The 138,970-nt window shown below is 47.3% G+C and overlaps 2 protein-coding genes across 2 annotated transcripts; one reads left to right on the forward strand and one right to left on the reverse strand.

Moving 5' to 3' along the window:
* The first annotated feature begins 18,167 nt into the window (after window positions 1–18,167).
* Window positions 18,168–20,810, forward strand: LOC149428769 (uncharacterized). The gene has a single exon (XM_089667012.1). It carries the CDS (start codon window positions 18,178–18,180, stop codon window positions 19,744–19,746), a length of 1,569 nt encoding a protein of 522 aa, XP_089523138.1. The 5' UTR covers window positions 18,168–18,177; the 3' UTR covers window positions 19,747–20,810.
* A 28,912-nt stretch (window positions 20,811–49,722) lies between these two features.
* LOC149428770 (uncharacterized) lies at window positions 49,723–120,674 on the reverse strand. Its single transcript, XM_089667018.1, has 4 exons — window positions 120,666–120,674; window positions 117,831–117,972; window positions 108,626–110,202; window positions 49,723–51,344 (listed from the first exon to the last, which is right to left on the reverse strand). Exons 1-4 carry the CDS (start codon window positions 120,672–120,674, stop codon window positions 50,139–50,141), a joined length of 2,934 nt encoding a protein of 977 aa, XP_089523144.1. The 3' UTR covers window positions 49,723–50,138.
* Between the last annotated feature and the right edge of the window lie 18,296 nt (window positions 120,675–138,970).

Below are 138,970 nucleotides of genomic sequence, written 5' to 3' on the forward strand. Positions count from 1 at the left end.
TGATTGGCCAAGGGCTCATGTGCAGCCCACATCCATATTTCAATAAATTGAGTACCCTGAGATATGGATGGGGTGATTTGTACGGAGCCGATTCCATGTGACTGGTGAATCGTGGACTTTCTCTGACTTGCTCCAGTCGCAGGATAAATCTTGGTAAAAGTTTTATTTCTGTTTTTATTCCCTTTTATTTTACTGTGAATAGCCAATTGTGTGTCTTTTTGTATTTTCTGCAACTTTTTTTTCTTTGTACATATTTAATACACTGCCCACTTTTGGGATATTAAATCATAAAATGAATAAGTGACTTCTGTGTACTAAGCTCGGGCTCATATCTCCGGAGAGATTGTTGTATTGTAGAGTCTATGTGCTCGGTCTAAGTTCATTGCCAATCTGTATGCAATTGTACTGCGTGTTGGCAGATTGCCTACAGATTGTAACATAGATCTGCCAGACGGAGATCTGTGTGTGTGTGGTGGCCCAGTAGACCAGTCTGTGGACAAACTGTTAGGTGGTGGCAAGCTACCGTGTGTTGTGTGTCTGATGTGGGGGTCTGTGGACAGTGGAAGAGTGATTAACACCGGGGTTCTAGCTTGTAGGATAGCTGGAGGAATCCTAGAAGGGTGTGCCAATTGCTAGACTGCTCAATCCTTAGCGTGCACCAGATTGTATATAAGATTCATATCTGCCTGTGTGTGGTCAGCCAGCTGGAGTGGAGTCTCCCTCTAGTGGTGGCCAGAGGTAGTGCGGGCTGTGAAAGGGTATCCTGGCCAGTCTTATATGCTCAAAGTCCCCCTCATTCCCTCTTTACCCCAAGTCACGGGCGGACCACGCTTTGGTTAGCTAGTCATCATGGGCATGCATTTTATCCGTGACACAGTGTATAATCCATGATGTGGGACTTCTCTTGTCCTCATTACATTGGAGGACAGAAATTCTTCCACTGTGACGTTTATTCCCGAGCTCTCCCAGAATCCCTCAGCTTGGAATAATGGTCCCTGTGTCTGCAGAAACGTAGAGAATACTTCCATATACCGCGTCTCTTCATCTTGTTCATCCTTCTCGTTGGCAGAACAATGACATCTCAGCTAGACTAGAGGATGTGGGGACCACCACAGGATTATTTGGTGTTTGTAATCACCTCCCCCCTTGTTCCTGCACTGAGGGGTCCCGGCTTCCATTCCTTCTCTATACACAGAACTAAATACTTCAGTTGGGGAGAAGTTTGTCTCTTGCGGGACTTGAGACCTGAAAATGACCCTTGTCTATTATTTTATATAATAACTCCCATGGTTCAACCCGGGGAAACGATGAGAATATGATCTTCCTCATAGAAATTCTAACAAAAGCAACATTTTCCATTTTAAGTCAAAATTCATTTTAAATGGTTTCCCATTCACACAGAAGGAATGTACATGCTTTGTCACTGAGCGCTCTGCTAGACAAATGTTTTTATGAATAGACCCCTAAATGTCAGGAGATATAATATATTCTATTCTATTGTATTATGTTATGTTATGTTAAATTATATAAAGACGGGAAGTATGGAGCAGATAAATGAACAGACCTCCTAGTAATGTCATTACCAGGCTGCAGCTAGGGGGAGCTCTAATGTTTGAAGTGTTCCCACAGGAGAGTGATTCCTTCTAGCTCACATATACTTTTTGTATGTCTAGTAAAATTGGACTTTTGAGGTAGAAGATTATACATTGTAGCGCCCTCCTAGTTCAGCCAGGGGGATCTACACCCTAATGGTTGGTCAGAAGCTGCTTAGCAGCTCAGGTGTGATAGCCAGAGGGGTCACAATGTGGTCAGGGGGGCTGAGATGAATATATAGGTAGTGCAGCGCTAGACAATAATATCACATGGACAAATATAATGGAATAATACAAATAAACTGATGTGAGCACATATAGAAACTCTTACAAGGATGTGATAGAAACACATAAGTGTATAGAAGTAAATAGAACCCCAATATTCCAGATGGCCTATAAAGTGCAATAGTCCTTGTGTCCCTCAATACATGCTACATGGGGGCATAAACCCCTTCATAGTGTGTGGCATGCACAACACAATAATAAAGTGTCCTTAATGGAAACAATTCATTCATGATAATAATTATGATCTTCATGCCGGTGTGCAACCAATCAGTGACAATCCTCAGTGGCTGGGGTGCCCCCTCACCTTCCTGCCCCGGCCCCACAGGGCCAATGAGCCTTGCAGTATTGCTGTTCCACAGGAAAGCTTCCTTGTTTGTAGTAATGTTGGGACTCTCTCCTGTACCGGGGTCTCCCCTGAACTCTCCTGCTTCTCAGGGCCAATGACCTTCCAAACTCGTCCCCAATAAAGTAAGAAAATCCGATATAGTGTGAAACCTTTTATTGTTAAAATATAAAGACGGATCTACTCACATATGTAGATGTTTTCACAGCATTAGTTCCACTACAGCATGGGTGTACTGCATGTGTGGATATATCCGGGTGCACCAAGATGGCGTCGACGCTGGATATGACGTCATTGCTCGAGCTCCTCCTACTGGCGTATCGCTGACTGATAGATGTCCTCTGTCATCTCACACAGACCTGTCAGAGCAGCACTCATGCTTTCCATAGCTAATTCTGGCATCTCCAGCTGTTCTCTAATAGCTCTGGTCTCAGTATTTAGCAACCCCGTGTCCTTAGAGTTCCTCTCCAGTATATCATCAATAATGTTTGTGTCATTATTTATCATGAGTGTTATTCCCCATCCCGTGTAGGTAGGGAACCATGACCACACCTTATTCCCCATCCCGTGTAGGTAGGGAACCATGACCACACCTTATTCCCCATCCCGTGTAGGTAGGGAACCATGACCACACCTTATTCCCCATCCCGTGTAGGTAGGGAACCATGACCACACCTTATCCCCCATCCCGTGTAGGTAGGGAACCATGACCACACCTTATCACCCATCCCGTGTAGGTAGGGAACCATGACCACACCTTATCACCCATCCCGTGTAGGTAGGGAACCATGACCACACCTTATCACCCATCCCGTGTAGGTAGGGAACCATGACCACACCTTATCACCCATCCCGTGTAGGTAGGGAACCATGACCACACCTTATCACCCATCCCGTGTAGGTAGGGAACCATGACCACACCTTATTCCCCATCCTGTGTAGGTAGGGAACCATGACCACACCTTATCACCCATCCCGTGTAGGTAGGGAACCATGACCACACCTTATTCCCCATCCCGTGTAGTTAGGGAACCATGACCACACCTTATCACCCATCCAGTGCAGGTAGGGAACCATGACCACACCTTATTCCCCATCCCGTGTAGGTAGGGAACCATGACCACACCTTATTCCCCATCCCGTGTAGGTAGGGAACCATGACCACACCTTATCACCCATCCCGTGTAGGTAGGGAACCATGACCACACCTTATTCCCCATCCCATGTAGGTAGGGAACCATGACCACACCTTATCACCCATCCCGTGTAGGTAGGGAACCATGACCACACCTTATCACCCAGCCAGTGCCATTAGTACAGTGTCAGTATATAGAATGTATCACTGATCTCTGTATTCCTGCCACTAGTGACATCACATAGTGTCAGGGTCAGTAAGCCCCTCCCAGCCAGGGTCAGCTGGCGTTAGATTGGCCGCACACTGTGGCACTCACGCTATAGGTCGCTGATCACCGCCATTACTAGTATAGTGTTTGTACGGATCAATATATTGATCATGAACAGAACTATACTAGTGCCGGCTTTGTATAGTGTCCCCAATACTCAGTGTTAGCCGGATCGGCCCGGTCACTGCCAGCACTAGTGTTCAGCCCCTCCACTGTTCTTCACAGAAGATTTGTACCAATTGTGGGCCAAGGCAATTTATACACCACAATACATGGCGACACCCAAATTCAGCTCTTGTCACACAATTCACATGGAACTCTATCACCGTTTATGAAATTAAAACTTATTGGGGCTGAACCCTCAACATGGACATTACAGAAAAAAATGAATTGCAGTCATATTGGTCCGCAGACCCGATTCATCGTATGTCCGTGTTCTCTGCTGGTACATATATGTCCAACATGGACCAGCAATGTACTGGAACGTCGCTGGACTTGGAGTGGTTATACCGGGAGGATGCTTGCAGCTACAGGCACCATTCTAGTGCTGGTTTATTAGCTGGTGGGCGGCTTTCATGTAAAAGTAATCCTAGTGGCCAATTAGCTGCAGAATTGTTTTTACAAACAGCGAGATGGGACATCATTTTACATGATTTCCTATAGCAGCAAATCTGATGAGATGAATGAAGTGGGTGTAAAGTGGAAGCAGTGGATGTGCAGGGAGCAGCATCTTGAGCACAAAGCACTTTATGTTGTGGATGGATTTGCACACGGTTCAGTTTCCTTCATTTATTGATAAACCCCATAAGACCAATGAAGTGGGTGTAAAGTGGAAGCAGTGGATGTGCAGAGAATAGGATTTGGAGCCCCGAGCTCTTTATCTCTGAATGTCTCCACATATTTGTAGTGTATTTGTGATGATTTCTGTGCACACACAATAGGACAGCGCTGTGACACATAATGCTCTTCTAGATGACAGGGAATCCTTCCCTTTGTTACAGCAGCAGTCCGCTAGAAGGTTTTTGTAGGTTTGGAGTTGTTACACATAGCGCGGGTTTTATCCATTTATAGTGATGACATCATTGCCCAAATCTGGGGGTCACCAGCCATTTCCACCCTTTACTCCCAGCTGGGGGGCTTTGTATCCATATACCAGATGTTCTACAGGACTAAATCTGCCATCAATGTTACTGCAAAATCAAAGGGGCCAAAACCCCTCCCCCGAGCAGTCATATATTTCTGTCCCCCTTGGTGGGAGTGGAGGTGACCCCTCTATAAGGATCTACAGTCCATACCAGGGGTGGGCAAACTTTTTGACTTGAGGGCCGCAATGGGTTCATATATTGGACCCGGGGGCCGGACCAAGAGTAGATGAATGATGTGTATGTGTCATCCATAGTAAGTATAGTAATATTCCCCCATAGTAAGCATAGTAATTCATCCCCCATAGTAATTCATCCCCCCTATAGTAATTCATCCCCCATATATTAATTCATCCCCCCTATAGTAATTCATCCCCCATAGTAATTAATCCCCCATATAGTAATTCATCCCCCATATAGTAATTCATCCCCCATAGTAATTCATCCCCCATATAGTAATTCATCCCCCATAGTAATTCATCCCCCATATAGTAATTCGTCCCCCATATAGTAATTCGTCCCCCATAGTAATTCATCCCCCCTATAGTAATTCATCCCCCATAGTAATTCATCCCCCATATAGTAATTCATCCCCCATAGTAATTCATCCCCCACATAGTAATTCATCCCCCACATAGTAATTCATCCCCCATATTAATTCATCCCCATATTAATTCATCCCCCATATAGTAATTCATCCCCCATATAGTAATTCATTCCCCATATAGTAAGTCCCCCATATAGTAATTCATTCCCCATATAGTAAGTCCTCCATATAGTAATTCATTCCCCATATAGTAAGTCCCCCATATAGTAATTCATCCCCCATATAGTAAGTCCCCCATATAGTAATTCATCCCCCATATAGTAAGTCCCCCCCCTGTGTCAATTCACTTACCTTTGGTCCGCGCGTTCCTCTCGTATTCCCGCGCCGTTCTGGTCTTCAGGGAGGACTGTGAGAGGAGTTCGTCACGCTGCCCCGCCTACATCCTGGCTGCCCCGCCTACATCCTGACAGCTGCAGAGTCCTGACGTCCGAGAGGAGGGAGGGGGGCGGCCATCCGAGAGGGGGGGCGGCCATCCGAGAGGAGAGGAGGGGAGAGGAGGAGAGGAGGGAGGGGAGAGGAGGAGAGGAGGGAGGGGAGCGGGCGCCCGGCACACAGGAGAGCCGCATCTAAATTTGTAAAGAGCCGCGGCTTGCCGACCACTGGCCTTGCGGGAGCCTAGCTCCGCGGGCCGGATTAAAAGGTCCGCCGGGCCGTATACGGCCCGCGGGCCGTAGTTTGCCCATTGCTGGTCCATACACACCCAGCACAAGGCCGGGGTCACACTACCAGACGCTTCTCGGGGCTGCAGTTCCTCTGAGCTCCACAAGGTGGGGATCTCACTTCTACCCAGACAGGAAGTCTCTATGGAATACAGGAAGTAATGTCAGTTACAGACAGGAAGTGATGTCAGGTACAGACAGGAAGTGATGTCAAGTACACTAAGGATGTTCTGGGTGAGAGGTGAGTTAGGAGGAAGCAGAGAGTCAACATTCCTGGATCTGGCAGCAGAGGAGGTAATACGTAGATGAACCCCTTCAGGGGGAGGAGTTGATGATAATATATTTGCCCCCAAAGCTGGCCTACATGGTTCAGTTTTATCGTTCAGCCAGCGGGATGACCATAAAACCTGAAGTGATTCCCCCATCCACACATTGGAGGTGGATGGGGGAATCCTCCCCGCTGCACTCTTGTATTCTGACAATGGAGGGACTCCTCCGCTCTCAGAATACACAGATCAGCACTGAAGCTATTGGCTGCAGCCGCTGGGGGAGTGGCTTTTATCCGGCAGTGGCCACACATGGATGGAAATGTGAGCGATCCCTGCTGAACCAGCTGAATTTCCATGGATCTATGGTCACCTTCAGTGACTTCCTCCCCTCCCCCTCATCTCCTTCATGATGGAAGTCATGCTGAGATCATCTCCCATTGGCTGAGCAATATTCTCATTTGTCTCTCAGCTCCTTCTTGCTATTCCTCGTCCTGCCTGTTGTTTCCTTGGATTGATTTTCTGTGTAGTGACCCCGGCTTGGTCTCTTGGATGCGCTCGTCTGTTGCTTGCCCTGACCTTTCTCCTCATTCCTGGATCTCCTCCTCATCTCTCCTCCATATCCTCTTACACAGCTTTTCTCCACACCTGCAGTGACCCTGGGGGGAGGAAACTTGGCACCAGCACGCCGCCAAATCCATCCCCACCATTAGGGGCTCTGGAGACAATTGTCTGCTATTTACACTCCGTTCCTCCGCACGTCACCTGATCACATGACAGCTTACTTCCACAGATTCCGGACAGATTTCTGGATGGTAAAGGTCAAAGTTCACTCTTCAGTTTAGGAGAGGCAGGACGCACATGTTGGTCATGCGTTGTATGTAATGACATCAGAATGCTGCAACAAGCCTATACCCTGCGTAGTGTGGGGGTCCTGTGGGGGGAAATTATACCTCAGCCTGAAGTGGGGCTTTAATAAAATGGAGACCTGAATGGAGAGGTGAGGAGGATTCTGGGAATATCATTTGATGTGACTATTTGTGTTCAGATGTAGAGTTTTCCTCCTGTGAAGTCTGGAGATCATATGACATCACATTGCCTCCACCTCCCTCCCTGATAGAAGAGAGAAAGAAGAAGAAGATTCTAGAAGTCACCAGAGAGATCACTGAGCTGCTGACAGGAGAGGTGAGCGGTGCCGGGAATTCTGGGACATTCTCCAGTAACAGACAAGGGATGTGTCTGGATGGTGACTGTATCATTGTGTGTGTCAGGTTCCTATAAGGTGTCAGGGTGTCACTGTCTATTTCTCCATGGAGGAGTGGGAGTATTTAGAAGGACACAAGGATCTCTACAAGGACGTCATGATGGACAATCAGCCGCCCCTCACATCACCGGGTAAGAGGAGACTTTATTGTAAAGGAGAGAGCAGTACGGAGGATCCACCTAGATCCCCCATCATCTGATAAACACATAGAAACAATGGATTCAGTCAGTGTGTGTGTTTCCTACAGATGGATCCAGTCATGGGAACCCACCAGAGAGATGTCCCCGTCCTCTGTATTCCCGGGATTCCACACAGGAAGGTCACACCATCCCTCACCATCATCAGGTAGATGAGTGACAATTATTGGTAGTTGTGATTTATACACAGCATGTTTGTTACAATGAATGTTTTATTATATCTTTCAGAGTGGAAACCTCGATGATTATATTATTGTTGTTAAAGAAGAGTATAAAGAGGAGGATGAGGAGTATGGAGTGATGGAGGAGTTTTCAGAAGGACACAAGGATATGATGGAGCCACCTAATACCAGGAACCCACCAGAGAGATGTCCCCGTCCTCTGTATTCCCGGGATTCCACACAGGAAGATCACACCATCCCTCACTATTACAAGGTTGGTGGGATGGAGCATCCAGAGCATGGACTTGTGGAGACAATGTGTGGATTTTGTATGTGATTTCACAATAATGAAACTCATATTTTACAGATGACATCTTCTGTCATTCTCTTGGTTTAGAGTGAAGATCTGATGTATATAAAAGTTGAGGTGAAAGCAGAAGAAGAAGAGGCGTATGTGAGGGATGATCAGCAGTCTATGGAGGAGGATGGAATAACGGGGACATTTATAGAGGAGGACACTCCTACAGAGATCAGCACAGGTGGGTCATGAACACTAAATCCATTCCTCCACCCATACTGCTCACTGATTGGTCCAGAGTAGGGCGGGGACTGGGTGATATCAGCCTGTAATCCCCTGGTCACTTTCCTGAGCTGTGTTCCCCGTCCTGTATTCCTGGATTTCTCTCGGATAATCTTCCTTCTCTGTGCTGCAGACACAATTTATGTATCTAGACTGGATTTATGGAGGTTCTGGGGTTCAGCTGGCAGCAAAATGTTGATTTTCACCATAGACATTGCAAGGATTCATCCTATGTCTGTAGCCTTTAAATGTCTTCGGTAATTTCTAGCCTCTGAGCTCAGGAGGAATAAAGCTCCGGACACCGAAGTGTGCGAGCTGAATCTCTGAAAGTTTAATACGTGCTATCAGGTTTTACAAATTCAGAATTACGAATGATATATTGCACTCTTATCGAGAGAGATAACAACCACAAATGATTGAAGACCACCACATAGGGCAGTTCCATTTCTACAGAATAGAAACTGAATTCATGAAGCAAAGAGTTGTTACAAGTGACATATAAACACGAAACTAACTTGCTCACACATCTACAATGGAGGCATTAAACACAATGGATGTCAGTTTATAAGACATGTTTCCTTACAGTTCCTCCTTTTGTCACGTAGTAACACATCAAATTTCACAGTTGTTGTTTCTAATATGCATCCTGATTGGCAAAAAACTTGTTAAAAATGCACATGCAAAATTTAGCAGCAACATAAAACATAACTATTAGAAAAAACATAATAAAATCAGCATGCCTACTTTCTTAAACCATCCAAAAAAATCTCCAAATCTTCCCAACCCTTTAAAAGGGTTCCAGACATCTTCAGCTATGGATGGAGCTGGGGCTTGTAAAGCATTTACCTGGTCTCTATGATTCTCAATGACTTCATAGTAGTCTGGGATCCCAGCAGACATGTTATGTATCCATGTACAACACTCATAGTCAGTAGTAGACTCACACAGCCCAGTCATCTTCAGCTATGGATGGAGCTGGGGCTTGTAAAGCATTTACCTGGTCTCTGTGATTCTCAATGACTTCATAGTAGTCTGGGATCCCAGCAGACGTGTTATGTATCCATGTACAACACTCATAGTCAGTAGTAGACTCACACAGCCCTGTCAATGCTGCTCCCATTTGTTCTATTCCCATTTCATTCATGAGTACCTGTTTTCTTCATGCCCGTAGTTCAACATTCACAAGACTTACTTCTAGTTGTGTTTCATTTATAATCTGATCCATAATGAGTGAATAATTATTTCACCTTCTCCTCAGTTCTATCCCCCACCCAGTCCATGCAGGAACCATGGCCAGGCTTGGTCTTCTGTTTTATACAAGTCCCTCTCATGCCTACATTTCATAGGATATCAGGGATGACTACTAGCCAGTAAAGCATCACTGTGTGCCCCCCCCATGACATCCATTACTGGTACCAAGGTGGCTAAGTAACACCATCCTTCCTGTCCTTGGGGGGTCCATGGATAACAATAATAACTGGGATAGCACCTGAGGACGGTGACTTTGTACAAGTAAACACTACTAAGAATGGATGGAAAATACATAGAAAACATTCCTAACAATGCATCCCACAGGAAATACTATGGAGTAGGTCGAGTTTTCATTAACCTAGATTTAGTTGGTTACCCTAACCCAAATGTAAGTCAAGTATGGAAAGATCAGTCAGTAGATTTTACCCACAACATACCTGGACCCCTTCAGTAAAATCTACTGATTGATCTTTCCATACTTGACTTACATTTGGGTTAGGGTAACCAACTAAATCTGGGTTAATGAAAACTCGCCCTACTCCATAGTATTTCCTGTGGGATGCATTGTTAGGAATGTTTTCTATGTATTTTCCATCCATTCTTAGTAGTGTTTACTTGTACAAAGTCACCGTCCTCAGGTGCTATCCCAGTGACATTAAGTTTAGACTGACTACAACATTCTTCTCCTTCATTTGATTTGCTGCCTAAATGAAAACACCATTCAGGTTCCATCATAACTCCCAACACTTCAGATTTCAGCCTTGTAGTAACATTTGTGAGGATAATACTCAGATTACCAATAAACATTGACGTCACATTTTTTGGTGCCGCATACAAAGGAATGTTCATAGTTTCGGGGTGGAGTATACTGCAAACCCAACAACTCTGGAATCCCGAGAGCTTGGCATACCTATACTTACATTTCAATAATGACATATTCTCGGTCAATGATCTTTTCTGCTGCTTTTTTATTAGTCCGCTGTCATTTACGGTCTTATTGTTGTGGCCACAGATTGGTGGCCATTCTTCTGGATGATAATAACAGTGACTAGCCCAGTATGCCACTGAAACACTTATCACTAAGAGACAACCAAAAGATAGTTCTTCCAGGCTGTCTCTGGATGAAGCAGCATTCTGGAGATTGAAGAACACTGGTAGGTCTGTCTCCTTTACCTGTTCCATCTGTTGCTCCTGGTTCCTTGGAGGTTCCTTGGAGGTTCCGGGATCCTCTTTACTCTAGAAGCATGTATCCAGACGTTGGAATCAGCAGTCAGAACTGCGGTTCTCATCACATGGTATGGTAGTTTCTTCGTATGGCGGATCTGTGGTCTTGTGTTTGTGAAGATCCTTAACCACTACCCTTCTCCTGGCTTGTACGGGTGGGTTGGATCATCTGTGGGAAGAGGGAATGAGAGAGAGACATCACCATATACATTTGAAACTCTAAAAATTTGAATATCGTGCAAAAGTTCATTTATTTCAGTGCAGCAACTTAAAAGGTGAAACTAATATATGAGATAGACTCATTCCATGCAAAGCAAGATAGTTCAAGCCGTGATTTGTCATCATTGTGATGATTATGGCTTACAGCTCATGAAAACCCCAAATCCACAATCTCAGAAAATGAGAATATTGTGAAAAGGTGGAATATTCTCAGATCAAAGTGTCCCACTCTAATCAGATAATTCAGCCATAACACCTGCAAAGGGTTCCTGAGCCTTTAAATGGTCTCTCAGTCTGGTTTAGTAGGAATCACAATCATGGGAAAGACTGCTGACCTGACACCATCACTGACACCCTCCATAAGGAGGGAAAGCCTCAAAAGGTAATTGCAGAAGAAGTTGGATGTTCCCAAAGTGCTGTATCAAAGCACATTAATAGAAAGTTATGTGGAAGGGAAAAGTGTGGAAGAAAAAGGTGCACAAGCAGCAGGGATGACCGCAGCCTGGAGAGGATTGTCAGGAAAAGGCCATTCAAAAGTGTTGGGGACTTTCACAAGGAGTGGACTGAGGCTGGAGTCAGTGCATCAAGAGCCACCACACAGACAGATCCTGGACATGGGCTTCAAATGTCGTATTCCTCTTGTCAAGCCGCTCCTGAACAACAAACAACGTCAGAAACGTCTTACCTGGGCTAAAGAAAAACAGACCTGGCTGTTGCTCAGTGGTCCAAAGTCCTCTTTTCTGATGAGAACAACATCTCATTTGGAAACCAAGGACCCCGAGTATGGAGGAAGAATGGAGAGGCCCAAGGACCCCGAGTATGGAGGAAGAATGGAGAGGCACAAGGACCCCAAGTATGGAGGAAGAATGGAGAGGCCCAAGAATGGAGAGGCACAAGGACCCCGAGTATGGAGGAAGAATGGAGAGGCCCAAGGACCCCGAGTATGGAGGAAGAATGGAGAGGCCCAAGGACCCCGAGTATGGAGGAAGAATGGAGAGGCCCAAGGACCCCGAGTATGGAGGAAGAATGGAGAGGCCCAAGGACCCCGAGTATGGAGGAAGAATGGAGATGCACAAGGACCCAGAGTATGGAGGAAGAATGGAGAGGCCCAAGGACCCCGAGTATGGAGGAAGAATGGAGAGGCCCAAGGACCCCGAGTATGGAGGAAGAATGGAGAGGCACACACTGAAGTCCAGTGTGAAGTTTCCACAGTCTGTGTTGATTTGGGGAGCCATGTCATCTGCTGGTGTTGGCCCATTGTGCTTCATTAAGTCCAGGGTCACCACAGCCATCTACCAGGAGATTTTGGAGCACTTCATGCTTCCTTCCGCAGGCCAGCTTTATGGGGAGGCGGACTTCATTTTCCAGCAGAACTTGGCACCGCCCACACTGCCAAAAGCACCAAAACCTGGTTCAATGACCGTGGGATTACTGTGCTTGATTGGCCAGCAAACTCGCCTGACCTGAACCCCATAGAGAATCTATGGGACATTGCCAAGAGAAAGATGAGAGACATGAGACCGAACAATGCAGAAGAGCTGAAGGCCGCTATTGAAGCATCCTGGTCTTCCATAACACCTCAGCAGTGCCACAGGCTGATAGCTTCCATGCCACGCCGCATTGAGGCAGAAATTGCTGAAAAAGGGGCCCAAACCAAGTACTGAGTACATATGCAGCTTCTACTTTTCAGAGGTGCAATATTGTTCTATGTACAATCCGTGTTTTATTGATTGCATGAAATATTCTCATTTTCTGAGATTGTGGATTTGGGGTTTTCATGAGCTGTAAGCCATAATCATCACAATGATGACAAATCACGGCTTGAACTATCTTGCTTTGCATGGAATGAGTCTATCTCATATATTAGTTTCACCTTTTAAGTTGCTGCACTGAAATAAATGAATGAATGAATGAATGCACCATATTCTCATTTTTCAAGTTTTACCTGTACACCATTCAGCACCCTAATCAATTCCTGGACATATCTTTCTTTAATTCTAAATCACCTGACATAACTACCAAAGGACCTCTTGTCCAGGGGGTGGGGAATGGCCTGCCCATAAGAATTTCAAAGGGGGAAAGCTTGGTGCCTTTATGTGGTGTCATCCTCATCTCAGCCAGAACAGCTGGCAAGTACGCTTCCCATCACTTCAATGTCCCCCCTGTTGCCTTCCTTAGTTTTTCCTTCAGGGTCCTATTTGCCCGTCCTACCTGACCAGAACTCTGTGTGGTAGAATATATGGAACTTCCAGTCAATGCTCATCAGTTTGGCTACCTGTTGTGTAACCTTTGATGTAAATGCTGGTCCTTTGTCTGAGTCTATACTTACCAGACATCCCCATCGAGGGATGATTTCTTTGTAAAGGATTTTAGTAACGCTCCTTGCATCCTCTTTGTTACAAATGCTTCAGGCCAGCGACTAAAGCGATCCGCTATCACCAGCAGAAACTTGCCTCATCCACTATTAGGCATGTGTGTGAAATCAATTTGAAGTTCCTCAAATAGTCCACTAGGTGGCAATAGCTGATGATGTCTAACCTGATTGGGGTTTCCACCATTGTTTCTGATGCATGTAACACACCGTCCTATTTGTTCTTGTGTCTGCTTAGTAAGATTTGGAGCACAAAATCTTTTCTTTATTTCATCTTTCACTACCTGCCAACCCCGATGTCCTATGCCATGGAACTGCGCCATAATGAGAGGAGCGCTGTGACGTGGGAGTCCTAGGATACCTCCTTTTGACATTAGACAATTACATCTCATGTCAACTCCTTCTGTTGCCAGTATGCTACATCCTCTTCATTTCTGTATATTGCAGCTCCTTGAGAAGAGAATGTTCCGGTAACATAGGTGGATCTAAAATGGCCAATAGACATTTGTGAGTTTACAAGAGGTGTTGCTATAGGCGGCATTTTTAGCAGTGCAATCAGCAAATGCCTTGCCTTTGGCTACAAAATCAGAGGAAGATGTGTGTGCCTGACATCTAATTCCTGCAATGGACCTAGGATTATGAATGGCTTCCAGAAGATTGTTTATTAGGTCCGCATGTGATACTCCTTTTCCATCTGCAGTGGAGAATCCCCTTCTCTGCCATATTTTACCAAAATCATGGACAACTCCAAAAGCATACCTAGAATCTGTGTAAACATTTACATCTTGATTCTCACAAAGTTCACAAGTCCTTGTTAGTGCAATCAATTCTGCAGCTTGGGCTGATTTGTGAGTGAGGGGTAATGCCTCCTGAACAATGTCAGGTAACTGGACCACTGCATACCCTGGTATAAAGGTATCATCAGAAGGTCTGGGACAAGAACCATCTACAAATATGTCCAGAGCTTCCGGAATGGGTGTTGTATGTCTATTCTGGGAGAGGTATCTTCATGTATGACCTGAACACAATCATGTTCCTCGGGTGGGTTGTCAGCTTGGGCTGATTTGTGAGTGAGGGGTAATGCCTCCTGAACAATGTCAGGTAACGGGACCACTGCATACCCTGGTATAAAGGTATCATCAGAAGGTCTGGGACAAGAACCATCTACTAATATGTCCAGAGCTTCCGGAATGGGTGTTGTATGTCTATTCTGGGAGAGGTATCTTCATGTATGACCTGAACACAATCATGTTCATCGGGTGGGTTGTCAGTTTCACCGTTTATCCATAGCAAACAATTTAGCATAGCTAGGGGACCTGAGTTTGAACCTACATATTTCACTTCCAAATTTGTAGTTGATGTCAAAATCACTTGATAACCGCTTGCCCTTTGTGCTGTCATGTGCTGCGTAGTGAGGTTCTTAAGGACATGTAGTACATGATGTGTGGTGTATAGGATGGTTTTATGTCCCAGAGTGTAAGGGATTTCCGGCTAAAAGAATTGCGTTTGGGAATGTGCGAAAGAGAAGATTGCCGCAGCACATGAATCTGCGCATGTGCAGGATCCCGACAAGGCATACAGGCAGGCAGGCACTAGGACCCAGGTGCACCTGTCACCAATGATTGCCATCTGATCTGTCTCTTTCCTCTCTTCCTCGGGTCTTCCATCTGATCTGTCTCCTTCCTCTCTTCCTCGGGACTGCCATCTGATCTGTCTCCTTCCTCGGGACTGCCATCTGATCTGTCTCCTTCCTCGGGACTGCCATCTGATCTGTTTCCTTCCTCTCTTCCTCGGGACTGCCATCTGATCTGTCTCCTTCCTCTCTTCCTCGGGACTGCCATCTGATCTGTCTCCTTCCTCGGGACTGCCATCTGATCTGTCTCCTTCCTCGGGACTGCCATCTGATCTGTTTCCTTCCTCGGGACTGCCATCTGATCTGTTTCCTTCCTCTCTTCCTCGGGACTGCCATCTGATCTGTCTCCTTCCTCTCTTCCTCGGGACTGCCATCTGATCTGTTTCCTTCCTCGGGACTGCCATCTGATCTGTTTCCTTCCTCTCTTCCTCGGGACTGCCATCTGATCTGTCTCCTTCCTCTCTTCCTCGGGACTGCCATCTGATCTGTCTCCTTCCTCGGGACTGCCATCTGATCTGTTTCCTTCCTCGGGACTGCCATCTGATCTGTTTCCTTCCTCTTCCTCAGGACTGCCATCTGATCTGTCTCCTTCCTCTCTTCCTCGGGACTGCCATCTGATCTGTTTCCTTCCTCGGGACTGCCATCTGATCTGTTTCCTTCCTCTCTTCCTCGGGACTGCCATCTGATCTGTCTCCTTCCTCTCTTCCTCGGGACTGCCATCTGATCTGTCTCCTTCTTCGGGACTGCCATCTGATCTGTTTCCTTCCTCGGGACTGCCATCTGATCTGTCTCCTTCCTCTTCCTCAGGACTGTCATCTGATCTGTCTCCTTCCTCTCTTCCTCAGGACTGCCATCTGATCTGTCTCCTTCCTCTTCCTCGGACTGCCATCTGACCATCTGATCTGTCTCCTTCCTCCCTTCCTCGGGACTGCCATCTGATCTGTCTCCTTCCTCTTCCTCGGGACTTCCATCTGATCTGTCTCCTTCCTCTCTTCCTCGGGACCGTCATCTGATCTGTCTTCTTCCTCTCTTCCTCGGGACTGCCATCTGATCTGTCTCCTTCCTCTCTTCCTCGGGACTGCCATCTGATCTGTCTCCTTCCTCTCTTCCTCGGGACCGTCATCTGATCTGTCTCCTTCCTCTCTTCCTCGGGACCGCCATCTGATCTGTCTCCTTCCTCTCTTCCTCGGGACCGCCATCTGATCTGTCTCCTTCCTCTCTTCCTCGGGACCGCCATCTGATCTGTCTCCTTCCTCTCTTCCTGTGGACCGCCAACTGATCTGTCTCCTTCCTCTCTTCCTCGGGACCGCCATCTGATCTGTCTCCTTCCTCTCTGCCTCGGGACTGCCATCTGATCTGTCTCCTTCCTCTCTTCCTCCTACAGCCCCTCCCTCCTCCTCCCATACTGTACTATCCGGACTCTGTATCTCCACTGCTTGTTCTACGGGAGGCTGTAGTGGTCTATCTGTTCTCAAAGATTTGAGGAAATCATCATCCTCTGTCTTTGGTAATGCTGGATATATTTGTGTAGAAGTTGGCGGGGCAGATGCTGGGGGTTAAAGAGTGGAGATTAAAATTCCTTGGCTCCGGAGTGTAACCAGTCATTCTGAGCCAGTGAACACCCGCAGATTTCATGTATTTATAGTCCCAGCTCGGGCAAGTTGAAAGATGTCTTATCTCCTAAACACAGTCCCCTTATCATGTCCATATGAATCTTATCATTAGACCCATCTCTAGGAAAGGGACCACTGCTTTTCATATCCAGGGGCCATTCTGCAATACTGTCTGTGAAAGGAACCACATAGTTATCGTCCCATGGTGATACTCTGATCACATATTCTTTACAGTTAGCCTAGACCATTCCGGATTCTCTTGTCTTTCTTTCTTTTTCTCAGCAATATCACTTAACACTTTACGCGGAGGCCTTGGAATTTTTGGCAGAGATCCCTTACTTTGGATCTTTCCCATACTGGAAGAGGAAACAGCTGTTAGACAAAGCAATAAATGATTACAATATCAGTACTTATTCCCTGAAGCGGAGAGGTTGTCATGTCAGCAAAGCCTTCTCCACAGTTCAGGAGTTTAACACCTAAAAGTATAAATCCTTGTAATAAACCTGTTCTGAAGAAACACAAATACTACATAGCAGTTCCATAACACACAGCAAATAGGCACTTCTACTTCTAAAATGGCAGAAATAGCCGAGGACTCCTGTGAATTCACAATACATCTGCCGAGGCAGTTTTTCCCCAGAGGCTTCCAAAACCTCTGAATTTCCTTTGAGGACCCACCTCAAGGACTCTCCGTGAGATCCAACAATCTCACATGGAAACTTTGGCTGCTGTCCCGGGGTCTTTAAAGGGGATTTGATCCGGCAAAACTAAGACAAAATAGCTCAGCTTACCTGACCAGCCTCGCCTTTAATCCCGACTTCTGACACCAGATTGCAAGGATTCAACCTATGTCTGTAGACCTTTAAATGTCTTCCGTAATTTCTGCCCTCTGAGCTCAGGAGGAATAAAGCTCCGGACACCGAAGTGTGCAAACTAAATCTCAAAATGTGCAAACTAAAAACCAACGAAATATTGTAATGACCAACGAAATATTGTAATGACCAACGATATATTGCACTCTTATCAAGAAATATAACGACCACAAATGACTGAAGACCACCATATAAGTCAGTTCCATCTACAGAATGGAAACTGAATTCATGAAACAAACAGTTGTTACAAGTGACATATAAACACCAAACTAACTTGTTCACACATCTACAATGGAGGCATTAAACACAATGGATGCCAGTTAATAAGACATTTTTCCTTACAGGGGGAATTGTACCGTCCTGACATTTGGGGGTATTTGTACCATCCTGATATTTGGGGGTATTTGTGCCGTCCTGACATTTGGGGGGATTTGAACCAATCAGCTCCTGTCTAGTAATCCTCTTTGTCTTTGTATTTTAGTCCATGGCCAGGAGATGAGCAAAGCCTCCGAGGATTGTCTCACTTTGTCTCCAGACTGGAAAGTAGAAGATGAGGACATCACACAGTATAGTCCAGGAGAAAACCCGGCTCCCTCCAATGTCCATCCGGCACCACCCAGTGTAGATGGACCATCGGATTCCTCGTATCCTGAGGAACCTCAGACTGTGTGGGACCGGGCAGGCCTTCCAACAGGGAAAAAGTTCTCCTGTCTTGAGTGCGGGAAATGTTTCCATCATGAATACCGTCTTAATATGCATATAAGATCTCACACAGGAGAGAAGCCATATTCCTGTCCTGTGTGCGGGAAATGTTTTTCAGTGAAGTCCAGTCTTTACAGACATCAGAGATCTCACATAGGGGAGAAGCCATATTCCTATCCTGAGTGTGGAAAATGTTTTCCAGAAAAGTCCAGTCTGCACAAACATCAGAAATCTCTCAAGGGGGAGAAGCCATTTTGCTGTCCTGAGTGCGGGAAATGTTTTTCAGTTAAGTCCCATCTTTCCAGGCATCAGACATGTCACACAGGGGAGAAGCCGTATTCTTGTCTTGAGTGTGGGAAATGTTTTTCACAAAAGTCCAGTCTGCAGAAACATCAGAGATCTCACACAGGGGAGAAGCCGTATTCTTGTCCTGAGTGTGGGAAATGTTTTTCACAGAAGTCCAGTCTGCACAAACATCAGATGTCTCACACGGGGGAGAAGCCATTTTCCTGTCCTGAGTGTGGGAAATGTTTTTCACTGAAGTCCCATCTTTTGAGGCATCAGACATCTCACATGGGGGAAAAGCCGTATTCTTGTTCTGAGTGCGGGAAAGGTTTTTCATTGAAGTCCTATCTTTACAGACACCAGAAATTTCACACAGGAGAGAAGCCGTATTCCTGTTCTGAGTGCGGGAAATGTTTTTCAGAGAAGTCCAGTCTGCACAAGCATCAGAGATCTCACACGGGGGAAAAACCATATTCTTGTCCTGAGTGCGGGAAATGTTTTTCACAGAAGTCCAGTGTGCACAAACATCAGAGATCTCACACGGGGGAGAAGCCGTATTCTTGTCTTGAGTGTGGGAAATGTTTTTCACAAATGTCTCATCTTCACAAACATCAGAGATCTCACACAGGGGAGAAGCCGTATTCTTGTCCTGAGTGCGGGAAATGTTTTTCAGAGAAGTCAAGTCTTTACAGCCATCAGAGATCTCACATGGGGGAGAAGCCGTATTCCTGTCTTGAGTGCGGGAATTGTTTTTCACAGAAGTCCAGTCTTCACACACATCAGAGACTGCACACGGGGGAGAAGCCGTATTCCTGTCTTGAGTGCGGGAAATGTTTTTCACAGAAGTCCTATCTTTACACACATCAGAGATTGCACACAGGGAAAAAGTCACTTTTCTGTTCTGAGTGCGGGAAATGTTTTGTAAATCAAGCAGATCTTGTCAAGCATCAAAGGTCTCACAAAAGGGAAAAGCTGTATTCCTGTCCTGAGTGTGGGAAATGTTTTTCAGAAAAGTCCAATCTTTATAAACATCAGAGATCTCACACGGGGGAGAAGCCACTTTCCTGTCCTGAGTGAGGGAAATGTTCCTCACTGAAGTCCTGTCTTCCTGTACATCAGAGGTCCCACACAACCCTGGAGGTGTATTAGTGCCTTGAGTGCGGGAAATGTCTTCTAGATGAATGTTGCTGGACATCCCAGCTCTCATGTGGGGAAGAAGCACACCCTGATATACACCTCAGATATACTCCATGGCTGATCTTCATCATGGAAGAAACAATTCATAAGGAGATCAGAGGTCCCCAAAGACATGGATGAAGTGTGGGACCGGGTTGGCCATTGATGGCAGGAGAAAAATAAAAATGGAGTCCTGCCCTGTGATTGGCTGAGTACATTTTGTGGTGGGAGATTTCACAAACACTTGGAGGTCTACGGAGAACAATGTTGAACGGATGTGACCGGCATTCTCCAGCTGGGAGGAGTTTTGGCCGTATTTTATTTCTTATGATCATTGGCTCCATCTAGTGGTCATAATATCATATTGGGCTAGTTTTACTGATGGAGATATTTCAGAAAAATCACCTCATTGTGGCCACTAGATGGAGCCGGCGATCATAGGAAATCACTGTGTTACTTAATATAGGGCCGGATGTTGTCACAGCTGGAGGAATGATTGTCTCATTGGTCCAATGAATGTTCTATAAATAGAGCCCTTGGTTTCCTTCATCAGACATGCCCCATACTAATCGCTGAGGTCACACTCCCGCACTCTGAGGTCACACTCCCGCACCCTGAGGTCACACTCCCGCACCCTGAGGTCACACTCCCGCACTCTGAGATCATACTCGCTCCCGCACCCTGAGGTCACACTCCCGCACCCTGAGGTCATACTCCCACACTCTGAGGTCACACTCCCGCACTCTGAGGTCACACTCCCGCACTCTGAGGTCACACTCCCTCACTCTGAGGTCACACTCCCACACTCTGAGAGAGATAAAACTTTATTTTGGTGGTATTTATTCAATGCTGGAATTTTTATTTTTTGCTATATAAATTAAAATGTCCAAAAATTTTGAAAATAAAATGTTTTTCTTATAAAATTTTGCAAATAAATAATCTTTCTTCATAAATCAGCCAAAATGTATTCAGATATCTTTTTAGTAAAAAAAACAAATTAGTTTATAACCAAAAATTATAATTTTTCAAAAAAATGTTTTACATTTTTATTTTTTTTATATTATTATTTATGTTTTTTTACACCCATAAAGGCTGTAAAAGCAATAATTTCTCCCTCTCTCCAGCTGCATTCCTGCAGCCATTGAGAAATACTGTGAGAGCTGTGATTGGTCACAGCTTGTCACATGGTACAAGTCTGTTGGGAATAGCCCTGTACCATGTGACCTCGGTGATCATTCACAGATTTCACTAGTAGTAAGCAATGATATCAGGAAGTGACATCTTGCTTACTACTGTTCATGTGATCACTTGTCTTCAGTTCACTGGTCTTCCTAGTGAATGGCTGTGCAGGGAGGGGGATGTCAGGACAAGTCTGATGATTGGAGGAGAGCAGACTTAGCTCCCAGCAGTTACAGAACTGACCACGCTGAGCTCTCATGCCTAGTGTGGTCAGTTTTAATAGGAAATCAGAGGGACTGTCAGGATCACCAGGGATCAAATATAAATAGGAGCTAATAGACGTCCCTGACTGTAAGCCCAGCACCCTATGATGATGTGCATCGCACAAAACGCGTCAGATGGGAAATAGTTTCTGGACATCTGACCACCACTGGTGGCCATCCTGAATTCTATATGGTCAGTTTGTATTATTTATTTACTTGTGTTTTCTATACTTTGTAAACAATAAATCAGTTATCTACGGTATCACGCCATGTGGTGTCCCTTATTGGGCTCTCTTCATTGAGAGCCTTCACCCACAGAGCCTGGGACCCCAGACGGTGATACACAGTTAGGTCCTCGGAGTACTCCACTCTAGACGAGACCCGATGGTGTAAGATCCTGACCCTATCCTGGGAGCAGATGACCATTATCACTCCTGATGAGAGTACTCCACTCTAGAGGAGACCCGATGGTGTAAGATCCTGACCCTACCCTGGGAGCAGATGACCATTATCACTCCTGATGAGAGTGCTCCACTCTAGACGAGACCCGATGGTGTAAGATCCTGACCCTATCCTGGGAGCAGATGACCATTATCACTCCTGATGAGAGTGCTCCACTCTAGACGAGACCCGATGGTGTAAGATCCTGACCCTATCCTGGGAGCAGATGACCATTATCACACCTGATGAGAGTACTCCACTCTAGAGGAGACCCGATGGTGTAAGATCCTGACCCTATCCTGGGAGCAGATGACCATTATCACACCTGATGAGAGTACTCCACTCTAGAGGAGACCCGATGGTGTAAGATCCTGACCCTATCCTGGGAGCAGATGACCATTATCACACCTGATGAGAGTACTCCACTCTAGACGAGACCCGATGGTGTAAGATCCTGACCCTATCCTGGGAGCAGATGGCCATTATCACACCTGATGAGAGTACTCCACTCTAGAGGAGACCCGATGGTGTAAGATCCTGACCCTATCCTGGGAGCAGATGACCATTATCACACCTGATGAGAGTACTCCACTCTAGAGGAGACCCGATGGTGTAAGATCCTGACCCTACCCTGGGAGCAGATGACCATTTTTTTTTTGATTGAAAAGATACTTTTATTGCAGAAGCATCAAAAACAACATGATACTTGTAATCGGGGTACATCTCACCCTGTACTGCGACGCAGCGCACCACATTGCAATACAGTTCCAAGCATACGATAAATACATTCAGAAATAAATACATTCGCTCAGCGGTATGATGCCTGACGTGGTGTGCAGAGGATGAATCCCCAGACCAACACGTCATGCATGACGCCGCTTACCCCAAAAACCGTAGCATCCTGATACACATTACTAAGTCATGCAATAAACGAAAAACGAAAGCCGGAGTTTACATTCTACAATAGGCATCGGGTGTGGGGGGGGGGGGGGAAAGAGGGGGGGGAGAACACAGGCCCGAAGCTTTATTGAGAAGACAAAGACACGCAAGGGGGAGTAGGGGGAAGGGGGAAATCTTCAGACGTCCTCTTCCTCCTTAAAGTCCATCAAGGTATAGTCTCTGAGCAGACTGAGGATCAGTCTGCGGCAGTCCTCAATGGACATCCTCTCCCGCTGGTGGATGAGGCGCTTTCTGGCGCACCATAAAGCGTCCTTAAAACAGCACAGCACCCGCCAGGCGCCGTCAATGTCCTCCAGAGAAAAAGTCCCACAGAATAGTCCATTCAACACCCCAAAGTGAGTGATGGCTGTCTGTGGTACAAAGTCCTTGAGTTCAGGTTCCAGGGCCCCCAACAGAGCCTGAGCAAATGAGCACTCCCAGAAAACGTGGTGAGACGTTTCCTCATGGATGATGCAGAAGGGGCAGTGTCTGTATCTGCTCAGGTTCCTGGCATGCATAAATGTCCTGAGAGGCAACCCCCCTTGGATTGCCATCCATGCCAGGTCTTTATGCCTGTTGGTGAGAATGTTGGAAGAAACATTCCTCCAGACCACTTTGCAAGTGTCTGAAGGCAGGCCTGGAACCGACTCCAAAATGTCGCTTGCTCTGATCAGCTTGTAGATGGTCTTTGGTTTCCACAAGTCAGGCTTGACTCCCTGCAGCCCTTGCTCCCTGATGAACTTGAAGGTATCCAAGTAGTACCAAGGAGTGTCCCAGTTGTAGGGGATGGAACTATCCCAAGTGTCCCACCCGAGGGACTTCCAGAGAGGCAACAGGAAGAAGCGAGACATTGCGTTCCCGCCAGAGTCCATAATCCGTCTGGGCAAAGTTCTGCGGATGCAGTTGCAAGCAAAGAACACCCTCAGTTGGGTGGCGATGTCGGGCACGCCCTTACTGCCCTTGAGGGGTTCCTTGAACATGACTGCCCGCTTCACTCTGTCCATCTTGGAGCCCCAGATGAAGTGAAACACCGCCCTGGTGATGGCCTTAAAGGTGTTGACCCGAGGGGGCCAGGCCTGGGCGAGGTACTGCAACACAGGGAGAATCTCGCTGCAGAGTACCAGTGTCTTCCCTTCGATGGTGAGGTCTCTGAGGCTCCAAAGTCCAAATTTCTGTCGCATTTTAGCCAGTCTCTCCTCCCAAGACTTTAGGGCTGCGCCCTCAGCACCAAACCAAACTCCCAGAATTTTCATGAAGTCTGTCTTGATGCCAAAGGGCATGGATGCAGAAGAAGGCAGGAACCACTTTCCGAAGAGCATGACTTCCGACTTCCCGCAGTTGACCTTTGCCCCCGAAGCTTGGCTGAAGTCCTCGCAGGTCTGGACGAGCAGGTCGATGGAGCGCTGGTTGGCACAGAACACCGTCACGTCGTCCATGTAGAGCGAGCACTTCACTTCCCGTCTGTCTGGTCCCGGTGCGGTGATTCCCCCGATCTCTGGATTCCGTCTGATGCATTCGGCGAAGAGCTCTATACAGCAAACAAAAGGCAGAGAGGACAGCCTTGTCTGACCCCGGAGAGGACCGGGAAGGGGTCAGTTTTCCAGCCGTTCACCTGCACGGAACTGCAAATGTCATTATACATGATATCCACATACGAACAAAACATTTCCCCGAGACCAAACCTGCGCAGGGCTCTGCACATAAACCCATGGGAGACACGGTCAAAGGCCTTTTCCTGGTCAAGACTGACCAGGGCCGCGTGCACACGGCGGTCCTTGATGTATTGGACCGTGTCCCGGACAAGCGCTAGGCTGTCCGCAATCCTGCGGCCAGGAATGCCGCAAGTCTAATCCGGGTGGATGATCTGTCCGATGACAGCCTTCAGCCTGTTCGCCATGACTTTGGCGAGGATCTTGTAGTCCACGTTCAGGAGAGAGATGGGACGCCAATTTTTCAAGTCACATCTCTCCCCCTTACGCTTGTACAGGATCGTGATCATCCCCTCCCTCAACGAAGGAGGCATCTTGCCCTCCACCACCATCTCCTCGTACAGCTCGAGCAGGTCCGGGCCCACGAGATCCCACAGCGCTACATAGAGCTCCGCTGGGAGACCGTCGCAGCCCGGGGTCCTGCCTCGCCTAAAGGATTTAGCGGCAGAGTGCAGCTCCTCGAACGTCAAGGGGGCGTTGGTGGCCGACAAACCTGCAGGATCAATAGCATTAGAGATACCTGACAAGAACCTGTCGGCCGCTGCCGTGTCTGTTGCTTTGGGGGAGTAGAGGTCGGAGTAGTAGTCGCTGACCACTTCCATCACGGCCTCCTTCCCCTTCTGGAGTGTTCCAGTCTTGTCACGCAGCTCAGACAGGGGAGTGTGTCCTGAGTGGAGTTTCCTGAAAAAGAAAGAGTTACACTTCTCACCTTTATCTAGATGCTCCACCTTGGCACGGAAGACAATGTGCCTGGATTCTTCCTCAAAGTGCTTTTTCAAGCTCTTCTTGGTGTCCTCCAGGTCTTGCCTCACGTCCCAGCCACAGAGATGAAGGTCCTGCAGGGACTGCAGCTGACGCTGCAATCTCCTGAGTTCCCTCCTCCTGGCACACACTTGCTGGCGTCCCCTGGCCTGAAAGAAGCTGCGCAGCTTGACTTTCACGAACTCCCACCAGTCGCTTACCTTGGGAAAGAAAGACTTCTCCTCCTTCCAGGCACCGTAGGTTTCCCTGAGCTCCTCTAGCAGTTCCTCATCATCCAGCAGGGTGCAATTCAGCTTCCAGGAGCCTGGGCCCGGGGCAAAGCCCTCTCCCAGGTCACCCCGAAACTGAATGGCCCTGTGGTCAGAGAAAAGCAGGGAACCATGGAGAACCCGCGGTGCCTGACTGCCCTGGAGGTGAGCACAAAGTCAATCCTGGAACGCACAGATCCGTCGGGGCGGCTCCATGAGTAGTTCACGGAACCGCGCCCCACGGATCCCACGGCGTCCTGCAGGGAAGCCTCCGCAATCACCTCCCGGAGCAGCTTCGAGGTGGCGTCGAGTTTTGCGTACATGTTGGAGCTGCGCCCGTCCTCCTCTATCGGACAGTTAAAATCACCTCCGATCACTACTGTTCTCGTTGTGACGAGTTGCGTCCGCAGGGTTTGGAAAAGCTCCAGCCGTGCGTTCTTCTCCGGGGAGGCGTACACGTTGATGAGCCTAACGGGCTCCCCCGCCCACGAGCCGTCTATGACCAAAAGGCGGCCACAGACGAGCTCATGGACGGAGTCAACAGTGAAACGTCCTCCCCTGATAAGAACCGCAACCCCTGCGGACTTGCAATCCCCACCCCCAGACCAGTAGGAGGGACCGTGGGTCCACTGGGAGGACAAATGAGAGTACCTCCTCAGAGGGGGAAGGGCGCACTCCTGAAGCATGTAGACATCACTCTGCTGTGTGGAGAGAAAGGTCAGCACAGTCTGCCTCCTAGACACATCCTTGATGCTCCTCACATTAATGGAAAAGATAGAGATCTCAGCCATCATGGGAAAGATATGAAGGGGTTAGTCGGCAGGGGCTGTACTTACCTCCCCTGGGGAGGGGTGGCGACCTCTGCGGCCTGGCCAGGGTCCTGGCTCAGACCGATCTGGTTGAGGACGTCGTTGAGGACCTCATCGAAGTCGGTGGAGAGATCTGGCCCCGACCGGGTCAGAGCCATCTCTTCTTCCACCTCTTCCTCCAGTGTGTCGAGGTCCTCCCCCACGGGGTCGGGACCTGCGGCATCCTGGAGGACGGCAGGCCGTTTGGTGGCAGAGGAGGGGTCCTCCGCCGCCGGGCTGGCCTGCTCCTTCTTCCGCTTCCTGATCCCCGCCGCAGAGCTGCTGATGGGGGTGGCAGGGGGAAGGGGCGGGAAATCCTCCTGTGAGGACAGGTCAGGGGGGGTGGAACCGGGCCCGGGAGGTGTGGGGCAGGGGGGGCAGAGGCAGGGGGTGCAGGAGGACAAGGAGTGGGGGGGGCAGGAGGGCAAGGGACAGGGGGGGCAGGAGGGCGAGGGGCGGGTGGGGTGGGGGGGACAGGAGGGCGAGGGGCGGGAGGGGCAGGAGGGCAAGGGGCAGGGGGACCAGGGTCCGGGGGGGCGGCCTCCAACACCGGGGGGGGCAGGGGGGGCTGGGGTGGGGGGAGGGGGTTCCTCTTACCTGGGTCCTTCTTACCTGGGTCCTTCTGAGGCTTCTGTGGCGCTGGTTTAGCAGCTGCGCCCTTGCTCAGGGCCCCCGCATACGTCCTGCTTCTCTCTGGGCAGTCCTTGTAGACGTGCTCTGACCGTCCACAGAGGTTGCAGGTTTTGGATCTCGGGCAATCCTTGGTCTCGTGACCTGCAGACCGGCAGAACCTACATGAAAGCACATGGCAATCCTTACCCTCGTGCCCCGGCTGACCGCACCTGCGGCATGACTGGGGTTGATCCGGGTAATGTAGGAGTCCTGCCGACGCTCCCAGGGAGAAGCACTGTTGCAGGTGTTGGAGATCTCCAGCGGGACGATCTCTCAGCAATCTGCAAAACACGGCCCACTTACCTGTCCAGAAGCCGTTGGCGTCTAATATCTGGACTGGGTCCTTCAACACGACGCAGAACCTCTGGAGATAGGTGGCGATATCTCTTCCAGGGACGTGAGGGTTCCTCATGGACACCGTGATCCGCCTTTCGTCTCTTTGAATGGGAGAATTCGCAAGAAACTTGCGGAAAGGGGAATCGGGCCCAGAGGTCTTCACCATCTCCCAGTACCTTCTGCAGACCTGTAACGAAACAAAGGTTATAAAGAAAATCCCCTTCACGAAGGACTGCACCGACAGGGTCTCTGCCTTGCTGAATCCTTGCTCCAGGATCATTTTCTTGCCGAAGACTTCCGGGGTCATGTCCGGGATTCTGCCTTCCACCTCTTTCAGCCGCAGCACGACTGTCTGCTTCATCCAGGGCTCCAGAGGGGGGAAACCTTCTGCAGGGCCGGAGCGTTCTGAGGTGGAGGTGGAGGGGGCTTCTCCCGGGGTCTTGGCGGCGGTGGCAGTCAATGGCTTCTTTGCGGTTTGCTTATTCTTCCCCATCTTGTCGCAGAGGAGTTCTCAGGAGGGCTTCCCAGAGATCTTCAGTGGATTCCTTCTCCTTCTTCTTCCTCGGCGGCTTCGCTCTTGCTTAGCCTTTGAAAAGGCTATTGAGCGTCTACTGCCCGGATGTAGTAACGCAGAGTGAACAAGGGGGGGGAAGATCACAAACTCGTTCTGTGTGGGGGCTAAGCCTCAAACCCAATAGCAGCAAGCAGGTAAAGCCGAATTTAATCGACGATCCTACCAGGCCGAGTAGAGGGTACCCCACACAGACCAAATGGCTGGGATAGATGCAAGTGGTTCTCAACGTCCTAGCTGGAAGCAGGGACATCCCTAAAGGCAAGGTCGATTTTTTTTTAATTCTTTTATTAAAATGTATCAAAAAATAATTCACAAATAGTAACAAAACAAAAATTTTCCATTTTACAGATTCAAGGAAGACAAAAAACCGGAATCGAAACAAGAAGACAAAATTCATCACAACAACCTCGACTATCAACATCACAAAAAAATTACATACATACATACACAAAAACCAAATAAATACATGAATACATGAAAATAAAGTTTAAATCAAATTGAAAAATAAAATAAAAAAATCTACAAACATAATAAACAAATTAACATTTAACATTTCAGGTTTGCGTGTGAAGTCTCATCTTTTCGTTTTTCCTTCTTTTATGCAGTAACATCCATATACGATGATCCATATGCACCAGCAATAAGGTGACCCTCATATAACATAACAAAACACACCCAAAAAAAACCCATAATCGTCACTGAAATATACTCCATAACCCCAAATTATGAAAAAGATTACAAACAAGACCCCAAAGCACATAACCCACAAAACACACCATTCCAACCGCCCACCCACCCCGCCCCTTGTCCAAAACGGAAGAGCAAAACGAAAACGAAAGAAAATCCAAAGGACCACAACGCACCCAATCCGACCACCCACCTACTGAAGGAAAGGGAAAAGGATTAAAACGGTAAGTCCAAAAAGACACATATTCAGAAGAAACTCATGAAATCCACTCCCTGCATTTTGAAAATCTCCATAATTCCTCTGCTTTATCCATCCCCAACCTCTTCATATCACACCACCCATAGAAAAAGAAACTCCCCCGAATCACGGCCACACAATCCTTAGCCTCCACCACATCTTTCTTAAAAACTAAAATGTTGCGCACATCCCATAAACACTCCTTAACGCAGTTCACAAACATCCACAACAATCTTGCCCTTCCACCCACAATCTCACACAAACCATACATCATCAACTCTGCAGTCATTCTTTCCACACCAAACAAACCCTTAATAAAATTACCAAACAAACCCCACACCTCCTTCGCATGCTCACATTCCCACATTAAATGCATTACAGTCTCCACACCTCTGCACCCTTCCCTAGGACAGATCTCACTGTCCACCAATCTCCTCCTCCTCTGAAAGGCCCTAGTAGGCAGGCAGCTATGAGCCACCATCCAGGCAATATCCTTATGCTTATTCACTAACCCAGGATTAGACACATTTTTCCATACCCGAACACTCTGCTCCTCACTTAACCCGCCCACCACCTCCGTCACCTCCTCCGCACTCGCCTCCTTCAACACCTTCTTTCCATCACACCACTCATCCCCCGACACATCCCCCAACCCATACCTTCTTATACACCTTTCAATATGAACATAATACCACGGGGCCCTAAAACATACAGGCTTCCTAAGATCAGTCTTATACATCCCACACTTACGTAACACCCCTCCCCCCACATATCTCACCATGCTTCCAGCCAAACCTTCCTTCCTACTCACCTTAACACACATACTAACATACTTAACACTCAGAAATCGTTCAATATTTATCACACCCTTGCCACCCTTCATTCTCGTCTTCACCACCTTTTCACGCCTTAGTTTTTCCATCCTGGAAGACCAAAAGAAGACAAAGCAACACCTTATTATTTTCTTCAATACACGATCTGGCGCTGGAAAAACATAATATATGAACATCAAAATTGGTAACAGGACGGCCCTGATAATCAAGGCCCTCCCCTCCAATGACAAGGACCTCAAAGACCAAAATTGTATCTTTTTTTCCACTCTCTTCCATATATCTTCCGAACTCTCTCTCCCATACATATCATCGCCAAACTTAATTCCCAAAATCCTTATACTACCCTTACATACTTTCCACACACTTGATTCAACTTCACACCATGCACTAAAATACTTACATTCACTCTTTTCCACATTCACACGGAACCCACTCGCAGCACAAAAAATGTCCGCTAACAGTTTCACTCTCCGCAATCCAACCATACTACGACACACCACCGTCACATCGTCCATATATCCCAACACACTCAAACACTTCCCCCCACTACCAGGCACATCAACCCCTCTCACATACTTGTCTTTCACCAACATCCGCAAGAAAGGCTCCAACACACACACAAAGAGAACAGGGGACAAAGGACACCCCTGCCTCACACCCGACTTCACACATACCTCATTCGTCAACCACCCGTTCAACAACACTCTACTCACCAATCCTTTATAAAGACACTTCACCCACCCCAACATCCTCTCAGGCACCCCCATTCTCTCTAAAACATGGATCATAAAGTCGTGTGAAACGCTGTCATAAGCTTTTTCCAAATCCAAGGCAAGCACCGCCACTGCTTGGCCCCTATCCTTTGCGTACCACAAACAATCCCGCAAACACCCCAAACACTCCACAACCGTTCTACCTGGTACCGCGCACACCTGCTCCTCGCCCACCATGCACTCAATCACTTCACGCATTCTATCTGCAATTAGTTTGGCCACGATCTTATAATCAGTATTTAGGAGGGAGATAGGCCTCCAGTTTCGCAAATCACTCTTCTCGCCCTTCTTGTGCAGTAACACCACTAAACTCTCGCTCATAGACGCAGACAATCTCCCCTCTTCCAAAACCTTCTTGCATACCTCTACAACACACTCACCAACTACACCCCACAACATACTATAGAATTCTACAGGCAAACCGTCTCCTCCTGGTGTCCTGCCCTTCCGCATTCCTTTCAAAACCCTCTCCACTTCCTCTTTCGTAATATCCATACTAGGCCGCTCTCGCTCTTCCACCCCCAAGCACTTTTCAATCTCCTCAATCACTTCCGATTCCAAACTCACCTCCCTCTCCCGTTCAGCAAACAATTTTGAATAATACTTCCATACCACTTTCCTCAAATTCTCATTCCCTTCAACCACACTCCCATTCTCATCCATTGCCTTTACCATCTCAGATTTATTATTACATACTTTTTTAAAAAAGAACTTAGTGCATTTTTCGTCACATTCCTTCACCACAGATTTTGCTTGCATCACAATTTTCCGCCCCTCCTCATCCATGAATCTCTTCAAAAATTCTCTTGCTTCCACAACTTCCTCCCTCACATCCTCCCCCCAACCTCTCAACTCTTCCAGATATTCTAAACGCCTCTGCCATGCCTCATACATTCGTCTCCTTTCTCTAACTCTTTCGCACCCCTTTCTCACAAAAAACTCTTTCGTACGCACTTTTACCCACTCCCACCATTCAACAACATCCCGGAACTCATTCACTCGTTTCTTCCACCGTACAAACAAACACCCATACTTACCCCTCACAACCTCATCCTCCAATAGACACATATTTAGTTTCCACACTCCTTTACCACGCACTACTTCAGTTTTTATCTGTATACCACACTCCAGCCGTCCGTGATCCGAAAAAGGTTCCCTCTGTATCCCAAATTTTCCAGCAGATAAATCCTTAGAGATAAAACAAAAATCAATGCGAGATTCCACACTTCCTCTATCTGAAAAATAAGTAAATCCCTTTCCCTTCCCCACATCCACTAGACCAAAGGTTTAAATAATATCCACTAATATTTTCCCAGAACTATCAACATTTACCTCCCCTCTCCCACTCCTATCACCACCCTCCACCACACAGTTAAAGTCGCCGATCAAAATAACCGGGGTCTTACCCATCAAAAAATATTTTAATTTTTCAAAAAGAGAAACCCTCTCACTCTTTATTGCTGATGCATATACATTAATAATCTTCAAAAACACCCCTCCAACCATCACCTCCAAAAGTAGACATCTACCTTGAACAATATGAATGACTTTTTGAACCTTAAATCTGTCATTTTTAAACAATATCTCCACACCACCTCCCTTCCTTACACAAGTTGAGAAATAGGATGACCCAGCTGTCCATTTTGCAGTGCGAGGTTGCTCCACTAAATTACACTCCTGTAGACAAACAATATCAGTATCATACGCTGCTAATAGATCAAAAATCGCAGCACGCCTACAGGGTGCCGTATACTCCGGACATTTAGGGAACAAACCTTCACCTGCATTTAAGGAAGAAAAAAACAACAACATCAAAAAGGACCCTCACGGTCTTTTCTTTGGCCCCCTTGCCCTGGACCTCCGGCTCTGCGGTGGACCTTCATCCTCCCCCCCCTTGTACACCCATCATTTGATTTACGGCCTCATCGGCCGGAGGAACACTCCTCGATGATCTACCAAAACCCATGACCTCCTCCAGACCAGTCACTCGCATAGGGCTAACGAAAGGCATCCCCGGAGATTCGGGCGTATTAGGTTCAGCACTAGAGACCGACTCTTCACTTAGGAACTCCTCTATCACTCCAGAAGGAGATACAGAAGGGGATCCCTCCATCTTCTGTTTTAGAGAGCCCTTAGATAGGTCCATATCCTCCTCCCCATCTCCCAGTACAGCAACCTCTAGGCTAGTCCCCGTCCCTTCCACACAACCCTGCTTCTCCCCCTCTGCCAAAAGCGTCTCGAGGACAAACTCCAAAGGAGGTGTTATGTCCCCAATCTCACCACTGGCGTCACTGGGGGGCACGACTGCCTGTAGCGATACACCAAAAACCTCCTTAACCATAGCGGCCGTAGCATCAATATCAGTAGGAGGCACTACACCAGCTGCACCACCGGCAACTTCCGCATAAGACCGCGCCGGCTCTACCTGCGCTGGGCATGGCTCAGGTGAAGCCTTGTCACCAGCATCTCCGCCCGAATGGTCCGCGTTACCAACCTCCGAAGGCCTCCCCACACGCATACTAGGGCATCGCCTTGCCAGGTGGTCCTCAGCCCCACACAAATGGCACTTTCGTCCTACAGCACACTCAGAGGTTTTATGGCCGGATTTGAAACAATTCCTACAAACCACGCCAGCCTCACAATCCTCTCTAGTGTGACCAAAGGACAAACAGCTACGGCAGAAAAGGGGTTGACCAGGGTACCATAGGACGCCTCTGTTGCTCCCAATGGAGAAAGACTGGGGAAGATGACACGTACCCCCGATACCACCTGAGTCGGCTCTTAGCTTTACCCAAAACTTTCTCTTATACGTACCTAAGACATTGGTCTGTTGGATGGCCCGGGAAACAAAAGAGCAGTACCTATATAAAAAAATACTCACTTCCTCATCAGAAACAAAAGGATTATACATATGGACTACAAGGGGAATCCTCAATTTAGACTCTGTTGATAAAATTTCAATACCATCCAACAGAGGGTCATCCTTTTTCTCATTTTTCCGCTGTAAACAGGTTTGCAAGTCCGCCAAAGACATAAACGTAACGTCATAGAATCCGCTGGTGGGAAAGCTCTGGACGCAAAAAATACGATCACGGCCCATTCCGAAAAGTTCCTCAATAATCCTCTTCTGTACCACGTAAAGCCCAACGGAACTCCTCCTGCCGACCGGTACGACCAGCCGCAGTGTATTCGGCACATCCGGAGCACCAGAAGCCATCCTGGGGGACACTACCTCAACCTACCCACAGGGAGCAGGCGGGAAAGAAACCTCAACCGCTCCGTGAGGAGACGGCGGGCAAGGTGATCGCAACCCGTTGCCTGGGGACTAAGCCTCGAGCCAATAGCAGCAAGGGGGGGGCCCTCCGAAAAGGGACGCACCCCCCAAGGCCGACCCTTGGGTACCCCAGGCACCTTCTAGCTGAGAATCAGACAGCCGAAACTGCACTTGATCTCAGCCAAAAGGCCGAGAAGCGATCCTTCATATCAGAGACAGAGACAGACTACCCAGAATGTCCCATCCTTCATATCAGAGAGAGAGACAGACTATCCAGAGTGTCCCGTCCTTCATATCAGAGAGAGACAGACTACCCAGAATGTCCCATCCTTCATATCAGAGAGAGACAGACTACCCAGAATGTCCCATCCTTCATATCAGAGAGAGACAGACTACCCAGAATGTCCCGTCCTTCATATCAGAGACCAAGACAGACTACCCAGAATGTCCCGTCCTTCATATCAGAGACCAAGACATACTACCCAGAATGTCCCGTCCTTCATATCAGAGAGAGAGACAGACTATCCAGAGTGTCCCATCCTTCATATCAGAGAGAGACAGACTACCCAGAATGTCCCATCCTTCATATCAGAGAGAGACAGACTACTCAGAATGTCCCGTCCTTCATATAAGAGAGAGACAGACTACTCAGAATGTCCCATCCTTCATATCAGAGAGAGATAGACTACCCAGAATGTCCCATCCTTCTTATCAGACAGAGAGACAGACTACCCAGAATGTCCCGTCCTTCAAATCAGAGAGAGAGACAGACTACCCAGAATGTTCCGTCCTTCATATCAGAGAGAGAGAGACAGAATACCCGGAATGTCCCATCATTAATTTCAGAGAGAGACAGACTACCCAGAATGTCTAGACCTTCATATGAGAAAAAGAGAAAGAATACCCAGAATGTCTCATCCTTCATATCAGAGACCGAGGCAGACTACCCAGAATGTCCCGTCCTTCATATCAAAGAGAGACAGACTACACAGACTGTCCCATCCTTCATATCAGAGAGAGAGAGACTACCCAGAATGTCCCGTCCTTCATATCAGAGAGCGACAGACTACCCAGAATGTCCCGTCCTTCATATCAGAGACCGAGACAGACTACCCAGAATGTCCCGTCCTTCATATCAGAGAGAGAGACTATCCAGAATGTCCCGTCCTTCATATCAGAGAGAGACAGACTACCCAGAATGTCCCGTCCTTCATATCAGAGAGAGACAGACTACCCAGAATGTCCCGTCCTTCATATCAGAGAGAGACAGACTACCCAGAATGTCCCATCCTTCATATCAGAGAGAGACAGACTACCCAGAATGTCCCGTCCTTCATATCAGAGAGAGACAGACAACCCAGAATGTCCCGTCCTTCATATCAGAGAGAGACAGACTACCCAGAATGTCCCGTCCTTTCTATCAGAGAGAGAGAGACAGACTACCCAGAATGTCCCATCCTTCATATCAGAGACTGAGACAGACTACCCAGAATGTCCCGTCTTTCATATCAGAGAGAGACAGACTACTCAGAATGTCCCATCCTTCATATCAGAGAGAGACAAACTACCCAGAATGTCCCGTCCTTCATATCAAAGAGAGAGACAGACGACCCAGAATGTCCCAGCCTTCATATCAGAGACAAAGACAGACTACCCAGAATGTCCCGTCCTTCATATCAGAGAGAGAGAGACTACCCAGAATGTCCCGTCCTTCATATCAGAGAGAGAGACAGACTACCCAGAATGTCCCGTCCTTCATATCAGAGAGAGACAGACTACCCAGAATGTCCCGTCCTTCATATCAGAGAGAGAGAGAGAGAGAGAGAGAGACAGACTACTCAGAATGTCCCGTCCTTCATATCAGAGAGAGATAGACTACCCAGAATGTCCGTCCTTCATATCAGAGAGAGAGAGAGAAAGAGAGAGAGACAGACTACTCAGAATGTCCCGTCCTTCATATCAGAGAGAGAGACAGACTACCCAGAATGTCTAGTCCTTCATATGAGAGAAAGAGAAAGACTACCCAGAATGTCCCATCCTTCATATCAAAGAGAGACAGACTACACAGACTGTCCTATCCTTCATATCAGAGAGAGAGAAAGACTACCCAGAATGTCCCATCCTTCATATCAGAGAGACAGACTACCCAGAATCTCCTTTCCTTCATATCAGAGAGCGACAGACTACCCAGAATGTCCCGTCCTTCATATCAGAGGCTGAGACAGTCTACTCAGAACGTCCCGTCCTTCATATCAGAGACCGAGACAGACTACCCAGAATGTCCCGTCCTTCATATCAGAAAGAGACACACTATCCAGAATGTCCCGTCCTTCATATCAGAGAGAGACAGACTACCCAGAATGTCCCGTCCTTCCTATCAGAGAGAGAGAGACTACCCAGAATGTCCTGTCCTTCATATCAGAGACCGAGACAGACTACCCAGAATGTCCCTTCCTTCATATCAGAGAGAGACAAACTATCCAGAATGTCCCGTCCTTCTTATCAGAGAGAGACAGACTACCCAGAATGTCCCGTCCTTCATATCAAAGAGAGAGACAGACGACCCAGAATGTCCCTTCCTTCATATCAGAGACAAAGACAGACTACCCAGAATGTCCCGTCCTTCATATCAGAGAGAGACAGCGAGAGAGACAGACTACTCAGAATGTCCCGTCCTTCATATCAGAGAGAGATAGACTACCCAGAATGTCCCGTCCTTCATATCAGAGAGAGAGAGAGAGAGACAGACTACTCAGAATGTCCCGTCCTTCATATCAGAGAGAGAGACAGACTACCCAGAATGTCCCGTCCTTCATATCAGAGAGAGAGAGCGAGAGAGACAGACTACTCAGAATGTCCCGTCCTTCATATCAGAGAGAGATAGACTACCCAGAATGTCCCGTCCTTCATATCAGAGAGAGAGAGAGAGACAGACTACTCAGAATGTCCCGTCCTTCATATGAGAGAAAGAGACAGACTACCCAGAATGTCCCATCCTTCATATCAGAGATAGACAGACTACCCAGAATGTCTCATCCTTCATATCAAAGAGAGACAGACTACCCAGAATGTCCCGTCCTTCATATCAGAGAGAGACAGACTACCCAGAATGTCTCATCCTTCATATCAAAGAGAGACAGACTACCCAGAATGTCTCATCCTTCATATCAGAGACCGAGACAGACTACCCAGAATGTCCCATCCTTCATATCAGAGATAGACAGACTACCCAGAATGTCTCATCCTTCATATCAAATAGAGACAGACTACCCAGAATGTCCCGTCCTTCATATCAGAGAGAGAGACAGACTACCCAGAATGTCCCGTCCTTCATATCAGAGAGACAAACTACCCAGAATGTCCTGTCCTTCATATCAGAGAGCGACAGACTACCCAGAATGTCCCGTCCTTCATATCAGAGAGACAAACTACCCAGAATGTCCTGTCCTTCATATCAGAGAGCGACAGACTACCCAGAATGTCCCATCCTTCATATCAGAGACCGAGACAGACTACCCAGAAAGTAATGCCCGTAGCGTAAATGACAGGAGAAAAGTAGCGCAGGGCAGGCATGACTAGGCCTAGAGTGGGTAAGGAAGGCTAGAAAGGGTTAAGTCAGTGCAAGGGGTTTGAAAATGTATAGGTGGGAGCTGGTTGGTAGAGGGAGAACGTGGGTGGTCTCCTTGGCACCTTTGGGTGGGGTGGTCTGGGTGGGGGGCGGTCATTCGGAAGCTGGACGTTGGTGAGTGAGCTTCAGTGAGCTCCCCTCACACCCTACCCACGCCAGCATCATTAGGGCCTTTTCCCTGGGACAGTGGGCTGTTATGGATGGTCTGGTGGCCCAGCTGCGTGAGGCGGCAGCCTCACGAGGAATAGACTGGTTGCAGAGCCGGGTCTCTGCCTTTTTGCAGGACCCGGGCTTGTCCCTTGACCCGGGCTTATCGCAGGGCCCGGGCTTACTGCCGGAGGAAGAGGGGCGGGAGCGCCCACGTGCTCGGAGGTCTCGGCCTCCGGAGCGCTTCAGCCCGGACTCCCCACCCCCCAGAGCTCAGCGCCGCATCAGGAGCCCCACACGGGACCCTCCGGCCCCGCAGGCAAGGCACTCTCTGGCCTCTGCTCGCGGGGGAGCCGGGAGGAATCCTCAGCTTCGGCGGAGCTCGGTGGGTGGGGTTTCGCACGGAGGAAGCCCCTCCCCCCCGCCCGCACGGCAACGGAGACGGGATGGTAACGGCTCCTCCACTGGCAAGGTGCATGCCAGGGAGGGAGCCCAACGTGGGAGACGGAGCGCTGCGGCTGCCGGGCTGTCCCCTGCTGCAGTCGGCGGGCCTCCTGTACTGCATGGAGCGGCAGCTCTGAAGAGGATCCAGCAGAAGGGCGGCTCTGGGCAGAGTGCTGAGGGGATCGTGACAGGACGGAGACCAGGGACATCGAGGGGCGTGGCTGGTGCCAGGAGGCGGAGTCGGCTGCGGCACGGCCCAGAGGGACCCGTGGCTCCTGGGACGGGGAGGCCATGCAGCCGTCAAGAGGAGGTCGACAGATCAAAGGGCGAGCTGTCTGAACCCGATGCGGGGGTGACAGCTGGTCGCTCTGCAGCGATGGAGTCGGGAAGCGCGGCTGATGGGACATCTCCTGGGCAGCCTGGTGAGTTCCCTATTTTACTCTCTTCTGCGCTTCGGGACCTGTTGGGGGGAGGCGGGGGCGCGGCCTCGGCGGAGAGGGATGTGGGCGTTCCCGCGTCAGGTTTAGGGGGGGTCTCGGCGATTTGATGTTCGGTCTGAGGGATTTGTTGCGGCGTTTTGAGCAGGGTGAGGGTAGGGCCCCTGGGCCTGCTTCGGCGTGGCTTCCGCCGCCGGGTGTCGGGGTCCTAGAGCAGGAGGGAGGGGAGAGGCGGAGCTCGGGGGTTTCTCCCCCTCCTGGTTCTGCGCCAGGGGTGGTTACAGCGGAAACAGGTGCTCTGGTTTCCGGGGTTGTAGATGGGGGTGCTGGGGTCTCTGGGACGGTAGGCGTGGCGGACTCGGCCAAGGGTGAGGTATATGTCTGTTTTGAGGGCCCTTTGGGTGCGCACTTGCCGTCGGAGGTTCGGGAGCGGATTTGGAGAGGGGAGTATGTGGACATTTTCACGCTCTTGCCTTTGGAGCGTTTTCCGTTAGATGGGTCGCGGGTTGACGAGGGTAGGCGTGAGGACGCTGAGAAGCGGCGTTTTCGTTTTATCCCGCGGACATTTGCGAATTGGATGCAGGCATTTGCGATCATGGCCAGTGTCATTGGGGAGAAGACTCCTGAGCATTGCTCAGCTCTCTTTTGTTACCTGGATGCCATTAGCGAGGCTCACAGGGTTTACGGTGGGACCGCATGGCTTCGATACGACGAGCAGTTTCGGCAGAGGCGGGCTGTTCGCCCTTCATTGCGTTGGGACCATAAGGACATTGGCCTTTGGATGCGCCTCATGACTCCCGTGCGGGCTCCCGGTTCGTTTTTTCAGGGTGGGGTCGGTGGTTCATTCTCCCCAGGACAATCGGCCTCAAAGCGTAGGGGTGTATGTTGGCAGTTCCAAGAGGGCGCGTGTCGTTTCGGGGGGTCCTGCCGTTTTAAACATGAGTGTTCAGGTTGCGGCGGCTCCCATCCTTTGTCGCGCTGTTTCAAGCGGGGTAGAGGCCTGCCCGGAGAGCATGCGAGTAAGAGGGACAACTCCGGTGAAAGTGGAAAGGATGCGGCCTTTCCTAAATAGATATCCGGATCGAGCAGCCGCCGGGTTGCTGTTGGCGGGGTTTTCGGAGGGTTTTCGTATTCCGTGTAGTTTGACTTCGATCCCCCCTTTAGCTCGTAACTTACGGTCGGCGGTGCAGCATGCTGAGGTGGTTTCGGCGAAGTTGAGTAAGGAAGTGGGGCTGGGACGTATGGGCGGGCCGTTTTCTTGCGCTCCGTTTTCAGATCTGGTGGTTTCACCCTTGGGGGTGGTGCCCAAGAAGGAGCTGAATTCGTTCAGGTTGATTCATCACCTGTCTTTCCCCAAAGGGGGCTCGGTTAATGACGCCATCGATCCGCAGTCCTGTTCGGTGTCTTACACATCGTTTGATGCGGCAGTTTTCTGGGTTCGTCGTTATGGGCGCGGTTCGCTTATGGCGAAGTCAGATATTGAGTCCGCATTTCGATTGTTGCCGGTACATCCGGATAGTTTTCGTTTTCTGGGGTGCCATTGGCAGGGCTTGTTTTACGTTGACAAGTGCCTTCCCATGGGGTGTTCAATTTCTTGCGCTTTGTTTGAGCGGTTCAGTTCGTTCTTGGAGTGGGTGGTGCGGGATGTCTCCGGGATAAATTCGGTCATCCATTATTTGGATGATTTTCTTTGCGTGGGTCCGCCCGCTTCCAGGGTTTGCGCGGTTTTGTTGGCTACGTTGCAACACGTTGCTGACCGTTTCAGGATTCCATTGGCTTTGGATAAGACTGAGGGCCCGGCTTCAGTGATGACTTTTCTGGGCATCATTTTGGATTCGGATGCCATGGAGTGCCGGCTGCCAGGGGACAAATTGTTAGCCCTACAAGGGGAAATTCGTGGGGTGCTGGGCAAGCGGAAAATTCAGCTACGGGCCTTGCAGTCGTTGCTGGGTAAGCTGAACTTCGCTTGTCGTATCCTGCCGATGGGGCGAGTATTTTGCCGACGGCTGGCGGCGGCGACGGCGGGTATTATTTCCCCTTTGCATTTCATTCGTTTAACTAGGGAACATCGGGAGGACTTGAGGATTTGGCATACCTTTTTGGATGACTTTAATGGACGGGCGCTATGGATGTCGGGACCAGTCAGTAATTTTGACTTAGAATTGTTCACGGATGCGGCGGCTTCCGGGGGATATGGGGCCTTTTTTAAGGGGCGGTGGAGTGCGGCTCCGTGGCCTTCTTCTTGGGCTGCGGCGGGTTTCCTTAGTAACCTGGTGCTGTTGGAATTTTTTCCGGTGGTATTGGTGGTTGAGGTTTGGGGTGAACATTTTAGGAATCAGAAGGTTCGTTTTCATTGCGACAACTTGGGGGTGGTCCAGGTCATCAACCGGGTCTCGGCTTCCTCGCAATCAGTGGTTGGCTTGCTTCGCCATTTAGTGTTGCGTTGCCTGCAGCTGAACGTTTTTCTCCATGCTGTGCATCTCCCTGGGGTTGATAACATCTTGGCTGACGCTTTGTCTCGTTTTCAGTGGGACAAATTCCGAGAGTTGGCGCCGGCGGCGGAGCAACACGGGGTTCCTTGTCCCGACTGGCTGTGGGAGATTGCCTTGGGGTCGTTGCAGGTTGGATCCGGAGGTCGGTGAGTGAGGCGACATGGTCGGCATACTCGAAGGTCTGGCGAGAGTGGCGGGATTTGTTACAACAGATCGAGATAGATCCGTGGGGCCCGGAGGTAGGGGTGGCGGTTTTGTATTATTTGTCAAGGAACTTGGAACGGGGGGTGTCGGCTGCTGCAGTGGATAGGCGGTTGGCTGGCTTGGCCTTCCTCTTTAAGCTTCAAGGGTGTCGGGACTTCACGAAGGAATTTTGGGTGCGACAGGCTCTTCGGGGTTACCGTAGGGCTTGTCGCAGTAGGGATTCTCGCCGTCCGGTGTCCTTCGAGTTGTTAGGATCGTTGTTTGAGCATCTGCGTTGTGTTTGCTTTTCAGACTTTGAGGTGTGTTTATTTCGGGCGGCCTTTGCAGTGGCTTTCTTTGGGGCATTGCGTATTGGGGAGCTTGTCAGTCCGTCCAAATCCGTTCTTGGGGGTTTGTTGTGGGATGATGTCAGGGTCTCTGGTGATTGGGTGGAGGTGTTCGTCCGTCGGTCCAAGACGGACCAATTGGGTCGTGGTGCGCGGGTAAAGTTTTTTGCCCTTCCTACATCCTTAGTGTGCCCGGTGCGGGCGGTTCGTGATTTTTTGTCCCGTCGTCCGGTGGAGAGTGGCTCTTTTTTCAGGCATGAGGATGGGTCCCCGTTGACTCATTTTCAATTTGTGTCGGTTTTTCGACGCTGTTTGAAGGTTGTGGGTTTGGATGCATCTTTGTATGCTTCTCACTCGTTTCGGATTGGGGCGGCTACTGAGGCTGCCCGGTGGGGTTTGTCAGATGCGGCGGTAAAACGTATTGGTAGATGGGATTCCCAGAGGTTTCGCTTGTACATTTGTCCGCATCTGTTGGGTTGAATAAGGTTGGATCCCGGGTTGGTGTCCCTGGGTTGGGGGGAGTTTGTTCTGTCTCTGTGCCGTTTTTGTTCTGGTGGTAGTTCTTGCTCTTTTATTTCAGATGGAGCGGTGCGCCTGGTGTGGATCCTGGGGCACTCCTACGTTTTTTGGGGGGCCAGGCGGGCGGATGTGAGGCCTAATGGGCGACAGTTGGGATTGCCTAGGCAGGAGGCTTGCGTGCGATGGATTGGTGTGCCGGGGATGTTGTGGGGTCGTGTGGTGCCTGAAGTTCGGCGTTTTTCTAGTCTGGATAGGCCACCGGATGTTCTGGTGTTGCATGCGGGGGGTAATGATCTGGGAGTTCGGTCCATGCGGGAGTTGGTGAGGGACATAAAGATGGACTTTCTGCTATTGCGGAGGGATTATCCGGACATGGTGTTGGTATAGTCGGATATGGTCGCCCGCGCCTCTTGGCGTTTGGCGCGGTCGGTGGAGCGGCTTAATAAAGTGCGGATAAAGGTCAACAAGGAGGTGGGGCGCTTTTTTATTCGGAATGGGGGGTTGGTGGTCCGGCATTTGGAGTTGGAAGTGGATACCTGGCGGTATTTGCGGAATGATGGGGTACATCTTAACGCAATTGGGACGGATTTGTGGTCTCTGGGTTTACAGGATGGTGTGCAGAGAGCAGTCCGTTTGTGGTGGGGCACGCATGGGTAAGGGCTTACCCAGCGTGTTGTGGCGGTTTGTTGGTCTTTGGAGGCGGGTATTATCTGGAAGGTACAGAGAATGGTGTGGGACCCATCGGTGGTATGGTGTGCCCGGGGAACATTCCAGTTAACCAAGGTTTAACTGGAATGTGGTGGTGCTGCACTGCGGACGGTAAGGTTGTCTCCGAGCTGGGTGGTTGCGGCTGGAGGCCTGTTGGTATATGGGGTCCGCAGGTGCATTTCGGATAATTTGTGGATGGTGCCTTCGAAGACCAACAACAAATTGGTATGTTTCTGTATAAGGAATTGGTTTGGTGTTTAAAATTGTGTGGTTAATAATAAAAGGCCATGTTGGCCATTTACTCCAAAACGGTGTCATGTTTTTATTTAAATAAGAGTTATAGGTAAGGGGATCTGGATGAACCGATCTCTGGTGCACTAGTCAAGTAATGCCCGTAGCGTAAATGACAGGAGAAAAGTAGCGCAGGGCAGGCATGACTAGGCCTAGAGTGGGTAAGGAAGGCTAGAAAGGGTTAAGTCAGTGCAAGGGGTTTGAAAATGTATAGGTGGGAGCTGGTTGGTAGAGGCAGAACGTGGGTGGTCTCCTTGGCACCTTTGGGTGGGGTGGTCTGGGTGGGGGGCGGTAATTCGGAAGCTGGACGTTGGTGAGTGAGCTTCCCTCCCACCCTTCCCTATTTGGTGAGTTTTGGTTTCTTCTATGAGGAATGGGGGTTCTGCGGTTCAGGGGCGGTTTGTTGGTCTTTAGAGGCGGGTATTATCTGGAAGGTACAGAGAATGGTGTGGGACCCATCGGTGGTATGGTGTGCCCGGGGAACATTCCAGTTAACCAAGGTTTAACTGGAATGTGGTGGTGCTGCACTGCGGACGGTAAGGTTATCTCCGAGCTGGGTGGTTGCGGCTGGAGGCCTGTTGGTATATGGGGTCCGCAGGTGCATTTCGGATAATTTTGTGGATGGGGCCTTCGAAGACCAACAACAAATTGGTATGTTTCTGTATAAGGAATTGGTTTGGTGTTTAAAATTGTGTGGTTAATAATCAAAGGCCATGTTGGCCATTTACTCCAAAACGGTGTCATGTTTTTATTTAAATAAGAGTTATAGGTAAGGGGATCTGGATGAACCGATCTCTGGTGCACTAGTCATGTCCCGTCCTTCATATCAGAGAGAGAGACTACCCAGAATGTCCCGTCCTTAATATCAGAAAGAGACACACTATCCAGAATGTCCCGTCCTTCATATCAGAGAGAGACAGACTACCCAGAATGTCCCGTCCTTCCTATCAGAGAGAGAGAGACAGACTACCCAGAATGTCCTGTCCTTCATATCAGAGACTGAGACAGACTACCCAGAATGTCCCTTCCTTCATATCAGAGAGAGACAAACTATCCAGAATGTCCCGTCCTTCTTATCAGAGAGAGACAGACTACCCAGAATGTCCCATCCTTCATATCAGAGAGAGACAGACTACCCAGAATGTCCCGTCCTTCATATCAGAGAGAGACAGACTACCCAGAATGTCCCATCCTTCATATCAGAGAGAGAGAGACTACCCAGAATGTCCCGTCCTTCATATCAGAGAGAGACAGACTACCCAGAATGTCCCGTCCTTCATATCAGAGAGAGACAGACTACCCAGAATGTCTCGTCTGTCATATCAGAGAGAGAAAGATTACCCAGAATGTCTCATCCTTCATATGAGAGAAAGAGAGAGAATACCCACAATGTCCCATCCTTCATATCAGAGAGAGACAGACTACCCAGAATGTCCCATACTTCATATCAGAGAGAGAGACTACCCAGAATGTCCCATCGTTCATATCAGAGAGAGAGACAGACTACCCAGAATGTCCCGTCCTTCATATCAGAGAGAGACAGACTACCCAGAATGTCCCGTCCTTCATATCAGAGAGAGAGACAGACTACCCAGAATGTCCCGTCCTTCATATCAGAGAGAGACAGACTACCCAGAATGTCCCGTCCTTCATATCAGAGAGAGACACACTATCCAGAATGTCCCGTCCTTCATATCAGAGAGAGACAGACTACCCAGAATGTCCCGTCCTTCATATCAGAGAGAGACAGACTACCCAGAATGTCCCATCCTTCATATCAGAGAGAGACAGACTACCCAGAATGTCCTGTTCTTCATATCAGAGACCGAGACAGACTACCCTGAATGTCCCATCCTTCATATCAGAGAGAGACAGACTACCCAGAATGTCCCATACTTCATATCAGAGAGAGAGACTACCCAGAATGTCCCATCGTTCATATCAGAGAGAGAGACAGACTACCCAGAATGTCCCGTCCTTCATATCAGAGAGAGACAGACTACCCAGCATGTCCCATCCTTCATATCAGAGAGAGACAGACTACCCAGAATGTCCCGTCCTTCATATCAGAGAGAGAGACAGACTACCCAGAATGTCCCGTCCTTCATATCACAGAGAGACAGACTACCCAGAATGTCCCGTCCTTCATATCAGAGAGAGACAGACTACCCAGAATGTCCCATCCTCCATATCAGAGAGACAGAAAAAGCGCACAGGTGATCAAATACCACCAAAAGAAAGCTCTATTTGTGTGAAAAAAAGGACGTAAATTTTGTTTGGGTGCAGCATTGCATGACCGCGCAATTATCAGTTGAATTAGTGCAGCGCTGAGTAGCAGCAAGAGGCGTGGTCATTAACCTCCTCGGCGGTATGATTCTTTCCGATTTTTTGTGCTCAAAGTGGTACATTTTTTTGCATGGAAATATGTCGTTTTTTATTGTCGGCTGTAATTCTTAGGAATAACTCACTGAAATCTGTCCGGACAAGAGTCTAGTAAACATCCCGGGGAGGATAAAACTTGAAACACGAAATCATAAATTATAATTTAATAAATAATCATAAAAATAATAATATAATAATAAATGTAATTCAATAATATAATCAAACCAAAAACACTGATATTGGAAATATGGCGCCAAGTTCACACATCGCTGAGCTCAGTCGCAGAATCGTTTTCAGTGTCTGATGAGGAATTTCCCCCACCAATCATTATCACTCAATTCTGCAAGTGGTTCTGATTTACTATCGCTGTTCTCTAGCCGGTCTAAAACCGCGTCTGACCTAAAGGGACACTTTTTGGACGCCATGGACGTTTCACAGTTTCCAGTCAGAAAGGGCGGTAAAAATGCAGGCAGGGTGCCGGACAAAGCACTCGGGACACAATGTATGTGAAATGCATTGAAACAGCAATGACAGCAAAAATGACATTTTTTAAAAATTTCAAATTTCCCGCCGGTTCCGTACGTCCCGACATCACAGGGACCGGAACACAGAAGCCGGGACACATCGCGGGAGTGAAGGACAAGGTAAGTGCTGCAGGGACCCCCGGAGAACGCCGCATGGTAAGCCCGAGTGTAGCTCGGGGTTACCGCTCTTGGTACTCAAATTTTACCCCGAGCTACACTCGGGAATACCGCTAAGGAGGTTAAGGGGGGTAAATTCTCTGGAGCTCAAGTGGTTAATGACCAGTAGAGGGGAGTAGAGGATTTGGAATAAGGCAGGAAGGGGGTAGAAGTGCCCTGTAGGCAGGAAGGGGGTAGAAGTGCCCGGTAGGCAGGAAGGGGGTAGAAGTGCCCGGTAGGCAGGAAGGGGGTAGAAGTGCCCTGTAGGCAGGAAGGGGGTAGAAGTGTCCTGTAGGCAGGAAGGGGGCAGAAGTGCCCTGTAGGCAGGAAGGGGGCAGAAGTGCCCGGTAGGCAGGAAGGGGGTAGAAGTTCCCGGTAGGCAGGAAGGGGCTAGAAGTGTCCAGTAGGCAGGAAGGGGGTAGAGGTGCCCGGTAGGCAGGAAGGGGGTAGAAGTGTCCGGTAGGCAGGAAGGGGGTAGAAGTGCCCTGTAGGCAGGAAGGGGGTAGAAGTGCCCGGTAGGCAGGAAGGGGGTAGAGGTGCCCGGTAGGCAGGAAGGGGGTAGAAGTGTCCGGTAGGCAGGAAGGGGGTAGAAGTGCCCTGTAGGCAGGAAGGGGGTAGAAGTGCCCGGTAGGCAGGAAGGGGATAGAAGTGCCCAGTAGGCAGGAAGGGGGTAGAAGTGCCCGGGGGGCCGGAAGGGGGTAGAAGTGCCCAGTAGGCAGGAAGGGGGTAGAAGTGCCCTGTAGGCAGGAAGGGGGTAGAAGTGCCCTGTAGGCAGGAAGGGGGTAGAAGTGCCCGGTAGGCAGGAAGGGGGTAGAAGTGCCCTGTAGGCAGGAAGGGGGTAGAAGTGTCCTGTAGGCAGGAAGGGGGTAGAAGTGTCCTGTAGGCAGGAAGGGGGTAGAAGTGTCCTGTAGGCAGGAAGGGGGTAGAAGTGCCCGGTAGGCAGGAAGGGGGTAGAAGTGTCCGGTAGGCAGGAAGGGGGTAGAAGTGCCCGGTGGGCAGGAAGGGGGTAGAAGTGTCCTGTAGGCAGGAAGGGGGTAGAAGTGCCCTGTAGGCAGGAAGGGGGTAGAAGTGTCCTGTAGGCAGGAAGGGGTAGAAGTGTCCTGTAGGCAGGAAGGGGGTAGAAGTGCTCTGTAGGCAGGAAGGGGGTAGAAGTGCCCGGTAAGCAGGAAGGGGGTAGAAGTGCCCGGTGGGCAGGAAGGGGGTAGAAGTGCCCTGTAGGCAGGAAGGGGGTAGAAGTGCCCGGTGGGCAGGAAGGGGGTAGAAGTGCCCGGGGGGCAGGAAGGCGGTAGAAGTGCCCGGTAGGCGAGGGGTTAATGACCAGTAGAGGGCAGTAGAGGATGGGGCAGGTGTCATAGATATAATAATGATGTTAATGGGGACTATTAATAGAAGTATATGGTATAGGATATATGGAGGTATATATGTAACGGAACGTTTTGGGCTGAGAAGAGGATGTTCTATAATTCATGTGATTTCATGTTTTCTGTATGGCTAATGTCTATGTTTTCTATCATGTGATGACGTTGTTACTGATCCAGAAAGGTTTGTTACATAGTTGTTTAAAATGCGTTTGAGAAAGGAACTTATAAGGATGGTTTTGCCCTTATTGAAAATGGCGGACATGGCCTCCGGCTATTGAGAGGCATTCAAATAAAAGAGCGGCTGAAGAGACATCCTTATCCCTCCAGATGAAGTCCAGAAGTGACGAAACGCGTTAGGGGATTTGACATCAAGACGCACGCACACTAACCGGAAGTATCGCCGCGGCCATTTTGTTGGTTGGAAACATATGGTTTTCAGCCATTGATTGCTGGTTATATTAGAGCTACTGAAAGAGCTGGAAGTTCTTTTTTCAGATGTAAGTTGCTGATAAATGTGTCCCGTTGCCTTGGTGATCCGTCTAAGAGTCTTCTGATCTTTGTGAGGACCTTGGAAGTCTAATCCCGGAAATGAAGGAATGGGAGGAGTTTTCATTCCAGAGTATTGAATATGCGTACAAATACTCACAGAGGGTAATAGTATTTAGTACTACTGTTTTTTGGGTCACGGAGTGCACACAGTTTGGAACGGTCACGGAGTGCGCACGGTGTTGGGATGGTCACGGAGTGCACACAGTGTTGGAACGGTCACGGAGTGCACAGTGTTTGGATGGTCACAGAGTGCACACAGTGTTGGAACGGTCACGGAGCACACAGTGTTGGAACGGTCACGGAGCGCACACAGTGGTGGGACGGTCACGGAGTGCACAGTGTTGGGACGGTCACAGAGTGCACACAGTGTTGGAATGGTCACGGAGTGCACACAGTGTTGGGATGGTCACGGAGTGCACAGTGTTTGGATGGTCACGGAGTGCACACAGTGTTGGAACAGTCACAGAGCGCACACAGTGTTGGGACGGTCACGGAGCGCACACAGTGGTGGGACGGTCACGGAGTGCACAGTGTTGGGACGGTCACAGAGTGCACACAGTGTTGGAATGGTCACGGAGTGCACACAGTGTTGGGACGGTCACGGAGTGCACACAGTGTTGGAATGGTCACGGAGTGCACACAGTGTTGGAATGGTCATGGAGTGCACAGTGTTGGAATAGTCACGGAGTGCGCACAGTGGTGGAATGGTCACGGAGTGCGCACAGTGGTGGGATGGTCACAGAGCGCACACAGTGTTGAAACGGTCACGGAGCGCACACAGTGGTGGAATGGTCGGAGTGCTCACAATTTCTGTATTATATATATAGAGATTTTTTGTGTTTTTGCACATTTTGAATGTTTGTGATTTGCAGGAATTAGAGGATTTATGTATATAAGGGGAATGCACTATATCGTTTATTTCTTTGTTTTGAGGTTTTTGGTGGAACAATTAGGATTATTATCCTTCTTACTGGATGGAAGTCTGCAATTTGGACTTTTGGATTTTGTTGGACACATTTGAATTGGACATTTTATGATTGTATTTGGTGATCATTTGTAATTATTTTTATTGTATTTGAATTTTACAGAAAAAGGTAATTTATTATATTGTACTTTCTGGGGAGAAAGTGTGACTTTTTGGTGGGATTTAGTTTAGGAGTCACGGATTTATTTTGTTATATATTGAAGAGGGCTGTCATTGCCAAGTCAGCTCTGATGAAGAAGGGACTCAAAACGCGTCGACTCTGAGAACCTTCCCTCGTGTTTAGACTCGCGCTGGTCTCTGATTGGTCAAGTCTCACTAAGGACTTTACACGCTTCTTATACTTCTTTGTGAGGAGATTTTCACATCCAATAAAATCACATTTTACTGAGGTAATGCACAAGGTTGGTGCGCTTTTTGTTTCACTTTCCAGTATTGGTGGGGCTTCCCCAGCCTTGTTTAGAGCCGCACAACCTTTGATGCCTTGGTGGGGAATTTCTTCAAGTTCCGGGTCCATCTATCCACCCTTGTTCACCGATACCTTGTCCATTCACCGACACCTTGTTCATTCACCGACACCTTGTTCATTCACCGACACCTTGTTCATTCACCGATACCTTGTCCATTCACCGACACCTTGTTCATTCACCGACACCTTGTTCATTCACCGACACCTTGTTCATTCACCGACACCTTGTTCATTCACCGACACCAACGCCTCGTCCATTCACCGACGCCTTGTTCATTCACCGACACCTCGTCCATTCACTGACACCTTGCTCACAAGGATTTTGTGTATTTTTTATTTTCATACAAATGGTACCAATTCCACTGGTTGTTTGTAACATGGGAACCTTCTTCCCATCTGCCATAGCCCTCCCCCATCATTCCCCATTCCACCCCCCAATAAGTATAATCAAATTCTCTCTCCCCCCTCCATCCTAGTTTATATACTCCTCCAGCCTTCCCATAAACCCCTCCCCCAGCACAGCAGACCCCCTTCCATGAAGGTGCAAACCATCTCTAGTATATAGGCTGCACCCCAATGAGAAGTCAGCCCAGTGCTCTAGGTCAGGACCCCATTTTTATTCTTCTCCTGCCATCAATGGCCAACCCGGTCCCACACTTCATCCATGTCTTTGGGGGCCTCTGATCTCCTTATGAACTGTTTCTTCCATGATGAAGATCAGCCATGGAGTATATCTGAGGTGTATATCAGGGTGTGCTTCTTCCCCACATGAGAGCTGGGATGTCCAGCAACATTCATCTAGAAGACATTTCCCGCACTCAAGGCACTAATACACCTCCAGGGTTGTGTGGGACCCCTGATGTACAGGAAGACAGGACTTCAGTGCGGAACATTTCCCTCACTCAGGACAGGAATATGGCTTCTGCCCCGTGTGAGATCTCTGATGTCTGGAAAGATCGGACTTCTGTAAAAAACATTTCCCGCACTCAGGACAGGAATACGGCTTCTCCCCCGTGTGAGATCTCTGATGTCTGGAAAGATGGGACTTGTCTGAAAAACATTTCCCACACTCAGGACAGGAATACGGCTTTTCCTCCATGTGAGATCTCTGATGTGTGCAAACATGTGAACTCTGTGAAAAACATTTCCCACACTCAGGACAGGAATACGGTTTCTCCCCCGTGTGAGATCTATGATGTCTGGAAAGATGGGACTTCCGTGAAAAACATTTCCCACACACAGGACAGGAAAACGGCTTCTCTCCCGTGTGAAATCTCTGATGTGTGCAAACATGTGAACGCTGTGAAAAACATTTCCCACACTCAGGACAGGAATACGGCTTCTCCCCCGTGTGAGATCTCTGATGTTTGGAAAGATTTGACTTCTGTGAAAAACATTTCCCACACTCAGAACAGGAATACGGCTTCTCCCCCATGTGAGATCTCTGATGTCTGTAAAAACTGGACATCAATGAAAAAAATTCCCCGCACTCAGAGCAGGAATACGGCTTCTCCCCCGTGTGAGATCTCTGATGTTTGGAAAGATTGGACTTCTTTGAAAAACATTTCCCGCACTCAGGACAGGAATATGGCTTCTCCCCCATGTGAGATCTCTGATGTTTGGAAAGAATGGATTTCAATGAAAAACATTTCCCGCACTCAGGACAGGAGTGCGGCTTCTCCTCCATGTGAGATCTTTTATGCCTATTAAGACTGCATTTATAACGTAAACTCTTCCCGCACTCAGGACAGGAATATGGTTTTTCACCTGAGTGAGATCTGTTATGTTCATCAAGATGGAATTTACAACGGAAACATTTCCCGCACTCAGTACAGGAGAACCTCTTCCCTGTTGGAAGGCCGGCCCGGTCCCGCACAGTCTGAGGTTCCTCAGGATACAAGGAATCCGATGGTCCATCTACACTGGGTGGTGCTGGATGGACATTGGAGGGAGCCGGGTTTTCTCCTGGACTATACTGTGTGTTGTCCTCATCTTCTACTTTCCAGTCTGGAGACAAAGTGAGACAATCCTCTGAGGTTTTCCTCATCTCCCGACCATGGACTAAAATACAAAGACAAAGAGGATTACTAGACAGGAGCTGATTGGTTCCCCCAAACCAGGACTCCGCCCACATCAGGCAGCTTGGGCTCTGAGGAGCTTACAATTCCCCCCTCAAGGGAACTAGGAAATGGCTCCTCTGATCTCCTACCAGGTCATTTCTTTATTCATGGACCTTAGTCAGAGAGTGAGGAAACAACCAGAACTGTCTTTTATAGGAGGGACAGTGATGAGGGGATTATAGGACGAGGGTCCCCACCCCCTCTATCACTCATCGCCATCTTCCCAACACAAGAAGTACTGCACTTCCTTATTTACTCCATGATTTAGTCATGAAGAACAGCGGGGCTGAGCCCCACCAGAGGTCAGAGAGTGAGGATGGGGGGAGAACAACCAAGATGAAGACTGGACTGATCCTGAAGACCACCATAATTGGGGTATTGACTCCTCCCTCATTATCACTTTCTGTTTAAGGGTCCAAAGTTGGAGGATGTGATCACATTATTATCACCATGTAAAAGTCTGTGCTCCAATCACATCATCCGATATAAAATGTCCAGCTGGGAGGAAATGGGTGTAACAAAAGAGAATCCATATTATGTGTATATATAGCAGTGGGGGGAGGGGGGAGAGAAGTCAGGACTATGTAATGTACAACATAAAGTATATAGTGCAGGGGTCAGAAGTATGTAATGTACAACATAGAGTATATAGTGCAGGGGTCAGGAGTATGTAATGTACAACATAGAGTATATAGTGCAGGGGTCAGGAGTATGTAATGTACAACATAGAGTATATAGTGCAGGGGTCAGGAGTATGTAATGTACAACATAGAGTATATAGTGCAGGGGTCAGGAGTGTATAATGTACAACAGAGTATATAGTGCAGGGGTCAGGAGTATGTAATGTACAACATAGAGTATATAGTGCAGGGGTCAGGAGTATGTAATGTACAACATAGAGTATATAGTGCAGGGGTCAGGAGTATGTAATGTACAACATAGAGTATATAGTGCAGGGGTCAGGAGTATGTAATGTACAACATAGAGTATATAGTGCAGGGGTCAGGAGTATGTAATGTACAACATAGAGTATATAGTGCAGGGGTCTGGAGTATGTAATGTACAACATAGAGTATATAGTGCAGGGGTCAGGAGTATGTAATGTACAACATAGAGTATATAGTGCAGGGGTCAGGAGTATGTAATGTACAATATAAATTATACAGTTTAAGGGTCAGGACTCATAATATTGGTATTCAGTAATCAGTGGAAGCTTAAATATTTACTGTAGACAAGTTGCAGAGATCCCACACCGCTGCCTCCCATCTCCTGAGACTGCACTCAGTGACTTGGGGCTGAGACACTACAGACATATCCCTCCACCCGGCACAGCCAGCAGACCACAGAGCAAGGAACCCTGGGAGAAATGTTCTGTCAGAGATCTTACTAGACCCGGGCATGGGGAAGGAGACCATAGACACTTATATCAGGTGCCTAGGTCTAATAACACTTATGGTGAAAATGAACATTTTGCTGCCAGCTGAACCCCAGAACCTCCATAAATCCAGTCTAGATACATAAATTGTGTCTGCAGCACAGAGAAGGAAGATTATCCGAGAGAAATCCAGGAATACAGGACGGGGAACACAGCTCAGGAAAGTGACCAGGGGATTACAGGCTGATATCACCCAGTCCCCGCCCTACTCTGGACCAATCAGTGAGCAGTATGGGTGGAGGAATGGATTTAGTGTTCATGACCCACCTGTGCTGATCTCTGTAGGAGTGTCCTCCTCTATAAATGTCCCCGTTATTCCATCCTCCTCCATAGACTGCTGATCATCCCTCACATACGCCTCTTCTTCTTCTGATTTCACCTCAAATTCTATATCGATTGGATCTCCACTCTAAATCAAGGAAATGAGAGAAAATATCATCTGTAAAATATAAGGTCACATGAAAGAACTCCACACATTGTCTTCATGAGTCCATGTTCTAGATACTCCATCCCACCAACCTTGTAATGGTGAGGGATGGTGTGACCTTCCTGTGTGGAATCCCGGGAATACAGAGGACGGGGACATCTCTCTGGTGGGTTCCTGGTATTAGATGGCTCCATCATATCCTTGTGTCCTTCTGAAAACTCCTCCATCACTCCATACTCCTCATCCTCCTCTTTATACTCTTCTTTAACATCAATATTATCATCCCCGAGGATTCCACTCTGAAAGATATAATAAAACATTCATTGTAACAAACATGCTATGTATAAATCACAACTACCAATAATTGTCATCATCTACCTGATGATGGTGAGGGATGGTGTGACCTTCCTGTGTGGAATCCCGGGAATACAGAGGACGGGGACATCTCTCTGGTGGGTTCCCATGACTGGATCCATCTGTAGGAAACACACACACTGACTGAATCCATTGTTTCTATGTGTTTATCAGATGATGGGGGATCTAGGTGGATCCTCCGTACTGCTCTCTCCTTTACAATAAAGTCTCCTCTTACCCGGTGATGTGAGGGGCGGCTGATTGTCCATCATGACGTCCTTGTAGAGATCCTTGTGTCCTTCTAAATACTCCCACTCCTCCATGGAGAAATAGACAGTGACACCCTGACACCTTATAGGAACCTGACACACACAATGATACAGTCACCATCCAGACACATCCCTTGTCTGTTACTGGAGAATGTCCCAGAATTCCCGGCACCGCTCACCTCTCCTGTCAGCAGCTCAGTGATCTCTCTGGTGACTTCTAGAATCTTCTTCTTCTTTCTCTCTTCTATCAGGGAGGGAGGTGGAGGCAATGTGATGTCATATGATCTCCAGACTTCACAGGAGGAAAACTCTACATCTGAACACAAATAGTCACATCAAATGATATTCCCAGAATCCTCCTCACCTCTCCATTCAGGTCTCCATTTTATTAAAGCCCCACTTCAGGCTGAGGTATAATTCCCCCCCACAGGACCCCCACACTACGCAGGGTATAGGCTTGTTGCAGCATTCTGATGTCATTACATACAACGCAGGACCAACAGTCCCACTTTACATGTGAGGATACCAAGGGACCCCACATCCTAAGAGCATCAGAAAAAATCAGATGGAGGGACATTGGGAGGAGGAGCTGTGAGGTCAGTGTGATGTCATAGGATTCTCTGACTCCGAATGGAGGGACATTGGGAGGAGGAGCTGTGGGGTCAGTGTGATTTCGTAGGATTCTCTGACTGTCCATGGACATTGGGGAGGAGGAGCTGTGAGGTCAGTGTGATGTCATAGGATTCTCTGACTCTGGATGGAGGGACATTGGGAGGAGGAGCTGTGAGGTCAGTGTGATGTCATAGGATTCTCTGACTCTGGATGGAGGGATATTGGGAGGAGGAGCTGTGAGGTCAGTGTGATGTCATAGGACTCTGAATGGAGGGACATTGGGAGGAGGAGCTGTGAGGTCAGTGTGATGTCATAGGATTCTCTGACTCTGGATGGAAGGACATTGGGAGGAGGAGCTTTGGGGGGCCCTCTGTGATGTTTCTGTACATTGCTCCCAGATGCATACCACCTGTCCAAACATGAAAGATGGAGTTTGTCTTTGGGCTTTGCCAGGACACATCATATTTCTCAGATCTTCATGTACTCCGGAGACTTTACTAATCACATTTTAGGATGAATATCTGTGACTGGGATCATTATGGAGAAATATGGTTTCAGGACATTATTATTATACAGGATTTATGGCGCCAACAGTTTGCTCAGCACTTTACAATATAACGGGAGACAATACAGCAACAATACAGATCAATACAAGAGGGATAGGAGGGGCCTTATCCTGGGAGCTTACAATCTAGGAGGGAGGGGCTAGTGGTACAAAAGGTAGTAACTGTGGGGGATGGACTGGTAGGAAGAGTAGAAGATTCCATTATTAGCTGAGGGCAGGATAGGCTTCCCTGAAGAGAGAGGTTTTCAGAGATCACCTAAAATTGAGCAGAGTAGGCGATAGTCTGATAAAATGGGGTAAAGAGTTCCAGAGGATGGGGAAGCTCTGGAGAAGTTCTAGAGGTGAGCATGGGAGGAGGAGACAAGGGAGCTAGAGAGCAGGATGTCATGCGAGGAGTGGAGAGTATGGTTTGGGTAATATTTAGAGACAAGATTGGTGATGTAATTTGGGGCGGAGTTATAAACGGCTTTATATGTTACTGTTAATGTTTTGAATTTTAGCCATTGAGCAATGGGAAGCTGGTGGAGGGATTGGCAGAGAGGGGTGGAGGACACTGAGTGGAGACCAGTGGAGGGATTGGCAGAGGGGGGTTGCAGATACAGAACGGTTAGTAAGGTGGATGAGTCTGCATTCATGATAGACTGAAGAGGGGATAGCCTGCGATGAGGTCGGCCAATGAGGAGGGAGTTACAATAGTCAAGGTGAGATATAACAAGGGAGTGAATACGTTGTTTAGTGGTTTCCGAGGTTAGGAACGGGCGTATCTTGGAGATGTTGTGGAGGTGAAGTCTACAAGATTTGGACAGTGATTGGATTTGGGGCTGAAAGGACAGATGGGAGTCTAGGATTACACCTAGTACCCTGGCATGAGGGGAGGAACTGATGATTGTGCTATTGATCTTAATGGAGAAGTCAGGAGGGGGCATGGGATGGGGGGAATACTAAGACCTCAGTTTTTGAAAGATTGAGTTTGAGAAAGTGGAGTGACATCCATGCCGATATGTCACTTAGTAGGTTAGTAATGTGAGAGGAGACTGAAGGGGTGAGGTGAGGGGTAGAAAGATAGATTTGTGTGTCATCAGCATAGAGATAATGCTTAAAGCCGTGGGAGTTTTTTAAGTGACCAAGGGAGGAGGTGTAGATGGAGAAGAGAAGGGGTCCAAGGACAAAACCTTGAAGGAACCCTACAGAGAGAGGGAGTAGAGAGGAGGAGCCAGAGTTATAGGTAATGCTGAAGAAGCGCTGTGATAGGTAGGAGGAGAACCAGAAGAGAGCAGAGTCTCAGAGGCCAAGAGAGTGGAGTTTTTTGAGGAGGAGGGGATGGTCAACGGTATCAAAAGCCACAGAGAACTCAAGCAGTAAGAGTACAAAGTAGTGACCATTGGTTGGGATGAGTACGGAGTAGTGGCCATTGTTTGGGATGAGTACGGAGTAGTGGTCATTGGTTGGGATGAGTACGGAGTAGTGGCCATTGGTTGGGATGAGTACGGAGTAGTGGTCATTGGTTGGGATGAGTACGGAGTAGTGGCCATTGGTTGGGATGAGTACGGAGTAGTGGTCATTGGTTGGGATGAGTACGGAGTATTGGCCATTGGTTGGGATGAGTACAGAGTAGTGGTCATTGGTTGGGATGAGTACAGAGTAGTGGTCATTGGTTGGGATGAGTACGGAGTAGTGGCCATTGGTTGGGATGAGTACAGAGTAGTGGTCATTGGTTGGGATGAGTACGGAGTATTGGCCATTGGTTGGGATGAGTACGGAGTAGTGACCATTGGTTGGGATGAGTACGGAGTAGTGACCATTGGTTGGGATGAGTACGGAGTAGTGGCCATTGGTTGGGATGAGTACGGAGTAGTGACCATTGGTTGGGAAGAGTACGGAGTAGTGGCCATTGGTTGGGATGAGTACTGAGTAGTGGCCATTGGTTGGGATGAGTACGGAGTAGTGGCCATTGGTTGGGATGAGTACAGAGTAGTGGCCATTGGTTGGGATGAGTACAGAGTAGTGGCCATTGGTTGGGATGAGTACAGAGTAGTGACCATTGGTTGGGATGAGTATGGAGTAGTGGCCATCGGCTGGGATGAGTACAAAGTAGTGACCATTGGTTGGGAGGAGTACAGAGTAGTGGCCATTGGTTGGGATGAGTACTGAGCAGTGGCCATTGGTTTTAGCAGTTACTGTAGTAGATCATTAGTGAGGTTTAGTAGGGCAGTTTCAGTGGAGTGTAGTGAGTGAAAGCCAGACTGTAAAGGGTGAAGAAGGTTGTTGTCAATGAAGGAGGAGCTCAGTCAATTGTAGACTAAGCGTTCTAAGAGTTTACAGGTAAATGGCAGCAGGGAGATGGGTCTTAAGTTGTTCCGGTTGGTGGGGTCCAGGGAGGGCTTTTTAAGTATGGGAGTTATATGCACATGCTTTAGAGGGGAGGGGAAGGCACCAGTAGAGAGGGAAAGATTGAAGATGTGAGTGAGGGAGTATAGGATGGAAGAAGAAGGTGACCGTAGAAGTTGTGAGGGGACAGGATCCAGGGGGCAGGTAGTGAGACGGGCTTCTGAGAAAACCTTAGTGACCTCTTCAGTAGTAGCGAGGTCAGAAGAGGAAAAGGTTGAGGGAGGTTTAGTATAAGGTATGCTACGTGGGATGGATGTCTGTGCAGTGGTGATGTCCCTACGAATTGTATCAATCTTGTTTTTGAAATTATTTGTAATCTCATCAGCAGTGAGTGAGGTACTGAGTGGGGGTCAATGTGCTGGTACTGGGTGGAGGTGGAGAAAGTAGAGAGTTAAAAGTGGAGGGGAGACGACGAGGACTGGATGACAAGGTATTAATAAGAGTGACAAAGTCGTCTTGTTTGGCAGCATGGAGGAAGGAATTGTTTGTGAAGAAAGCAGATTTATATCGGGTGAATGCTTGCTGAGATTTGGTTTTACCCCACAATCACTCCAGCGCACGACTATGTCACTTAAGATGTCTGGTGTGGTCAGTCTGCCAAGGTTGTAATGGTCGGGGCCTGATACTTCGTGTTGTTAGAGGAACAAGTGAGTCTAATGTGGATGACAGTGAACTGTTGTAGACAGCAGTGGCCAGGTCAGGGCAGGACAGGGGAGAGATTCTGTCATAGAGTTGGTCAGTTGCAGAGTGGAAAGGAGCCGGGTTCAAGTTGTGAAGGTTTCTGTGGGTAATTGTTGGCTGCTTGGAGGGATAGGTGTTTGAAGACAAGGAGACTGTGAAGGTGATGAGATTGTAATCAGAGAGAGGAAAGGAGGTGTTTGTGAGGTTGTAGGGAGTGCAAAGATGGGAGAAAACAAGGTCCAATGTATTCCCATCAGAGTGAGTGGAGGACGGTGTCCATTGTGTTCAGGACATTTACTACAAATGACATTTTTCTCTCTTTCTTCCTATTTGAATCTTATGAAACAAAGACACAGATATTCCAATCCCCCTAAATATCCCCCCATCCCCCGCCTCTAACTAAAGTCATAAAATCCATTAGTATAGACTGATGAGGTGAGAAGGTGACACCTCTCCACAATGAGGAGAATGTTCCGGCCCCGGAAGTGGGGGAATGTTCTGCCCCTGAAGGGGTTCATCTGGGTTCCCACACTATATATGTGTGTATCATCTGCTGGAGATAAAAGATGTCACAGTGACTATGGAGGAAGAGGACGGACGTGACTATGCAGGAAGAGGACGGACATGACTATGGAGGAAGAGGTCGGACATGACTATGGAGGAAGAGGACGGACATGACTATGGAGTAAGAGGACAGACATGACTATGGAGTAAGAGGACGGACATGACTATGGAGTAAGAGGGCAGACATGACTATGGAGGAAGAGGACAGACATGACGGGGGGTTACTGGGTGTAAATAGGAAATAACATCTTTCTACCTCCTCTGCTTCATCTTCCAGCAACGTCTCTGATATGCTTCCCGTCTGTACCTGACATCACTTCCTGTCTGTACCTGACATCACTTCCTGTCTGTCTTCCATAGAGACTTCCTGTCTGGGTAGAAGTGAGATCCCCACCTTGTGGAGCTCAGAGGAACTGCAGCCCCGAGAAGCGTCTGGTAGTGTGACCCCGGCCTTGTGCTGGGTGTGTATGGACTGTAGATCCTTATAGAGGGGTCACCTCCACTTCCACCAAGGGGGGCAGAGATATGTGACTGCCTAGTCCAGCCTTTCTCAGCCAAGGGTCCTCCAAAGGTTTCTAGGGGCTCCTTCAGCAATGAACAATTCCTGTCTCTTAGTAACAAATGGCATCAATGATCTGTAAAATCCATTTCTTGGAATCCATCACAGGACACGAAGCATCTTTATAAATCCTTCCTAACACTGTTATGCCCACCTACAGGTGATCGGACATTGGCAAACAATAGACAGGACGTCCCCTTGTAGAGCAGATCTCCGACATAGGAAAGGTTTGTAGCAAGCCATAGCCCATAACAGGAGGGGACGGATCTCTGGGATTCCTGAGGGACTCCAAGAAATGGATTTTACGGGTAAACGAAAAATTATCATTTTCTTTGTCGCACATCACAGGACACAGAACATCTTTTACATTCCTTACTAACAGGGATGTCCCACCTAGAACATGAGGGGAGGACAACAAGCCAACAGGTCCCAAAAACAACCAGAAATAGGAAAGAACCTCATGCAGCAGCCTGCAATAACCAATGTGTCCAAAGGGAAGAGTCCTTAGTGACTCCAACATCCACCTGGTAACATCATAAAGAGTGCACCGAAGACCAGGTAGAGGCTTCACCAACATGATACACTGAAGGTAGGTGGTGTCATCCCTTATAAAGGGGGAACCTGTCCTTTCATACTGGAAACTGGAGCAACAAGCCGACAAATTCAGGGAATAAACGTAGACATGGAAGCTGCGGGATCCTTCTATTCGGTCCTCAGGAGCCACAAAGAGAAATCCTGTTGCCAAATTGCGGCTGTCAACTACAGGTAACCTGATAGGACAAACAAATACCCAACGTGATAAAAACCTATTCCCCCAGTTACTGAGCCTGAGGGCAAAGGGAGGTAATACACTGTCCCGGCTGAGATGAGGGTAAAGGAAGGTAATACGCTGTCCTTGCTGAGATGAGGGTAAAGGGAGGTAATACACTGTCCTGACTGAGATGAGGGTAAAGGGAGGTAATACGCTGTCCCGGCTGAGATGAGGGTAAAGGGAGGTAATACGCTGTCCCGGCTGAGATGAGGGTAAAGGGAGGTAATACGCTGTCCCGGCTGAGATGAGGGTAAAGGAAGGTAATACGCTGTCCCGGCTGAGATGAAGGTAAAGGAAGGTAATACGCCGTCCCGGCTGAGATGAGGGTAAAGGGAGGTAATACGCCGTCCCGGCTGAGATGAGGGTAAAGGGAGGTAATACGCTGTCCCGGCTGAGATGAGGGTAAAGGAAGGTAATACGCTGTCCTGGCTGAGATGAGGGTAAAGGAAGGTAATACGCTGTCCCGGCTGAGATGAGGGTAAAGGAAGGTAATACGCTGTCCTGGCTGAGATGAGGGTAAAGGGAGGTAATACGCTGTCCCGGCTGAGATGAGGGTAAAGGGAGGTAATACGCTGTCCCGGCTGAGATGAGGGTAAAGGGAGGTAATACGCTGTCCCGGCTGAGATGAGGGTAAAGGGAGGTAATACGCTGTCCCGGCTGAGATGAGGGCAAAGGAAGGTAATACGCTGTCCCGGCTGAGATGAGGGCAAAGGGAGGTAATACGCTGTCCCGGCTGAGATGAGGGTAAAGGGAGGTAATACGCTGTCCCGGCTGAGATGAGGGTAAAGGGAGGTAATACGCTGTCCCGGCTGAGATGAGGGTAAAGGGAGGTAATACGCTGTCCCGGCTGAGGGTAAAGGAAGGTAATACGCTGTCCCGGCTGAGATGAGGGTAAAGGAAGGTAATACTCTGTCACGGCTGAGATGAGGGTAAAGGAAGGTAATACGCTGTCCCGGCTGAGATGAGGGTAAAGGGAGGTAATACGCTGTCCCGGCTGAGATGAGGGTAAAAGGGAGGTAATACGCTGTCCTGGCTGAGATGAGGGTAAAGGAAGGTAATACTCTGTCCCGGCTGAGATGAGGGTAAAGGAAGGTAATACGCTGTCCCGGCTGAGATGAGGGTAAAGGGAGGTAATACGCTGTCCTGGCTGAGATGAGGGTAAAAGGGAGGTAATACGCTGTCCTGGCTGAGATGAGGGTAAAGGGAGGTAATACGCTGTCCTGGCTGAGATGAAAAGGTACAAACCCCTTTAGGTTACAAAAAAAAAAGCTAAGTTAAACAAAAACATATTTGTCAAAGAACAAAGGGAACAAAAGGAAGGTCCTGAATGGGCTCAAAAAGAGAATTCTGTAAAAACAGAAAGAGATCCCATAGAAACAATGACAGGCTGACTGGAGGAACAACATGCATGACATCTAGTACCAACGCATGCAACTAGAAAGTGTAATGCAATCAGCCACTGAAAGAAGAGACTGCCAAGGCTGAAATCTGACTCTTGATTATACACAAGGCCAGGCACACATTAACCCCCCACCCCAAGAAGGAAACCAAGACACGGACCAAGACAAGGAGGAAACCTCTTAGGTCAACAAAACACAAAATATAATTGTAAAGACCTGCGGGAAGTCTCCCTAATTTAGAATTCCTAGCCTTCAAAAGAGCAGAAACAACAAAAGGCCAAGACACTTTGGTCTCTCAAAGCCTTTTTGGCTGCAATAGTCAATCCAGTATGCCCACTGACACCATAAGACTTGAAATATCAGGCTTTGTAACAGCAGGGCTTGACTATCTGGAGATCCAAGGACTTGTGTAGAATCAAAGAAAAAAACATGAAGCATGAAGTAAGGAGGGGGACAGTTCCAAAATTCTAGGGCCTGGTTCACACTGCAATGAACAGCTGCCGGAGGTCTTTATCGCTCAGCCATTGGGCTGGGTACATTCCCCTTGCCGTACCATCTCGTAGCCTGGTGTACTGGTTCCTCAGTTTACTGGACCATCCTATGTGGACTTTCTGTGTGGTATTACATTGGTACCCAGAGGACTATTTTGTTTTGTTATGTCTTGTTATCCCTACTCTGCCCTCATGTTCCCCAATAAACACCCACATGTTGGGTTTTGTGTGATATACCTCCATTTGCTTTCTCTCTGCACTCCTAGTTCATCACAAACTGGTTGGCAGCAGTGGGATGAGAGCACTGGAGATGGCTGATGGATAGATGTCCCAGCCTACAAAAAAAGTCTGGAGAGTTGGGTCTCAGCTACAGGGGACTTACTAAAGAACAGCTGGTCCAGACACTGGAGGAAGCTGGCCAACAGGAGTTGAGCACCGACATGGGTCAGGCATCACCCTGGGAGGATGTACCAGAGCTACCCAGGAAAGCCAATAAGAGCCCAGGGGTTATCTGGTGCTAGAGATGGCCATTCTGGGGGACGGTGTCACGACAGAAAGGAAACTTGCAGTCAGTGAAAAAGACACAAAACAGACAGAGTGGGAGGCTTCAAAGGACAGAACAGCTGCCTTTAACAGATGATCCAGTTCCCCTACAGCAGGCCCCCGGGCCTACTATAGAAAGATTCTGTTTTGGCTGTGGACAAACCGGGCACTACCAGGCCAACTGCCCTGCTAAGAAAAATACTCTTGGGCCCACCTCTCCCAAGCCGGTGCACTATGTGGATATGTACAAAGCTTCTGAGGAAATGCCATTCCAAACCAAGCCCTCTGATGACCCTTGGACTGCCCACACTATGGATGGGAACAACCTAGGCATCACCAGGCTAGATGCCAGAGGAACGTCCACCCTCCCCAGACTTAAAACACTTGCACTGATCCCAGTGTAGCGCTGGTGCCAGAAGGAAAGAGCCTTTCACCATATCAAAGTGAATGAATGCTTCCAACAACAACCGGTGCCCTTCTAGGAGTCTATGGAGTCTTGCCCCAAGCTACGGCAGCAGTTACAGAAGCTCTGCATAGACATAGATGTACAAAAAGTCATTGGTGTCTGTGATACAGGTGCTTTCCTGACCATCATTGATCCCTGTGTGGTGAATTTCTTCTGTTGGGGTAACGGCAGGACATTCTGCTGACATTCTCCTGGGAGTGTGACCCAGATCCACTCTCTAGGAGTAGGGCACAAATCTGGGACAGGCTTGATGCAAGATGCAAATTCATCAAGGATCTACCCGGTTAACCATGTAAAGGCTCAGGTCAATCCCACCAACACCCCAAGGTTTAGGGGAGGATCTCTTGGTTTGGAAAACAGGTGGAGACATAAAGGAAGAGCACCCCAGACTTGATGCTGTAGATGGAGACAGCGAGGTCACATGCAGGCTATCTGTCCCAAGAGTTGTAGGGAGATGTCCAACTTTACAGCTCCAGTTTGCTGTAGAGATAATGTTAATGGATCAAATTATCCTCCCAGCACTTCAAGTGTGTCCGTCAGTCAACCATTTCCATACCCCAAAGTGATGTCCTGCTGGAAAGAGCTTTAATAACCATGTGGCCCTCAGATGAAAAGCCATCCCATGGATACTTTTGTAGTTTTTCTGCTGAACTGGGACATGTACCTTGCAGAGGCATGTTGAGGCCTCTTGCTGGTACATGTTTGGAAGGGGCAGGGGTTGTAGTGGAGGGCAGAAATATCATTTTTTTGTGTGTTGTTTGTTGAAGCACAGACATCATTGTGTCCTGTAGCTGGATAAAGCCAGATGGGCCAGCAGCAGGTTTGGATGCTTAAGGCTTGGCTGAATTCAAAGGACAATATAATAACCCTATGCTGGCAGAAAGGGTCAGACGTTTCTGAGTTTACTTCTGTGATGGACACACAGGACTGAGGGCTGCATGTCTTCCTAGAAAGAGGTTACCTGGTGCACAGAATTGCTGAGACAGATAGCTTCCTGGACACTGGGACTCTGCTCTACTCTCTGATCTTCTGGCAACTTCTGTCTGTGTGGTCCAGATGTTCCGGCCAGGACACACAGCCTTCTGAGGACCCGTGATGTGCATATGAAAAACCTCTGCCCACCAGACCTCCTGTTCCTTGCCAAACTGCCTGGACTTCCTAAGTTGGAGCCACTGTTGACTGATGAGTCCATGAACCAGTGCTTTGTCTATTGCTGCTCATCCCTCATTGTGACTTGACTGTGGTCTTGGACTCTGAACAAAGTACTTGCTGGATCCAATTGCTGCACAGTGTGCCAGCCTGTACCCTTGATGTGCCATACCATGCTGTCCTGGTCTCTGCCCTGTGCTTGAATCACCTCACTTTTCTGCCCAGTTCCCTGACCTGTGCTGACTTAGCTCCTTGTCAGCCCAGATCCCTGTCCTGTGCTGGACTCAACCACTTGTCTGCCCACATACCTGCCCTGTCTGCTGGATTTTACCCTTGCTACATCCTGCCCTGGTCCACCATGATCCCTGCCTTGTGTAATGGACTTACCCAGCGCTATGCTGTACTCTGGTCTATCCGGATCCCTGCCCTGTGGACTGGGTACATTCCCCTTGGGCTGGTGGCCTGGTGTACCAGTTCTCCATTTTGCTTGGCCATCCTACATGGACTATCTATGTGGTATTACATTGCTACCTGGTGGACTATTTTCTTGTGCTTTGTCTTGTTATCTGTACTGTGCCCTCACATTCCCCAATACACCCCCATATGTTGGGTTTTGTGTGATCTGCTCTGTGTGCTCTCTGCACCGAACATCGAACCTAATGCAAGTCTATGGGACTTGAACTTGCAAATTCAAAAGTGCCCATTTTGAAGGCTTATATGCTATGTATTGCCAGTAAAGGTGGTATAGGAACCCGGGTACTGCTCTGAGGGAGATGAATCAGTGGGAAAAAAATTCTAATAGTACCATTTATAAAGGGGCAGTCATTTTTCATTGCTTAAAGTAAAAAAAAAAAATTAAATATTCATTGAAATATCATGTCTTGGGGGTCCCCTTAAACTACCTGCAAAGTTGCACATCTGTACAATGTATAGAACCTGCTGCAGCAGGACTCACACCGTAACCCTTCAGAGTTATTCTTGATGAGTGCAGGTTTGGACCCGGCTTGAAAAATTCTAATTATATGCACCTGTCATACAGGTGTAGAAAAAATGGGCCTTGGTTGTTGATGGTGCCTGAGCACTGTAACCCCTCACAGTTACTAATGCTGGGTGCAGGAATGGGCCATGCAGTTAAAAACTGCTAACAATTATAGATACATGGTAAAAAAAATGAAATGACTTGCATGTGTAAAACAGGTGCCAAAAAATTGGGCCTTGGGTGTTGGTGGTGCCCTAAACCAAAAAAATTGTTGGAAGCTAGCAAAATCAGGATTGAGGAATAGGATAGGCAACATAGGCAGTCTTCAAGGGATCCCAGATCCCTAACAAATGTAATCAGTTACATCAGCATCAGGGACAAGATAGTTGCTGTTGATCCAGGACTGATTCATGTTGATAAATGTCAGCTGGTCAGCGGAGTCTGTGGACAGACGCACTCTTTTATCCGTCACAAAACCTCCAGCAGCACTGAATGTCCATTTGGAAAGCACGCTGGATGCAGGACAGGCCAGTAGCTTGATGGCATATTGAGCAAGTTCTGGCCAGTGATCCATCCTCAAGACCCAGTAACCCAGTGGATGATCAGTTGGAAAGATCTCCAAGTCTGTTCTTGCCCCTAGATAATCCTGCACCATATGATGCAGACCCTGCCGATGGGTGCTTAAACCTAACAGCCCTGGGCACTGAGGACTAAAGAACTGTTTAATCGGTCAGCTGGCCGCCTTCTCCACCGCTCTTCATTTGACAGAACGAAGCCTCAGAAACACGTTGTCCAGGAAATGGTAACCTCCCAGTGTCTGGAAAGGTGTTGCACAATTTCAAGGCATCCTCAGTATGTTTCATCCTCTGCTCCCTCTGGGAAGACTGGATGAGCTCTGCACCTTGACCCTTGTAACGTGGATCAAGAAGGGTTGCCAACCAGTATTGATCCCTCTTCTTGATAACACGAATCCTCAGGTCCTTACACAGACTTTGCAGAATCAGGGAGCCCATGCAGTGTAAGTTTGAGGAGGCAGAAGATTCTGAGTCCTCTGTGTGACTGAGGATGACACTGTCAGGAACTACCTCCTCCCAGACATGTACTACTCCTGGCTGGATTCTGGGGACTGAAAAGCATCCCTTGAAGACTGCTCTATGTGATCCTCTCCTTCCATGCTGCTGCAATCCTCCTCCTCCTCCACTTCCTCCTCCTTCTGTGTTTTCTGCATAAAGGGGGCCTTGAGAGGACAGGACATCTTCCTCTTCTTCCCGCTGTTCTGCCTCAAGTGCCCTGTCCATGATTCCACATAACGTGGAACACTAGAGGGATAGTGTCACTTATGCATGCAGTTTCACGGCTCACCATCCGTTTGGCCTCCTCAGATGATGACAGGACAGTGCATTCATCATAAATCATCATATTTGGCAATCAAAAACTCTATACTGGGCGAGGGTATGTGTCCCTACACACCAATCAGCCAATAATACATATAAAATGTAACCTTTATTAGGACTGATGAGGGACTCTGGTGTTTTGTTTGAATTGACCCCATAAAATGCTATATATTGGTATGAACTATAAACAAGGTTCTCAAATAGTGAGGTATTAATGCTGTGTCCATGGGACATTTGTGGAGTGGAACAGCAGAATACATTGCCTCCCAGATTATTGTAATGTTGTTTTTCATCCTCAAGATGGTGACCTATGATGAATTGAGCATGAACAGAAGTTTAGAAGTCATGACAATGCGCATGTCAAGGTCCTACCTTTTCCCAGAGGTTATGTTACTCCATGTGCTGGCATCCATCTTGGATTTCTGCTGAGCATGGTGGGAATCCTTTATGCCTTCAGGTCTCTGAGGTCCATCCCCCAGAGGGGTGTGGCTGATGACATATAAGCCTGTGGTCCGCACATGCTCTTTGCACTTGTGTCTTGTGTCGCTATCACTCTGTTCTGACTCTCGTGACTCTCCTGGAATCTGACTCGGCTTGTGACTCAACTATTCTTTGTGTTCTCCTTTGTTCTGACCCTCTGTTGCTGAACCCGGGTTGTGAGCTGTGATTCTCGTCTGCTGTCCTGTACCGTTTTATCCCGTTGTTGTTGACCCAGACTGTCTGACTACTCTATTGTCTTTTCTACCAGCTACACGCCATTGGCGACGGCCATTACCGCAACTGAGGTGTATCGGGGGTCGCGACCTGGTTCCTGGCTGCGTCAAGTCCATCCCCACCATCAGGGGCCCTGGTGAAGGGCAGCCTGGGACTTAGACTCCGCACCCTGAGGGACTTCGGTCTGTGGGTGGTGGTTGTCGTCAGCCAGTGCGTTACATTGTTTAGGCCTGCCTGTCCGTTCCTCAGCTCCTGCCCTGACAGCACATGCGTTATAACGAACGTATGCTGTGATATCACAATGTCACTCATGTAGCGGCCATTTTGATGGCCAATACTTCTATATATAGGGATAAAACAAACAATAGGTGCCATTTCTTGCTGTGATATTGAGCACAGCTTCTTACCTGATCTGATTTTAATTCTCCATACTTTTGATGAAGCTCTGTAGTTGGAGCGAAACATAGAATTCTTTCCTTTTTTTTGGTGGGTCATTTGGGAGAACTTTTTGAATGCACATGGTACTTACTCCCCTTTTTTGGAGTGGTCTGCAGTGTGCATGTTTGTGCATTCTTTGCATTCCTCAAGATAGTGTGGTATTTTTGACTGGATATGGTGATGTATGGGGTTTGTCCATTAGAGGCTGGTATTGAGAGGTACATGGGAGTGTATCCGTATTACATATCTGTAGTGAGATAGATCATATAACCTATTGAGTTCTTTCCTGGGGGAACATCATTTCTATAGTGGAGTATATTCATCTTTCCTGATAGGTATATGATCAAACCACAATTGTTTTAGCCACAACAGTGTCATCCAAAAATACTATGTAATCTAACTTAGCTTGGTGCTGACACCCATTTGGATGCAAGGGATGGGTCTACTGGCTAATAATTGTAATGAATTTAGTTATGAGATTGTAGCGCAGTGCATTCCAGTTTATAAGGTTTTGAATGAAATATAGTTCAGTATATACATTTTTTGTAAAAATCCTAATAAAGGGGACATTTTATATTTATTAATTAGTGCATAGGGCCACACACCCTTGTCCAAAAATAGTCTACCTGGTAACAATGTAATACCAAACAGATAGTCCAAGTAGGATAGCCAAGCAAAATGGAGAACCACTACACCAGATGGTATGGCAAGGAGAATGTACCCAACCCACACGGCAGGGATCCAGACAGACCAAAGTACAACGTAGCAGCGTGTAAGTCCAGCACATAAGGCAGGGATCCAGGCAGACCAGAGTACAACGTAGCAGCGTGTAAGTCCAGCACATAAGGCAGGGATCCAGGCAGACCAGAGTACAACGTAGCAGCGTGTAAGTCCAGCACATAAGGCAGGGATCCAGGCAGACCAGGGTAGGATGTAGCAAGGGTCAACTCCAGCAGACAGGGCCAGAATCCGGGCAGACCAGTGGTTGAGTCCAGCACAGGACAGGGCACTGGGCAGACAAGTGGGTTGAGTCAAGCACAGGGCAGGGATCCAGGTAGACAAGGAGTTAAGCTTTTAAACTGAGGGCCACATGAATGTTAAAACTCATTCTAGCAGGACATCACATTGGGGTATGGAAGTGGTTGGCTTAGGGACACATTTGAAGTGCTGGGTGGATAGTTTGATCTACTTACATTACCACTCCACCAAACTGCAGCTGTGGAGTCAGACATCTCTCTACAACTCTTGGGACAGTTAGTTTGTTTGTGACCCCGCTGTCTCCATTTACAGCATCTGGGATGGGGTGCTCTTCCTTTATGTCTCCACCTGTTTTGCAAACCAAGAGATCCTCCTCTGAAACCTTGGGGCGTTGGTGGGATTGACCCAAGTCTTTACATAGTTAATGGGGTAGATCCTTGATGAATTTGCATCAAGCCTGTCTTAGATTTTTTCTCTACTCCCAGAGAATGGCTCTGGATCACACTCCCTAGAAACTGACAATTATGTTCTCTCAGGTCATTCCCTAGGAGAATGTAGGCAGGAAGTCCTGCCATAACCCCAGCAGAACAAAGTTCATAATCCAGAAGAAAAAAGGCCTTTGGGTGATTTCTCATGGCACCCTCCCCCACTAGTTCAATAGAAAATCCATCCAATCAGATTCACCAGACAGCGATCAACGATGGTCAGTAAGGTGCATGTATCACGGAAACCAATGACTTTTCGTCCATCTATGCAGACCTCCTGTAACTGCTGCTGTCTTATCTCAGGGTAGCTTGGGGTAAGTGGCTGGACTCTGTAGACTCCTAGAAGGGTGCTGGTTGTTGTTGGAGGCATCCATTCACTTTGAGATGGTGAAAGGCTCTCTCCTCCTGGCACCAGCACTACACAGGGATCAGTGCAAGTGTTTTGAGTCTGGGGAGGGTGGAAGTTCCTTGGGCATCTAGCCTGGAGATGCCTGGGTTGTCCACATCTGTAGTGTGTGCTGTCTAACGGTGACCCAGAGGGCTGGGGTAGGAGTGGCATTTCCTCAGAAGCTTGGTACATATCCACAGTGCACCGACTTGGGAGAGGTTTCTTAGCAGGGCAGCCAAAGCAGAGTCTCTCTATAGTAGGCCTGGGGGCCTGCTGAGGGGGAACTGGATTGTCATCCAGCAGTGGGGAGGCATAGAGGGCACAAATGTGGGGCTGGGAATCCTGGGAACTCGGGGTACCTCAGCAGCTGTCTTCTTCCATTGAGGATTAATCATGAGGGCCTCATCTACTAAGGCTGTTGCTTCCTCTAGGGTGATGGGTTTCCTTTCACACACCCACTGTTGGAGCTCAGGGGGACATGAACAAGAACTTCTCCTTCTGGATCATGTGAATAATTTCCTCAGGGGAGGTCCCTTTCTCCCCTGTCAGTGATCAGTGAAACGCTAAAGACAGTTTATGCGAGAATATTTTGAAAGGGGTCTCTGGGAGGTGAGGGGTAGTCTGAAACTGGGCCCAATAAGACTGTGATGCCGCTTCCATCCCTGCCCTTTTTATGTACTCATAGCTGCATTTCTTTAGGGGATCCATCATGTGATGGGCCTTAATGTCCCCTTCATCTAGCAGCCCTACCACATGACAGGTCCAGTTCATGGGAGGTACTTCCAGCAGCTTGCACTGGTGTTCAAAGTCCTGAAAGAACCCTTCCTCATCTCTAGTATGTTATTGGTTATAGCTAAAGTACTTCCTGGAGACTCTTTGGGTTTCCCTTACCACAGGGATGGACACAGAGATAGCTGCTCTGTTCTTTGCAGCCTCCCACTTTGTCTCTTTTTTTTCTTTTCAGTGACTGCAAGTGTCCATTCTGTCGTGGCACCCTCCCCCAGAATGGCCATCTCTAGTACCAGATAACCCATTGGCTCTTACTGGCTTTCCTGGTTAGCTCTGGTACATCCTCACAGGGTGGTGCCTGACCCATGTCGGTGCTCAACTCCTTTTGGCCAGCGAGGTGAAAGATCATTCATGTGTATCTATGTCTACAGGGATGTCAGATCATTATTGCCATCTAGGTGTTCATCTCTCCAATCTTCACACTACAGAGCCAACTATTCAGATTTATAAATTGTGACCATTTGTCTTCTACTGACCACTAAATGAAGAGAACACTGTATCTGTAATACTGAACATTGAATTCCAGGAATATCTGTCATATCATGCCACCTTTACAGGGTATGTTACATCCCAACCATTGCTGGTGTCCTCCATGTCTATGGTCACCTTACAGAGACTATCTACACTATGTTCCTGAAGGTCCTGCCAACATTCTATACCAGACCCTTATGTGAGCATGCTGGCCAGGCCAGGAAAGGGCAGGGATCCTACTCAATCACAAAAAATATAGACTGTAAAAAAAAAGTCCCATGATGTAGATCAATGTCTAGCATGAAGTATAATGATCACCGAAAAAAACAAATCTGATGACCAAATGTGACAACACAACTCACTGAATGACAACTCCCTGACCTATCATCCGCAATATATGGGAAGGGGTGGGGATAGTGATGACATTATGGCCCAAATCTGGGGATCAGGAGCCATGTCCACCCTTTACTCTGGGCTGGGGGGCTTTGTATCCATATACTAGATGTTCTACAGGACTAAATCTGCAATCAATTTTACTGCAGAATCAAAGGGGCCAAAATCCCTCCCCCGAGCAGTCATATATTTCTGTCCCCCTTGGTGGGAGTGGAGGTGACCCCTCTATAAGGATCTACAGTCCATACACACCCAGCACAAGGCCGGGGTCACACTACCAGACGCTTCTCGGGGCTGCAGTTCCTCTGAACTCCAAAAGGTGGGGATCTCCCTTCTACCCAGAAAGGAAGTCTGTATGGAAGACAGACAGGAAGTGATGTCAGGTACAGACAAGAAGTAATGTCAGGTACAGACAGGAAGTGATGTCAGGTACAGACAGGACGTTACATGAATGAGGAAGCAGAGTCGACATTCCTGGATCTGACAGCAGAGGAGGTAATATGTAGATGAACCCCTTCAGGGGGAGGAGTTGGTGATAATATATTTGCTCCCAAAGCTGGCCTACATGGTTCAGTTTTATCGTTCAGCCAGCGGGATGAGCAGAAAAAAAACTGAAGTGATTCCCCCATCCACACATTGGAGGTGGATGGGGGAATCCTCCCCGCTTCACTCTTGTATTCTGACAATGGGGGGACTCCTCCGCTCTCAGAATACACAGATCAGCACTGAAGCTATTGGCTGCAGCCGCTGGGGGAGTGGCTTTTATCCGGCAGTGACCACACATGGAATGTGAGCGATCCCTGCTGAACCAGCTGAATTTCCATGGATCTATGGTCACCTTCAGTGACTTCCTCCCCTCCCCCTCATCTCCTTCATGATGGAAGTCATGCTGAGATCATCTCCCATTGGCTGAGCAATATTCTCATTTGTCTCTCAGCTCCTTCTTGCTATTCCTCGTCCTGCCTGTTGTTTCCTTGGATTGATTTTCTGTGTAGTGACCCCGGCTTGGTCTCTTGGATGCGCTCGTCTGTTGCTTGCCCTTACCTTTCTCCTGATTCCTGGATCTCCTCCTCATCTCTCCTCCATATCCTCTTACACAGCTTTTCTCCACACCTGCAGTGACCCTGGGGGGAGGAAACTTGGCACCAGCACGCCGCCAAATCCATCCCCACCATTAGGGGCTCTGGAGACAATTGTCTGCTATGTACACTCCGTTCCTCCGCACGTCACCTGATCACATGACAGCTTACTTCCACAGATTCCGGACAGATTTCTGGATGGTAAAGGTCAAAGTTCACTCTTCAGTTTAGGAGAGGTAGGACGCACCCAGGAACTAGGATTTGGTTTGTATGGGAGCTCCATATAGAGGACCCCTCAAATCTCCCCATCCAAATGTCCACCCTACCAGAGTCTATATGTCCTATGACATCACACTGACCTCACAGCTCCTCCTCCCAATGTCCCTCCATCCAGAGTCAGAGAATCCTATGACATCACACTGACCTCACAGCTCCTCCTCCCCCCAATGTCCCTCCATTCAGAGTCAGAGAATCCTATGACATCACACTGACCTCACAGCTCCTCCTCTCGATGTCCCTTCATCTGACATTTTTCTGATGCTCTTAGGATGTGGGGGCCCCTTGGTATCCTCACATGTAAAGTGGGACTGTTGGTCCTGCGTTGTATGTAATGACATCAGAATGCTGCAACAAGCCTATACCCTGCGTAGTGTGGGGGTCCTGTGGGGGGAAATTATACCTCAGCCTGAAGTGGGGCTTTAATAAAATGGAGACCTGAATAGAGAGGTGAGGAGGATTCTGGGAATATCATTTGATGTGACTCTTTGTGTTCAGATGTAGAGTTTTCCTCCTGTGAAGTCTGGAGATCATATGACATCACATTGCCTCCACCTCCCTCCCTGATAGAAGAGAGAAAGAAGAAGAAGATTCTAGAAGTCACCAGAGAGATCACTGAGCTGCTGACAGGAGAGGTGAGCGGTGCCGGGAATTCTGGGACATTCTCCAGTAACAGACAAGGGATGTGTCTGGATGGTGACTGTATCATTGTGTGTGTCAGGTTCCTATAAGGTGTCAGGGTGTCACTGTCTATTTCTCCATGGAGGAGTGGGAGTATTTAGAAGGACACAAGGATCTCTACAAGGACGTCATGATGGACAATCAGCCGCCCCTCACATCACCGGGTAAGAGGAGACTTTATTGTAAAGGAGAGAGCAGTACGGAGGATCCACCTAGATCCCCCATCATCTGATAAACACATAGAAACAATGGATTCAGTCAGTGTGTGTGTTTCCTACAGATGGATCCAGTCATGGGAACCCACCAGAGAGATGTCCCCGTCCTCTGTATTCCCGGGATTCCACACAGGAAGGTCACACCATCCCTCACCATCATCAGGTAGATGATTGACAATTATTGGTAGTTGTGATTTATACACAGCATGTTTGTTACAATGAATGTTTTATTATATCTTTCAGAGTGGAATCCTCGGGGATGATAATATTGATGTTAAAGAAGAGTATAAAGAGGAGGATGAGGAGTATGGAGTGATGGAGGAGTTTTCAGAAGGACACAAGGATATGATGGAGCCACCTAATACCAGGAACCCACCAGAGAGATGTCCCCGTCCTCTGTATTCCCGGGATTCCACACAGGAAGGTCACACCATCCCTCACCATCATCAGGTAGATGAGGAACAATCACTGATAGTATCATTAGGATCTGTACATTATCTGCATTGTTACCATTGATATCATTTTTATTATATATTCAGAGTGGAAATCTGAGAGATCCTAAAGTTGAGCTTAAAGAAGAGATAAAAGAGGAGGAGGATGAGGATGGGGGGATGGAGGAGTCAGAGCTTCTAGAAGAACACAAAGATCTGTACCAGGACACCATGGTGGAGTCATCCAGCTACAGGAACCCACCAGAGAGATGTCCCCATCCACTGTATTCCCGGGATTCCACACAGGAAGGTCACACCATCCCTCACCACCATCAGGTAGATGATGACAATTATTGGTAGTTGTGATTTATACACAGCATGTTTGTTACAATGAATGTTTTATTATATCTTTCAGAGTGGAATCCTCGGGGATGATAATATTGATGTTAAAGAGGAGTATAAAGAGGAGGATGAGGAGTATGGAGTGATGGAGGAGTTTTCAGAAGGACACAAGGATATGATGGAGCCACCTAATACCAGGAACCCACCAGAGAGATGTCCCCATCCTCTGTATTCCCGGGATTCCACACAGGAAGGTCACACCATCCCTCACCATTACAAGGTTGGTGGGATGGAGTATCTAGAACATGGACTCATGAAGACAATGTTTGGAGTTCTTTTATGTGACCTTATATTTTACAGATGATATTTTCTCTCATTTTCTTGATTTAGAGTGGAGATCCAATCGATATCAAATTTGAGGTTAAAGCAGAAGAAGAAGAGGCGTATGTGAGGGATGATCAGCAGTCTATGGAGGAGGATGGAATAATGAGGCTAATTATAGAGGAGGACACTCCTACAGAGATCAGCACAGGTGGGTCATGAACACTAAATCCATTCCTCCACCCATACTGCTCACTGATTGGTCCAGAGTAGGGCGGGGACTGGGTGATATCAGCCTGTAATCCCCTGGTCACTTTCCTGAGCTGTGTTCCCCGTCCTGTATTCCTGGATTTCTCTCGGATAATCTTCCTTCTCTGTGCTGCAGACACAATTTATGTATCTAGACTGGATTTATGGAGGTTCTGAGGCTGAACTGGCAGCAAAATGTTCATTTTCACCATAGACATTACTTGACCTAGGCACCTGGGGTGTGTGCTTTTGGTATTCTGCCCCATGCCCGGGTCTAGTAAAATCTCTGATAGAACAAGTCTCCCAGGGCTACTTGTTCTTTTGTCTGCTGGCTGTGCCGGGTGGAGGGATATGTCTGTATAGTCTCAGACCCAAGTCACTGAGTGCAGTCTCAGGAGATGGGAGGCAGCGGTGTGGGATCTCTGCAACTTGTCTACAGTAAACATTTAAGCTTCCACTGATTGCTGAATACCAATATTATGTCCCCTGCACTATATACTCTACGCTGTACATTACATACTCCTGACCCCTGCACTATATACTCTGCGCTGTACATTACATACTCCTGACCCCTGCACTTGATACTCTGATGTACGTTACATTCTCCTTACCCCTGCACTATATACTCCATGTTGTACATTACATACTCCTGACCCCTGCACTATATACTCTATTTTGTACATTACTTCTGAGAACATCTTAGTGACCTCTTCAGTAGTAGCGAGGTCAAAAGAGGAAAGTGTTGAGGGAGGTTTAGTATAAGGTATGCTAAGTGGGATGGATGTCTATGCAGTGGTGATGCCCCTACGAATTGTGTCAATCTTGTTTTTGAAATGATTTGCCATCTTGTGAGCAGTGAATGAGGTACTGGGTGGAGGTGGGGGTGGAGAAAGTAGAGAGTTAAAAGTAGAGAAGAGACGACAAGGACTAGATGACAAGGTATTGCTGAAAGTGACAAAGTAGGTTTGTTTGGCAGCATGGAGGGAGGAATTGTATGTGAAGAAAGCAGATTTATATCGGGTGAATGCTTGCTGGGATTTGGTTTTACACCACAATTGCTCCAGCGCATGACTATGTCTCCTAAGATTTTTGGTGTGGTCAGTCTGCCACGGATGTAATGGTCGGGGCCTGATGCTTCGTGTTGTTAGAGGAGCAAGTGAGTCTAATGTGGATGACAGTGAACTGTTGTAGACAGCAGTGGCCAGGTCAGGGCAGAACAGGGGAGAGATTCTGTCATAGAGTTGGTCAGTTGCAGAGTGGAAAGGAGCCGGGTTCAAGTTGTGAAGGTTTCTGCGGGTAATTGTTGGCTGCTTGGAGGGATAGGTGTTTGAAGACGAGGAGACCGTGAAGGTGATGAGATTGTGATCAGAGAGAGGAAAGGGGGTGTTTGTGAGGTTGTAGGGAGTGCAAAGATGGGAGAAAACAAGGTCTAATGTATTCCCATCAGAGTGAGTGGAGGACAGTATACATTGTGCTAATGCAAAAGATGAGGTTTGTTGAAGAGTTGGGATGTAGCCGGGTTGTTGACATTAATAGGGATGATAAAATCTCTGAGAATGATAGTTTGTAGTTCAGAGGAAAGAAAGTAGGGTATCCAGACGCAGAAATCATCAAAAAAGCGGGAAACGGGTCCAGGAGGCCGATAGATCACTGCAATCCTCAGAGAAATTGGAGAAAACAGCCGGATGCAGTGAGTCTGGAAAGAAGAGAAGGATAGAGAGGGAGGGTTAGGGAGGACTTGAAAGGTGCTCAGTGAGGATAGAAGCAAACCAACCCCACCACCTTTCCGACCACTGGGTCTGGGTGAGTGGGTCCAGATGAGGCCTCCATAGAAAAGTGCCGCGGGAGAAGCAGAATCTGCTGCTTGAAGCCAGGTTTCTAATCGCTAGTAGGTTAAGGGAGTCGGAGACAAAAAGGTCATGGACAGAGGTGAGATTATTACAGAGTGGGCATTCCAGAGCGCACATGAAAAAGGGAGGGTGGTTTTTGGGAGCACGGGGGCAAATATTAAATTGAGGGGATTGCGGCTATTCCTGGATGAAAGACGGTGCCTGGTGTGGGGGTGAGATAGTGGAGGACCAGGGTTTGGGGATATATCCCCAGAGGTTAGGAGAAGGAGGGTGCCTGTTGTGGTGGTGAGATAGTGGAGGACCAGGGTTTGTGGAGATATCCCCAGAGGTTAGGAGAAGAAGGAGGGTGCCTGGTGTGGTGGTGAGATAGTGGAGGACCAGGGTTTGGGGAGATATCCTCAGAGATTAGGAGAAGGAGGATGCCTGGTGTGGGGGAGATATCCCCAGAGGTTAGGAGAAGGAGGGTGCCTGGTGTGGTGGTGAGATAGTGGAGGACCAGGGTTTGTGGAGATATCCCCAGAGCTTAGGAGAAGGAGGAGGGTGCCTGGTGTGGTGAGATAGTGGAGGACCAGGATTTGGGGAGATATCCCCAGAGATTAGGAGAAGGAGGAGGATGCCTGGTATGGGGGTGAGATAGTGGAGGACCAGGGTTTGGGAGATATCCTCAGAGGTTAGGAGAAGGAGGGTGCCTGGTGTGGGGGTGAGATAGTGGAGGACCAGGGTTTGGGAGATATCCCCAGAGGTTAGGAGAAGGAGGGTGCCTGGTGTGGGGGTGAGATAGTGGAGGACCAGGGTTTGGGAGATATCCCCAGAGGTTAGGAGAAGGAGGGTGCCTGGTGTGGTGGTGAGATAGTGGAGGACCAGGGTTTGGGGAGATATCCCCAGAGGTTAGGAGAAGGAGGGTGCCTGGTGTGGTGGTGAGATAGTGGAGGACCAAGGTTTGGGGAGATATCCCCAGAGATTAGGAGAAGAAGGAGGATGCCTGGTGTGGTGGTGAGATAGTGGAGGACCAGGGTTTGGGGAGATATCCCCAGAGGTTAGGAGAAGAAGGAGGATGCCTGGTGTGGGGGTGAGATAGTGGAGGACCAGGGTTTGCGGAGATATCCCCAGAGGTTAGGAGAAGAAGGAGGATGTCTGGTGTGGGGGTGAGATAGTGGAGGACCAGGGTTTGGGGAGATATCCCCAGAGGTTAGGAGAAGAAGGAGGATGCCTGGTGTGGGGGTGAGATAGTGGTGGACCAGAGTTTGGGGAGATATCCCCAGAGGTTAGGAGAAGGAGGGTGCCTGGTGTGGGGGTGAGATAGTGGTGGACCAGGGTTTGGGGAGATATCCCCAGAGGTTAGGAGAAGAAGGAGGATGCCTGGTGTGGGGGAGAGATCCCCAGAGGTTAGGAGAAGGAGGGTGCCTGGTGTGGTGGTGAGATAGTGGAGGACCAGGGTTTGGGGAGATATCCCCAGAGGTTAGGAGAAGAAGGAGGATGCCTGGTGTGGGGGAGAGATCCCCAGAGGTTAGGAGAAGGAGGGTGCCTGGTGTGGTGGTGAGATAGTGGAGGACCAGGGTTTGGGGAGATATCCCCAGAGGTTAGGAGAAGGAGGATGCATGGTGTGGTGGTGAGATAGTGGAGGACCAGGGTTTGGGGAGATATCCCCAGAGATTAGGAGAAGAAGGAGGGTGCCTGGTGTGGTGGTGAGATAGTGGAGGACCAGGGTTTGGGGAGTTATCTCCAGAGATTAGGAGAAGGAGGGTGCCTGGTGTGGTGGTGAGATAGTGGAGGACCAGGGTTTGGGGAGATATCCCCAGAGGTTAGGAGACGGAGGATGCCTGGTGTGGGGGTGAGATAGTGGAGGACCAGGGTTTGGGGAGATATCCCCAGAGGTTAGGAGAAGAAGGAGGATGCCTGGTGTGGGGGAGAGATCCCCAGAGGTTAGGAGAAGGAGGGTGCCTGGTGTGGTGGTGAGATAGTGGAGGACCAGGGTTTGGGGAGATATCCCCAGAGGTTAGGAGAAGAAGGAGGATGCCTGGTGTGGGGGAGAGATAGTGGAGGACCAGGGTTTGGGGAGATATCCCCAGAGGTTAGGAGAAGAAGGAGGGTGCCTGGTGTGGTGGTGAGATAGTGGAGGACCAGGGTTTGAGGAGATATCCCCAGAGATTAGGAGAAGAAGGAGGGTGCCTGGTGTGGTGGTGAGATAGTGGAGAACCAGGGTCTGGGGAGATATCCCAAGAGATTAGGAGAAGAAGGAGGATGCCTGGTGTGGGGGTGAGATAGTGGAGGACCAGAGTTTGGGGAGATATCCCCAGAGGTTAGGAGAAGGAGGGTGCCTGGTGTGGGGGTGAGATAGTGGTGGACCAGGGTTTGGGGAGATATCCCCAGAGGTTAGGAGAAGAAGGAGGATGCCTGGTGTGGGGGAGAGATCCCCAGAGGTTAGGAGAAGGAGGGTGCCTGGTGTGGTGGTGAGATAGTGGAGGACCAGGGTTTGGGGAGATATCCCCAGAGGTTAGGAGAAGAAGGAGGATGCCTGGTGTGGGGGAGAGATCCCCAGAGGTTAGGAGAAGGAGGGTGCCTGGTGTGGTGGTGAGATAGTGGAGGACCAGGGTTTGGGGAGATATCCCCAGAGGTTAGGAGAAGGAGGATGCCTGGTGTGGGGGTGAGATAGTGGAGGACCAGGGTTTGGGGAGATATCCCCAGAGGTTAGGAGAAGAAGGAGGGTGCCTGGTGTGGTGGTGAGATAGTGGAGGACCAGGGTTTGGGGAGATATCCCCAGAGATTAGGAGAAGAAGGAGGATGCCTGGTTTGGGGGTGAGATAGTGGAGGACCAGGGTTTGGGGAGATATCCCCAGAGGTTAGGAGAAGGAGGGTGCCTGGTGTGGGGGTTAGATAGTGGTGGACCAGGGTTTGGGGAGATATCCCCAGAGGTTAGGAGCAGAAGGAGGATGCCTGGTGTGGGGGAGAGATCCCCAGAGGTTAGGAGAAGGAGGGTGCCTGGTGTGGTGGTGAGATAGTGGAGGACCAGGGTTTGGGGAGATATCCCCAGAGATTAGGAGAAGAAGGAGGATGCCTGGTGTGGGGTGAGATAGTGGAGGACCAAGGTTTGGAGAGTTATCCCCAGAGATTAGGAGAAGAAGGAGGATGCCTGGTGTGGTGGTGAGATAGTGGAGGACCAAGGTTTGGGGAGTTATCCCCAGAGGTTAGGAGAAGGAGGATGCCTGGTGTGGTGGTGAGATAGTGGAGGACCAGGGCTTGGGGAGATATCCCCAGAGATTAGGAGAAGAAGGAGGGTGCCTGGTGTGGGGGTGAGATAGTGGAGGACCAGGGTTTGGGACTATATCACCAGAGGTTAGGAGAAGGAGGGTGCCTGGTTTGGGGGTGAGATACTGGAGGACCAGGGTTTGGGCCATATCACCAGAGGTTAGGAGGAGGATGCCTGGTGTGGGGGTGAGATACTGGAGGACCAGGGTTTGGGGAGATATCCCCAGAGGGTAGGAGAAGAAGAAGGGTGAGGAAAGTAAGATTGGAGCGGGTTGTACACGAGCGCACATGCCTTCCAGTCCTGGTGTTTGGGTCAGCAGGAGAGTGAAGTATCAGCAGGAGGTGATGAGAGCAGTAGTAGGGAGATGGTAGCAGTGAGGGGGAGATGTACAAGTTTTGGGGTGGAGCAGAGGGGTAAAGAAGTGAGATTTTGGGAACGCAGGAAAGTAATATGAAAAGGAGTAGAGGGGACATAATAAAAGGTACACGGAGTGGGACTTGCTGGGAAGGGGTTAATTTGGCCCCTGGGATGATCTGGAGGACCCCTCAGAATTCCAGGACCATACAATGACAGATCGCAGAAGCAGGATGGTTCTAAGTATGCTCATTTATTAGTAGCAAAAGAAGGATTTAAATACAATTATGGAGGGAGGATGTCTCTCCATCCAATCAGATTATTACAACCAATATCGATTCAACCAATCAGAACATCATTAGCTAAACGTATTTCATAACATGATCTCATCCTAATAAGTTATTATATAAAAATACTGTGTTTTGCAGAAATCAAAGTCCAATATCTGTAGCTGGCGTGATATGACACATTTCGGGCAGGTTGACATGACATATTAGAATTTGTATAAACAGTAGCCGAGTAAATACTCCGTATTGATTTCATCAACGTTCTCTGTCTGTGAGATGTTAGTATGTTTCAGAATTATTGAAATAGATTTTAGACAGGTATAAGAGATTAACCCTTTCCCCCACAGGACTCAGACTTGTAGGAGATGTTTCCCGGGGTGTTTGCTCGCAGTCTGTCCAGCATGCAGTAGAGTTTCTTGTTGTTGTATCTTCCTGCTGCTTGAGTTCTGCTTTAGTTCAACTGCTGTGTTCAACTGTGTCTCTGCACTCCATCAAAACAGCACTCATGCAAAAGCAGCACCCCATCTGTGACTATGCGCCCCATCTGTGACCACCCCCATGAGCTGATCCAAATTTATAAGGAGATGGCCAAATGAGCACTCATCTCCGCCCCAATTAGGAACTGATAAGAATCACATGAATGGGGGGGATGTTTCTCAAACACAGACCAGACACAGGCCACAGTCATTAAAAAGGGTGCAACAAGAGGTGAGAACTAATCAACACAAACAGACAAATATATATATATACACTATTTGTTCTGAAATTAAAAGGAGTCAATGTGCTGTTGTAGTTTAGAGTGGAGAGCAGATAGCAGCATTTACCTGTGAAAAGCAGGGAAGGTATGATTAGACTGCTGTGTTCAACTGTGTCTTAGCACTCCTTCAAAAACAACACTCACGCAAAAGCAGCACCACATTTGTGACTATGCCCCCCCAATCTGAGAAATACTCCTGACCCCTGCACTATATACTCTGCTGTGCATTACATACTCCTGACACCTGCACTATATACTATGTATTGTACATTACATACACCTGACCCCTGCACTATATACTCTATGTTGTACATTACATCCTCCTGACCCCTGCACTATATACTCTATGTTGTACATTACATACTCCTGACCCCTGCACTATATACTCTGCTGTGCATTACATACTCCTGACACCTGCACTATATACTATGTATTGTACATTACATACCCCTGACCCCTGCACTATATACTCTATGTTGTACATTACATACTCCTGACCCCTGCACTATATACTCTATATTGTACATTACATACTCCTGACCCCTGCACTATATACTCTATGTTGTACATTACATACTCCTGACCCCTGCACTATATACTCTATGTTGCACATTACATTCTCCTGACCCCTGCACTATATACTCTATGTTGTACATTACATACTCCTGACCCCTGCACTATATACTCTATGTTGTACATTACATACTCCTGACCCCTGCACTATATACTCTATGTTGTACATTACATACTCCTGACCCCTGCACTATATACTCTATGTTGTACATTACATACTCCTGACCCTTGCACTATATACTCTATGTTGTACATTACATACTCCTGACCCCTGCACTATATACTCTATGTTGTACATTACATACTCCTGACCCCTGCACTATATACTCTATGTTGTACATTACATCCTCCTGACCCCTGCACTATATACTCTGTGTTGTACATTACATACTCCTGACCCCTGCACTATATACTCTATGTTGTACATTCCATAGTCCTGACTTCTGCTCCCCCCCTCCCCCCACTGCAATATATACACATAATATGGATTCTCTTTTGTTCCCCCCATTTCCTACCAGATGGACATTTGATATCGGATGCTGTGATTGGAGCACAGACTTTTACATGGTGATAATAATGTGATAACATCCTCCAACTTTGGACCCTTAAACAGAAAGTGATAATGAGGGAGGAGCCAATACCCCAATGATGGTGGTCTTCAGGATCAGTCCAGTCTTCATCTTGGTTGTTCTCCCCCCATCCTCACTCTCTGACCTCTGGTGGGGCTCAGCCCCGCTGTTCTTCATGACTAAATCATGGACTAAATAAGGAAGTGCAGTACTTCTTGTGTTGGGAAGATGGCGATGAGTGATAGAGGGGGTGGGGACCCTCGTCCTATAATCCCCTCATCACTGTCCCTCCTATAAAAGACAGTTCTGGTTGTTTCCTCACTCTCTGACTAAGGTCCATGAATAAAGAAATGACCTGGTAGGAGATCAGAGGAGCCATTTCCTAGTTCCCTTGAGGGTGGAATTGTAAGCTCCTCAGAGACCAAGCTGCCTGATGTGGGCGGAGTCCTGGTTTGGGGGAACCAATCAGCTCCTGTCTAGTAATCCTCGTTGTCTTTGTATTTTAGTCCATGGCCGGGAGATGAGGAAAACCTCCGAGGATTGTCTCACTTTGTCTCCAGACTGGAAAGTAGAAGATGAGGACATCACACAGTATAGTCCAGGAGAAAACCCGGCTCCCTCCAATGTCCATCTGGCACCACCCAGTGTAGATGGACCATCGGATTCCTCGTATCCTGAGGAACCTCAGACTGTGCGGGACCGGGCCGGCCTTCCAACAGGGAAGAGCTTCTCCTGTCCTGAGTGCGGGAAATGTTATTCACAGAAGTCCCATCTTCACAGGCATCAGAGATCTCACACAGGGGAGAAGCCGTATTCTTGTCCTGAGTGCGGGAAATGTTTTTCACTGAAGTCAAGTCTTTGCAGCCATCAGAGATCTCACATGGGGGAGAAGCCTTATTCCTGTCCTGAGTGCGGGAAATGTTTTTCACAGAAGTCCAGTCTTTACAGACATCAGATATCTCACACGGGGGAGAAGCTGTATTCCTGTCCTCAGTGTGGGAAATGTTTTTCACAGAAATCCAATCTTTACACACATCAGAGATCTCACACAGGGGAGAAGCCGTATTCCTGTTCTGAGTGTGGGAAATGTTTTTCAGACAAGTCCAGTCTTCACACACATCAGAGATATCATACAGGGGAGAAGCCGTATTCCTGTCCTGAGTGTGGGAAATTTTATTCACAGAAGTCCCATCTTTACAGACATCAGAGATCTCACATGGGGGAGAAGCCGTATTCCTGTCATGAGTGTGGGAAATGTTTTTCACAGACGTTCAGTCTGCACACACATCAAAGATCTCACACAGGGGAGAAGCCATATTCCTGTCCTGAGTGTGGGAAATGTTTTTCAGTGAAGTCCAGTCTTTGCAGACATCAGAGATCTCACACGGGGGAGAAGCCGTATTTCTGTCCTGAGTGAGGGAAATGTTCCTCACTGAAGTCCTGTCTTCCTGTACATCAGTGATTATAACGGGGTAAACAGATCAGACCGGGGTCAGTTCTTATTGGGGGTGGAATGGGGAAAGATGAGGGGAGGGCTATGGCAGATAAGAAGGTTCCCATGTTGCAACCAGTGGAATTGGTACCATTTGTATTAAAGTAAAACAATTACAGAAAATCCATGTGAACAAGGTGTCGGTGAATGGACAAGGTGTCGGTGAATGGACAAGGTGTAGGTGAATGGACAAGGTGTCCGTGAATGAACAAGGTGTCGGTGAATGGACAAGGTGTCGAATGGACAAGGTGTCAGTGAATGAAAGTGTTTGTTCCCCAATGCCAGAAGTGTGCCCAGCACAATAGGTGAGTTGGAAGGTTTGGTGCATGAAGAGAACTAGGATTGAATTGGTATTGCTGAATCTTGGCTTCATTCCTCACATGACTGGGCCATTCATATTCCTGGCTAGGTTCTCTTTCAGAGAGACGGGGAAATAGGAAAGGTGGTGGTGTCTGTCTCTGTGTGAGAAGTGATCTCAGAGCGAGTGTGAAAGAGGACCTAGTTGATGGAGAGTGTGATGAGGCTGAAGTATTATGGGTGGAACTGCACATGGGGGGCGGTACTACAAAGGTCATCATTGGAGTTTGTTATAGGCCTCCCAGTGTTAATGAGGTGGAGACTCAGCTCCTCCCACAGATGGAAAGGGCTGGGACAGTGATAATAATGGGGGATGGTAACGACCCGGAAAGTGACTGGAGTAATGGAACTGCCGGTGTAAACACAAAACAACACCTCCTGCCCTCTATGGCCCAGAACTGATCCTCCCTATCCAGGAGAGGTGAAGATGAGTCCAGGACAGAAGTAGGACTCTCAAGTATTTGAAAGTGGGGAAGTAGTTGGCCTCATGGAGTGTGTTGTACGAGCGAGGGAGATGAATGCCCAAATAATCCAGGTAGGAGGTGGGCCAAGGAAACTATCATTCTGTTTTACAGAGGAAAGGGAAATGTATGGAGTACAGAGAATAGGACTGGCAGGGAGGTGTTGGGTTGGACCAAAGTAAGTAAAAGATCATCGGCAAACAATCTGACTTTACCCAGTTCAGGACCGACCACCACACTTATACTGCGGCAGGGCAGTCCCGCTTCACCAGATCACATACAGTACATGTACACGTGTGAGCCCACCGCCCTGACTGTGCTGTCATTCAGTACATCACAAGCTGATTATCAGGTCCAGGCCAATGATTTCTGGCCTGGACCTGCTGATCACCTGCACCTGCTGATCACCCGTACCTGCTGATCACCTGTACCGAATCAGAGATCATCCTGTGTCCATATTTATAAACACAGGAACTGGAAAGGTACACTAGTGAAGAGGAGCACAAATAATACAAAGTATTCCCACAAGCAGTTAAAAAAGGTGATCAACAATCAATAAACCAACTTAACAGTGAATTCAACTAAAACAATACTGCCCACACCTAAACACACTCATATAAATGTGCAAAAATGTCAATAAATAGATATACAGCGCAGCGCTTTCCTTAATTGCTTTAAGTCCGCCCTATAATAGAAATACTGCTACAGGGTGGACTCCCTGCACAAAATCATGTGTATATATGTGGTTCATGCTCCCGCGGTGACCGGGGACGTGTGTGCATGCACGCACCAACCTGACATTGCCGTGATTCAGCTCCTGACCGATCATCATGTTCAGGCCAGTGATGTTTGGACTGGATCTGATGATCGATCCCTGCCCTATCAGAGATCTTCCTGTACCTGTGTTTACATTACACAGGTACAGGAAATGATGAAATCTTCCCTCTCTGAGCACATTCCATCCCAGAGAGAGAAGAAAGCAGATCCACGCACTACACACACAGTAAAATCACATTTAGGACACATTTAACCCCTTGATCGCCCCCAGTTAACCCCTTTGCTGCCCTGTCACCAGTGTCATTAGTACAGTGTACAGATTTTTTGCTGATCACTGTATTAGTGTCTCCGGCAACTTTAGATAGCGTTAGCGTCCCTCCCAGATGGTGTCAGATTGCCCGTCACTACACCAGTCATCACATTTAACCCCTTGATTGCCAGGAAGACGCTCATATACAATAAACCTCCATTGCTAGTTTAGTGTCTGAATGGATCAATATCTTTGATTAGATCAGCACTATACCAGCATTCACACACCTGCCAGCACCTGCATTTAGCCCCTACGTTTACCCCCCTTCTCCCCCAGCAAGTGCAGTGTCAGTAGGTCACTGTCACTTGATACATTGCACACAAAACCGCAGTGTTCGCAAAATCAAAAAGTCCTTGACAGCCAGGTGCTCTTTTTCCCGTGAGTCGCACTAGGTACCTATACATTTAGTGGCCAAAATGTCCAATAAAAGGTACACTAGTGAAGAGGCCTATAGGATTCTGAGCATGTCAGGTGAGAGCGAAGGGGAAGACTCACTGATACAATCAGCCTCAGAATACAAACCTGCAGACAGCAGCAGCACCCTGACAGATCACTCAGACGATGGAGAAGAGGTCACTGCTAAGGTCAGGTGTACCCGACCCCATTCCCAGGTTCCTGAGGTGGTACAACCTCTGCATGCAGCAGAGTGCCAGTACTAGTGCCGCACTACCTTTTGGTGAACTGGCGAGCACCAGCGGTCTAGTACATCCTGGTCTTATACATAGCAGCACTGCAGTATCACTTGGTGACATGGCGAGTCCCAAAAGTGCAGTACAAGCTGGTGCGGTGGTGAGTACAAGTAGTGTCCCGCAGCCACCAAGAATTCGCACACAGGACTGTAGAGCCCCTAGTATCCTTCTGGATGTGCTTGCAAATCCCAATTGACAGCCCACAAATTCTGCAGCTCCCGTACTTCCCCCATTCACTCCCCAACCCGGAATTCAGGTGGAAACAGCCAATTTAAATACTCCCCTTGATTTTTTGGAGCTGTTTTTCATGGAAGATCTGTATGCATTAATTGTGGATTAAATCAATGTATAAATCAGTTTATCGCCACCAACTCAAGTTCAAACCTTACCAGACTATTTGCATGGAAACCTAATACGTTTTCCAAATTTAAGGTTTTTTTGGGCCTAACCCTCAACATGAGTATTACTAAGAAAAATGAATTGCGGTCGTATTGGTCCACAGACCTGATTCATCATATGCCGTGTTCTCTGCTGCCATGGCCAGGCATAGATATGAGAAGATATTGCATTTTATGCACTTCAACAACATCTCCTCGGGGTGACCCTGAATTTTACTGACTCCACAAAATTAGGGCCCTCGTAAATCACCTCAACCAAAAATGTGCAGATGTCTATACTCCCCAGCAAAAAATCTGCGTTGATGAGTCCCTCATTAATTTTTATGGCCACCTGGCATTCAAACAATTTTTCCCCAGCAAGCGTGCCAGATATGGGGTCAGGGTTGGTGCTATCCTGGTATTTCAGGGATTCCGAAACTGTGATAGATAGTGAGGAAGTGAAATGAGGAAGTTATGCACTTTCAGGCTTTCAAAGTGGTCATTGGATTTCAGGTTCCTGTATGTGGCTAGGCTCCCAAAAAGCCTCACACATGTGGTATCCCCATACTTGGTAGAAGTAGCAGAATGTATTTTGGGGTGTAATTCCACATATACCCATGGCTTGTGTGAGAAATATGTCACTTAAGTGACAATTTTGTGTAAGAGAAAAAAAAAGAAAAAAAAAAATCTTCCATGGACTCAACATGCCTCTCAGCAGATAGCTTAGGGTGTCTTCTTTCTGAAAAGGGCTCATTTGGGGGTGTTTGTACTGTCCTGGTATTTTAGCACCTCAATAAATGTGATGGGCAGTCAGAAAGTAAAAGCTGTGTAAATTCCATTATCTATCCCATAGTTTGTAGTTCTATACCTTTCACACAAAACAATTAATATGCAGTTACTGGGATTTTTTTTTTTTTACCAAAGACATATAGCAAAATACATTTTGACCTAAATTTATGATGAAATTTGACTTAATTGGATATTTTTTATAACAGAAATGAGAAAATATTGTTTTTTTTCCAAAAGATAGAGAATTAGAGTTCCGATTTCCAGAATTCCATCGTTGGGAGTTTGGACGTATGAGTTTGTTTTTGGAGTAGGTGGTAGAAGGTAGAGAGATGGGAGCTGGAAGGTGTAGAGCTGTTGAAGAGTGTTATGAGGCCCATGGGCTGAGTGTTCTCACACCAGTGCAGGTGAGGTAGCATATGTCTAATTCTGAGGAATTTGTAGAAGTCTTTCTGGTCCAGAAAATAAGTGAGGCTGGGATCCTGAAACGTTCTTATGTAAGTGTTGTTCAGCAGATCTTTGACAGAGTAAATGCCCTTTGTGTACAAGTTTACAGGCTGATATCTTCAGATAGGAGTTCCAAGGTGAAAAGAGAAGACATTGCAGAACTTTTTGCAGTATGTCCAAAGAGGATTACGCCAAAGAGTTCCACATTCATATGATTGGTGTTTTGGTGTCCAGGAATTCTGGTCCATTTCTATCATTGCACCATGGAGAGTATTCTTCTCATCCACACTGCAGTGTAGTATGATGGCTGTAGGGTGGAGGATAGGAAGTGTCGGTCTCGGGAGGAGAAATAAAGCACAGCGGATAATAGGTACAGATCTATCGAATTTGGACACAGCTATGCCAGCAGACTAAAAAAGAGAGCAAATGGCAGAGTGATCCATCCCGGTTACAGTGTGTTTGTATCTATGATAAATGACAGGCTAAACCCACCTGGAGACTTTCTCCACACCTGGAGTGTGCTGAGTTCTTGGAGAACGTCTACACAGTGTTTCCAGATTGGCTTTATCACCCCAACGAGCTCGCTCCAGTTCATGGATGTCATCATTATGTTTGGAGGATCTCACCAGTCAGGAGCCTTTCCTGTCATCCTACATGTTCCCTTCTGAGGATTGTTCTATCCCTGTACTTTGTTTAACATTTTCATTATGAGAGGATTGATGTATATTTTTATACTTTAAAGCAGGGCTTAAAATTTTGAGTCTAGACCTACTAGCCAGGAAAAAACCTTACTCTCCATCAGTTGCCCCACCCAACCTTGTCCAGGTCCGCCTCCAACCACACCCCTGGCCTGTCCCCAACCACACCCCCTTAAAGCTTATGAAATTACATTTTTCTTTAGAATAAAGAGTCCAAAATATAAAAAACTGCAATTATAACAAAGCTTTATTATGTCAATTTAAATATCACAGCAATAGATTAATAGCAATCGGGTGCAATCAAAATATCACGTTTTACAGCTTTAAACCTGGAGTGAACATTTTGTATTTTTTTGTTTATCTCCTGCATCTTTAGTAACTAAAGTCTCTTTTAAAAGATGTAAATTTAGTTAATGTAATTTACCTTAAGCTGGCGGGTGTAGTGATGTGCAGTGTTGGTGGGTCTCTCCTTCACGTGTCCCCCACGCCGGTGTAGAGCGGGCCTCTCCTCGTGTCCCCCAAGGCAGTGTAGAGTGGGCCTCTCCTCGTGTCCCCCAAGGCGGTGTAGAGCAGGCCTCATGTCCCCCAAGGTGGTGTAGAGCGGGCCTCATGTCCCCCAAGTCGGTGTAGAGCAGGCCTTGTGTCCCCCAAGGCAGTGTATAGCGGGCCTCGTGTTCCCCAAGGCGGTGTAGAGCGGGCCTCGTGTTCCCCAAGGTGGTGTAGAGCAGGCCTCATGTCCCCCAAGGCGGTGTAGAGCGGGCCTCGTGTTCCCCAAGGTGGTGTAGAGCAGGCCTCGTGTTCCCCAAGGCGGTGTAGAGCGGGCCTCGTGTTCCCCAAGGTGGTATAGAGCGGGCCTCGTGTCCCCCAAGGCGGTGGAGAGCGGGCCTCGTGTCCCCCAAGGTGGTGGAGAGCGGGCCTCGTGTCTCTTAAGGCGGTGGAGAGTGGGCCTCATGGCCCCCAAGGCAGTGGAGAGCGGGCCTCGTGTCCCCAAACGTGTTGGAGAGTGGGCCTCGTGTCCCCCAAGGCAGTGCAGAGCGGGCCTCTCCTCGTGTCCCCCATGGCGGGGGAGAGCGGACCTCTCCTCAAGTCCCCTGTGGTGGTGGAGAGCAGGTGTCTCCTCTCAGTGGAGGAGAGCAGACCTCTCCTGCACCTGTCCCCTCAGTGGCGCTGCCAGTGTAATGGCGGTGCTGAAGAAGAAGTCGGAAACCGGAACTCGGCTTCACAATGAGGCTTGGAGCTCCATCTGTGCTCGCCACACAAGGATTTCCCTTCGTATTTGGCGAGCGGGCGAGCGGCTTTTTCAAGCCCTGCTTTAAAGAATAATTTTACATTTTCTTTACCAAAAAGATTGATTTCAGAGGGAATCTGTTTTAATGTATTTTCTATATGTAATAAAATATCTTTGTTAAAGCGTTGGTTCCATAAGAGCTAGAATTATATTTTCTTCCTTATCTTGTGTTATATTTGAGTTTCCCTGGTAGCCGTGTAAGGCAGATATTTTACAGGAGTGATTATTCAGGCTGTTCACACCAATGCATTTTTTAGTACTTTTTGTTTTCAGAAACACACTCCAGTCCATTAAATATGGTTTCCTATGGGACACATTCACATCTAAGCTTTTTTGAGCTGCTGTGTTTTTGGAAAGGGTCAGGGACTTTTTAAAAAGCAAAATGAAGCATTTTTGCTACAACAGAGTTCAATGGAGAATTTGCTGAAATGCATGGTTGTGCATTTTTATTCTGCCCAGCAAATAAAAAAATTTGACTTTGGAAAAAAAAAACTGAACAAAACACAAAATGCACCACAAAGGTATCACAAACGTATCAACATGCAAGTGTACAATCCAAACGCACATGTTCCTGCATTAAAAATGGTTCGGTTGGAACCAAACAGAATCAGCGAGGGAGAATGTCACCAGCACACCGAGGATCACCAATATGGGGCCAAAAGTTTTAATGAACGATCACATAGTTACAGCAAGGCAATATTTTGGAGACTCGCAGGACTCCTCCGTCACATGCCTGATGAAGGGGTCCTGCGAGACTCCAAAACGCTGCCTTGCTGTAACTATGTGATCATTTATTAAAACGTTTGGACCCATATTGGTGATCCTCGGTGTGCTGGTGAAATTCTCCCTTACAAACATATCAAAAACACATAAAAAATGCAAAATGACCTGCGAAAAGCAAACTGCAAAGATGTGAACAGAGCCTTACAGATGTTTCTCGGGGCTGCAGTTCCTCTGAGCTCCTCAAGGTGGTGATCTCACTTCTACCCAGACAGGAAGTCTCTATGGAAGACAGACAGGAAGTGATGTCAGGTACAGACAGGAAGTGATGTCAGGCAGGAAGTTCCAAGTGGTTTTGAAGTAGAGAAGAGACGTTACCAGAAGTGGTAGCAGAGGAGGTAATAAGACATTATTTTCTATTTACACCCAGTAACCCCCATCATGTCCGTCCTCTTCCTCCATAGTCACATCCGTCCTCTTCCTCCATAGTCACGTCCGTCCTCTTCCTCCATAGTCACATCCGTCCTCTTCCTCCATAGTCACGTCCGTTCTCTTCCTCCATAGTCATGTCTGTCCTCTTCCTCCATAGTCATGTCTGTCCTCTTCCTCCATAGTCATGTCTGTCCTCTTCCTCCATAGTCACGTCCGTCCTCTTCCCCCATAGTCACGTCCGTCCTCTTCCCCCATAGTCACATCCGTTCTCTTCCTCCATAGTCACGTCCGTCCTCTTCCTCCATAGTCACGTCCGTCCTCTTCCTCCATAGTCATGTCCGTCCTCTTCCTCCATAGTCACTGTGACGTCTTTTATCTCCAGCAGATGATGATACACATATATATAGTGTGGGAACCCAGATGAACCCCTTCAGGGGCAGAACATTCCCCCACTTCCGGGGCCGGAACATTCTCCTCATTGTGGAGATAAATTCTAGTAATATGGTCCTCTAAACAAACAGCACTGACAATAAATAGACAAGACAAGGACCATCCTGACCATACATGGCCTACAAAGGGCAATGATGACACTACACAGGCAGCCAATGGGCAATCATTACACTATGCAGCCAACACAATGATGGAGTGCCGGGGTCAGGAGTATGGAGCATAGAGCCCCTTACATTGCTGCTCAGGAGGAAGGAAACATTCCCCAGCCGGCCATGAAGAATATGTTCCATCATTGGTGTCAGAGGGAGGGAAATACTGAGGGGTCTGAGGGAAGTAGAGGAGTTGAGGGGTCTCTCAGGAGGTAGTGGGACTAAAGAACTCTGGATCCTCTGAGGGTTTCCTGCATCTGAAGGACTCTGGGACCTCTGAGGAGGAGGAGTAGCTGAAGAACTTTGGGAGCCTGTTAGGAAGTAATAGGGCTGAACAACTCTGAGAGGTTAGTGGGGCTGAAGGACTGTGGGGGCCTCTGAGGGGGTATTCAGGCTGCAAGGCTCTGAGGTAAGAGAAGACTCATAGGAACTCTTGGTCTCTGATGGTCCTCCCACTCCACCTTCACTTACTTTTCTGACCTCCTTAAAGATCTCCTGCCAGCATGTGTAGGAAGTCTTCACCTCCCCATCTCACTGGTCAAGAATTATATTGCAAGACACAAAATAGAACAAAGAAGGACACTTGGTCCTTGGGGAGGTCTGTATTCATAGCATTAATGCTTAATGGGCAGACAGTCCAATACCTTCCCATACCACAGAATCTGGCAGTGCCCCGTACTAGAATTCAGAACCTCAAAAATCCACTGCCCCTCTGTACAATGTCCTGGAAATTTCAGAATACTTGGCAACTAAGAGATCAAACCCTTCCCCCCTGCTGTCCTCCTCCTACCCACACATAGAAGAGATGAGAACAGACTCCTCCCCCACAGCTCTCTACTCCACTAGTAGCATCCTCCTGCTACCCAATCCCTTCTCTTACTGAAGAGAGTGACAGTGACATCACTCCTGTCAGCAGGGTGCCGGAGATTGGAGCCTTGCAGCCGTAGTTCTGCCAATTATCCTGATTATCAAGCAACTCCAGCCAAAAATCAGCAAGTTCCCCTTCCTGGACATCTTGATGATCCGACATTGACCTCACAGCACTGCCTCAGAGGAAACAGGTCATAGGAAGGATCATATTTATCATTCCTTGTCTGCAGATCTAAAACTCATCAAAACCAGTTCAGAGACCAAACAAACCCAACAGAGAAAAGGGGATTTCTGATGCAGCAAGTCAAGAGGGTCCCGGGACCTTGAAGATTTAGTAAACCCTAAACAGTCCTGACTAAATGTGTTCCCATGGGGGGAGTAGTTCTTCAATGTCCATCAACCCTCCTATTCCCCCCTCACATCCACATCCTATTATTGTGTGACCAATACCATCCAAATCATTCTTACTTTCATTTCCCAAAGTTATCCGTCTACAAGGAGACCTGTATAGATCACATGATGGCACCAATGAGGATGGAGGAGGACCGGAGTCACATGACTGAGAAGATACTAAACCTCACCCTGGAGATCATCTACCTGCTGACCGGAGAGGTGAGGAGGATTCTGGGAGGTCACATGACATCACTCATCTCTATTAATAAAACACAGACCTGACCAGAGAGGTGAGGAGGATTCTGGGAGGTCACATGACAACACTCTCATCTCTATTAATAAAACACAGACCTGACTGGAGAGGTGAGGAGGATTCTGGGAGGTCACATGACATCACACAGACCTGACCGGAGAGGTGAGGAGGATTCTGGGAGTCTAACATGATATTCCTATTGGTTCCTCAATACAGAGATTTCCTCTTCTGAAGTCAGGTGATCATATGACCATCACAGTGCCTCCATGTGACTCCCTAAACCCTGAGAGACACAACATGCAGAAGATTCTAGAAGTCACCAAGAAGATGATGGAGCTGCTGACAGGAGAGGTGAGCGGTGCCGGGAATTCTGGGACATTCTCCAGTAACAGACAAGGGATGTGTCTGGATGGTGACTGTATCATTGTGTGTGTCAGGTTCCTATAAGGTGTCAGGGTGTCACTGTCTATTTCTCCATGGAGGAGTGGGAGTATTTAGAAGGACACAAGGATCTCTACAAGGACGTCATGATGGACAATCAGCCGCCCCTCACATCACCGGGTAAGAGGAGACTTTATTGTAAAGGAGAGAGCAGTACGGAGGATCCACCTAGATCCCCCATCATCTGATAAACACATAGAAACAATGGATTCAGTCAGTGTGTGTGTTTCCTACAGATGGATCCAGTCATGGGAACCCACCAGAGAGATGTCCCCGTCCTCTGTATTCCCGGGATTCCACACAGGAAGGTCACACCATCCCTCACCATCATCAGGTAGATGAGGAACAATCACTGATAGTATCATTAGGATCTGTACATTATCTGCATTGTTACCATTGATGTCATTTGTATTATATCTTTCAGAGTGGAATCCTCGGGGATGATAATATTGATGTTAAAGAAGAGTATAAAGAGGAGGATGAGGAGTATGGAGTGATGGAGGAGTTTTCAAAAGGACACAAGGATATGATGGAGCCACCTAATACCAGGAACCCACCAGAGAGATGTCCCCGTCCTCTGTATTCCTGGGATTCCCCACAGGATGATTCTACCATCCCTCACTGTTACATGGTTGGTTGGACTGAGCATCTAGAATATGGACTTGTAAAGATGATGTGGGGATTTTTCATGTAATCTTATATTTATATATATTTGGTGAAATTTCTCATTCTCTTGATTTAGAGTGAAGATCTGATAGATATAAAAGTTGAGGTGAAAGCAGAAGAAGAAGAGGCGTATGTGAGGGATGATCAGCAGTCTATGGAGGAGGATGGAATAACGGGGACATTTATAGAGGAGGACACTCCTACAGAGATCAGCACAGGTGGGTCATGAACACTAAATCCATTCCTCCACCCATACTGCTCACTGATTGGTCCAGAGTAGGGCGGGGACTGGGTGATATCAGCCTGTAATCCCCTGGTCACTTTCCTGAGCTGTGTTCCCCGTCCTGTATTCCTGGATTTCTCTCGGATAATCTTCCTTCTCTGTGCTGCAGACACAATTTATGTATCTAGACTGGATTTATGGAGGTTCTGGGGTTCAGCTGGAAGCTAAATATTAATTCATTGCCTCTGCTCAACGTAGACACCTGTCAGAGCCTAGACTTGAACCCAGGACGTCTACTGTGTCTGGTAGTAACTCTTCTCACTGAGCTACCTGATATAATGGACGGCACTTTGCTTAATCCATTGCTGTGTTTTCTGCTGAACCTTGAACTCTTTGCTCCTCCCATGAACTTCCTGATTTAAGCCATTTCTCTGCACTTCCTGGTTGGCAGATTATTGTGCCTTCTCCATCCAATATCTTGCCCTTGTCTCTCCTGCTACCTTCTGTACCTTCACTACTGACCTGGAACCACTTGTTACTGACCCTTGGCTTGTTTATTGACTACTACTACTGTGACCTGGTACTAACATGCAGCAAAACCCATACCCACCATCTGGAGCTCTGGTGATAATGGTTAGTGCTTAGACCCCGCACCTCAGGTGAGCCCATGTCATCTGTCAGGGTGACCTGCCTGTATACCTATCCTTTTGGTTGGTCTTCTGCTATAACTACTGGTCTCTGAGCCTGAGCTCTGACCAGCACAGAAAAATCTGACCCAAACATGGAGGCCGCTATAGCCTACCAAGAAAAATGTTCCAAACTGGAAAGTGTAGTAAAGGGGCAACAGGAGAAAATCCATGACTGCAAAGACGATTGCTGGGCTTATGTTCCCGTGATGTTGCTAACACAGGCATGCCTCTGTCATGATGAGTGATAGAGGGGGTGGGGACCCTCGTCCTATAATCCCCTCATCACTGTCCCTCCTATAAAAGACAGTTCTGGTTGTTTCCTCACTCTCTGACTAAGGTCCATGAATAAAGAAATGACCTGGTAGGAGATCAGAGGAGCCATTTCCTAGTTCCCTTGAGGGTGGAATTGTAAGCTCCTCAGAGACCAAGCTGCCTGATGTGGGCGGAGTCCTGGTTTGGGGGAACCAATCAGCTCCTGTCTAGTAATCCTCTTTGTCTTTGTATTTTAGTCCATGGCCGGGAGATGAGGAAAACCTCCGAGGATTGTCTCACTTTGTCTCCAGACTGGAAAGTAGAAGATGAGGACATCACACAGTATAGTCCAGGAGAAAACCCGGCTCCCTCCAATGTCCATCCAGCACCACCCAGTGTAGATGGACCATCGGATTCCTCGTATCCTGGGGAACCTCAAACTGTGCGGGACCGGGCCGGCCTTCCAACAGAGAAGAGGTTCTCCTGTACTGAGTGTGGGAAGGGTTTCTGTTCTAAATCCAAACTTAATGTGCATAAAAGATCTCACACGGGGGAGAAGCCGTATTCCTGTCCTGAGTGCGGGAAATGTTTTTCAAGGAAGTCCCATCTTTACAGACATCAGAGATCTCACACGGGGGAGAAGCCGTATTCCTGTCCTGAGTGTGGGAAATGTTTTTCAAGGAAGTCCCTTCTTTACACACATCAGAGATCTCACACGGGAGAGAAGCCGTATTCCTGTCCTGAGTGCGGGAAATGTTTTTCACAGAAGTCCAGTTTTTACACACATCAGAGAACTCACACGGGGAAGAAGCCGTATTCCTGTCCTGAGTGCGGGAAATGTTTTTCAAGGAAGTCCCATCTTTACACACATCAGAGATCTCACACAGGAGAAAAGCTGCATTCCTGTCCTGAGTGTGGGAAAAGTTTTTCACAGAAGTCCAGTCTTTACACACATCAGAGATCTCACACGGGAGATAAGCCGTATTCCTGTCCTGAGTGTGGGAAAAGTTTTTCACAGAAGTCCAGTCTTTACACACATCAGAGATCTCACACGGGGGAGAAGCCACATTCCTGTCATGTGTGTGGGAAATGTTTTTCAGAGAAGCCCAGTCTTTACACACATCAAAGATCTCACACTGGGGAGAAGCCATATTCCTGTCCTGAGTGTGGAAAGTGTTTTTCAGATAAGTCCAGTCTTTACACACATCAGAGATCTCACACGGGGGAGAAGCCATATTCCTGTCCTGAGTGTGGAAAATGTTTTTCACATAAGTCTAATCTTTACAGACATCAGAGATCTCACACGGGGGAGAAGCCGTATTCTTGTCCTGAGTGCGGGAAATGTTTTTCAGTGAAGTCCCATCTTTACACACATCAGAGATCTCACACAGGAGAGAAGCCTTATTCCTGTCCTGAGTGTGGGAAATGTTTTACAAAGACTTCCAATCTTTACACACACCAGCGATCTCACACAGGGGAGAAGCCGTATTGCTGTCCTGAGTGCGGGAAATGTTTTTCACAGAAGTCCAGTCTTCATAAACATCAAAGATCTCACATGAGAGAGAAGCAAGTTTCCTGTCCTGAGTGAGGGAAATGTTCCTCACTGAAGTCCTTTCTTGCTGTACATCAGGGATCCCACACAACCCTGGAGGTGTATTAGTGCCTTGAGTGCGGGAAATGTCTTCTAGATGAATGTTGCTGGACATCCCAGCTCTCGTGGGGAAGAAGCACACCCTGATATACACCTCAGATATACTGCATGGCTGATCTTCATCTTGGAAGAAACAGTTCATAAGGAGATCAGAGGTCACCAAAGACATGGATGAAGTGTGGGACTGGGTTGACCATTGATGGCAGGAGAAGAATAAAAATGGAGTCCTGACCTGTGATTGGCTGAGTACATTTTGTGGTGGGAGATTTCACAAACACTTAGAGGTTTGTTTTAAAAATAAATATTTCTACCTCCTGTATACCGGACACTTCCCCCCCTTCCTGCCCAGGCCGACTGGTAACTATCAGCGCTCTCACACTTTGAATGACAATTACACAGTCATGCAACATTGTACCCAAATTATATTTTTGTAATTTTTTCACACAAATAGATATTTATTTTGGTGGTATTAAACACCACTTTTTACCATTTTTCTTGTTTCTTGTTTTTACAAATAAATGGTCTTTCCTTCTAAATGTAGACAAAGGTGTATTCTGCGCCATTTCTTGGGTACAATAACCCCAATCAGTGTCTATGATTCAGTGTGTAGGAGAGTTATAGAGTCTACAAACTATGGGATAGATGTCTGAAAATCCATCATGTCTGATGACGGCAGATCTCATTTCTGAGGACCAAAAACACCAGAACGGTACAAATTGTCAGAACTTTATCTGTGAGGAAATAATCCGTATACAATTCATGGAAACAGGCGGGATCTGGAATGAAGGAGATTCCCTACTAATTCTCACAAAGTAACTGACATCCCAGTTCTGTATTTGTGATAATTGGAAGATGAAATAAAACACATTAATGTGCAAAAATATATATTTATTAATAATATAAATCAGTACAAAATGGGGATGAAATATAATAGGTGATGATAAATAATAAACAATACAAGATAACAGTACAATGATCTAATCCACAATAATGGGGAGAAATACAAGCCAGCAATTACTTCCAAATATTAATGAATTACATCCAACTGTCTGGAAATGTCGTGTAAGAAATCAGTAACTCAGCAACATGTGACAACAGATATACAAATCCCCCCCGTGATCTCTCTACACCCAGATATTCAACGCTCAACGTGTACCTTGCCATGACTTGATCTGGAATCCCATACACAGGCCAATCCAATCCGCTTACAATCTGAGATGAAGATGTAATGTTACATGAAGTAGTCTACCTTGTCATATATATACTGTATACATCCGGATAAACCATTTTGAGTCTAGACCTACTAGCCAGGCACAATCCTTACTCTCCACCAGTTGCCCCACCCAACCTTGCCCAGGTCCACCTCCAACCCCACCCCCAGCCCATCCCCCAACCCTGTCCCTAGCCCTGCCCCCAACCACACCCCCTTAAAGCTTATGAAATTACATTTTTCTTTAGAATAAAGAGTCCAAAATATAAAAAAACTGCAATTATAACTTTATTATGTCAATTTAAACATCACAGCAATAGCAATCGGGTGCAATAAAAATATCAAGTTTTACAGCTTTAAACCTGCAGTGAACATTTTGTATCTTTTGTTTATCTCCTGCATCTTTAGTAACTGCAGTAAAGTCTCTTTTAAAGGATGTAAGTTTAGTTTACAGAAGTATAGCATAAGAAAAAGTGCTTATTTTGATGCCAAAAACATGGAATAATAATTACTGTAAACATGTTGTATTTTTTATCTCCAGCAGAGACCTTAGAGAAGTGCGGCATTAAGAAAAAAGAAAAAGTGCCTCTATTGATGGCCAAAAAACATAAATAACAATAGTAAACATTTTGCATTTTATATCTCCAGCATCTTATTAAAAGAGAGCTTAGAGAAGTAATGCATTAAGAAAAAATAAAGAAGTGCTTATTTAGATGCCAAAAAACATGGCATAACAATAGTAACCATTGTAACATAGAGCAGCCATGGTTTGTGTTGTACAGCAGGACCAAGACTTGTGTAATACCCTTTTTCTGATGCAAAATACCACTTCAATGGCTGTGTGTGGATTGCAATCTATTTCATGAAGAAAAAACACACCAAAAAATGATTTTTTTGGGATGCCAAAAATCTGTAGGAAGCCAGTTTCACATTAAGATTTACTATGATTTTCGTTGTACAGCAGGACCAAGACTTGTGTAACGTCCCCTTTCTGATACAAAATACCACTTCAATGGCTGTGTGTGGATTGTAATCTTTTAGTGGTGGTCCATTAACAGCAATCATCAGAAGATCATCCAAAGTCTCCCGTGTCAGTGATGAACGATAGACCGTCTTTATTCTGATTTGGTAGCTATAGCCACGTTCACATGAGGCGGTTGTTGGGGAAGTACGGCACAGAAGTTGAACAGAGGGAGTATGTTGCTGAATCTTTCTGCTGATTCAGTCTTTTCAGAGTCTCAATAAAAGAGTCCATTTTGAATGGAGAGTTTGAGGTCAGCCCACTCTGCTTCTAACAGCTCAATTTTGTCTTCAAACTGATTATCAAAAACATGTTTTGCAATTCTGTGCAACTCAGTCCATCCAAAGTTGGGGATGTGAGCTTTGTCTGGCCAAGACACGCTGTTCAATATATGGACAGATTGTACAATATCTGAGGAGAACGAGGAAAGCCTCAAAATGAAATCTCTTTCTGCTTTGGCCAATACAGATTGGCCTATAGACTGAAATTCTGTCACCAGCTTGAAGGTTGGTCAGCTGCAGCTCATGTCGTTTTCCATCTTCTGTAAACTTACTAAGAAATTCAAGTTTGTTTTTTCCTTTCCCATCAGAAAGATCCTGAAGATTTTTAACTGCTTGTTCTAGTTTGTCTTTTACCTGACAGATCATAAGTTCCTTGTTCTGAAGACCCTCTGACAAAGGTTTCAGCTTGCTAGAAAAATCGAATAGGAAATGCAAAAGTTTCACAAACGTCATCTGTTTCAGGTCTTTCAGGATGCCTTTAACTTTAGCAGATTCACATGATCCCTCAGATGATATCTGCTCAGAATGGCTCCCTACTGTCTTCCAGTGTTGCAGAAAAGCACACAAGGCCTCGACTTTGCTGCATAACCAGCGCACTGTGTGTACATCTTTCATTTTCAAGATTTCCTCAAAGTGTCTGCGAGATCTTTACTGGTTGGCAACCCTTCTTGATCCACGTTACAAGGGTCAAGGTGCAGAGCTCATCCAGTCTTCCCAGAGGGAGCAGAGGATGAAACATCCTGAGGATGCCTTGAAATTGTGGAACACCTTTCCAGACACTGGGAGGTCACCATTTCCTGGACAACGTGTTTCTGAGGCTTCATTCTGTCAAAGGAAGAGCGGTGGAGAAGGCGGCCAGCTGACCGATGCCTTTAGACAGTTCTTTAGTCCTCAGCGCCCAGGGCTGTTAGGTTTAAGCATCCATCGGCAGGGTCTGCATCATATGGTGCAGGATTATCTAGGGGCAAGTGCAGACTTGGAGACCTTTCCAACTGAGCATCCACTGGGTTACTGGGTCTTGAGGATGGATCACTGGCCAGAACTTGCTCAATATGCCATCAAGGTACTGGCCTGTCCTGCATCCAGTGTGCTTTCTGAACAGACATTCAGTGCTGCTGGAGGTTTTGTGATGGATAAGAGTGCGTCTGTCCACAGACTCCGCTGACCAGCTGACATTTATCAACATGAATCAATCCTGGATAATTTTTCTATAATTTTTAACAGTTTTTAACTGCAGGGCCCATGAGTGCACCCAGCAATAGTAACTGAGGGGACACAGTGTTCAGGCACCATCAACACTGAAGGCCACATTTTTCTATACCTGTATGAGAGGTGCATTACATATAATTAGAATTTTTAGAGCCGGGTCCAATCCTGCACTCATCAAGAATAACTGAAGGGTTACGGTGTCAGTTCTGCTGCAGCAGGTTCTATACATTGTACAGATGTGCAACTTTGCAGGTAGTTTAAGGGACCCCAGGCATGATATTTAAATGAATATATTTTTTTTTTTACTTTAAGCAATGAAAAATGACTGCCCCTTTAAAAACTGTACTATTAGAATTTTTTTTCCACTGATTCTTGTCCATCAGGGCAGTACCCGAGTCCCCATACCACTTTTATTGCTAACACCTAGCATATCATCCTTCAAAATGTGCACTTTTGAATTTGCAAGTTCAATTCCCATAGGTTCGATGTTGGCGGCGAACTTTTGGTCTGTTTGAATGTTCTACCATGAACTGAACCGGGGGGTGTTCAGCCCATCACTAGTGATAAACTAGAAGTGCAGAGAGAGAGCACACAGAGCAGATCACACAAAACCTGACATACGGGGTATATTGGGGAATGTGAGGGCACAGTATGGATAACAAGACAAAGCACAACAAAATAGTCCACCTGGTAGCAATGTAATACCACATAGATAGTCCATGTAGGATGGCCAAGCAAAATGGAGAACCAGTACACCAGGCCACCGGACGGTATGGCAAGGGGAATGTACCCAGCCCACAGGGTGAATACAGCATAGCAGTGGTTAAGTCCAGCACACTAGGCAGGGATCTAGGCGGACCAGGGTAGGATATAGCAAGGGTCAAATCCAGCTGATACAGCAGGGATCCGGGCAGACAAGTGGTTGAGTCCAGCACAGGGCAGGGATCTGGGCAGACAAGTGGTTGAGTCCAGCACAGGGCAGGGATCTGGGCAGACATGCGGTTGAGTCCAGCACAGGGCAGGGATCTGGGCAGACAAGTGGTTGAGTCCAGCACAGGGCAGGGATCTGGGCAGACAAGCGGTTGAGTCCAGCACAGGGCAGGGATCTGGGCAGACATGTGGTTGAGTCCAGCACAGGGCAGGGATCTGGGCAGACAAGCGGTTGAGTCCAGCACAGGGCAGGGATCTGGGCAGACATGTGGTTGAGTCCAGCACAGGGCAGGGATCTGGGCAGACAAGTGGTTGAGTCCAGCACAGGGCATGGATCTGGACAGACAAGTGGTTTAGTCCAGCACAGGGCAGGGATCTGGGCAGACAAGTGGTTGAGTCCAGCACAGGGCAGGGATCTGGGCAGACATGTGGTTGAGTCCAGCACAGGGCAGGGATCTGGGCAGGCAAGTTGTTGAGTCCAGCACAGGGCTGGGATCTGGGCAGACAAGTGGTTTAGTCCAGCACAGGGCAGGGATCTGGGCAGACAAGTGGTTTAGTCCAGCACAGGGCTGGGATCTGGGCAGACATGTGGTTGAGTCCAGCACAGGGCAGGGATCTGGACAGACAAGGGGCTAAGTCAGCACAGTATAGGGAACTGGACAGAAAAGTGGGTGATTCAAGCACAGGGCAGAGACCAGGGCAGCATGGTATGGCACATCAAGGGTATAGACTGGCAAACTGCAGCAATCGGATCCAGCAGCCACTTAGTCCAGAGTCCAGGCACTATGAGGGATGAGCAGCAATAGACACAACATAGATTCAGGGACTCACCAGTCAACAGAAGTCCAGGCAGCTTGGCAGAGAACAGGAGGTCTGGTGGGCAGAGGTTCTTCATATGCACATCATGGGTCCTCAGAAGGCTGTGTGTCCTGGCCGCAGCATCTGGACCACACAGATAGAAGTTGCCAGAAGATCAGAGAGTAGAGCAGAGTCCCAGTGTCCAGGAAGGTATCTGTCTCAGCAACTCTGTGCACCAGGTAACCTCTTTCTAGGAAGACATGCAGCCCTCAGTCCGGTGTGTCCATCACAGAAGTAAACTCAGAAACGTCTGACCCTTTCTGCCAGCATAGGATTATTATATTGTCCTTTGAATTCAGCCAAACCTTAAGCATCCAAACCTGCTGCCGGCACATCTGGCTTTATCCAGCTACAGGACACAATGCTGTCTGTGCTTCAACAAACAACACAAAAAAATATTTGTGCCCTTTGTTACAACCCCTGCCCCTTCCAAACATGTACCAGCAAGAGGCCTCAACATGCCTCTGCAAGGTACATGTCCCAGTTCAGCAGCAAAACTACAAAAGTATCCATGTGATGGCTTTTCATCTGAGGGCCACATGGTTATTAATGCTCTTTCCAGCAGGACATCACTTTGGGGTATGGAAGCGGTTGGCTTAGGGACACACTTGAAGTGCTGGGAGGATAATTTGATCCACTAACATTATCTCTACAGAGAGACTCTGCTTTGGCTGCGGACAAACCGGTCACTGCCAGGCCAGCTGCCCTGTTAGAAAAAGACTCTGAGGTCCACCTCTCCCAAGCTGGTGCACTATGTGGATATGTACCAAGCTTCTGAAGAAATGCCACTCCAACCCCAGCCCTCTGGTCACCCTTGGACCACCCATGCTACAGATGTGGACAACCCAGGCATCTCCAGGCTAGATGCCCAAGGAACATCACCCTCCCCAGAATCAAAACACCTGCCCTGATCCCAGTGTAACTCTGGTGCCAGAAGGAAAGAGCCTTTCACCATCTTAAAGTGAATTGATGCTTCCAACAACTGGTGCCCTTCTAGGAGTTTATGGAGTCCAGCCACTTACCCCAAGATAAGGCAGCAGCAGTTACAGGAGGTCTGCATAGATGTACAAAAAGTCATTGGTTTCTGTGATACAGGTGCTTTCCTGACCATCATTGATCCCTGTGTGGTGAATTCTACAGGGAATTACTTCTGTTGGGGTAATGGCAGGACTTTCTTTTGACATTCTCCAAGGGATTGACCTGTGAGAATCTAATAGTCTGTTTCTAAGGAGTGTGACCCAGAGCTCTAGGAGTAGAACACAAGTCTGGGACAGGCGTGATGCAAGACGCAAATTCATCAAGGATCTACCCTGTTAACTATGTAAAGGTTCAGGTCAATCCCACCAACACCTCAAGGTTTAGGGGAGGATCTCTTGGTTTGGAAAACAGGTGGAGACATTTATGGAAGAACACCCCAGACTTGATGCTGTAGATGGGGACAGCGAGGTCACATGCAGGCTAATTGTCCCAAGAGTTGTAGGGAGATGTCCAACTTTACAGCCACGGCTGGAACACATCTCACAGCCGTCCTTCCGGGATGTCCGGAGGGCACTCCACTAGGTAAATGATAAGCTGACTTTGGCTTGCATGTGCGATAGCCCGTCGGAGGCCCATCTCCATGACTACTCCAGCGTGCCGCCGCCTCACTGCGCATGTGTGATAGCCCGTCGGAGGCCCATCTCCATGACTACTCCAGCGTGCCGCCGCCTCACTGCGCATGTGCGATAGCCCGTCGGAGGCCCATCTCCATGACTACTCCAGCGTGCCGTCGCCTCACTGCGCATGTGCGATAGCCCGTCGGAGGCCCATCTCCATGACTACTCCAGCGTGCCGCCGCCTCACTGCGCATGTGCGATAGCCCATCGGAGGCCCATCTCCATGACTACTCCAGCGTGCCGCCGCCTCACTGCGCATGTGCGATAGCCCGTCGAAGGCCCATCTCCATGACTACTCCAGCGTGCCGTCGCCTCACTGCGCATGTGCGATAGCCCGTCGGAGGCCCATCTCCATGACTACTCCAGCGTGCCGCCGCCTCACTGCACATGTGCGATACCCCGTCGTCACCTATCGATGTGTGTTCCAATTCACCTCCAGAAGCCATATTTGGCAATGGCAGCACTTGATCCCCCTCTACTGCCAGTATAGTAACACTACTCATGAATACTCCATACATCTAAAGACAAAGATCTGCCCAATGACCCCACTGACAGCCCACACAAGGCAAGGACATTCTGGCTGCCATTGAAATGTATGTGTATACCTACTTTGTGTTCACATTTATCTCCATGGAAAGAAGCCAACAATTGAGGAACCAGCAGGCTTTTATCCAAAGGAATTATGTATTCAATTCATTCATTTTTACTTTTTATACATTGTGCTGATCCAACAATATTATCCCCATGAACCCCAATGCAGCATTCCCAATATGTCATTATTTATTATATGGGGATATATATATATACACAGACTATATGACCTCCTCATGTATATATTACACTGCCCTGCGTTTCTTACAGCTTTAATGCCGGTGAATGTTTCTAATGTCTCTTACTATACCTCTTGATGTGTAATGTATTGTTACTTGTGTGAGCATGTTGTGATGTCACCTTTGTCCCGCCTCCTTTCCCGGGACTGCCCAACCCAAGTGGGAGGGTCCAACCTCTGTCCCAGGGTATATATAGAAGAGGGCTGTCATTGCCAAGTCAGCTCTGATGAAGAAGGGACTCCCTTCGAAACGCGTCAGCCTGACTCTGAGAAACTTCCCTCGTGTTTAGACTCGCGCTGGTCTCTGATTGGTCAGGTCTCACCAAGGACTTTACACGCTTGTTATACTTCTCTGTGAGGATATTTTCACATCCAATAAAATCACATTTTACTGAGGTAATGCACAAGGTTGGTGCGCTTTTTGTTTCACTTTTCAGTATTGGTGGGGCTTCCCCAGCCTTGTTTAGAGCCGCACAACCTTTGATGCCTTGGTGGGGAATTTCTTCCGGGTCCATCTATCCACCCTTGTTCTGGGCCATAGAGGGCAGGAGGGGTTGTTTTGTGTTTACACCCGCAGTACCATTACTCCAGTCACTTTCCGGGTTGTTACCACCCCCCATTATTATCACTGTCCCAGCCCTTTCCATCTGTGGGAGGAGCTGAGTCTCCACCTCCTCATTAACACTGGGAGGCCTATAACAAACTCCAATGATGACCTTTGTAGTACCGCCCCCCATGTGCAGTTCCACCCGTAATCCTTCAGCCTCATCACACTCTCCATCAACTAGGTCCTCTTTCACACTCGCTCTGAGATCACTTCTCACATAGAGACAGACTCCACCCCCTTTCCTATTTCCCCCGTCTCTCCGAAAGAGAACCTAGCCAGGAATATGAATGGCCCAGTCATGTGAGGAATGAAGCCAAGATTCAGCAATACCAATTCAATCCTAGTTCTCTTCATGCACCAAACCTTCCAACTCACCTATTGTGCTGGGCACACTTCTGGCATTGGGGAACAAACACTTTCATTCTCTGACACCTTGTTCATTCACCGACACCTTGTTCATTCACTGACACCTTGTCCATTCACTTACACCTTGTACATTCACCGACACCTCCTTCATTCACTGACACCTTGTCCATTCACTGACACCTCCTTCATTCACTGACGCCTTGTTCATTCACCGACACCTTGTCCATTCACTTACACCTTTGTACATTCACCGACACTTCACTCACTGACACCTTGTTCACACGGATTTTGAGCATTTTTTATTTTCATACAAATGGTACCAATTCCACTGGTTGTAACACCAACAAGTACTGACCTGTCTGATCTGTCTACCCCGTTAAAACTGAATTCTCCCTCCCCCCTCCATCCTAGTTTATATACTCCTCCAGCCTTCCCATAAACCCCTCCCCCAGCACAGCAGACCCCCTTCCATTTATATGCAGACCATCTCTAGCATATACAGTGAAGGAAATGTGTATTTGCTCCCAGGCTAATGTTGAATGTTCGCCCCTCACACAGAAATGATCGGTCTAACAATGGAATGTTCGCCCCTCACACAGAAATGATCGGTCTAACAATGGAATGTTCGGTGTAACACTGAGAGACAGAATACAACAACAAATTCAGCAGAAATGCGTCTAACAAATGATGACTGATCTGCCTGTTCATGAGGGAAAGAAGGATTTGATCCCCTTCACAAAACATGACTTAGTACTTGGTGGCCAATCCCTTGTTGGCAATCAGGTCATATGTTTCCGGGAGTTGGCCCCCAGGTTCGCACACATCTCAGGAGGGATTTTGGCCCACTCCTCTTGGCAGATCCTCTCCAAGTCATTAAGGTTTGGTGGCTGACATTTGGCAACTCAAAATTCCAGCTCCCTCCACAGATTTTCAATCGGATGAAGGTGTGGAGACTGGCTAGGCCACTCCAGGACCTTAATGTGCTTCTTCTTGAGCCGCTCCTTTGTTACCTTGGCCGTGTGTTTTGGGTCATTGTCATGCTGGAACACCCATCCACGACACATTTTCAATGCCTTGGCTGAGGGAAGAAGGTTCTCACCCAAGATTTGATGGTACATTGCCCCATCCATCGTCCCTTTGATGCGGTGCAGTTGTTCTGTCCCCTTAGCAGAAAAACACCCCCAAAGCAGAATGTTTTCACCACCATGTTTCACAGTTGGGATGGTGTTCTTGGGGTCATAGGCAGCATTCCTCCTCCTCCAAACACGGCGAGTTGAGTTGATGCCAAAGAGCTGGATTTTGGTCTCCTCTGACCACAACACTTCCCACCAGTCCTCCTCTGCATCATTCAGATGTTCAGTGGCAGACTTCAGACGGGCTGGACATGGGCTTTCTTGAGCAGAGGGACCTTGCGGGCACTGCAGGATTTCAGTCCTTGTCGGCGTAGTGTGTTACCAATTGTTTTCTTGGTGACTGTGGTCCCAGCTGCCTGGAGATCATTGACAAGATCCTCACGTGTAGTTCTGGGATGATTCCTCACTGTTCTCATGATCATTGACACTCCATGAGGTGAGATCTTGCATAGTGCACCAGACCTAGGGAGACTGACACTTGTTTTGTGTTTCTTCCATTTGTGAATGATTGCACCAACTGTTGTCACCTTCTCACCAGGCTGCTTGGCCATAGTTTGGTAGCCCAGTCCAGCCTTGTGTAGGTCTACCATCTTGTCCCTGACATCCCTGGACAGCTCTTTGGTCTTTGCCATGGTGGAGAGTTTGGAATCTGATGGTCTGATTGCTCCTGTGGACAGGTGTCTTTTATACAGGTAACACAATGAGATTAGCAGCACTCCCTTTAAGAGACTGCTTCTAATCTCAGCTTGTTACCTGTATGAAAGACACCTGGGAGCCAGAAATCCTGCTGAATGATAGGGGATCAAATCCTTCTTTCCCTCATGAACATGCAAATCAGTCATCATTTGTTAGACGCATTTCTGCTGAATTTGTTGTTGTATTCTGTCTCTCAGTGTTACACCGAACATTCCATTGTTAGACCGATCATTTCTGTGTGAGGGGCGAACATTCAACATCAGAGGGGAGCAAATACACATTTCCTTCACTGTAGGCTGCACCCCAATGAAAAGTCAGCCCAGTGCTCTAGGCCAGCACTCCATTGTTATTCTTCTCCTGCCATCAATGACCAACCCGGTCCCACACTTCATCCATGTCTTTGGGGGCCTCTCATCTCCTTATGAACTGTTTCTTCCATGATGAAGATCAGCCATGGAGTATATCTGAAGTGTATATCAGGGTGTGCTTCTTCTCCACATGAGAGCTGGGATGTCCATCAACATTCATCTAGAAGACATTTCCTACACTAATACACCTCCAGGGTTGTGTGGAATCCATGATGTACATGAAGACAGGACTTCAGTGAGGAACATTTCCCTCACTCAGGACAGGAAAGTGGCTTCTCCCGCATGTGAGATCTCTGATGTTGGTAAAGATTGGACTTCTGTGAAAAACATTTCCCGCATTCAGGACAGGAATACGGCTTCTCTCCCGTGTGAGATCTCTGATGTCTGTAAAGATTGGACGTCTGTGAAAAACATTTCCCGCATTCAGAACAGGAATACGGCTTCTCCCCAGTGTGAGATCTCTGATGTGTGTGAAGCAAGACCTTGCATAAAAAACATTTCTCGCACTCTGGACAGGAATACAGCTTCTCCCCTGTGTGAAATCTCTGATGTCTGTGAAGATCAGTCTTCTGTGAAAAACATTTCCCGCACTCAGGACAGGAATACGGCTTCTCCCTCATGTGTGATCTCTTGTGTCTATGAAGACTGGACGTATCTGAAAAACATTTCCGGCACTCAGGACAGGAATACGGCTTCTCCCCCGTGTGAGTTCTCTGATGTATATGAAGATTGTACTTTTTTGAAAAACATTTCCCGCACTCAGGACAGAAAAATGGCTTCTCCCCCGTGTGTGATCGCTGATGTAAATGAAGTTTGGCTGTATCTGAAAAACATTTCCCGCACTCAGGACAGGAATTTGGCTTCTCCCCTGCGTGAGATTTCTGATGCATGTAAAGATTGCACTTTCTTGAAAAACATTTCCCACACTCAAAACATGAATACGGCTTCTCCCCCATGTGAAATCTCTGATGATTGTAAAGATAGGACTTCTGTGTAAAACATTTCCCACACTCAGGACAGGAATACGGCTTCTCCCCCGTGTGAGATCTCTGATGTTTATGAAGACTGGACTTGTCTGAAAAACATTTCCCACACTCAGGACAGGAATACGGCTTCTCCCCCGTGTGAGATCTCCGATGTTTATGAAGACTGGACTTGTCTGAAAAACATTTCCCACACTCAGGACAGGAATGTGGCTTCTCCCCCGTGTGAGATCTCCGATGTTTATGAAGACTGGACTTGTCTGAAAAACATTTCCCACACTCAGGACAGGAATGTGGCTTCTCACCTGTGTGAGATCTCTGATGTGTGTTAAGACTGGGCTTACTTGAATAACATTTCCCACACTCAGTACAGGAATACGGCTTCTCCCCCGTGTGAGATCTCTGATGTATGTGAAGACTGAACTTCCTTGAAAAACATTTCCCACACTCAGGACAGGAATACGGCTTCTCCCCCGTGTGAGATGTTTGATGTTTGGACAGACTGGACTTATCTAAAAAACATTTCCCGCACTCAGAACAGAAATATGGCTTCTCTCCCATGTGAGATCTTTCATGCACATTAAGATGTGATTTATAATGGAAACCTTTCCCGCACTCAGTACAGGAGAACCTCTTCCCTGTTGGAAGGCCGGCCCGGTCCCGCACAGTCTGAGGTTCCTCAGGATACAAGGAATCCGATGGTCCATCTACACTGGGTGGTGCCGGATGGACATTGGAGGGAGCCGGGTTTTCTCCTGGACTATACTGTGTGATGTCCTCATCTTCTACTTTCCAGTCTGGAGACAAAGTGAGACAATCCTCGGAGGTTTTCATCATCTCCTGGCCATGGACTAAAATACAAAGACAAAGAGGATTACTAGACAGGAGCTGATTGGTTCCCCCAAACCAGGACTCCGCCCACATCAGGCAGCTTGGTCTCTGAGGAGCTTACAATTCCACCCTCAAGGGAACTAGGAAATGGCTCCTCTGATCTCCTACCAGGTCATTTCTTTATTCATGGACCTTAGTCAGAGAGTGAGGAAACAACCAGAACTGTCTTTTATAGGAGGGACAGTGATGAGGGGATTATAGGACGAGGGTCCCCACCCCCTCTATCACTCATCACCATCTTCCCAACACAAGAAGTACTGCACTTCCCTATTTACTCCATGATTTAGTCATGAAGAACAGCGGGGCTGAGCCCCACCAGAGGTCAGAGAGTGAGGATGGAGGGAGAACAACCAAGATGAAGACTGGACTGATCCTGAAGACCACCATCATTGGGGTATTGACTCCTCCCTCATTATCACTTTCTGTTTAAGGGTCCAAAGTTGGAGGATGTTATCACATTATTATCACCATGTAAAAGTCTGTGCTCCAATCACATCATCCAATATAAAATGTCCAGCTGGGAGGAAATGGGGGGAACAAAAGAGAATCCATATTATGTGTATATATAGCAGTGGGGGGAGGGGGGAGAGCAGAAGTCAGGAGTATGGAATGTACAATATAGAGTATATAGTGCAGGGGTCAGGAGTATGTAATGTACAACATACAGTATATAGTGCAGGGGTCAGGAGTATGTAATGTACAACATAGAGTATATAGTGCAGGGGTCAGGAGTATGTAATGTACAATATAGAGTATATAGTGCAGGGGTCAGGAGTATGTAATGTACAACATGGAGTATATAGTGCAGGGGTCAGGAGTATGTAATGTACAACATAGAGTATATAGTGCAGGGGTCAGGAGTATGTAATGTACAACATAGAGTATATAGTGCAGGGGTCAGGAGTATGTAATGTACAACATGGAGTATATAGTGCAGGGGTCAGGAGTATGTAATGTACAACATGGAGTATATAGTGCAGGGGTCAGGAGTATGTAATGTACAACATAGAGTATATAGTGCAGGGGTCAGGAGTATGTAATGTACAACATAGAGTATATAGTGCAGGGGTCAGGAGTATGTAATGTACAACATAGAGTATATAGTGCAGGGGTCAGGAGTATGTAATGTACAACATAGAGTATATAGTGCAGGGGTCAGGAGTATGTAATGTACAACATGGAGTATATAGTGCAGGGGTCAGGAGTATGTAATGTACAACAGAGTATATAGTGCAGGGGTCAGGAGTATGTAAGGTACAACATAGAGTATATAGTGCAGGGGTCAGGAGTATGTAATGTACAACAGAGTATATAGTGCAGGGGTCAGGAGTATGTAATGTACAACATAGAGTATATAGTGCAGGGGTCAGGAGTATGTAATGTACAACATAGAGCAGCGTTTTTCAACCACTGTGCCGCGGCACACTAGTGTGCCGTGAGATATTGTCTGGTGTGCCGTGGGAAAAATTCCAATTTCATCTGTAACATGTGGCTTCGGCTCACAAATAGACCAATCATTAGAATCTAATGATTCAGTGGTCGGCAAGCCGCGGCTCGCGAGCCACATGCGGCTCTTTACCCAGTCTAATGCGGCTCTTCTGTGTGCCGGGCGCCTGCTCCCCTCCCTCCTCTCGGTCGGCCGCTCCCCTGCCTCCTCTCGGTTGGCAGCCCCAAAAGTCCGCGCGGACCTTTTAATCCGGCTTGCGGATGTGGCTGTCAGGATGTGTGTAGGCGGGGCAGCGTGCCGAACGTGAGGGGAGGGGAGCTAGGCTCCTCTCACAGTCCGCCCTGAAGACCCGAACGGCGCGGGAAGACAGCGAGAGGAACGCAAAAGGTAAGTGAATTGACACGGGGGACTTGGCTTACTAGAAGGGGGGGGGGGAATAGTACTGTGGGGGATGAAATACTATATGAGGGATGAATTACTTTATGAGGGATGAAATACTATATGGGGGGATGAAATACTATATGGGGGATGAATTACTATATCAGGGATGAATTACTATATGAGGGATGAAATACTATATGGGGGGATGAAATACTATATGGGGGGATGAAATACTATATGGGGGGATGAATTACTATATGAGGGATGAAATACTATATGGGGGGATGAAATACTATATGAGGGATGAAATACTATATGGGGGATGAATTACTATATGAGGGATGAATTACTGTATGAGGGATGAAATACTATATGGGGGGATGAAATACTATATGAGGGATGAAATACTATATGAGGGGATGAAATACTATATGGGGGGATGAAATACTATATGGGGGATGAAATACTATATGAGGGATGAAATACTATATGAGGGATGAAATACTATATGAGGGATGAATTACTATATGAGGGATGAAATACTATATGGGGGGATGAAATACTATATGGGGGGATGAAATACTATATGGGGGGATGAAATACTATATGAGGGATGAATTACTATGGGGGATGAATTACTATATGGAGGATGAATTACTATATGGGGGATGAATTACTATATGGGGGATGAATTACTATGGGGGATGAATTACTATGGGGGATGAATTACACTATGGGGGATGAATTACACTATGGGGGATGAATTACTATATGGGGGATGAATTACTATGGGGGATGAATTACTATATGGGGGATGAATTACTATATGGGGGATTAATTACTATGGGGGATGAATTACTATATGGGGGATTAATTACTATGGGGGATGAATTACTATGGGGGATGAATTACTATATGGGGGATTAATTACTATGGGGGATGAATTACTATGGGGGATGAATTACTATATGGAGGATGAATTACTATGGGGGATGAATTACTATATGGGGGATTAATTACTATGGGGGATGAATTACTATATGGGGGATTAATTACTATGCTTACTATGGGGGAATATTACTATACTTACTATGGATGACACATACACATCATTCATCTACTCTTGGTCCGGCCCCCGGGTCCAATTATAAAATACTTTATTATTTCATAATAAAGTAATTATAAAATAATTTCTTTGTGTTTGATTCCTATTCAAGAGAATTACTTTATATATAGTCAATATAGGCACAGAGGTAAATTTTTTTAACATTTTCTAATGGTGGTGTGCCTCGTGATTTTTTTCATGAAAAAAGTGTGCCTTTGCACAAAAAAGGTTGAAAAACACTGACATAGAGTATATAGTGCAGTGGTCAGGAGTATGTAATGTACAACATAGAGTATATAGTGCAGTGGTCAGGAGTATGTAATGTACAACAGAGTATATAGTGCAGTGGTCAGGAGTATGTAATGTACAACATAGAGTATATAGTGCAGTGGTCAGGAGTATGTAATGTACAACATAGAGTATATAGTGCAGGGGTCAGGAGTATGTAATGTACAACATAGAGTATATAGTGCAGTGGTCAGGAGTATGTAATGTACAACAGAGTATATAGTGCACGGGTCAGGAGTATGTAATGTACAACAGAGTATATAGTGCAGGGGTCAGGAGTATGTAATGTACAACATAGAGTATATAGTGCAGGGGTCAGGACTATGGAATGTTCAACAAAGAGTATATAGTGCAGGGGTCAGGACTATGGAATGTTCAACATAGAGTATATAGTGCAGTGGTCAGGAGTATGTAATGTACAACATAGAGTATATAGTGCAGGGGTCAGGAGTATGTAATTTACAACATAGAGTATATAGTGCAGGGGTCAGGAGTATGTAATGTACAACATAGAGTATATAGTGCAGGGGTCAGGACTATGGAATGTACAACATAGAGTATATAGTGCTGGGGTCAGGACTATGGAATGTACAACATAGAGTATATAGTGCAGGGGTCAGGAACATGGAATGTACAACATATAGTATATAAGGCAGGGGTCAGGAGTATGTAATGTACAACATGGAGTATATAGTGCAGGGGTCAGGAGTATGTAATGTACAACATACAGTGGATATAAAACATCTGCACACTCCTGTGAAAATGTCGGGTTTCTGTGATGTAAAAAAAAGAAGATAAAGATAAATAATTTCAGAACTTTTTCCACCTTTAATGTGACCTATAAACTGTACAACTCAGTTGAACAAACTGAAATCGTTTAGGGGGAATTAAGAATAAAAAATGAAATTAATCTGGTTGCATAAGTGAGCACACCCTTACACTAATCCTTTGTTGAAGCCCCTTTTGATGTGATTCCAGCACTCAGTCTATTTGGGGAGGAGTCTATCAGCACGGCACATCCTGACTTGGCAATATTTGCCCGCTCTTCCTTGCAGAAACACTCCAAATCTGTCAGATTGTGTGTCATCTCCTGCGCACAGCCCTCTTCAGATCACCCCACAGATTGTCTATCGGATTCAGGTCTGGGCTCTGGCTGAGACATTCCAAATCTTCCATCTTCTTCTGGTGAAGCCATTCCTTTGTGGATTTGGATGGATGCTTTGGGTGGTTGTCATGCTGAAAGGTGAAGCTCCTCTTTGTTCAGCTTTCTAGCAGAAGCCGGAAGGTTTTTTGCCGATATTGACTGGTATTTGGACCTGTTCATAATTCCCTCTACCTTGACTAAGGCCCCATTTCCAGCTGAAGAAAAACAGCCCCAAAGCATGATGCTGCCACCACCATGCTTCACAGTGGGTATTCTGTTCTTCTGGTGGTGTGCAGTGTTGTTTTTGTGCCAAACATATCTTTTGGAATTATGGCCAAAAAGATCAACCTTGGTGTCATCAGACCAGAACACATCTCTCCACATGCTTCTGGGAGACTTCAGATGTGTTTTTCTAGAATGTAGCCGGGCTTGGATGGTTTTCTTCCTAAGAAAAGTCTTCCGTCTTCCACTCTACCCCATAGACCAGACATATGAAGAACACGGAGATTGTTGTCACATGGACCACACAGCCAGGACTTGCCACATATTCCTGCAGCTCCTTTCATGTTGCTGTAGGCCTCTTGGCCGCCTCCCAGACCTGTGTTCTTCTCATCTTTTCATCCATTTTGGAGGGACATCCAGTTCTTGGCGATGTCACTGTTGGTGATGTCACTGTTGGCGAGGTCACTGTTGGCGATGTCACTGTTGGCGAGGTCACTGTTGGCGAGGTCACTGTTGGTGAGGTCACTGTTGGCGAGGTCACTGTTGCACCATATTCTCTCCACTTGATGATGACTGTCTTCACTGTGTTCCATGGTCTCCTAGATTGTAAGCTCCAAAGAGCAGGGCCCTTGAACTCCTCGTGTTCTGTTTTGTTACTGTCCTGTCTCATGTACCATCCCCCACTATAATGTACAGTGCGAGGCAAACCTTCTGCCGCTATATAAATACTGTATAATAATAATAATGGTACATCTAATGTCTTGGGAATTCTTTTGTTCCCTTCTCCTGACTGATACCTTTTAACAATGAGATCCCTGTGATGCTTTGGAAGCTCCCTGCATACCGTGGCTTTTGCTGAAGGATGCGACTAAGAAAATGTCAGGAAAGACCGACTAGAACAGCTGAACTTTATTTGTGTTTCATCAGAGGCACTTTAAATGATGGCGGGTGTGTACTGACTCCTATTTAACATGATTGTGAGTGTGATTGCTTCATTCTGAACACAGCTACATCCCCAGTAATAAGAGGGTGTGCACACTTATGCAACCACATTATTTTAGTATTTTTTGTTTTCTTCCCCCCTAAAAGATATCAGTTTGTTTTTCAATTCAGTTGTTTATAGCATGCATTAAAAGGTGGAAAAGTTCTGAAATTATTTATCCTTGTCTAATTTTTTACATCACAGAAACCTGACATTTTAACAGGGGTGTATATCCACTGTAGAGTATATAGTGCAGAGGTCAGGAGGATGTAATGTACAACATAGAGTATATAGTGCAGAGGTCAGGAGGATGTAATGTACAACATGGAGTATAGTGCAGGGGTCAGGAGTATGTAATGTACAATATAGAGTATATAGTGCAGGGGTCAGGAGTATGTAATGTACAACATAGAGTATATAGTGCAGGGGTCAGGAGTATGTAATGTACAACATCGAGTATATAGTGCAGGGGTCAGGAGAATGTAATGTACAACATAGAGTATATAGTGCAGGGGTCAGGAGAATGTAATGTACAACATAGAGTATATAGTGCAGGGGTCAGGAGTATGTAATGTACAACATAGAGTATATAGTGCAGGGGTCAGGAGTATGTAATGTACAACATAGAGTATATAGTGCAGGGGTCAGGAGTATGTAATGTACAACATAAAGTATATAGTGCAGGGGTCAGGAGTATGTAATGTACAACATAGAGTATATAGTGCAGGGGTCAGGAGTATGTAATGTACAACATAAAGTATATAGTGCAGGGGTCAGGAGTATGTAATGTACAACATAGAGTATATAGTGCAGGGGTCAGGAGGATGTAATGTACAACATAAAGTATATAGTGCAGGGGTCAGGAGTATGTAATGTACAACATAGAGTATATAGTGCAGGGGTCAGGAGGATGTAATGTACAACATAGAGTATATAGTGCAGGGGTCAGGAGTATGTAATGTACAACATAGAGTATATAGTGCAGGGGTCAGGAGTATGTAATGTACAACATAGAGTATATAGTGCAGGGGTCAGGAGTATGTAATGTACAACATGGAGTATATAGTGCAGGGGTCAGGAGTATGTAATGTACAACATAGAGTATATAGTGCAGGGGTCAGGAGTATATAATGTACAACATAGAGTATATAGTGCAGGGGTCAGGAGTATGTAATGTACAACATGGAGTATATAGTGCAGGGGTCAGGACTATGTAATGTACAACATAGAGTATATAGTGCAGGGGTCAGGAGTATGTAATGTACAACACAGAGTATATAGTGCAGGGGTCAGGAGTATGTAATGTACAACATAGAGTATATAGTGCAGGGGTCAGGAGTATGTAATGTACAACATAGGAGTATATAGTGCAGGGGTCAGGAGTATGTAATGTACAACATAGAGTATATAGTGCAGGGGTCAGGAGTATGTAATGTACAACATAGAGAATATAGTGCAGGGGTCAGGAGTATGTAATGTACAACATAGATTATATAGTGCAGGGGTCAGGAGTATGTAATGTACAATATAAATTATATAATGTAATGGTCAGGACTCATAATATTGGTATTCAGTAATTTAAGGTCCTTAAAGGGTTGCTTGCCTCCCATCTCCTGAGACTGCACTCAGTGACTTGGGGCTGAGACACTACAGACATATCCCTCCACCCGGCACAGCCAGCAGATAACAGAGAAGGTCCCCTGGAGGAGTCAGGCACAAGGCAGGAGACCCCAGTCACATGTCCTGGGTGCCTACATTATGCAATGCTTAGAGTAAAAATCAACATTTTGCTGCCAGCTGAACCCCAGAACCTCCATAAATCCAGTCTAGAGACATAAATTGTGTCTGCAGCACAGAGAAGGAAGATTATCCGAGAGAAATCCAGGAATACAGGACGGGGAACACAGCTCAGGAAAGTGACCAGGGGATTACAGGCTGATATCACCCAGTCCCCGCCCTACTCTGGACCAATCAGTGAGCAGTATGGGTGGAGGAATGGATTTAGTGTTCATGACCCACCTGTGCTGATCTCTGTAGGAGTGTCCTCCTCTATAAATGTCCCCGTTATTCCATCCTCCTCCATAGACTGCTGATCATCCCTCACATACGCCTCTTCTTCTTCTGCTTTCACCTCAAATTCTATATCGATTGGATCTCCACTCTAAATCAAGGAAATGAGAGAAAATATCATCTGTAAAATGTAAGATTTATGATTGTGACATCACACACAAAATCCACACATTGTCTCCCTTCACAGAAGCAGATCACATGTGATATGTGGGTACATTTCCCCTAAATACCGCATGCCATCCTGAAACTGTCCATTTCCTATCCCGTGTTGCGGTATTGACCACAAACACTGAACACGCTCAGTAAATACCGCATGAACAGGCGTTACATTCACAGAAGGAAATAAAGAATGAAATGCATGCGGTCATTAATTAGTGGTGGAGACATGCGGCATTCAGGAAATGTGTACTGCTTGGTAAAGAGTGGGCGGCCGCTGGCATCCTTAACAACCAGTAAACAACATGGTTGTTAGGGAGCGAGCGGCTGCCGCATCCAAACCAACCGATAAATCTAAAAAAAAAGAATTACCAGCAAGGAAATATTAAGAAAATGGCGTAGGATTCCCCTCCTTGGGGGGTCTAGTATGGATTTTGAAAGGGGGCCCCTTGCCAAAATGAAAGAAATACATACCAGACCCCTATCTGAGCATGCAGCACAGCAAATCAGAAAAGGGGGGACAAGCAAGTGACCCCCCCCTCCAGAAACATACCAGGCCACGTGCCCATAACATGGAGTGGATGCTCTGGGGCGGGGGGGGGAGCTTTGCTCCCCCAGAGCACCTTGTCCATGTTGATGGAGACAAGGGACTGTTCCCTACAACCCAGCCTAGTGGCTGTGGGGGTTTGCAGGCAGGAGACTTACAAAAAGTAACAAGGGGGCCCTCAGATCCCTCACCCCATGTGAATGAGTATGGGGTACATGGTACCCCTAATTATTCGCCCCAAAAAAGTATTCTGTTATATAGACAGCAGGCAGTTTTTGACAAGTCCTTTATTAACCACTTGCCTACCAGGCACTTATACCCCCTTATTTACCAGGCCAATTTTCAGCTTTCAGCGCTGCCGCACTTTGATTGACAATTGCGCGGTCATGCAACATTGTACCCATATGAAATTTTGATCATTTTTTTCTCACAAATAGAGCTTTCTTTTGGTGGTATTTAATTGCCACTGGGCGCTTTACTTTTTGCGCTATAAATAAAAAAAGTGCAAAAAATTTTTATTATAAAATTTTTCAAACAGGTATTTTTTCTCCTTCACTGATGTGCATTGATGAGGCGGCACTGATAGGCGGCACTGATAGGTGACACTGATGATGGGTACTGATAGACGGCACTGACTGGCATCACTGCTGGGCACTGACTGGCACAACCCCTGGGCACTGACTGGTGGCACTGCTGGGCGGCACTGGTGGGTGGCACTGGTGGGTGGGCACAGGTGGGTGGCACTGGTGGGTGGCACTTCTGGGCACAGGTAGGTGGCACTTCTGGGCACAGGTGTGTGACACTGCAGAGTGGCACAGGTGGGTGCACTGCTGGGCACAGGTGGGTGCACTGCTGGGCACAGGTGGGTGATCTGCTGGGCACAGGTGGGCGGAGCTAGTGGGCGCACTGCTGGGCACAGGTGGGCCGAACATACGGGTGGCACTGCTGGGCACCGATCATCAGGGCACTGATCATCAGTGTCCTGATGATCGGTGCCGATCCCCGCTCTGACAACTGCCGGTTCTCGGCAGTACTTTCCTCACGATCTGACAGCGTGAGGAAAGTGCAGCCGAGAACCGGCACTTGCATTTCCCTGTGATCAGCGTGTCATTGGACACCGCTGATCACGTGGTAAAAGGCCGCTGGGATCGGCCTTTTACCACATCACGTGATCAGCTGTGTCCGTAGGACACAGCGATCACGGAGATCGCCGGGTGCGCGCCCCCTGGGGCGCGCAGGAGAGCGCGTTCTGGGGGGACGTCATATGACGTCCACCCAGAACTGGCCGGCCGCAGTGAAGCCGTCATTCGGCTATCTGCGGTCGGCTACTAGTTAAAAAAGAAAAATAAAGCAAAATGTCCCCCCCGGTGTAGATCCATCATCAATCACGATGCTCGCTGTCATGGAAAGAAAAGCTCCGCTCCCAATGAAGACTCCCCTCTGTCTGACAGCTCTGCTGCCTCCTGCCACTAAATATACTAAGAGACGGTGTCACTCGGTGACGTCACTGACTGAGGCATGTTGTATTGGTGATGTCACTGACCGGGGCATGTTGTATTGGTAACGTCACTGACCGGGCATGTTGTATTCGTGACGTCACTGACCGGGGCATGTTGTATTGGTGACGTAACAAGAGGGCAAGGCCACCCAGTGACGTCACAGGGTAGTAGCATTCCTTAGTTTATTTAGAAGTGGGAGGCGACAAAGCTGTCAGATGTCAGGAGGGGAGCTTTGTTTTTTCAGCGATGACAGCGAGTATCGTGATTGGATCATCGATGGATCTACATCAGGGGGATATTGCTCTTTATTTTTGTTTTGTCAAAAATTTATTCCAGTGTTTTTTTTTACACTACACTGTTTGGTGAATGAATAGGGGTACTATGTACTCTAAACTCATTCACATTGTGGGGGGGCGGGATCTGGGGGCCTCCATGTTAAAGGTGGCTTCCAGATTCCAATAAGTCCCCCACCCAAAGCCCCCCCACAACCACTGCCCAGGGTTGTGAAGAAGGGACCCTTGTCCCCATCGCCATGGGGACAAGGTGCTTTTGGGGGCGCAGAGTGCCCCTGCCCTGAAGCACCCACCCCATGTTGAGAATATGTGGCCTGGTATGGTTCAGGAGGAAGGTGGGCACTCACTAAGGGTCTGGTATTGATTTTGGAGGGGAACTCACTCCTTTAATTTTATTTTTTTGGCATCGGGGTTCCCCTCAAAATCCATACCAGACCTGTCACAGCTGTCAGCGGGGAACTTGGCGGCCGTCCGCTCCTTGTTTACTGGTTGTTGGGGACACTGGCGGCTGCCCTCTCCTTAACAACAAGCTATTTACAAGTGTTGCTATGGACACCAGTGGTAAATTACCCGCAGGCTTCACTACTAAAAAACAGAATGCAGCATCTTACTACATACTGGGATACGGGAAGATACCGCTTTGTGATTGGAGCCCATAGTCTCTACAAGTCCATGTTCTAGATTCTCCATCCCACCAACCTTGTAATAGTGAGGGATGGTGTGACCTTCCTGTGTGGAATCCCGGGAATACAGAGGACGGGGACATCTCTCTGGTGGGTTCCTGGTATTTGGTGGCTCCATCATATCCTTGTGTCCTTCTGAAAACTCCTCCATCACTCCATACTCCTCATCCTCCTCTTTATACTCTTCTTTAACATCAATATTATCATCCCTGAGGATTCCACTCTGAAAGATATAATAAAACATTCATTGTAACAAACATGCTGTGTATAAATCACAACTACCAATAATTGTCATCATCTACCTGATGATGGTGAGGGATGGTGTGACCTTCCTGTGTGGAATCCCGGGAATACAGAGGATGGGGACATCTCTCTGGTGGGTTCCCATGACTGGATCCATCTGTAGGAAACACACACACTGACTGAATCCATTGTTTCTATGTGTTTATCAGATGATGGGGGATCTAGGTGGATCCTCCGTACTGCTCTCTCCTTTACAATAAAGTCTCCTCTTACCCGGTGATGTGAGGGGCGGCTGATTGTCCATCATGACGTCCTTGTAGAGATCCTTGTGTCCTTCTAAATACTCCCACTCCTCCATGGAGAAATAGACAGTGACACCCTGACACCTTATAGGAACCTGACACACACAATGATACAGTCACCATCCAGACACATCCCTTGTCTGTTACTGGAGAATGTCCCAGAATTCCCGGCACCGCTCACCTCTCCTGTCAGCAGCTCCATCATCTTCTTAGTGACTTCTAGAATCTTCTGTGTCTTCTGTCTTGTAGGGATCAGGGGTGGAGGTGGGGGGATGGTGATGGGATTCTGGATTCTCGAGGATCTTGTGGTCATACGATGAGATCTCCTTCTGGTGTCATTGTCGGTAGATTTCTTCATGACTCCTGTACAGTTCTGTGTGATACAAAGATAAATCTCACTCTCCCATAATCCCTCACTTCTATGGTCAGCTCTAGATTTATTCTCCAGGGATTGGCCACAATGTGCCGACTCAGCAAAGGACAGACATCTCCATCCAATGATATGATGACAATGGGGTCAGATTTATAGCTCCTTCTAGAAGTCATATAATAGAGTCACTAATGGTTTACTAGTAAGGCTCACTGACCCACCAGGAAATGTCACCCATGGATTTAGTGGTCAGTGGGCGTGGCATGCTGGTAATCATGGGTCTCCCTGATTGGACTAAAGCTGAGATTGTTCTCTTCTATAACCAATGCCGCCATCTTGTGCTATAACCAAATCTCATAGAGTCCGGACACTTTATGTATTCATAGTACTTGTGTGGATGTCGTTATTGATTACAGAACATCAGAAGACTTCAAGTGACTCTGAATCCCTCCCAGTGTACAGCCGAGTCAGATTTAACCCCTTCATTACACTCACCTCTCCAGTCAGCAGGCTGAGGATCTCCAGGGTGAGCTTCAATATCGTCTCATTCCGGGGAAATTCCTTCCTTACAATCTTCACAAAACCCAAAGTCTGCTGATTGTCCATCATGACGTCCTTGTAGAGGTCCTTGTGTCCTTCTAAATACTCCCACTCCTCCATGGAGAAATAGACAGTGACACCCTGACACCTTATAGGAACCTGACACACACAATGATACAGTCACCATCCAGACACATCCCTTGTCTGTTACTGGAGAATGTCCCAGAATTCCCGGCACCGCTCACCTCTCCTGTCAGCTGATGGACCATCATGGTGGTCAGTTCCAGAATCTTCTGCTCTTTCTCCCTCTCAGGTATCAGAGAATGAGATGGAGGCACCATGGTGAGGCTCTGGGTTCTGCTCCATCCTCCTGAGATTGGCTCCCCACTAGACTTCTTCTTTACAACATAATCCTACAGATCAGGAGACAAATAAAACAATATCAACCACCTGACATCATCTAAATGTGTGCAAAAATAAAATGGTCTATTGACCAGAATAGACAAGAGTGATGTCATGTGACCTCCCAGAATCCTCCTCACCTCTCCGGTCAGGTCTGTGTTTTATTAATAGAGATAAGAGTGATGTCATGTGACCTCCCAGAATCCTCCTCACCTCTCCGGTCAGGTCTGTGTTTTATTAATAGAGATGAGAGTGATGTCATGTGACCTCCCAGAATCCTCCTCACCTCTCCGGTCAGGTCTGTGATTTATTCATAGAGATAAGAGTGATGTCATGTGACCTCCCAGAATCCTCCTCACCTCTCCGGTCAGCAGGTAGATGATCTCCAGGGTGAGGTTTAGTATCTTCTCAGTCATGTGACTCCGGTCCTCCTCCATCCTCATTGGTGCCATCATGTGATCTATACAGGTCTCCTTGTAGACGGATAACTTTGGGAAATGAAAGTAAGAATGATTTGGATGGTATTGGTCACACAATAATAGGATGTGGATGTGAGGGGGGAATAGGAGGGTTGATGGACAGTGAAGAATTACTCCCCCCATGGGAAGACATTTTGTTTGGACTGTTTAGTGTTTACTACAATTTTGAGGTCCGGGGCCCCTTTTCTCTGTTGGGTTTGTTTGGTCTCTGAACTGGTTTTGATGAGTATTAGATCTGCAGACAAGGAATGATAAATCTGATCCTTCCTATGACTAGTTTGCTCTGAGGCAGTGCTGTGAGGTCAATGTCGGCTCATCATGCAGGGATGGTCACTTTACATCACCCGACGCCCGGGACATGTAGTTCCAGGTAAAGTATTTTCTTTTAATCTTTATCCCTAATGCGGGCAAGCCGCAGGGCTCTCCTTTCAGGTGCCAGCCTCTGCCACCCCGTGTGTGTGAACCTCTCCTGTACCTACTATGCTTCCCCGGCTCTGCTTGCCCATCTGTGGGCCCGGGTCAGCGGGTGTCGGAGGGTAGAGGGGATGGAGGAGACCGGACACGTTCACTCCCATCTTGTCCTGACCCAGAAGTGATGTTATGACAGATTTCCCGACCATCGAGGCCGGCAAAGAATGTAATGCGGTGCGATGTGCTCTACATTACATCCAATGGAGTACAGAGGAGACATTGGGGGTCTTTTAGACCCTGGATGTCTCAATAAAGAGAACCTGTCATCAAAAGTCATCACATAGAGGACTTTGTCCCCTCAAGTAAAAATGTTTTTTTAAATGTAAAGAATTAAAGTTACACCCAAGTACATAACTCATCCCCTTAAAAAATTTTAAAGCCCCCCCCACCCCCACATATATGCACACCCAAACATAAGAGCACACGCTGGAGCGCCTACACGTGATAACATTGATTGTGATACACGTTACATATCGCCGGTCACACCAGAATGAGAGGATAATTCTAGGAGCAGACCTCCTCCGTACTCTATACTGATGACCTAGAAGGGGATATAAATGTGTCCCCTATAGATAATACCGGGGACTAAAGGTTGTCACCATTTCAGCACACACAACTTAAGGTTTGACATGTTGGATATCTATTTACTCGCTGCAACCTCGGCTTTTATATTTTTACACATAAATGGGTCATTTATTGATTTTTTGTGCCCTGAAATCAGCTTAAGTGTATTTTTTAATGAAATTTGGCATTTCCTAGACTTTGTGATAATATTTTGTGACATAAAATATTGGAACTGCCGCTATTTTATTCTCTAAAGTCTTTACTTTCAGAAAATCGATATTTGGGGGGTTTTGTGTCATCTTCAGGATAAAATGATTTTTTAAATGTGCAAAAAGTGCAAAAACGTCTCTGGGAGTGAAAGGGAGAAAAATAAGCCGGACACTCCCCTTTCCTGAGGAGCAGCCAATCGGTTCTCATTACACTGCAAGGTCTCTCCCCTCCCCTTGGATGCAGATATGCTCTAAAGGGGTAGGTTGTTCAAGAGTCAGAGAAGAGGCTTTGGAGGCAAAAATGTGTTGTATCTGTAGATAAAATACTGATGGGGTGGAATGCGAGCAGCTTTTTGAATGTCAGGGAAGGATTTAAGGTTGTGAATTACGGGATTGACCAAATGTCACAATTGGAATAGATAAGCCTCAGCCCAAGGAGGGACTCGACCAATGGCCAGACTATCTGGGAGACTTGGATTAAAAATGATGTTGGTCAAGGGGGAACACTTGGGCCCAAATTTACTATTGCGTGTGGGCGCATTTCTGTGGGCTAGCGTCTACTTTTAGACGGCAAAGACATTTACTAAAGAAAGCATCTAAGAAGTAGACGCCAAATCGAATTTACTAACGAGACACAGTCCAGGAAGCAGACCCAAAAAGCAGACGTGCTAAGAGGCACATCTAACACCATGAAAAATCACTGCAGAGACATGTTTCCATTGACATTTGCTTTGCCAAATATCAGGACTTCACTTTTAACAATATCTGACATTTAAAAAAATTTTTACAATGTGTAAATAGTACTCTTTTTTAAGGCTGCTCGTCACATTAAAAAACTGGACGCTTTTCCAGCGGCTCTGGCTAATAGGAATGAGCATGTGCAGAACACATGTTAGACGTCTTCTGTGGCGCTTTCTTTTTAGACGCTGTTCAATAGTAAATCTCTGTGTGGAGTCCTCTGACAGATGGCGAAGATCACGTCTCCTGTGTGTGGAGTCCTCTGACAGATGGCGAAGATCACGTCTCCTGTGTGTGGAGTCCTCTGACAGCCGGCACTCGGTCACGTCTCCTGTGTGTGGAGTCCTCTGACAGCCGGCACTCGGTCGCGTCTCCTGTGTGTGGAGTCCTCTGACAGATGGCAAAGATCATGTCTCCTGTGTGTGGAGTCCTCTGACAGCCGGCACTCGGTCACGTCTCCTGTGTGTGGAGTCCTCTGACAGCCGGCACTCGGTCGCGTCTCCTGTGTGTGGAGTCCTCTGACAGATGGCAAAGATCATGTCTCCTGTGTGTGGAGTCCTCTGACAGCCGGCACTCGGTCACGTCTCCTGTGTGTGGAGTCCTCTGACAGCCGGCACTCGGTCACGTCTCCTGTGTGTGGAGTCCTCTGACAGCCGGCACTCGGTCGCGTCTCCTGTGTGTGGAGTCCTCTGACAGATGGCAAAGATCATGTCTCCTGTGTGTGGAGTCCTCTGACAGCCGGCACTCGGTCACGTCTCCTGTGTGTGGAGTCCTCTGACAGCTGACACTCGGTCACGTCTCCTGTGTGTGGAGTCTTCTGACAGCCGGCACTCGGTGGCGTCTCCTGTGTGTGGATTCCTCTGACAGCCGGCACTCGGTCACGTCTCCTGTGTGTGTAGTCCTTTGACAGCAGGCACTCGGTCACGTCTCCTGTGTGTGGAGTCCTCTGACAGCCGACACTCGGTCGCATCTCCTGTGTGTGGAGTCCTCTGACAGATGGCACTCGGTCACGTCTCCTGTGTGTGGAGTCCTCTGACAGCCGGCACTCGGTCACGTCTCCTGTGTGTGGAGTCCTCTGACAGCCGGCACTCGGTCGCGTCTCCTGTGTGTGGAGTCCTCTGACAGATGGCAAAGATCACGTCTCCTGTGTGTGGAGTCCTCTGACAGCCGGCACTCGGTCACGTCTCCTGTGTGTGGATTCCTCTGACAGCCGGCACTCGGTCACGTCTCCTGTGTGTGGAGTCCTCTGACAGCCGGCACTCGGTCACGTCTCCTGTGTGTGGAGTCCTCTGACAGATGGCAAAGATTGTGTCTCCTGTGTGTGGAGTCCTCTGACAGCCGGAAATCGGTCACGTCTCCTGTGTGTGGAGTCCTCTGACAGCCGGCACTCGGTCACGTCTCCTGTGTGTGGAGTCCTCTGACAGCTGACACTCGGTCGCATCTCCTGTGTGTGGAGTCCTCTGACAGATGGCACTCGGTCACGTCTCCTGTGTGTGGAGTCCTCTGACAGCTGACACTCGGTCATGTCTCCTGTGTGTGGAGTCTTCTGACAGCCGGCACTCGGTGGCGTCTCCTGTGTGTGGATTCCTCTGACAGCCGGCACTCGGTCACGTCTCCTGTGTGTGGAGTCCTCTGACAGCCGGCACTCGGTCACGTCTCCTGTGTGTGGAGTCCTCTGACAGCCGACACTCGGTCGCATCTCCTGTGTGTGGAGTCCTCTGACAGATGGCACTCGGTCACGTCTCCTGTGTGTGGAGTCCTCTGACAGCCGGCACTCGGTCACGTCTCCTGTGTGTGGAGTCCTCTGACAGCCGGCACTCGGTCGCGTCTCCTGTGTGTGGAGTCCTCTGACAGATGGCAAAGATCACGTCTCCTGTGTGTGGAGTCCTCTGACAGCCGGCACTCGGTCACGTCTCCTGTGTGTGGATTCCTCTGACAGCCGGCACTCGGTCACGTCTCCTGTGTGTGGAGTCCTCTGACAGCCGGCACTCGGTCACGTCTCCTGTGTGTGGAGTCCTCTGACAGATGGCAAAGATTGTGTCTCCTGTGTGTGGAGTCCTCTGACAGCCGGCACTCGGTCACGTCTCCTGTGTGTGGAGTCCTCTGACAGCCGGCACTCGGTCACGTCTCCTGTGTGTGGAGTCCTCTGACAGATGGCAAAGATTGTGTCTCCTGTGTGTGGAGTCCTCTGACAGCCGGCACTCGGTCACGTCTCCTGTGTGTGGAGTCCTCTGACAGCCGGCACTCGGTCACGTCTCCTGTGTGTGGATCCCTCTGACAGCCGGCACTCGGTCACGTCTCCTGTGTGTGGAGTCCTCTGACAGATGGCAAAGATTGTGTCTCCTGTGTGTGGAGTCCTCTGACAGCCGGCACTCGGTCACGTCTCCTGTGTGTGGAGTCCTCTGACAGCCGGCACTCGGTCACGTCTCCTATGTGTGGATTTCTCTGACAGCCGGCACTCGGTCACGTCTCCTGTGTGTGGATCCCTCTGACAGCCGGCACTCGGTCACGTCTCCTGTGTGTGGAGTCCTCTGACAGATGGCAAAGATTGTGTCTCCTGTGTGTGGAGTCCTCTGACAGCCGGCACTCGGTCACGTCTCCTGTGTGTGGAGTCCTCTGACAGACAGCACTCGGTCACGTCTCCTGTGTGTGGAGTCCTCTGACAGCCGGCACTCGGTCACGTCTCCTGTGTGTGGAGTCCTCTGACAGCCGGCACTCGGTCACGTCTCCTGTGTGTGGAGTCCTCTGACAGATGGCAAAGATTGTGTCTCCTGTGTGTGGAGTCCTCTGACAGCCGGCACTCGGTCACGTCTCCTGTGTGTGGAGTCCTCTGACAGCCAGCACTCGGTCACGTCTCCTGTGTGTGGAGTCCTCTGACAGCCGGCACTCGGTCACGTCTCCTGTGTGTGGAGTCCTCTGACAGCCGGCACTCGGTCACGTCTCCTGTGTGTGGAGTCCTCTGACAGCCGGCACTCGGTCACGTCTCCTGTGTGTGGAGTCCTCTGACAGCCGGCACTCGGTCGCATCTCCTGTGTTTAACAAACAGCACTCGGCATATCTTTCTGTATTCTAATTTGAATTGCTTAGTTCTAGTGATTCTATTTTTGTTTCTTATCCTTTTTAATTATTACTGTAATGATTTTACTTTTTTCGAATGTCTATTTAATATTTATTTTGACAGTTGAATATAAAAAAAAAAGTCTGCAGATAAAAAAAAAAAAATGTGTGGGGTCCTCCCTCCCATCCTTACCAAGCCCTTCAGGTCTGGTATGGATATTAAGGGGGAACTCCACGCCAAAATTTAAAAAAAAACAGCGTGGGGTTCCCCCTTAAATCCATACCAGACCCTTACCCGAGCATGCAGACCGGCAGGTCAGGAAAGGGGGGGGATGAGCGAGCGACCCCCTCCTGAACCATACCAGGTCACATGCCCTCAACATGGGGGGTGCTTTGGGGCAGGGGGGCTCCCCCCCAAAGCACCTTGTCCCCATGTTGATGGGGACAAGGGCCTCTTCCCCACAACCCTGGCCAGTGGTTGTGGGGGTCTGCAGGTGGGGGGCTCTTCAGAATCTGGAAGCCTCCTTTAACAAGTGGGCCCCCAGACCCTGGCCCCCCCCTACATGAATGAGTCTGCGGTACATGGTCCCTCGACTCATTCACAAAAAAACAAAGTGCTGTGTAAAAAAAACACAGTACAGGGTCTTTGACAAGTCCTTTATTAAAACAATGTCCCCCGAAGTAGATCCAACGTCAATCACGGCGGCGATCCGAAAAAATAAAAAAAAAAAGGTTCTGCTCCCGTCGGAGGCTTCCAGGCTTCTGAAAAAAGGTCCCGCTGACAGCTCTTAAATAGGTTTTTTTTTTTCTTTTTTCGGGTAGCCGCCATGATTGACGTTGGATCTACTTCGGGGGACATTGTTTTAATAAAGGACTTGTCAAAGACCCTGTACTGTGTTTTTTTTACACAGCACTTTGTTTTTTTGTGAATGAATTGCAGGACCATGTACCGCAGACTCATTCACGTAGGGGGGGGGGGCTGGGATCTGGGGGCCCCCTTGTTAAAGGGGGCTTCCAGATTCTAATAAGCCCCCTGCCCGCAGACCCCCACAACCACAGGCCAGGGTTGTGGGGAGGAGGCCCTTGTCCCCATCAACATGGGGACAAGGTGCTTTGGGGGGAGCCCCCTGCCCCAAAGCACCCCCCCATGTTGAGGGCATGTGGTCTGGTATGGTTCAGGAGGGGGGGCGCTCGCTCGTCCCCCCCTTTCCTGACCTGCCGGGCTGCATGCTCGGATAAGGGTCTGGTATGGATTTTGGGGGGAGCCCTATGCTGTTTTTTCTTTAATTTTGGCGTGGAGTTCCCCCTTAATATCCGTACCAGATCCGAAGGGCTTGGTATGGATGGGAGGGGGGACCCCATGCCGGTTTTTATTATTATTATGGTGCTGGTTTTTAAATGTTATTCTGGTTTTTTTTGGTCTTCACTATAGCTCAGAAATTCACCTGTCACTTCCCCCGGCTAAAAGAGAAAGTTTTGAGATTATTTCCTTAAAGGTAACAAGGTTGACTTTTAGTTAATTAAAATTCAGACATTTTTCTTTAACTTCGGGGAAAGTGACAGCTAAGCGTGTGAACTATAGTGAAGGACAAAAAAAGGCATTAGCCATTAGCATTGAAAATCAGCGCCGACATACACTTCGTATTGTGAACCAAATGATTCAAACATTTATAAAACAACCAATTAATTTTAATGGTTTGGTACACCGAGGTACGCCTGTATTAGTATTGCAATCCTTTGTATTGGGATACATAGAACCAACATACATGTGAATTGGCAACATAGCACAACATTTGTGTCACATTGGAGATATCTGGTAGTTACACTGACCTTGCCCAGGGACCTAGGATTGATTCACAGCACAGAAATACAGGCTGGGTTAGCAATGTAGCTCCGTGGATTAGTGGTTAGCACTACTGCCTCACAACTCTAGGGTTGTCGGTTTGAATCCCAACCACGGCAAGGAAGTAGCATGATCTCTGTGTGTGGCTGTCTTCACATACATGTTCTGGCAGCATCTTTGCTTTCTGTCTAAATGATCCCTAGAATGTGAATTAGAATGAGGCCTTGTCTGTTCAAACACCTTCAAAGCTGCACCTTATGTGAATGTCATACAATGGGAGGAGATACTACTGGACTACTAATAGATTTGATAATGCTGGTTTACACTCCACCCACTTTTGTGAAGGATTTGGCAAGCAAAGAGCTGAGAGAGAGATGAGTAAGAGATACATACCAGAGAGTGATAAAGAGAGACATGCAGAACAGTGAGTGAGAAGAGCGAGCCAGTGAGACAAAGAAGAGCGAGTGAGAGATATATACTGAAGAGTGATAAAGAGAGACATGCAGAAGAGTGAGTGAGAAGAGCGAGCCAGTGAGACAAAGAAGAGCGAGCGAGAGATATATACTGAAGAGTGATAAAGAGAGACATGCAGAAGAGTGAGTGAGAGAGAAGAGCGAGCCAGTGAGACAAAGAAGAGCGAGCGAGAGATACATACTGAAGAGTGATAAAGAGAAACATGCAGAACAGTGAGAGAGAGAGAAGAGTGAGCCAGTGAGACAAAGAAGAGCAAGCGAGAGATACATACTGAAGAGTGATAAAGAGAGACATACAGAAGAGTGAGAGAGAGAGAAAAGGCTTGGGTGGGGAATCCACACATCCAAATTGTCACAAATACTGGTGTGGAATTTCCCACAAATGCATAGCAGACCCTTATCCCAGCAGGCAGGTACCGCACGCCTTCAAAGATTTATTTCCTTTGTTGATTTTCCTGCTTCGCTCACACTATATGCAATTGAAAATTGCTCTTTAAGTTGCCAATTTCACCGTTTTCTAGAGATTTTCAAACTAGTTGTGTTTTCAGTTGTGTTTAGCATTGCGATTTCTATTGCAGTCTAGATGTTAAATTGCTAATAAATGGTCAAAATCTTCAAATACCTTTGAACTCTCGCTGCAACAAATGGCGTACGTTACTCCCCTCACATTCACATTCATTATATCCAATATCAGGTACCATGTCAATTCACAAATTGCACCTGAAATTGCACACCCTGGATGTGACTTGTCATGTGATTGGCATGGCCAGCAGCTTGCTCTTTGCATGGCAAATTGCACACAATGTTACTGGGGGCCAACACCACTGTCACATCTAATCCGATGCGGCAATTGCCCAACTTACAGTGAAGTTGCACGAGTTCACAATCCAATTGGATGTGAATGGAGCCTACAGTGGCCAATAGGGTGCGACTTGGTCTACGATTTGCAAGTCGCATGTCATGCCAATTGCATGGCAATCGCAAACAATGTTACTGGGGGCCACCCGGTCACATTAAAGCAGATTTCTAAGTGGTGTTATTGACACCACAGTCACATCATGTGACTTACATTGATGTCACATGATTTCCAAGTCGGGGTACATGGTGATTTAAAGTGCAATTTGCAAGAAATCTGACACAGATCTTGATCCCTTGAAAGTATGTGTACATGTAACTAAACTCTTCTTTAAACAGAGATGAATCTATCCCAATATACAATAAATAATACATAAATAAAATTTGCAATAAAATAAATTGTAAAATAAAATAAAAATTCCCAAAAATTATATATCCAACTAAATGTTCCAAAAAATAAATGTCCAAAATGTCTCTGTAAAGATGTCTTTCCAAATTCCAAAGCAAACTCCTATCATCTGTAATCATCCAGTATGGAAATTCCACAGTTCTTTGTGAACTTCAAAAAAATAAACTTCTGATAGTGTATTACCTTTATACTGAACATACATGTAAAATAGTGACAACTTTTGTGTATTTGGTAGATTTTATATTAACTGTTAGTGTTTTTTTAGGGGTTGATTTTATTTATATATTATATTTTATTTAATTTATCTTATTATATATCATATTTATCATACTTTTTATGAGATAGTTTGGGGATATGGATCAGGTTTAGTCTGTGTGTGAGTAGATGTAGAATGTATTGATCTGGGAATGCATAGATTGACCAGTAGAGGGAGTCATTACCATAGGGGGTATAAGATTGTCATTGTATTGAATATCGGTCTGTTATATATTTATATATTATATAAGAAGGGTGTATATACATTGCTACTATTTAGTTGGATTCACAGTATATGTTGATCCTTTTTAGCATTTTAATTACATGGGGATTTAGATGAGGTATGGGGGCGTGTACCTGTTAGGGGGAGTGGGGGGGTCATTAAGATGGAGTTTATGTTACAGTATAGGTACACAGTTATATGGTTCTAGTATAGATGCTGTGGGATTGCAGTGTTTGTATAGGGATTGCAGTGTTCATACAGGGATTGCAGTGTTTGTATAGGGATTGCAGTGCTCGTATAGGGATTGCAGTGTTCATATAGGGATTGCAGTGTTCGTATAGGGATTGCAGTGCTCATATAGGGATCGCAGTGCTCGTATAGGGATTGCAGTGTTCGTATAGGGATTGCAGTGCTCGTATAGGGATTGAAGTGTTCGTATAGGGATTGCAGTGCTCGTATAGGGATTGCAGTGTTCGTATAGGGATTGCAGTGTTCGTATAGGGATCGCAGTGCTCATATAGGGATCGCAGTGCTCGTATAGGGATTGCAGTGTTCATATAGGGATTGCAGTGTTCGTATAGGGATTGCAGTGCTCGTATAGGGATTGCAGTGCTCGTACAGGGATTGCAGTGTTCGTATAGGGATTGAAGTGTTCGTATAGGGATTGCAGTGCTCGTATAGGGATTGCAGTGTTCGTATAGGGATTGTAGTGTTCGTATAGGGATTGCAGTGCTCGTACAGGGATTGCAGTGCTCGTATAGGGATTGCAGTGTTCGTACAGGGATTGCAGTGCTCATACAGGGATTGCAGTGCTCGTATAGGGATTGCAGTGCTCATATAGGGATTGTTGCAGTGTTTGTATAGGGATTGCAGTGTTTGTACAGGGATTGCAGTGTTTGTATAGGGATTGCAGTGCTCGTATAGGGAATGGGAATAAAGATATACATGCCGCCATTTTTCCATAGAGTAAGATGGCGGATTCGATTTCCTGCCCTTGATGTGGGACAGAATATAAGGAACTGCCTCTCAGACGTCTTGATTCCTTGTGAAAAAGTCCAGGAAGTGACGAAACATGTCAGGACATGTGACGTCTGAAGAACTCACGCAAAACCGGAAGTGTGGTGGTGGCCATTTTGGAAGTGGGAACATGCGGTTCTCTATACATAGGACTACACCTGAGCTGTTCTGAATGCTGGAAGCTGATATTCTTCAATTGTAATGTAAGATATTCAATAAATATTGACTTATGTTACTATATAGCGCTGATTGTCTCCTATCTCACCTGATGAGGAATATGGAAGAGTGCCAACAGGAACATTAGGAAGCCTGGAGAGTGCGACTATCCCCTGAAAGCCTGGGATTTATTTCCAGAGGGGAATGATCCATTGTTGCCCCAGTTGGAGGAGAGCACTTTATTGTTCACTATTATTGAGTTTGTAGTGCTCACTATTAGAGATTTGGGTTAATCTCCATTCTCACTATTTGGAGGTGATGACGTTTCATCGTTTGGACTTGGAATGGTCACTCTTCTGATTCTTGTCACGAGTGTATTTACATATTCAGAGATTGATATATTGGTAGAGGAATTGTTTTTTCACGTGTGAGCTCACGGTATGCAGTTGGCATGATACACGGTTCTTTCACTATTTTACATGTATGTTCAGTATAAAGGTAATACACTATCAGAAGTTTATTTTTTTGAGGTTCATGAAGAATTTTGGAATTTCCATACTGGATGATTAAAGATGATACGAGTTTGCTTTGGAATTTGGAAAGACATCTTTACAGAGACATTTTGGACATTTATTTTTTGGGACATTTAGTTTGATATATAATTTTTTGGGATTTTTAATTTTATTTTACAATTTATTTTTTTATTTTATTGTATATTGGGATAGATTCATCTATGTTTAAAGAAGAGTTTAGTTACATGTTCATTCATGTACCGTATTGCATGACCGCGCAATTGTCAGTAACACAAGTGCAGTGCTGTATAGCAAAAAAATGGCATAAATTCCATTATCTCTCCCATAGTTTGTAGACGCTATAACTATCACACAAAGCAATCAATATACACTTATTGGGATTTTTTACCAAAAACATGGAGCAGAATACATTTTGGCCTAAATTTATAACTAACTTTAAGTTTACTATATATTTTTATAGCCAAAAGTAAAAATTTTTTTTTTTTTCAAAATTTTTGGTCTTTTTTTGTTTATAGCGCAAAAAATAAAAAGCGCACAGGTCATCAAATACCTCCGAAACAAAGCTCTATTTATGTGAAAAAAAGGACATAAATTTCGTTTGGGTGCAGCATTGCATGACCGCGCAATTATCAGTTGAACTAGTGCAGCACTGAAAGCAAAAAGAGGCGTGGTCATTAAGGGGGTAAATCCTCAGGAGGGGGAGGGGTTAAACTCTCCAGTATCTTCCCAACTATAGAAGTTCCACTAACAGCTCTATAATTACTTGGGAAAGATTTTGTCCCCTTTATAAATATTGGCCCCACATTGGCCTTACACCAATCCAGTGGTACTATGCCAGTCATTAAAGAGTCCCTAACAATGAGAAACAATGGCTGTGAGATGACAGAGCTGAATTCTTTAAGGCCCCGTGGGTGTCTGCCATCCGGTCCAGGGGCTTTATTCACCTTTATTCTGTACAAATATTTCTGCATCATATCAATTGTGAGCTAATGTGGATCATCTGGGGGGTGTCTGTACCACCCCCCATTATGGACAAGAGCCCCCCCATGCTCCTTTGTATACACAGAGCTGAAGAAGGGATTTCATACATTGTCCTTCTCTTTGTCCCCCCCCCCCAGATGGTTCTGTAAAGGGCCTACATGCTGGGACCGGACCTTTCTACTATTCATATATTGGAGGAATGTTTTGGGGTCGTCCTGATATCTTTCTGTCGTTTGTTTTCAGTTTTTGCCTTTATTTCCTTTTTGCATCTTCTGTTCTATTCTTTGTAATGTGTAAACGATGATCGCGTTCCTTCATTGTTATATTTAATAAAAGCTCTTTTCTTATTATCTATCGCTTTTGTAACTTTGGCCGTAAGCCACATAGGTTGGATTTGTAGCCTTTTATACTTGTTGCTCATGGGAATATATTTTGCAGTGTGGTCACATACAGTCTTTTTGAAGAACTCCCATTTCTGTGTTGTGTTCATCGATGCCAATATTCCCTCCCAGTCTAAGTCTTGGAGAGCATCTCTCAGCCTTGGAAAATTAGCTCTCTTAAAGTTGAGCATTTTTATTTTTCCCGTATGTGCTTGCTGTTTACAGCTAACAATAAATGAAATCATGTTATAGTCACTGCTACCCAGATGTTCTTTTATATGGACATTCGTAATAAGCTCTTCATGGTTGGAGATGACCAGGTCCAGCAGAGCATCATTCCTAGTTGGGGCCTCTATGAACTGGACCATAAAATTGTCCTGTAATAGGTTTAAAAATGTTTGCCCTTTAACTGTTCCTGCAGTCCCATTACTCCAGTCACTATCCGGGTAGTTACCATCCCCCATTATTATCACTGTCCCAGCCCTTTCCGTCTGTGGGAGGAGCGGAGTCTCCACCTCCTCATTAACACTGGGAGGCCTATAACAAACTCCAATGATGACCTTTGTAGTACCGCCCCCCCATGTGCAGTTCCACCCATAATACTTCAGCCTCATCACACTCTCCATCAACTAGGTCCTCTTTCACACTCGCTCTGAGATCACTTCTCACACAGAGACAGACACCACCACCTTTCCTATTTCCCCCGTCTCTCCGAAAGAGAACCTAGCCAGGAATATGAATGGCCCAGTCATGTGAGGAATGAAGCCAAGATTCAGCAATACCAATTCAATCCTAGTTCTGTTCATGCACCAAACCTTCCAACTCACCTATTGTGCTGGGCACACTTCTGGCATTGGGGCACAAACACTTTCATTCACTGACACCTTGTTCATTTACTGACACCTTGTTCATTCACCGACACCTTGTTCATTCACTGACACCTTGTTCACATGGATTTTGTGTATTTTTTATTTTCATACAAATGGTACCAATTCCACTGGTTATTTGTAACATGGGAACCTTCTTACCATCTGTCATAGCCCTCCCCCCATCTTTCCCCATTCCACCCCCCAATAAGTACTGACCCGTCTGATCTGTCTTCCTCATTATAATCGAATTCTTCCTCCCCCTCCATCCTAGTTTATATATTCCTCCAGCCTTCCCATAAACCCCTCCCCCAGCACAGCAGACCCCCTTCCAATTAGGTGCAAACCATCGCTAGCATATAGGCTGCACCCCAATGAAAAGTTAGCCCAGTGCTCTTGGTCAGGCCTCCATTTTTATTCTTCTCCTGCTATCAATGGCCAACCCGGTCCCACACTTCATCCATGTCTTTGGGGACCTCTGATCTCCTTATGAACTGTTTCTTCCATGATGAAGATCAGCCATGGAGTATATCTGAGGTGTATATCAGGGTGTGCTTCTTCCCCACGAGAGCTGGGATGTCCAGCAACATTCACCTAGAAGACATTTCCTGCACTCAAGGCACTAATACACCTCCAGGGTTGTGTGGGACCCCTGATGTACAGGAAGACAGGACTTCAGTGAGGAACATTTCCCTCACTCAGGACAGGAAAGTGGCTTCACCCCCGTGTGAAGTCTCTGATGTCTGTGAAGACTGGACTTATCTGAAAAACATTTCCTGCACTCAAGACAAGAATACGGCTTCTCCCCCGTGTGAGATCTCTGATGTGTGTAAAGATGGGACTTCCTTGAAAAACATTTCCCGCACTCAGGACAAGAATACGGCTTCTCCCCTGTGTGAGATCTCTGATGTGTTTGAAGAATGGACTTCTCTGAAAAACATTTCCTGCACTCAGGACAAGAATACGGCTTCTCCCCTGTGTGAGATCTCTGATGTGTTTGAAGAATGCACTTCTCTGAAAAACATTTCCCACACTCAGGACAAGAATACAGCTTCTTCCCCGTGTGAGATCTCTGATGTGCGTAAAGATTAGACTTCTTTGAAAAACATTTCCCACACTCAGGACAGGAATATGGCTTCTCTCCCGTGTGAGATCTCTGATGTGTGTGAAGATTAGACTTCCGTGAAAAACATTTCCCGCACTCAGGACAAGAAAACGGCTTCTCCCCTGTGTGAGATCTCTGATGTGTGTGCAGACTGGACTTCTGTGAAAAACATTTCCCGCACTCAGGACAGGAATACGGCTTCTCCCCCATGTGAGATCTCTGATGTTTATGAAGTATAGACATCTCTAAAAAACATTTCCAGCACTCAAGACAAGAATACGGCTTCTCCCCCGTGTGAGATCTCTGATGTGTGTAAAGAGTAGACTTCCTTGAAAAACATTTCCCGCACTTAGGACAAGAATACGGCTTCTCCCCTGTGTGAGATCTTTTATGCCTATTAAGTCTGGATTTATAACGGAATCCTTTCCCACACTCAGTACAGGAGAAGCTCTTCCCTGTTGGAAGGCCGGCCCGGTCCCGCACAGTCTGAGGTTCCTCAGGATACGAGGAATCCGATGGTCCATCTACACTGGGTGGTGCCGGATGGACATTGGAGGGAGCCGGGTTTTCTCCTGGACTATACTGTGTGATGTCCTCATCCTCTACTTTCCAGTCTGGAGACAAAGTGAGACAATCCTCGGAGGTTTTCCTCATCTCCCGGCCATGGACTAAAATACAAAGACAAAGAGGATTACTAGACAGGAGCTGATTGGTTCCCAAAAACCAGGACTCCGCCCACATCAGGCAGCTTGGTCTCTGAGGAGCTTACAATTCCACCCTCAAGGGAACTAGGAAATGGCTCCTCTGATCTCCTACCAGGTCATTTCTTTATTCATGGACCTTAGTCAGAGAGTGAGGAAACAACCAGAACTGTCTTTTATAGGAGGGACAGTGATGAGGGGATTATAGGACGAGGGTCCCCACCCCCTCTATCACTCATCGCCATCTTCCCAACACAAGAAGTACTGCACTTCCTTATTTAGTCCATGATTTAGTCATGAAGAACAGCGGGGCTGAGCCCCACCAGAGGTCAGAGAGTGAGGATGGGGGGAGAACAACCAAGATGAAGACTGGACTGATCCTGAAGACCACCATCATTGGGGTATTGACTCCTCCCTCATTATCACTTTCTGTTTAAGGGTCCAAAGTTGGAGGATGTGATCACATTATTATCACCATGTAAAAGTCTGTGCTCCAATCACATCATCCGATATAAAATGTCCAGCTGGGAGGAAATGGGGGAACAAAAGAGAATCCATATTATGTGTATATATAGCAGTGGGGGGAGGGGGGAGAGCAGAAGTCAGGAGTATGGAATGTACAACATAGAGTATATAGTGCAGGGGTCAGGAGTATGTAATGTACAACATAGAGTATATAGTGCAGGGGTCAGGAGTATGTAATGTACAACATAGAGTATATAGTGCAGGGGTCAGGGGT

This window comes from Staurois parvus, unplaced genomic scaffold (genome assembly GCF_062004578.1).
Source record: "Staurois parvus isolate SC_StPar_1 unplaced genomic scaffold, SC_StPar_1.0 ptg002977l, whole genome shotgun sequence".
Taxonomy (NCBI): Eukaryota; Metazoa; Chordata; class Amphibia; order Anura; family Ranidae; genus Staurois; species Staurois parvus.

What these genes read in the sequence shown, in the direction of transcription:
- LOC149428769 (XM_089667012.1), top strand. Translation starts at nt 18,178, where the DNA reads ATGAGCAAAGCCTCCGAGGATTGTCTCACTTTGTCTCCAGACTGGAAA.
- LOC149428770 (XM_089667018.1), bottom strand. An exon ending in TCCTACAGAGATCAGCACAG is followed by an intron (nt 110,203 to 117,830) that starts GTGGGTCATGAA and finishes TTTGTATTTTAG; the next exon opens with TCCATGGCCAGGAGATGATG. An exon ending in AGAAGCCACTTTCCTGTCCT is followed by an intron (nt 51,345 to 108,625) that starts GAGTGAGGGAAA and finishes TTTGGGGGAACC; the next exon opens with AATCAGCTCCTGTCTAGTAA.